The 144,179-nt window shown below is 44.9% G+C and overlaps 5 protein-coding genes across 6 annotated transcripts; 3 read left to right on the top strand and 2 right to left on the bottom strand.

The window, feature by feature from the left end:
• The first annotated feature begins 19,035 nt into the window (after positions 1-19,035).
• On the top strand, positions 19,036-28,831 carry LOC119170353 (uncharacterized). The gene is made up of 6 exons (XM_037421491.2): positions 19,036-19,371; positions 21,850-21,937; positions 22,404-22,699; positions 23,792-24,434; positions 25,789-25,928; positions 28,642-28,831. The coding sequence occupies exons 2-6, from the start codon at positions 21,922-21,924 to the stop codon at positions 28,750-28,752; spliced, it is 1,206 nt and encodes a 401-aa protein (XP_037277388.2). The 5' UTR covers positions 19,036-19,371; positions 21,850-21,921; the 3' UTR covers positions 28,753-28,831.
• A 4,199-nt stretch (positions 28,832-33,030) lies between these two features.
• On the bottom strand, positions 33,031-43,645 carry LOC119170354 (acireductone dioxygenase). Its single transcript, XM_037421492.2, has 4 exons — positions 43,394-43,645; positions 42,894-43,013; positions 41,677-41,856; positions 33,031-33,287 (listed from the first exon to the last, which is right to left on the bottom strand). The coding sequence occupies exons 1-4, from the start codon at positions 43,517-43,519 to the stop codon at positions 33,156-33,158; spliced, it is 558 nt and encodes a 185-aa protein (XP_037277389.2). The 5' UTR covers positions 43,520-43,645; the 3' UTR covers positions 33,031-33,155.
• A 6,301-nt stretch (positions 43,646-49,946) lies between these two features.
• Positions 49,947-62,549, top strand: LOC119170355 (TAF5-like RNA polymerase II p300/CBP-associated factor-associated factor 65 kDa subunit 5L). Its single transcript, XM_037421493.2, has 14 exons — positions 49,947-50,154; positions 50,309-50,466; positions 50,885-51,003; positions 51,443-51,572; positions 51,824-51,887; positions 51,972-52,026; positions 52,884-53,118; positions 54,742-54,927; positions 56,311-56,408; positions 56,988-57,069; positions 57,715-57,826; positions 59,010-59,178; positions 60,604-60,787; positions 62,199-62,549. Exons 1-14 carry the CDS (start codon positions 50,086-50,088, stop codon positions 62,356-62,358), a joined length of 1,821 nt encoding a protein of 606 aa, XP_037277390.2. The 5' UTR covers positions 49,947-50,085; the 3' UTR covers positions 62,359-62,549.
• Positions 62,550-67,548: 4,999 nt separating this feature from the next.
• LOC119170356 (uncharacterized) lies at positions 67,549-91,488 on the bottom strand. The gene is made up of 13 exons (XM_037421494.2): positions 91,343-91,488; positions 90,762-90,818; positions 90,366-90,458; positions 87,681-87,995; positions 86,806-87,177; positions 83,648-83,771; positions 83,453-83,539; positions 81,737-81,790; positions 81,059-81,156; positions 78,749-78,850; positions 73,544-73,622; positions 71,837-72,040; positions 67,549-68,303 (listed from the first exon to the last, which is right to left on the bottom strand). The coding sequence occupies exons 1-13, from the start codon at positions 91,409-91,411 to the stop codon at positions 68,239-68,241; spliced, it is 1,719 nt and encodes a 572-aa protein (XP_037277391.2). The 5' UTR covers positions 91,412-91,488; the 3' UTR covers positions 67,549-68,238.
• A 381-nt stretch (positions 91,489-91,869) lies between these two features.
• Positions 91,870-109,796, top strand: LOC142775310 (uncharacterized). 2 transcript variants are annotated; one of them, XM_075876661.1, is made up of 4 exons: positions 91,870-91,991; positions 92,738-92,850; positions 93,007-93,100; positions 109,435-109,796. In XM_075876661.1, the coding sequence occupies exons 2-4, from the start codon at positions 92,819-92,821 to the stop codon at positions 109,693-109,695; spliced, it is 387 nt and encodes a 128-aa protein (XP_075732776.1). In that variant the 5' UTR covers positions 91,870-91,991; positions 92,738-92,818; the 3' UTR covers positions 109,696-109,796. The 2 variants fall into 2 exon arrangements, with proteins under 2 accessions (XP_075732776.1, XP_075732771.1); XM_075876656.1 differs by having other exon boundaries at positions 91,952-92,076.
• The last annotated feature ends 34,383 nt before the right edge of the window (positions 109,797-144,179 follow it).

The following is a 144,179-nucleotide window of genomic DNA, read 5'->3' as shown; positions in this document are numbered from 1 at the left end:
ATCCCCGCTACTCACCCCCTGCCCTCCCCCCTCTTTTGTCTGTCGTGTCTGAAAAAACGAGTCTGAATAGATGCTAAGATGAAAATGAAGCGCTGACGCGGTTCTCAGAAAGCCCTTCCATTGAACATGTGTTAAGTAAACAGACCTTTGAATGCAATATCAGGGGTCCCTGGTCGCCATTATTGTCGTGAAACTTGCATCGCTGCATCCCTGTGCATTAAATATTTACGTGGAAAGGTACGACTAAGTAAAGGTATGTGGCCGAGTCGGCGCTCACCTCTTAGTCCACTATATAGTGGGAGACACCCCCCCCCCCCCCCACACACACACGTGGGCATGCTTAGGTTATTAGATGGGTATTTATCACAAGTTTCAAAAAAAAACAACTATAAAAATAGTTTTATATTTGTTTTTATAAAAAATATAGAAAACAAATATAAAATATAAAAAATGTTAAAGCAGGAATATAATCACATTTTGGTGAAGTATACAGCCACACTGCGCATCGCAGATATACCTTATATAAAGTGGACGTGGGTGTGACCGCCACCGTGGACCAGTGGAAAAGCTTCGGACACGTTATTCGAAATGTGCAGGTTAGGTACCTACCGGTGGCAAGTTATCTTTACGGCCACTTTTCTTTCTTCACATTTACATTACACTTACTTCTAATAATATCTCCTGTAATTTCTTAGACATCACTGTTAGTTCTTACTTATATAGTGTCTAATAAAAGAAACGAGCGCTTAATTGAAGCTTCTTCGCTTTGTGCATCACCTATGTATGATATATCGGGTTGGTGCAAAGTGCCATGACAATTTTGAGCAATGAGATCTATTTAAACCCTCTAAGCAAAAACTCGAATGATTCCAGTCTTGATGACGAATAACGATACGGAAGGGGTGATGCGTATAACCTCTGAACTAAGCACCTGATAAAAAGGAACAACAAACGGTATACTATAGATTAACATTCGTCCGAAATGAACGTCCAGTAAGCCCCTACACCATGTGCACGTTCAGCCATGAGATACGAATGGAGACAGTGGAGTCGGGAATATTGGAGGTAGAGCAGTGCCGACGAGTGCTTTTCCGCCAACGCAGCCGTTATCAAAGCAAATTTCCGCGGGGGCAATCTCTCGGCTAACAAAGCTGGGCAGCGACGAGTTATACCGGATGGGTGTCTCCCATCCAGGTGAAGGAACTACACAGGAGGACATTGAGAGTGTATAGATAAGACCGCGGGTTAGACCAATCGTCATATCCAAAGGCGTCGTGTACAAAGCACTTACTGGAGTGTGCTTACAAGCAATCTCACATTGGGCAAATATAGGCGGGTACGGCCTCTTTCTCTTTTTTTCTTCATTTTTTTATGACAAAGGCTTCTCGGCCGATGCCAGATGACATTCAACTTACGTGTCAGGTCAAGCGTCGCAGCTCGGTTGTTTGCATGTGTTATCCAACTTCAGATATCGTGTGTCGCTGCTTGATTGCCTTTATGACTAATGTGGGCCTTTGCAAGTTTGTTTGCGCGACGCGCCAGACGTGCACCTATATATCAACGGAGGCGAGTAAACCAGTCGCTGGTGCAGACTAAGTGATATCACAGAGCACATACACAAAATTTCATAGAAACCCATAGCCAAGAGTTTCTATAATGTATCCGAGTGAACCAAAACTTGAGTACGTGGGTAAAGTGCAACCGACAGGCCGACGTCTCACCAGTGGGCCTGCACGTTTTTTCAAAGAGATCATTGGCATGTAGGTTGCAAGGAGTTAATTTACGGCATATTTATGAACGATGCCAGGCGTTCGAATGGCGCCATACAACGACATCTGCAAGTAAAGGTCATCGGTATGCGCACATGAGATGACAACATAAGTCAGAAATCGGTTACCTTTATCGGCAAAAAATAAAAGCGGGAGGGGATGTCATATTTTGGGGGGATAAAAGTCAAACCAGGTTTGTTCCCGTCTAATTGAAGCACGATTTTTTTTTCTATCGATACCACAACCCAGGGACAAGCTCCGGACTGTGAAATCTTCGAACCACAGACCAAAATCCCGAAGCTTTTCTTTAGTAAGTGCTTACGAGTATTAACGGTCAGTAGAGGCGTGTATTGTCCAGCATATATCGGCTAGATTTCTTTCATATGAACAATTGTAGCACCTTACAGCGATTACTGGCCCTGAACTAATTTGCTCTGGTCAAATTCTCTCCTTTCATATTTGTTTGTTGTCTCTCTTCTGCATTACATTTGAGTAGACTGTGATAGCACTTGCCTAGAGAACAACACCCTTTACGTGAGATTCTGTGACCCTCATGCGTCAAGGCGGAACTGTGGAACCATGCACTTGTAAGCGACGTTCTTCCAGTGACGTCAGAAAAAGGAGGCCGCCACGCTCCTGTTGAATGCGTACTAGTTTAAATCTCCCCAATCCACCGCCCCACCACCATTGTGACGTCACCAGCTCAAAGTGGTCTCGTCTCTGGTCATATTGCAGGCGTTTAAGCGGCTGAGCCCAAGCCGACCTTCGTGTGACGGACGAGCACGAATCTACGCCACGAGCGTTCACCTTCCGCATTGGCCACCACCTATGGAGGGAGACAATGAGCCCCTCTCCGAGGGCGCCCCACTTTTGAAAATGGCAGCTTTCCGTGCTCGCGTAACAAAGTGCCGGAGCAATTAAGCGTACTACTACACGACGTCGTCCTCCTCCACGCGGTCGAGTCGCACGACTTCCCGAGATTACGCCCGGACGGCTCAACGATGGAGGCCAATTTTATCTCGTCGGCAGAAAGGAGCGCCGGTGGCTGCGAAGACGACGCCCCAAAACGATGCGTGAGAGTGCGTGCACGCCGGGACGCTGACGGCAACGTCGCGAGCTCGACGCCCCGGCACTAAACAGCAGCGGGAGGCGAAGAAGAAGAAGCTAGCGCAACGCTCAGCTCCATTGTCCCGCGCAAGTAGGCCTTGGCAGAGCGCGTTTATGCAGTCCCCGCGACGGGGCAAAATAAAATGAAACAGGCCCAGTGTGCCACCCAGTATCAGGACTGCCGCTTCTGTTGCTGGCCCGTGCGCGGTCTCTGAGTGTATGTGTATCTCTCTCTCCTGCTCCGGCGATCGCCAGCCGCATGCACAGCGGCTGTCGGCGCAGTAATTGAGCTAGTCCTGGTTGGTATCCCAAGTGGTGTACGTCCGCCTAAGGAACGCATAGTATACGTGATGCCGGTGGCAACCTGCTGCCTTGGAAGCGGCCTTGCCGCGGGCGGCGCCGTGTATGGGCGCGGCCTTCGAGGTGTGTTACGTATCCAAGAGGGCTAACGAGAGCGCTCGTCGATGCAGCGGTTGCTCCGAGACAATCCCGAGATGCTCGAATGCAATACGACGGCAGCCACGCAGCGTGGAATCTATAGTGAAGACTACTTAATCTTTCAAAATCGAGCGACCCTACTCTAAGAAAATAAATATACATAGGTGGTCTACAGAACGTTAAGAGTAATATATAATTGTACGACCGACCTCTGTCAGACCGTCAGAGAAAAAGGCTGTGCAAGCGCTACGGCGTTATTGGAGTTACACCGGTGTATAAACGCGACTCTCACAAATAAACGCCCTGCCTGTCTCACGCAGGTGAACATTTTTTTTTAATCTATCTTCCTGTTCTCTTTCCAACCCATATTTCTCCACCCGTTAGCAGTGTAGTACCACGGGCTAGCACCTGGTTGACATCCCTGTATTTTTGTTTCTTCTTTTTCTTTCTCTCTAATCTAAACACCCTATCTTTATCGTATGAAGCTTCCAGTCAATGGAAGGTATTATTCGCGTGAAACTGGGTTCTCTCATTAGACAATAAGCTCTTCTAACACTTTCGGGTGCGTTTTCGGTACATCAAAGCCACGGGAAACAGAAACTCTTTGAAAGAACTGCACAATGTAGGCAACCCAACGGCCCTCCTTATACCGCTTCCCAAAGTCACCATGCACCCCTGGAATGACAACTAAATCACATGTCTTCCTACAACTACACAATCTGAGAATAGCCACCAAAGTAACATTGCAGGTGCTGCGCCGATATATACTTGATGATTATGCTTCGATTTCCGGCTTCCTTTGCCACATTTTCCATTAGGGCAACATGCAAGAACACTTATGTATACTTCAATTTATGTCCACGTTAAATAAGCCCTGGAGGTCATCAAAATTAACATGGAGACCCCAACGTGGTGGAGGTTGTAGTCATATCGTAGATCTCGCACCCCAGATTTAGAAGTATGGCTTGGGCTATAGTTGGTGTTCTACATGAGGATGGGTGCCTTTTGCGCTGCACACCTGGACAGGCCAATGAATTAACCATTCTTATTTTATCTTCATTTTTATTTTTCTTCATGTGTGTCCTTTGGTACGTTGTTGTAAGTGTGTAGTGGACAACCAACTTGCCCAAAGGTTTGCATTCGTTTCTATTGGTTACACACATTATTAGTGGGAACATAGAGTTTCGGACGCGTTATTCGAAGGTCTCATGAGGCTGGGTATCTGCATGCTCAAAGCAAGTTATACTTTCATCCGTATTTATTAGTTAACGTTTACATTACGATTCCTACTAAGAACATATCCCTTGTACTTCCTTCGGCATCACAGTGTCTTTTAGTTTTTGATAATATGGTGTTTTGAGTATATCGGTGAGTCTGCGATAGTCAGAAATAAGTATGTTGTTGGTAAACGGCGTTACGTGTCGTATCGTGCACATGTTGTGCTTTCGTCGATATATATGCTTCGCTGGTCAACGTTGACACGTGAGTAATTGCAGTGTTCGTGCGCGATGCATCTTGCTACAGTACATACATCGGCGCAGCGAGCCACGTCAAGGGCTGCAGGTTGTAGGTTAAAATGCAAGTGCAATCATTGGAGGGGCTGTTTGATTGGGGAAAGGTTAATCATGATATGGCGCTGCCCGCTTCCGTTGGTAAGAAGGAACTTAATTGGCGCGACTGCGAAAGCGATTGGAGCAATCTGAAAAAGAAGGAATCATAGAAAGTGAGAAACGCGCCTATATACGCCATACGCATAAACATGCGACCTTCACGTGCCACCAAATTGGCCGGAAACCCTTAATGAAAGGAACTTGTAATGTCATTCTTATTACTGCGCCACATTGCCTAGAGCTGTCACTAGCAACGCCAGCAAAACGGCGCTCTGATTCGAGATAAATTTCGTTATTCGCTTTCTTACTTTAAGTGTATTTCTATTTTTATTACCGCGCAGCATTCGTGAGACATATCAACATCATTTCGAAGAAAGTATAACTGGCTCAAACAATTAAAAGTCAAGCACAATGCGGATGGCAAGTTAGCCCTTAGACACGCGTCATTTTTATGTGGTGACGGCCGCAACAGACCCAACAGCGTTCAAGCGAAGCGAAAGTATATATAGACACGTGAAGGCTAGACATAAAGGAGAGCTAATGAAGCAGCTAGCATCAGCAGAAGGAACGCCCAGAACAGGGCAACTTCATTACCTCTTTGCACCTACGCGCTGCATAGAGAGAGAGAGAGAAAGAGAGAGGGGGGGAGAGAGCTAGATGACAGAGATTCATTGAAGGAGACATCAAGAGGGCTCTGGCAGTGAAGCATCGCGTTTCAACAAGCGCCAGCGTGCCAGTGAACAAGAATGTCAGGGAATGCCATGTTCTGCCTTCGGCACTACATTCGCCTTACAGGGTGGTTTCGTGATGGACGCGAGTGACTGGGGTGGGCGTTACGTAAAACATCGAGTACACGAGGGGCTATATTTCTATTTGTATAAGGACTGTGCAAAGTCCAACAGGCCTCCCACGCCGCAGTTAGTTCAATGCCAACGAAAGCTTTTTCCCTCAAGGGGCTCGACCGATTCGGAAGCCGGACGCATGTCGTCCCGACGCAGCGGTTGCAGGGTGTGGGCGGAAGGAGGGGCTCGTCTGTACGCGCTGGCGGCGGCGGCATATAACGCAACCTTGGTGGCGTGCCCGGATTGCGTGCAAACAATCTGGCTTTTCCCCCGTACGTTCGACCAGCGCCGTTGCCCGGGCCAGCCGATCCATGACGCCGGCTCGGTGTGCCGTCTGCGCGCGTCCAAAATGGCGCGCCTGCTCTCTTGCTCGCCCTGCCGACGACACGCCACGGTACGTCGTGCACGCCTCACTTGCGGAACGAGAACCGCGAGAGAGTCCGAAGGGCGCACCAGGACAGATTGATTCAAGACGGCGGGGTCTTGCTTGGCCGGGCCCAATCTCGCACGACGGGAAGTGCGTTACGCGACGACGCCGTCATCGCCAGCCTGTACGCACGCGTCTGTGCGTGCGGCTGTGTACTTCCGGGGTCCCCCCAACACACACTCATACACGCATACGCTACGGACGCTCGCGTCCATTCGTCGACGTTTTTTTTTTTTTTTTTTCCTCGGCGAGCAAAGTATATTTGCCCGGTCGGGCCGCAGCGCCGGGAATGGCCGCTGGGCCTCTCTTGCATATAACGTGCACGCACGCGTGGCTGCTGCCGTTCGCGTATACTTGTACGTTGCGCGAAGGATGTTACGACAGCAGACCGCTGTGCGTGGCAAACGAGAAGAGTCAACGGTGCGTGTACAGTGCCGGCCTGTTGGCGGACATGCAGAAAAAGATGCAAATGGGGTAGCATATATTCTCGGTGGGCACGAAACATTTGTAACGCCAGTCAGTAACGCTGGACTTCACTATAGTTATATATACCAACGCCAACACTTACGTGACAATATATAATGCTCATTATCCATCAAGTTATATATATATATATATATATATATATATATATATATATATATATATATATATATATATATATATATATATATATATATATATTAAGGAAAGAAATGTATACCTAAGGGCTCGTTTTTCCGTGTTTTTACACAATATTAATGAAATCTAACAGACAATAATGCCAAGGAAATTATAGGGGAATATATTAAACCAAATTGTAATGTAAATATGAAGAAAAGTGGGTGAAAAGATAACTTGCCGTGGGCAGGATCCGAACCTGCGACCTTCGAATGACGCGTTCGATGCTCCACCGCTGAGCTACCACGACAGCTATCCCCCCCAGCCACTTTATAGGGTTTATATGTGAATTAAACGTGGGAGTGTCAGTCAGCGCCACCAGTAGCCATGGCGGCGAGTGTGGCACACTCTTTTGAGCCTGTTTGGCGTTACGTAGCACGTGAACTTGTTACGAGTGGGCAGCTGACCAATAGTCCCTCGTATACAACCTAAAGGCACTAAGTCTAGCTGCCAGTACGAGACACTCGTTAATGAATTAAGGAAAGAAATGTATACCTAAGGGCTCGTTTTTCCGTGTTTTTACACAATATTAATGAGATATGTCTGCCGAGGCAATACACTTATGATGTGACCAATAAATTAGCTATTGGTCATTGCTACAACAAGGGCTCATTTATTTCAACATTGAGCGAGAAAGTAAAATGAATGATTCGTTCAATTCGAGAAGTGTAATGGGTGTTGACCGTTCGAGCAAGCCTCAGTTCGTCTATACGTGCGTCTGCTGTCAACGATGGTCGCAGGGGGAAAAAACAATCAAGTTAAAGCGAGCACAACCGTGATAAAGGTTGAGAGGTTCGCAGTTAGTGATGATCCTCTCGCAAAACAGCCCCGCCGCGGTGGTTTAGTAGCTAAGGTACTCGGCTGCTGACCCGCAGGTCGCGGGATCGAATCCCGGTTGCGGCGGCTGCATTTCCGATGGAGGCGGAAATGTTGTAGGCCCGTGTGCTCAGATTTAGGTGCACGTTAAAGAACACCAGGTGGTCTAAATTTCCGGAGCCCTCCACTAAGGCGTCTCTTATAATGATATGTTGGTTTTGGGACGTTCAACCCCACATATCAATCAATCAATCAATCTCGCAAAACAGAAACAACAACAACAAAAGAAATGAAACTTTGGCTACACCTATTGTTATGCCAGCGAGTCCTCGTCAAACGTCCGTGCCTCTGAAAAAGGCAATCTGGGTCAAGGCCAGCCCGCAGTCCGCCTGGCGCGATCAACTCGACGGCGTGAACACGCGCGGCGCCCCTCTGGCCCACGTGCAGTGAGTCAGCTGCGCACGTGACAGCGAGCCGGCGTCCTCGTGTCTGGTGGTCTGACGCATGGCGCGGCAACCCCATTGGAGGAATCTGCCCTGACGACCAGCGGCGCTTCTGATTGGACATTTTGGTTGGACCCGGTGTAAATAAAAGAAGCCCTGCGGCGCGTCGCGATCGGCGTTCCTATGAGAGAGGAGACCCCATGTCGGAGAGCCGACATGTGTGTGAGTCGGCGGTCTTAGGCGAAAAGTTGACCTATGTATTAGAGAGGAGAGCTCGGCTCTTCGAGTCTCTGTCGGCCCCAGTGCCGAAATTGTAACGCCTCTGTATATATGCTGTACATAAACCTTGTTTAACTCACCGTCGTCTCGTCCGCTCGTCTTATCAGCTCTGCGCAGAAGCAGTCGCGAGCTGATAAACTTACGCTACCAAACGGCTGGTGACCTTCCCGGCGGAGTTGGAAGCAGTGGCGCCTACAGGACCGTGTTGGCGTCGCCGTCTTTCGCAACAGTGGTGGCTTCGGCGGGATCGGTCCGTCGTTCGCAACAGTGGTTGGCAGCTGCGGGATCGGCCGGCGTCAGCGACATCGATGCGGTGAGTGCCTGATGTTTTCCCCTCAGTTCACCAGACTACTCTAGCTCAGGTTGTAGTAGTTTAGAGAAGGGCTGTGTGAAGCATTGAAGGGAGCTTTGATCGTTTCAAGCCAAGTCGAAGCGCTTTGAAACCAAAGTTAATGCGGAGGGGGTAAACACGGGAGTGTGAAAAATTGCTTGCGCGTCTTGCTAGTAGGCTTATAGTGGGTACGGCAAGTAGATTCTTAACAGGGGCAAACAGCAAGAGGCTAGTGTGAACGATGGAGAACCTTAAAGTGAAGGAACTCATCGAAATTTGTGAGGAACTCGGCATTACTTTGGGCCGTGCGAAACGAAAGCAAGCGATCCTTGAGATCATGAAGGATGAGGGAGTGTCGGCTGAGGAAGTCGATGAGGCCTGGGTGGATATCAAAGCACGCCGCGAGGAGGCTGAAAAGCGAGAAGCTCGCGAACGTGAAGAAGCTGAAAGGCGAGAAGCTCGCGAACGTGAAGAAAGGCGAGAAGCTCGCGAACGTGAAGAAGCTGAAAGGCGAGAAGCTCGCGAACGTGAAGAAAGGCGAGAAGCTCGCGAACGTGAAGAGGCTGAAAGGCGCGAAGCTCGCGAAGAAGCTGAAAGGCGCGAAGCTCGCGAAGAAGCTGAAAGGCGCGAACGTCGCGAGGAGGCCGAGAGACAGGAGCGCCTCGAGATGAAACGAATAGAATTGGCAATCCTACAGTGTTCGCAGGCGCCTAGCGCAGCTTCTCCGACGATTCAGGTTAGCGGTATTAGAATTCGGGATCAACTGCCACCGTTCGTAGTAGGCGAGGACATGGCGAAGTATCTCGACAAGTTTGAACACGTCTGTGAGCGAAATGCTTTGGAGCAGTCTCTTTGGGCGCGGAACCTGCTAGCTCTTCTTCCCGGCGAAGTGTCCGACGCGATAACTTGCTTGTCGAGGGAAGCGTTTGAGAGCTATGTCGAGGTTAAGGAAGTGCTCTTGAGACGTTATAAGTTGTCACCCGAGGCTTTCAGGCAAAGGTTCCGGTATGCTAAAAAGGGGAATGAGTCACACGTTGACTTCGCGTTTCGCCTTAAAGCCGATTTGATTGAATGGCTCAAGGGCGAAGGTGTTTATGACGACCGCGATAAAGTGGTGGAATGCGTTGCATTGGAGCAATTCTACCGCTGCATCGAGGAGGATGTCAAACTTTGGCTGCAGGACAAACTTGGTGAAGTACAGCTAAACAAGGCAGCAGAGTTAGCTGAGGAGTATTATACTCGCCGAAAGTTGCATAGCAGGGCAGTGCGCGTTGAAAAGGATGAAAGAAAAGAGGGCTTTTCAAAGAAACCTGATCAACGGAAACCCGCTCCGCACCGTAATTTCAAAAAGGACCCGTCTCTTACGAAGGACACTGTAGAGGAAGGGAAAACAGAAGCGGAAAAATCGAGTGAGGTTTCTAAACAACGCACTGATACCACACGGGCGTTTGAATCACGGAAGCCACTAATCTGCTACAACTGCAAAAAGGAAGGGCACATCGCGATAAACTGTAAGCAAAAGTTTGCTTTTGCAACAATTAGAGAATCGGAAAAGAACATGCGGTTGTTGGAGCCGTATATCCAAGAAATTAGTGTGAATGGGAAAGCGTGTCGAGCACTTAGAGACTCCGCGGCAACCATGGATGTTGTCCATCCTTCATTGGTGTCTCCGGACGACTTTACAGGAGAATGCGCGTGGATCAGGCAAGTCGCCGAGGAGCAGAGTGCTTGCTTACCAATCGCCACGGTTGTCATTGAAGGCCCGTTCGGTAAGCTTCGCACCGAAGCGGCTGTGTCTGCCGCGCTTCCCGATCGTTTTCCTTATCTTTTCTCCAACAACTCAGAGCAGCTTCTCAAAGAGCAGGGCAAATCGTTCTTCCCCAACTTAGCGTGCATGGCTCTCACGCGATCGCAAGCGCGGAAGCTATCGCGGCAGCTTGATCTGGTTCAATGCGGTGAACTCTCAAGTGACCTTGTAGGCGGGTCGACGGAACCCCAGAAAGGAAAGTTTCCGCATGAGTCATGTGAGCAGTCACGCGAGCGGCCCGTCGCCGAACCGACCGGCGCGGTTTCCGTAGAAAGGGGAGACGACATGGCGCCATTGAGTCAGAGCGAGAGGGTTGCAACGCTCTCGCCTGTAGCGGAAAATTGGAGCGAGCTGCCGAGAGTTGATCGAGAGACGCTCATTCGAGAGCAGAGTGAGGATCTCTCGATTGAAGCGCTAGTGGAAAGCCAAATTGAAGCGCTAGTGGAAAGCCAGAAAAACGCGGCAAAAGTGCTGTCGAAGGAGCACTACGAGAAATCGGGGAAGAAGCGCGCTTTTGAAGTTGATAATCAGGTAAGGCTGCTGCAGCCGTACAAAAGGAACAAGCTTGAGGTTGATTGGGAAGGGCCCGCAAAAGTAGTATCGAAGCTTTCTGATACAAATTATGAAGTGAAATTAGGAAGGCAGCCGGACAAAATTTACAACTTGATGAAACCATACGTTCAACATCAAGCGGTCGTAAATCTGTTGTTGAATGCTTCAAAGGAAGAGGAAGCAGAAATTTTGAGTTCTAGTGAGGAAATTGAAGGGGGATCGAAAGTAATCCGGGAGCAGATAAACCTAGAGCCTAGCTTAAGTGAAGGAGGACCTGAGAAAGAGGACCTGAGAAAGATTGGTTCCGAGTTTGAAGACGTGTTTTCGGACCGCCCCGGAAACGCGAGGGTGATCGAACACGATATCGAGCTAAGCGGTGAGGAGTCAATCCGTAGCAAGCCGTATCGTTGTTCACCTGTGCAACGTCGCAAGTGTGAGCCGCTCTTGGTGCCGCATAGGTATCGTCGCCTAAAAGTGGCCGGTTACTGAAGTGGAGCATGTTGCTCCACAGCGCAACTTTGACGTTCGCTATAAAAAAAAATAAAATAAAGGAAAGGTAAACGCTAATGCAGGTGCATTGAGCAGTGCGTTCTAGCTAGTACCTTCTCAACCTTTCGGTTTCTGGCTGGCGATTCGGGGCAAAATTTTGACCTCATCACGACCTGGGCTGAGCGCTCTCGTTCAGAGTGATCTCAAGGGGCCAACTTTGTGGTACTCTAATTCGTTACGTTGTTGTACGTGGGAAAAAAAATTGAGTTGTCATTTTAAGAGTCTTGTGTCCCACATGTGCCTCTTGATGTAGAGGGAACAAAATTCCGATAGACACGTAGATAGGTATATGTTGTACTATACTTTGTCTGGTGTTCTGTCGGGTGACCGAAGGCACTTGCGTGTGTCGTGTGTTGTCTGTTGTCGATCCGTTCTTGGCAAGTTGCAGAACCATCGACAAGTGCTGAAACCGAAGATGGTCAGAAGAGACGAGTGAAGCTGGTCGACAAGTTGTGGCGACACGCCAGTGGAGCTGGGATCCGTCGTCAAAAATGGGATGTGTTCCCGGAACAGTCTGGAGCTGTATTCTCCCCATGGCCCTGGAGGCGAACCTGGAGGGACCTGGCGAACGAGCGCACCTGACATCCGAGCCCCGTGGAAGCAGCTCGTCTTTCCGGTGCATTGTCTGGCGGCGGGGGTGCTGTTATGCCAGCGAGTCCTCGTCAAACGTCCGTGCCTCTGAAAAAGGCAATCTGGGTCAAGGCCAGCCCGCAGACCGCCTGGCGCGATCAACTCGACGGCGTGAACACGCGCGGCGCCCCTCTGGCCCACGTGCAGTGAGTCAGCTGCGCACGTGACAGCGAGCCGGCGTCCTCGTGTCTGGTGGTCTGACGCATGGCGCGGCAACCCCATTGGAGGAATCTGCCCTGACGACCAGCGGCGCTTCTGATTGGACATTTTGGTTGGACCCGGTGTAAATAAAAGAAGCCCTGCGGCGCGTCGCGATCGGCGTTCCTATGAGAGAGGAGACCCCATGTCGGAGAGCCGACATGTGTGTGAGTCGGCGGTCTTAGGCGAAAAGTTGACCTATGTATTAGAGAGGAGAGCTCGGCTCTTCGAGTCTCTGTCGGCCCCAGTGCCGAAATTGTAACGCCTCTGTATATATGCTGTACATAAACCTTGTTTAACTCACCGTCGTCTCGTCCGCTCGTCTTATCAGCTCTGCGCAGAAGCAGTCGCGAGCTGATAAACTTACGCTACCAAACGGCTGGTGACCTTCCCGGCGGAGTTGGAAGCAGTGGCGCCTACAGGACCGTGTTGGCGTCGCCGTCTTTCGCAACAGTGGTGGCTTCGGCGGGATCGGTCCGTCGTTCGCAACACTATGCAGCCAGTGAACATTCTGCTGTAAGAGTTTGAATATTCTATGCAGTACAGCTCGCGCGAAACATTCGTCTCGGATGCACACACCAACTGCATGCATCTGTTGAAGCGCATATAATCCTGCCTGAGAAATGACTCTGTCAGTTTTCATTATTCTTGCGCGCCTAACAATGAAAAACGAGATCTTAAATTTATACTTCTTTCTTTCTTATAATCATCCCTATGTTTCTATACCGTGGCGCTAGTTTTGGGGCATAGATTGCGACTGACCTGTGCGTCATGACGCAACCGCTGCACACGCTTACGCGTACAAGAGTGTGGCGCATAAGCCAGATTATTTTAATTCTCATTATTTAGTTACACAGGCAACAAGAAAACAAAGAAGACCTATCCACGCAGGTGATAGGGAATTAAATATGTTCAACAGAAAGAATACATTAACAAATTATGTCACTATGAAGAAAACGAAGAAATTGGACGTTGGTTCTGTTTGAGTAGCCCGTTGTGTGGACGTAGTCCAAGGCTGTAAACGAAACGATGCGGTTCTGCGCAACGCCTCACCGGCAGCAAGCGATCGAGGCCACAGCTGGTGACGAACAAGCAGCCATTGTGTTTGCCGTGTATTCTACGTTGATTCGTAAAACACTGCGGTGCTCGTTACACGAAACTCGCGAAACGCACCGTCAATATACGGGGCGCTTCGTAAAAAGCTCCCAGCGATGCGATTAAGTGAACGACTTCTGTATATGAAATCGACGGTGGCGACATATGCCAGACGGCGTGAACTTGTCATCGCAGCCAATCCCGCGCAGTCACTCTCAACATGAGTTCGCAACACACTTTCTGCACTCAAATGGTGCCAACACTGTTGAGTGGCACCTACTGAGAGAACAAAAATTGTGAACTAGACTCGCTCAATTAGCAGTACTTGCTTATATAATCTAACGTTTGTAAGTGTAATTGTTCATGTTTGGAGTCACTTCAACCACAGCCAGCATGTCGCAATTCATATTGAACGCCACTGTTCATACCGTCAGTTGCCAGCTTGCTGTCGATAGATATTGTGCTCAGGCGGTTATATAAACCTTCGTTTCGCGAAGCGTTTCTATCAGCATATTAGTCCATCATTTGTGCTGATTATTTCGAGATCAGAGGACCCGATAGCCTTCTCTTTTTTTTTGTCCAATATGTCAATCTTTCTCTAAACGACTCCTGCTTCCACGTCTTCCAGGGGGTACGACCACATGGACGTCTCTATATGGTCTATATATAGGATCACAGGCATGAACACGGGGATAAGGGGTGAGAGTGATCCTAAGAATCTAAGGGAAACAGATTTGAGCGCGAATGGACGAGACACGAGAGAAGACAACTGTACGAGTGTCTTCTCTTCTTTATATCTTCCTTTCGCGACTAAATATATTCCAGAATGAACCAACGCATCCAGCAAAGCATTTTATTATGCTTAAAGGGGTGAATTAATTCTGCACCGTACCTTTACTGTGTCACGCCTTTGCGGCACTTTTCAATGCGCATAACTATGGCTATGCATCGTTTTTTTTTTTTTTTGACGCTATTGGCAACCGAGAACGCATGACGTTGCATTTGAAGGCATGTCTGCTTCCAGCCGTCACCCCAGACATCTGGGGATCAATGGTATATATAGACCTTTGTGAGAAGCCCATCAGCATTTCATTTTCATTCTTTCATCCACTGCGGAGTTCGTTTTCAGTCGTACTCGGTCACACTGGGGGTGAAGGGGGTCGGCACCGCAGTGAAACTTGGTTCCTTCTAACGGAGTACTCTGGGCACGCCTACGACTGCGATAAACGATGACGTTCAGGCCGCGAGTGAACTCAATCGCATACACAAAGGCAGAAGACGGAGGCATTGTGAATGCGGCGTGTCGAAGTAGCGCATCTTCTGACAGACTTCAAGACGGGTGGAAGACCAGAACAAACACCGAAGACCGAGGGGACAGCCACGGACTGTGAAGTCGGGGAGGAAGCGTTCCCGTGGACAAGGACGGCGCGAAGAGCCCTGCATGCAGTGTCGAACTCTTATCCCACCACGGGGCGGTTCCCGCACAAAGGGGCGCCTTGTCTGAGCGCGACCCAGATTGGCACAAAAGGGCTGGCTGGGCACCACGCGCTGGTCGACCAGCCGCACTCGGCGTGGTGGTCGCCTTGACCTAGAGCACTTTGCCCGCCCTGTCTGCCTCCGAGGGTGCGAGAGGACAGCGCGTCTGAGACAAAAGGCGCTCGTTTAGGCCACAAATACTCTGCCCCTATTCGACTTGACTCGTCACCCGTCTTGGTCCCTGTCGTCGCTCCTTCTATTTTGCTCACTCATTCCAAGTGACAGACGAGATATCTATGATGGAGATTGTTTACAGCATGAGCAAATGCTATAGAGTCACCATATTCCGTTCATGAAACGTGGCGACATTATCGATGTAGACTGTGTATAGGTGGTTTGCATGGACGTAAAAACGAGGTCACAATAATGTTGTAGAAAAATCACATGTAGGCACCTCGTTATTGACACAATGAGGCCTTCCTGCCCCGTTGTTATCACATTGAATCAGGTTAACCCCAACCTGTTCGTCATTGATGTCACCGTCGTAGCGCACCAGTACGTTCCGAAGCTGCATCCGTGACATCACGCGCAAGCTATCTGTATCTTGATTCATAATCAATATTCAAGATAATCGTTCATCTATCAGCGCTGTGTCTGTCGTCTATACAACGTCCCGTTGTTAGCATGTTTGTTCCGCTTCGTCATGCAGCAACCATGAATGTCCCACTTCAGCATTCTCCTATAGCCCATCTTACTGAGAGCGGGGTACGTTTGTTTCACCTGACGTATGCAGAAATACGTGTAATAAAATCGAGCTAATATGTTGGAAAATATCGTACAATTGCTTTCACATTGTACAACTCCGCATGTATCGCAGTTTGGTCGACGCCGCAGACTCGTTTCTTTTTTTTATTATAAGTTAAACTTGCCGTGTTCTCTCACCCACAGTGGGCCAGACAATGTGATCCGAGTACTTCAATGGCTAATGCGGTAACGATATTATAACTGGTTATCGCTTTTGCGTCGATCCATTACCTCCGTGCTTTAGATTAGGGAGGGATCGGTCAGAGAGAACCCGGACGTCTCCAAGATAAGCTGTCGTATTTGCCTCATGATCATCAGCAACAAATGCACGCAGCGCACATACATACACACATACATACATACATACATACATACATACATACATACATACATACATACATACATACATACATACATACATACATACATACATACATACATACATACATACATACATACATACATACATACATACATACATACATACATACATACATACATACATACATACATACATACATACATACATTGCTAGGTGTCTATCGACCGCCTCCGTTAGCAGGTTGTGCTCTTAACTTGCATCAGGACCGACGAGAAGGATAGTACAGGCGAGACGGCGCAGAGCAGCAAAGCAATAGAGTTTAATACTACATTGTTAGATCAAAGTGAACATTTATGGTTGGAACTGACAAAGGTAAGCATCCGAGGAGCAGAGTTCCGTCAGGGTCTCAGTCAAGTCTGCCCCACACAGTCTCTCCCTGCGCGTTTCAAAGGTTTACATACGCTTGTGCGACGTCAGGTGCCTCTATAGACATGGCCAAATATGGACGTCACATTGTGCTGGAACCACCGACCACGTCACAGATCACGCCACCGATCACGTAACACCGGCATTCCAACACTCAAGAGCCAGGCGCGGATGAGCTGCGAGCTCGTCGCGTTCTCGCGCACAGCACAAGGCACGCAAATGCACCTTCGCGGCAACAGCGTCTCAGGTTTCTCGGACGTCTGGGCATTCCCTTCTGCGCTTCCAGCCCCGGAATGTCTACGTGCACGATGTCTATGTTCTCGCATTTGGGCCCAACCGGGTTCACGTAATCGAAGCTTAACAACATACGTACAAGCAGCCCACGTAAAGGAGGAGCAAGAGCAACTATGACTTATTTCACATAATAGGACAGGGAATGGCCAGACCACTGAGTCCCCAAACAGGCCAGTATACGCCTTCCATCGTTGCTCCGTAAAAAGGTTTCCCCATTATTACCGGTTCTGGAGTGACAGCAGCAAACCGCATTCTTTTCATTTTGTTCCTCCACGCTTTTCATAAACCGAGCTGACCCCATTCATCCATAAATTGAAGATATTCGCTCCTTGCATTCGTCTATCTTTAGTCACACCACCACTTTTCTCATCAATACAGAGAACGATGACACTATATTCGACAACCTGTACATGTTCTCCAATTGCTTGTCATCGTGATGTCATCAATGCCATGTGGCGCCACATTCAGGGCCATACCCAAGAATTTTTTTAGGAGCATGTTTATGTGTAGAACGGCCAACTTTGGCAAATGGAGGTGGATATGAAGTCGTCACTGAATGCTTCATTTCCCGAAATGTTAAGCAATGAAAAAATTTCTGGAGAGTTTGAACCTTTCGACTCCCCCTTGTTACGGCCCTGCTCACACTTATGCGGCATTCGAAAATAGATATACAGCTCCTCGCAGTAACAACGGATTGAAAAATTTCTGTCGGAGAGTAGTCTGCAGGTAGCAGACATGATATGTAGCTTCATTATGTACGCACAATTTTCTCCCTATTGAGGGTCATTGTAGAAAGCGATCGAAGTGCTTCCTCACATGAGCGTGCTCAGGATTCCCCTTTAGGCGGTATGAAGGTTTGCCGCAGCGCCCACCACCTCCCTATTAAGTCAGTGTAGGCGGAAAGCTTTGTGCCCCCCCCCCCTCCTCCCCTCTTAGGTGACTAGATAAAGCCTCCCTTCCCCTAGTGTGCGCGCCTATGTTTCCGCACACGACTGGTTTTCGATACACATTACACAACCGCGGGTGAAACTATCTGTTAGCGCCAACTGTCGCAGCGATTGTCATTCTGCGTCACAAGTGATGATAAGTTGTGAGTTACCTCGCTGAAGGAACAGTACCTGCTAGCCAAAGCCCACCACTTACTAAATGCCACGTAAGATGTCCACTGAGAACAGTGCTTTTGTAGCACATCGAATTTGTCGTTCACGTCTCTCACTCTCTCTTTCTCCGCCTTTAGCGTTATCGATATGGAGCCAGTGAATTATTGTACTGTCACTGTTCCAAGCTTATGCCTCTCTCTTTGAGAGAAAGAAAAAAATTTTATTTTCCGACAGCAGTTTGTCGACTGATTTATAATAATATCGCTACGTTTCGACGTATCACAGGCTATGCAGTATGTTAAATTTTGACCTTCTGTGCTTATCTAACGTGTATCCATTTCTGATCCCAGTCCCCCTCATCAGAATTCGGCAGGAAGTCGAACCCAAGACTAGTGCGCAATGCCCTGCTGCTGACTATGGGAGGGCTACAGCTGCTCGTTTAGACATGTAAACAGGGGTTTTATAGTCTGGCTATGTCCACTTGAACAACAACGAAATGTTATTAGCTTGTTCTGTGTGCAGCGGAGTGCAACACGGATTCTACGCCATTTTCTCAATGCTGCGGGGCCAGAGAATACTAAAAAGTCGGTCGAGCGAGCGCCGAAAGCAAAAGAAAACGCCGGAAGACAAAAAATCGAATCTGAACCACTTAAGGCTGCCCTACACCGTTATACGCCTCTATTTTCGAGACCACCGCGACCGGTTCGATTTGCACAGAGTGAAAGGAGCACCTGTCCACGCTGCCGTTATCCATGCAACGCTCGTATTGTGACGTCACAAACCTGCGAGAAGGAAAAAAGAGCGCGCACTGGCACTGCCTCTATTCCCTTTCTCCAACAGCCATTACCTATCCCCGCCCTTGCCGCCTTCCCTGCCTCCGCTGCTTCGCTGCTTCTCTCGTTCCATGCGTTTGTTTTGGCTTGTGCGTCGAGCTGGCTGGCTGGCCGTGCGACGGCCGCAGTGGAGTGTGCGAAGCGTGACCGAACGGATTTGCGCGGCGCTCGTGACACTGTGCCCGTCGACAACTGTGTCTTTTACCATGTTAAGACCGCGCGCCTGACGACAACCGAGGAGCGTCGTTTGAGGCAACGGGGCCGAACAACATCGTGTTTCGAGCGCGTTTGGATCATTCGTCGGAGTTTCGAAAACTCGCTGCATTCGTCTCATCGGCCAGCACAACGTTAGCGAGCCAACGCGATGTCAACGCATCCCGTAGCGGGAGCGGTACAGTGTCGGGGTTCCGGTGACAACCGGTGACAGCGCGCTGATATCCCCGCTCCGGTGTGTGTGCTGTGTGTGTGTGTTTTGCGTGTCGTCGTCTATCAGCAGGACACACGACGACGAGACCTGGAGACGACGGGCCAGGAAAGGGATAGAAGTCTATACGTCGGTAAAGGTGGGTTGCATGATCGGCGCTCAACGTTTCTCCTGCTGTGCGCGGATTTGCGGCCTTGCCTTGCACCGCTTGCACGAACCGCGCGCGAGGCTCCGCCTATGCACCGTGCGTGCGTCCATCAGCAGTGTAGTACACGGCTCCTCGTTTCGTGGCACTCAAGTTGACGCGGCGATGTCTGGGCTGTTGTCGCGAGCTTTGTCTCTTCAGAAATAGAAAGAGATGGCGTAGCAGAAAGAGCGAAACAAAAGGACAACCACCACGCGCGAGAACACCTGCGAGATCCGCTCTTTCCGCGCTGATGCGTAAAAGTGAGGGACGCGCGCAGACCTTGAACGGATCTTATGGTCACAACTGTACCGAAACTCGAACGCACCTGCGACGTTTTCCTTTCTGTCGAACAAAGCTCGTGTCAGTCTGTCGACGAGAATAAAATTTCGCGTGGGCATGTGACGAAATCGCGAACATCTGTACGTACGTTATGTGCCAATGCTCAACGTCATTTGACGGTTTGATTACTTTCTGTACACGATTTTCGTTACCAACCAGTTACCATAGAGAACCAGTTACCATAGAGAACGGGGAACACTTGGAGAGTTAAAGCAAGCTGTTGCCAGAGACCTTTAATATTCTGCTGTTACTGAGGCTCCGAGGTACTCGAGGGGGAGAGGAGGAGCTTCGCGATAAGAGAAACCGAAAACTCGTTATTGCGACAGATGCAGCTGTCCTGCTTGCAAGTGTGGCAGAAACAGCACATTTCGCAGGCTTTTATTTGTAGCTCATCATTTAAGAAACGTAAAGATAATAGGGACTGACAATTCAATGCAAGCACGTGTAAGACATTTCAGCGAGAATTAATTTTTTGTGGAGACATTGCAATCACTAGCATATTTCCGTGATATGCAGCACCGTAGATAGCTCGTGCATATAACCAGCATATTATTGTCAAGTTAATGCAACTCAAATAATTGTAAGCTTTGTGCAAGCTTCTTAAATTTTCATTCTGTTCCCTGAGCTCTCAGATCACAAACTCAGAAATTAGGCCTGTTGACAGAAATGATCGAACCAGTTTATATTTGCTGCAGCCTCTAAAATGTATTTCAAGTCAACGTTCGAGAATGTGTTGGCATTATGCATTGTGCATAGCTTATAACACACTTGTCCCAACTGAATAGATATCCACGTTAAAGCTCACATAGCTGCCTGCTAAGCATATAAAAATAAGGCTATGAGGCTGGTTCTTCATTCATGGTGAGACTTTTCTGTGGACACTGATAATTCAGCTTAAAAAAAAAAAACTAAATCGCCATAACATTGAGAAGCTCCTGGCCAAATGCACATCCTACTCCTCTTGTCAAGGTCACACAATAGAGGCATGCTACTTATATTAAGAAATAATGATGCACTGAACGAAAGCAACTGTGTTCAGTGTATTAGCTTGGAAGAAAGCTAATTTATGATAACTTTTAACAATGCTGCAGTTGTAACTGATATTTTCTCAATTTATGCTAGACTTTCTATCACTTTTATTCCACAATAGACAACTGACTCAGATATTCACTACTCTTCAATTTAACACATATCTCATAAAAGTGTGAAGAGACCAACGATCGGTCATTCACTGCTTCTTCACTTGCGTCTTCTCGGCACTCTTTCACAAAAGCCCTGGACTACCAGCATCAAAGCATTGTAAGATGAAACGAAGTCAACTCAGCAATAAAGAGCATGTTAAGCTGTGTATGTTCAAAGCAGCTGGATGGTAAACTACAGAAGTGTGTAGCTGTTATTGTAGATCACACATGTATATAGGAACTGGTTGGTTCTAACTAGAGCATTTTCTCATGCTTGTTTAAATTCCTTCTGATCCCTTTTCCTCCTTCATTTCTATGCAGCATAACATTCATCATTTGATGCACATTTCAATTCAACTGAGTTCACTCAGTTTCTTCTGTTCGAGCCAAAATTGTTCACATACCATCTAATGTGCCCAGCTACACATTGCCATTGGCAGAAGTTGTCCACTTTGGCCCAAAACTATATTGATGCTGACTAGAGTGGGCTGATAGTGGGGACAGTGTAATAGTAAACCACAGTTACCTTGTGAGAGGCCCACTAAATAGAGTAGCCATACCCTGTACATAAGGATTTAAGATTATAGTGAAACAGCATGAACAATGAGACATGTGCTTGTATTCTCTAGCTGTAAAATATGTAAACCAAGTAGCCACAGCAATGAACCCTTAGGCATAGAAGAGATGGCTTTATTATATAAGACTGTTTATACTCTTGATGACACATATTTAATATTTTGATGATATTCTTTTGAGTCATTTATTAAATTGCTCTGCCACTCTGTAAAAAACCAAGTCCAGCAGCGACAGGCCATAGACATTCAAGCTATTCTGGCATTCTCTCTTCCTTTTATAACTGACCACTTTTAAATAAGCTTTCTTATAACCGGTGACCTTGTTTTTATTCCAGCTGGGAATGGCTTCTGTTCTTACTTTCTGACCAACATGTGGAAAATTCATTATGTTACTGACGTAACTAAACATGGACATCTCAACAGGTAGGACAATATATCGACAAGTCCTCTTATTCATGCTAACAGTATCCCATTTAATAAACTCTTTCCTAAATTTGTTTATACAACTAACAATTTATTATCTTCCAAAGCTGGCATTGCCTCGTTTCTAGCATTTCAGTAAGCAAAGGTATTGCATGCGGAATTATAGCCTACAAAGCAGATTTTTTATGCATTTATAAAGCTTCACAATAAAATAAATGTTGTGGATTAAAGAGATAGTCCATCATTTTAAGAACTGTAATATCTACGAAAACGTTGAATTTCTGAGCTGTTTGTGACCAATGCCAGTAAAACCAGACATTTTACTTGCACATATAATCTGCATCAAGAGGCTGGAGTAAATAAACTTTTTCAGCTGACTATACAAAGGTTCACTAGTCTAATTTGATGGCCTTTTTTCCCATTTGATGTAAGTTCTGACAAGAAGGCACTTTGGTTTTCGGCACAGTGCTTGCAGCGTTGTGGGGTGTCCTGATGCTCCTGCAAGAACCCTGTCAAGGTGTGCCCCAAGGGGGCAACGCCCCGCCTCCCGTGGTGTTCGTGCCAAGCTCCTTGCCTCCTTGGGGAGCAGGCACTGGCAGCCACCAACAGGCACCCACATACGAGTCCCCGCACACTTCCCCCATCTTTGTGAGGGCTGAGCCCATTCCCTTGAGTGAGCCCCAGGGCACGGGCTGGCGGCCCATGCACAACCCAGCCAGCTGGCTATCCCAGCCTCACCCAGACAACTCGCCCATCAGCACGGTGAGTACCGGCAGGGCGTTCACGCAGCGCCGCTGAGGCATCCTTGGCAGCTCGCTTCTCGAGCAACAATCACTTTCACGGTATCGTAAATGACTAGCATTTTACAGGTAAACACCTATAATTGATTATTTCTGGTATAGTGCTGCCAGGAATACTGTCGTTCATATAGTTTCGTGTCTGAAGAAGTCTATAACGTGTTTAAAAAGACAAGAAAGATGCATTCCCCTCCTCTCTTGTGTTAAGTGTATCTAGCTATCTAACATGAATTGCAGAATTTTAAAAAATTGTCCTTTATTAATACAAGAGCATTAAAGAGCTAATTTCGCAGAAGTTGTGTCTGTGTCCTTGGTTGTGAGCGAAAATTTCATGCAAGCAGGTAGCGCTAACAGTGCCCTTTTTAATTTTTTTATAGTGCACAGAGGAGACAAAGGTATTACTGCAATAATCAATCATAGCCTACTACTCTACTGAGCTGCTGATGTATTGACAGTGAAATGATTGCTAGCTTGCTCATTTTTGTCGTGCAGAAGACACCCACGTAACGCAAAGAATAGCTGTGGTTAAACATGGTTCAATCAAGTTCGCAAAGCGATAGCTTCTGAGCATCATTGCTCGACGGTTTCGCTCCTTCTTGTTTTTCCTTCATGCCTGGTTGGTGTAATGCGGATGTGCGAAAGATAGACGTCAGACTTCCATTCGGTTGTGCGAACTTGCCACACTGAGAGTGTTGAGAGAAATGTTGGCACGAACTCATCAGCAAGAAGTTTGCACCACGTAGTGGGCAGTTGCCGGCAATTATCTGAGGTGTGTTAGCACCTCTGAGATGCTGAAATGACCTCGATTGAGCTTCAAGGTCAGATTCACAACACTAGTCGTTTTCTGGGGTACTTGGAGGAATAGAGCTATCGCTCTAAATAAATGTTACTAACACGTGACATCACAAGGTGTCACTGCCAGCAATGTTAATGCCATTCCCTTTTTATGGTGACCCAGTATTCGTTGAAGTAAAATACATATGTCCTTTTTAAGTGTCTAGAAATGAAGCTATTGTTAAACTAGAGAGGCGACTGTAATATCTGTGTGTCGATGCAGGGTCCTTCATCGTACGTCTTTCCTGGAAACAGCCCACCTTCTCCTCCCATCACTGCCCCTCCCTCATTCCCGCAAGTGCCACAAAGCCCCACTACGCATCCAGACTGGAGAACCTTCGTACCATCCCTACCACAGCACACCGTTCCACAGCAGACAAATACGCCAGCTCAGCTATCCAACGAGATTCCACCTGTGAGACCGATTCTACCAGCGACGCGTGGTGAGAACACTGTGCAGCACCCTGTCTCCGCAACCGATCCGGCGACTGAGAGCCTTCCAGACACTACCCAGGCTACGGCTGCTACAGATGCAACGGAGTCCTTCTCCATTAACGCCGTGTCTGATGGACATGACAGCATGCATCCGCAGAGTAATGCAACGCCCAGTTCTACGTCGAGTGACTCCAGCCCGTTTCGTGTTTCTGGTGGTGTGATAGACCAAAACGGTGTGCACCGGGAAAGTGTTGTAACTGTGGGGGCTAAAGCGGGTGGTAGTGTGACTGCCACGCCCATTGAGACATCGACTGCGACCACCACAGTTGACAAGGACTCGCCGAACATTGAGTCTCCAGACTACCCTTTAGCCGGAGGTGCAGTGGCTGGAATAGTGATCGGTTCCATTGCGTCGGTAGCACTTCTTGCAGGCAAGTATCACATTATATTAAGTGTAGCTTGGGCAACTGACTACATGTATTCAGCTAAGGGAACTGTGACTCAACTGCTCTCCTCTATAACAAAATTTCTATTATAAAAAACAGCTGTCCTTGCATCTCTTTGTACAAGTAGTCTGTTCTTCAGGTTTTTTGCATCAGTCTTTTTTGCTCAATAATATTACACACAGTATGTCTTTCACTGTTCATTGCGTGCAACATGTCACAGTTTAAGATTGCACAGATGTTTGCCTTGTGTATTGCCTTACAGTAATTATTACTTTTTGTAATCACCAGTAAAAAATTCGGTCAGCTTTGCGTCGTGAGCTCGCCTGATGGCTGGTGCTTCATTGCCCTGCTAATTTCTTTTCAGCTTAAGTGGTATAAAATTTTTGCAAATTACTTTTGGAGATGTCTGTGAAGCATCCCAACACTGGTGATCTCTGTTGCCTGCCCTTTGCCTGATGATGTTACAGCCCATGGCTGTCGGTGCTAGTGTCTTGTAACACTGGCTGTAAACAATCAGTGAAGTACTGTTGTTGACATTAGAGAGGCAGAGAAAGAAAATACGAGCAATGTATCATCTGGCGTACAGATTCAACAGTAACATAAAATTTGAGTTTTTCAAAGGAAATAGAACTGTAAATTTTGTACCATGAAAAGTAATGTGTCACAGTGATGTTTAGAACTTAAGGAGGTTTCTAGACCGTTTTGTCTCTTCAGTTGTTCCTAGCTTTTTTTCTCATTAAAACTGCCATTGCCAATTGTTTATGATGAAACTGCCTTACACGCAAAAGTGCAGAGACTGTACTTTTTAACTACAATTTTCCCAACATGGTGAGTAAATTTTTCACCTAGTTCAGGATTGGAAATGTCATGCAGCTTGTTTTTACCAGCCAGCCCAGCATCATATAGTGACGTACCTGTAGAGCCCGAAGCATCCATGGGACCATTACTTTCTTCAATATTTGTCCAATGCAATGTTTTTAGAGACACCTACAGTCGGCCAATGAGACAAGATGGTTAAATTTCATCACATATATTATAAATGCACGATTGATAAAGGGTGGAGGATACACCTTCATTGTTTCAACCCTGTAGATGAGCATTTAGCGAACACGTGACTGAATTCCAAATTTGTGTGTTTCACACGAGTTCCACTCAGCCCTCAGAAGTCGGAAGAGACGGATGTTGACCGTAACACGACGCATTTACGCCTGACAGAGCGAAATGCACTCGCATCCACTCCGAGAGGGTGCCACTTTAAAAGTGATGATACAATCTTGGTTTTAAGAAAATTGTTATCCTTTGCAGTACGGTAATTATGTGCTGTTTCCTTCCTGGTCAGGTCTAATAACGTATATTGTCTTACGGAGGCCTTTCCTGAAGCTGCTGAATGGCCAGGGCAAGTCTTCGACGGATAACGTCGCCTACATCGATGACTCGGTGCGCAGTAGCTACATGAACACCCATATTGAGCTTCCCAAGGTACCTCCCCTTTTGTTTACACACACCAATTTCCTGTTCATTCCTATTGTACTAACTTGAAAGGACCTTGCAACACTTTGCCAACTAATCATGAAATCACCTCGCTATCAGAGTTAGTTGCTTTTCGAATAAACTTCTGCAATAGTTTGTAGAATCTGTCAGGTACAAGCGGAGGTACAGATACATTACAGGAATTTGTCGCACGGTCCAAGGACTTTTCTCTCCTTTCATACCAGCAAGCATGCTGAAAGCTACACAGGGGAGGAAAGAGGGGGATGAAAGAAAGCACTTTTTTTTTCTCTGAATGTGCGCTCAGCCAACTATGAAGGAACACTAAAGAGCAAACGATTTTACACTTTGATCTACACTTTATGTATTAGTAATGTACAATTCCGCAATCCTTGAAACACCACTCTTACCGCGACATGATGCTTGGTAAGCAAGAAAACATGCGAAAAGAAAATGCGGGTGGAGATGCCACTGTGAAATTCCCGCACGGTGATGTGGTAGATTTTGAAGGCGTCCACTGGGTCCTTCCTACATAGCTTCTCCTCGATAAAAACGAAGTACATTGTCATCTGTGGGTGCCATAAACATAGCATACAACGTTTCCGGAATCGAGCCAATGTCGCGTAAATACGAAAAACACATTTTGAAGTTTTTTTACGTCACGTGCAGAGATTTTGGCACGAAATTTAAAATTAAACTTTAACCTTGATTTCTTGTGCTAATAATGAACTCATGACAGTGAAACATATGGCATTACAGCCCTCAGAGTGCAGTTTATCAATCTAAACCGAATGATTGCTACTCTTTAGTGTCGCTTTAAATGCTGCATGCAGCTCACTAGACGACGCTGCGGGCATGTCGTGGCACACCGTGGCGGCTGCTGTAACCATGCAGCTCACAATGTTCAAATCAGCCAGTGGCTCTGTTTTTTGGGTACACCACAGAGTTGATTTGGCATATTAGCAGTTGATTTGGCATATCGCATCATTTGTCAAGACAGGAACGAGCAATTTATAGCTCACTTTGAGCTTTACTTAACAATTTGCCTGCCCTGTACTGCGCTATAATGTTTGGTCCGCGTGCTCTCGGGCACCTCGACTGCCGATTGGCCACATTTTCTGACCATGTTCAAAAAGTGTTGCAGGGCCTTTTTAAGCCTCCTTTACTGCCTTGGTTATTCCCAGACATGGTTCCTCTTACCCGTTATGTCACCAACAGGTGGAAGCCAACCTACATCCATGGTGCTCATGCAAGGTTCTATCATTCAGCTATCATGGTATCCGCCGTCCCATCAACTTTCTTTGGTGTTTGCATATGTGTATCATACGTAGCAAGGGCGGATTCAGCTACACATTTTAGAGGGGGGGGTCGCTTGAAGTAACACCTGAGGAAGGGGCCGGAGTCCTAACTTTTTTGCTTTAATTAGCATGGAAGCTCCTTGAAAGCGTAAATACTGTTAATTTTTACTCGTAGTGGTCCCACTCATTTGTTCTAATTGGTTATAGGAGGTGGATGACAAGCACTGAAGAAAGGAGGGGGGAGGGGGTGCTGACACAGGCTTTGGGAAGAGGGGGAAGGTGATCGCCCCCTACCGCCCGCCCTCTGGATCTGCCACTGATACAAAGCCATGAATGCAAGTGACACTGGCTGACACTTAAATCTATGACAATTAAACATAAATAGCCAACAATCTGTATTGGGAAACTGCTGCCAACGTAGCTTGGTGACCGTGTATTTCACACACAGAGCAGAAGTGCGGGTTTAGCTTTCTCCTTTAGTAAATTCTTTCTTTTTTTGTCCGCTTTTACGTGCTTCGTTTCTCTTACTTCTAACTTTCACCTAACATTCCCTATGCTTCCCTTCTCTCTATTACCTAGTTTGTGGAAATGCAACTACCCGATTTTATCTCGGAATGACATGCTACTATAATTGAACTTTCTCGTATTACAAGACAACTGTCAATGCAAAATAGGTGTCGAGAAATTTATTAAAATTTTCAGAAGCATAGTCTCACTCTTCCTAGATGTAACGCTTACTTCCTTGTCCAGTCGAACTATCAACAGAAGGTACAATGTTGAAAGTTATGCGGAAGTGTTTTTTAGGTGTGGCTCAACTTAAATGGGATGGAATTGACACTGTTTCACGACATCAGATTTATTTATTGAGTGAACTCGGTATCGTAGTTTATGGCTGAAGCATTTGTCTCAGCAGCTTGTTCTGAGGAGTACACGAATATCTAAAGGGGCTTTAAATACTCACTTTTCTGGTGTAGTCTGGGCTAATTAATAAAGTAAATAATTTTGAGCTGATAAAATGAAGGTCAGATTCATTTTTGAGTTTTAGACCAAAACCAGTGTCAATATAGTGTAACAGATTTCACTTTTGTTGTTGTTGTTATTGTGCTTAGCCACTCAATAAAATAAAATAATGAATGGCTCAATAAAATTTGCCGAGATTCACCATGTCATGAAAGGACAACTTACTAATTCAGAATAAACCCTTTCTTCTCTTTGGTGTCTTTTAAAACAAACAGCTTTGAAGTATTCCTCAGGTAGGTGTTGCTCTAGCTGCTCACCACACCCATTGTTCGGGAGCCAACGACCATAACTGTCTGTTCAAATGCGTTCATGTGACGCCTGTGGTCCGATTCATTGGTCCTGGGAAATTTTCATCCCTTTTCATTGTGCGCGATCTTCGTTTGCAGGAAAGCTCGGAAGAAATGACTTCTCTGGACAACGATTCGTTTCTCAACAGCCTGGAAGCAGTGACCATACAAAACTACTGGGCCGACACCAGCAAAAACACGAATGTGTGAAGGACCAAGCGAGCGGACAAAGGGCCTTGCCTCTATTGCTGTGCATTCCTTTAACATGTGAATACTAGGTAGAACACAGGCTGCGCTGCATTGTTTTTATCTGTTGTTGAAAAGATGTAGTTGTAGCACTATGTGATGGCAACCCTGCATCTTGTTTTATTTTTTTATGCTGCACATGGTTCGTTTGGCTTTTTAAACGCTCTCACTGAGCATTTGAGCAAAGCTGTTATGAGCAACGATGCGCAAAGCTGTTCTTGCCCAGTATCGTGTTTTTACTGCAGTGTCACATTCAAGATCTGCGGAATAATTTTCAGTGTTTCAAGTCAGGGACATGCTGCTCTATGAGACAACAGTGTCAGATGGACATGAATATGAAGTTATGACATATAACAAAGCAAGTCTCGTATATCGACAAAGTATAATGAAGGTATTTTTGTGTCTAGTGATAGTCAACTGTGCACAAAATTGGCAAGCAGGCTTCTTCGTTCAAAACGAATGCAGCTAATATGGTCATAGATTTTGCATGCATAAGGAAAGAAGCAAATTGGAATTTGAGCACTGAGCGAGCAAGAATGGAAGATTAGGACGGGTATCCCCTCCATTGTACATACACTTTGATCCTGTAGATTGTTATTTTAATGCTGGCGTTCTTACGCAAGGTTGTGTGCAAAGCGTCTCACATTTTGCTTTACTGAAAATAATTTTATAGCACTTACTTTTTTGGGCTGTAGACTCAACATCACTGGAAGCTGTTCAAGAAAGCAAGTAGTACAGACTGCTGTATTGGCTGTTACACATTCACATTGACTACTTCTATAGAATTAATAATTATTTCAGCCTACTGCTAAGATATCAAGTGACATTGAGTGGTTTCAATGCAAGTTTTATTGACAGTTCTTTTCTGGTTTGTCCATGGTGAGAGGCGTATGCTGTTGCCGACAGCAGGCCTTCTTACAAAAATGGAAAAATGATTCTTGCAAGCTGCAGTGATGGCTTACTTTTCACAAAACCTAGACAAAAAGCTCTAGTTCTGGTTCTTACTTTTCAAATACTTGTTCAAAACACAGAAAAAACCTCTTTGAGTTACCATCCAACTGAATTCATAAAGTAACTACAAATTGCGTGCAATGTAGCTTGGCAGACGTACTTATACTTAATCAGATCGCTGATGTAGGTTTTTTGAAGTATAACAGCATTGATAAAATTGGAAAATTTTGTCGATAGGATGGAATCATCATGTTCATTATCATAAATTTGCTACAAATTCTTAATGACATCATTGATAGCCTCTATAATTTGTGCTATGATGGTAGGGCAGCAAAGTTCACTTATAAAGTAAAATAGTTTGGCACAGCTTTAGACGACAATTTAGTTCTGAATGAGCCAAACAGGCAACATTAAGGAACAAAGAGTTAGACGAAGCTTGCCACAAAATTTCACTTTGTGATGAATTTCCAGTCCTAGTTTTTGAATATTTTGGCCTGAAGCTGTGTTACCAAGAGTACCAGGTTATGCATCGAGCACTCTAGTATAGACAGCTTGTGGTGTTATGTGCAACCTCAACGTACTAGAATGGTTTTCTTTTGCGCAAAGCTTTTCGGCAAGAGTGAAACACAACAGCATAGAAAGTTGGGCTATTTGGTACAAATGCATCCTTAAAGCAGCACTAACAGACAGATACTAAGAAGGTACAAACACGGGATGAGTGACGGACTCTAAGCGTGACTTGAGAATGCGCTTGTCGTGTGTGTTCGTACCTTCTTGGTCTCAAGTATTTTAGCCCTGCTTCACGGATGCTAGAGTGAAATGGTACATCTTTGCACGAACCCTTATTTTAGCCATGTAAGGGAAAAAAAGGAGCTAAACAGACCAATTCCACTTTCCAAGATACTAGGGGCAATTTTTACAGGGCAGTTTGCCTTCCTCACCTCTGAATGCAGCTATGCACACATGTTCTCACTTTCTAAAGAAGGCAAGCAAAAGCATGAAGCCCGACTTGGAAACATAAATCTTGTCTTGGGCTCTTTGTACTGAGCCCTGACTACACGATAAGTTGAGTGTAACAGCCTTTCCACCTCAAAGGTGGATGTGCACAAGCCAGCACCTATGAAGGCACATACTCTGGACCATGGGTTTTCAAATTGGGTTCCGCAGAACCTTGGGTTCTAAAGAAAATGTTGGGGTTCTGCAAGCAGCCAGAATGAGTGCAACCTACTTCCATTTAAGTCCTATTGGCTACTAATTTATTTATTTAGACAAGTGAATTCAGGTTTAGAGGTTCTGCGGCTCTCTGGAAATGGGGTTTCCCAAGGCCAGACACTGTGAGAACCCCTGCTCTAGACTGACGACGTGAGCTGGACAACCAGTGAAAGTGTTGATAAATGTTGCTCAGAACAGGAGCGGGACCACTTTTTTAGTCATGGTGATCAGCTATCATCCTTCAGTTATATCGGCAGGGTTCCTCCTGCCTTTAAAAGTTGTACTCAACTATAATTCGACCATAATTTTGTCAGCGGCTGTACATAAACCAGGCGGTGCTGATCTCCAAAAAGCAGTTGCGGGAGATACCACATAAACTCTATGCCAGCCATCGCAACATTACTTTGAGCTACTGAGAGCAACTTGAGTTCCTGTACTTTATGCCCCATAATGCAGTGAAGTGACATGCAAATTCAAACACTTTCAACGATTCATGTTAAGGCCCCTCCGTGATGGTGCATAAAATAAAACACAGCCACACATAGCATTAAGAGTGTCTAAACAGTTTGCTTGAGCACTGTGTCGCAAGATTGATGCTTTTGTTCGATGCTTCTAACTGTTGTTCGAAGCACCTGGTTGCTTTAACACTCCAACACTAGGAGCTACACCTGTCGCACCCTGGGCATCAACCACAGTGATTGCTGCTGAGATTATGTACGCAGATCTGCACACTAGTCTGCCAAACACTTCCAATCTCCCACTTAAATCCTTGATGAAATGTGGATTTGATGTACTGGAATGCCGTTTTTTTTTTTAACCTCCGACAACTACACGCATTGTACATATACAACTGAAGTCTGTCTTTCAGCCACGAAGCCAATTGCACACACTGAATGTTGTCAGAGATTTGCCAACACTTATCTCCGACACCTGTTAATTCACATTAAAGGTCAGAGCGTTGTAGATATCTGGTACGCACGCAGACTCACATATCAAAGTGGTTCTGGCGTGAAACTATGCATGAGCACTTGTTCTGTAGTGGATGATGTGTCTGTACATAAAAATCTCTGCAAGACCACATGCTCGTAGCTTAAGACACCCCTCCATGTATCAAGAGCCTAATTCATACTTACTCTCTTTGTGATCTCTGCGATTGTCACAAACATCAAAACAAGTTTTGTGGTTTAAAAGCCAGTGAAATGTGGTTTCTACTATAAAAACCAATGTGACACTAGATTCTCTGAACTGCTTGGTTACATGATCTGAAAACACTATTGTTCTGCTTTTATTCAATGTTATGCACAAAGCAAGATCATTCAGACTCTGTACTTTATGCTTGCCAATTTTAGATTTTCACTAAAAGGGACGGATATATACGTTTACAGCGCACCTGAAATGTATGTTTCTAATGTAAACAGCTGAGCACAGATATATAGAACATAAAAAAAAATCTGAAAGTAGTTCAATTTATAATGTAGTACAAGAAATTAGAGTAGAAATCCGTCATAGTTGGGAAATAATTCGTTTTGCAGTTAGTATGATTCACCGCATTACATTACAGCCACATTGCAGTGATAGTTACCTAAAAAAATTTGTTATGGACTATAAGACTTGCCGCACAACTCCTTCATTTGCGGAGACACAGTTTGCCTAGTTTTCATCCGTGGCATGTAGTCAAGAAGTGATTGCAGTGTTGTTAAGAGATATGCCCTTTCAGGGACGAGCCTCAGCATTCAGTATGTCAAAAGTGGCAGTGAAGGTTTTCAATATGTGCACGGCAGAGTACTTTTTATAGAAACATTTCAATGAAATTTCTAAGAGGGTCCTACAGCTGTTCAATATATCCTGGTTCACCTGTGTATGTTTGTGTGTAGTACATATGCACCATGTGACAAAATGATGGTGGAGAGGCTCATTGCGGCTGTGTGTACATTCTGTTCACATGCACTTTTATTAGTTCTAGTCGTGGCCTCGGATATTACAGATTATTTATTATTTTTCTGGGCAGTACTTCATTTTTGTCCTGCAGCAGTTTGTTTCACTGTGGTGATGAAATACTTAATAAAAAAACAACTGCACTTTTGTAAAAGAATAAATCTATATATTTATTTAACATGGGTCGCTACACTTCCATTAAATGTTTGTGTAGCGACATAAGGCACGTGATTTCCTTGTAGTGTGTTGCTTGTGTGCGTGTTTCCAGGTTATACAGCACAGTCGCAGGACCGCCTAAGAGTCTCGAGATACTGGTTGCGCGCTGGATGATCGTCAGCCGGGCGATTGATCGGCGTCCAGACGGGCTCTCCCACGAACAGCCGCATGGCCTTGATGTAATTCTGAAATAACCAAAGAATGACTGAACATACAAACACTAGTCACTCTATGGAGATTAGGCTCTATTAACACAGCTAAATTTTCCGATGTGGTGTTATGAAAAAGCTGCGTGCGATAATGTCGGTCAAAAGATACAAGATTTCTGCATAAATTACATTATGCTACACCCAAGTGTGGCAGCTGCCACAATCACAAGAATGGGGCAAGCAAGGATATTATAATGCATTCGCCATTTAGATGCTAAAACTCATTCACAGAAGTAGGCACTTTAGTGAGATGCAATCACTGAGAAGTTCGCCAGCCATTGCGACATTATCTTAAGCCACTGAGAGCAACTTGAGTTCCAGTGCTTTTGCTGTATGCCCCATTACACAGTTAGGTGACTTGCAAATTCAACTGCCTTTAACAACTCATGGTTTCATCAATCCCTTGCTTCTATAGGCTAACTATTTTATGCAACTACTCTCATATCCCTCAGCGGTCCTATATTTGCACCTACATTACCACCTGTACTGTTCGAAGCGTTTTAGCTAGCTTTACATTCCACACGAAAAAGAGCACGGGCGGAGAAGCATCAAATTATTCTTTTTTTTTTTTTAAATTCTCTTGTATTCCAGTCCTTCAGCGGCACTTCAAAACTTGAAGCATTCCCGAGAGTAAATGAAGCCAGCGGGTTTTTTCGACTTGCATATACACTAAGCTTGTGCGAATATTCGAATGCTTCAAATATTCGAACGAATAGTAGAGTATTCGAATTTGCTTCGAATTTGAATTATTGAAAATTTCGATGTAGTCGCAATGAATTAATAAATGTATATTAATCCACATGTAACCGCCTGTAAAGGTGGTTTCACTGCAATGTAGAAATTTTATGTTGTGAAAACATCTGTCTAAAAAATCCGCTATGCCGTGAAGCCCTACTTCAAGTTTAAGGGTGCTCCGCAACACTTTTTGAGCATGCGTCAGAAAACGCTGCCGATGTGTGGTCGAAGCCACCGATAACATGCAAGTAAAATATTATAGCGCAGCACGTGGCCTGCGATTCACAATAAATTCTAAGAGTCAGCTGTAAATGGCTCTCTTCTCTGGGAAAATCACGCCAAAAGCTCAAACAGCACTCGACACAGCCATTGTATCAGCCATTGGTTGATTTGAGCATGGCGCGCTCAGTCGTTACTGGGGCCGCCGCGAGAGGCAGCCACTTGTACAGGCGTACGTGCACAGTCCCAGTGAAGAGCAGCATACCCGAAAAAAAAAGAGAGAGAGAGAGAGAGCGATAAACAAAGTGCTCAAGGGTCACAAGGCACACGTGGCACATTTTCTTCCCCCGTGCCATCCCTCCCTGCTTAGCTTCCAGCGCTTTCGTTGGGACGAGGAGAGAGAATTCAATTGCAACATGCGACATATCTTTGGAACTCCGCTCATGCTGGACGGATTCTAAAAACTTTTGCGCCGGTGAATTCGGGAGGCAATAATCTTCTTTAGTGAATCCATTCCATGGCTACTTGAAAAAGTATTGCAGAACTTCTTTAAATGAACATATTACTCTCAAATCGATTCATAATTTTTAAGCTTATGATGTCTTATATGCTCCCAGTATAATAAATTTTAAAATGTTACGTATTTTACAGGTTATCAATCACATCACACTGAAAGTGAAATCCTGGTACTGCTCAAAGTTGTTTAGACTTCCTTTGAACGAAAAAAAAAAAGGAATTTGTATAGAGGCCTTATTTCAATATGAAAAAAATATTGTGCAGGTTATTTAGGTCATGATAAATATGCCCATTTTTTTTATATATATCATATATACTATTCGAATTCAACAAAAATTGTTTTTTAAACAAAAAGACACCTCTCAGCGACATACCGGGTGAGCCGCTCAGCGATAAAAAATGAGCGGAAATGCGAAACTTGAACTTGGGTAATGATTGGCATTCAATCTGTAGGCCTCAGAAAAAAAAATATATATTTTTAAGTATAAGCTATGCAGTGAAGCACAGGATTGGTGAAGCCAGTATGTCAATATTTTGCCAGATGCATTATGTGCCCCATTTGTAACTGGAGATGTGATGCGAAGCCACAGTAACTATCGAAAACAACAAAGTTTATCGTGTTGCACGTCCACACGGAGAGATGCACCTAAACCAGTTTTCCTACAAGAGAACATGCTGGAGCTGCCCTCTTCCCTTCACCACTATCTGAAGACTTAACTGGTTTGCAGTGCACTATCTGTAAAGGCTGCTCATTGAAAAGAGCTGGTAATAATCAGAAATTATACAAAAAGGCCTGTTTGGCTATGGCCTACTATACTCGATGAAAACTTTTCTTGACAGCACTATGGATGCTACGAAACCGAAACCCATGCCTGCTTCCACACCAAAAAATGGCACTAAGGTTTACCAATGATTTTCTCATTTGCTTTGCTGAAATAAGTGCCACTTTATTATATGACTCGGAACAGCTGCGAAATAGTCTTCGGTAAAACAGTTATTGTTCTATTCATTTCTTTCAATTTCTTAGACAGCACCACCTTTAACAGCATGCCAGTTTTCCAATGGAAACATAGCTTCCATGACGTAGTAGGTCAGTGCGAGGCCACAAACGTGCTCTTTAGTTCTACAAGAAAAATATACTCATAATACACTAACACTAAAATGTACACTGAACCAAGAAGGTTTAAATAAATCTTGCTGGAGTGCAGGCCGCCAATGCATACTGATGGGGTGCAGTGAAGCCGTGGCAGCCATTTTGCCATAGGCAAGATACGGTAGCCAAAGTGCGCCCACCGCTTCTTTCCGCTGTGCTTTTTAACGGTTATGGAGGGCATTAAGTGGTAAATTGTCAACAATAAGAAGTCAAATGGCAAACAAATATACAGTCGACCTTATTCTGCTTCTTTAAGCGTTTTCCTTGCATTCGTGCATGCACACCGACAAAACTTTGTCAACATTCATTTTCTTGTTTATTTTACTCTTCATGTGACGGAATCTTGTGCATAAGTTCATTTCGACCACTTTGTGTGAAATATAAATGTGGATGTCCCAAGCTTCACACGTTCAAAAGGATATGCTAATCGAAGAAAAAGATGTATGCATGAGAGAGAGCTGCAGTGAGCCACCCCCTCCCCCAAATATCAGAAATGGGCTTTTGATTTTTGATCCCTTTCATTTTAGCTCGAGAACAAGGCCTTGCTCTTTTGATTCACTATAATTTATCTGCGGTAGAATCTCGTTCTGGAGTTGCTTTAGCTCCCCTAAGGAAACATGAACCTTTTTTTTGTAAGAGCTGCTGTGTGTGTAGCCGATGTAACTCTCAAGTTTTCAAGTTTAATACATATAACGGCACAAGTGTCCCTTGGTTATGGTCGTTTTCTTCGGAGTTTGTTGCACCACAAACATTGCACAGTTCAGACACTGGTTTTTGCACGCTGCACTTCAAATAACAAAATAAAAGGCCCGAATATAAAAAAAAAGACAGGTCCCTGTGTGTTGCCCAAACAATGTTAACTACTGTCGTGGTAGCAAGTTAAGCTTCTATAACTAAGAAGCAGGGGTGTAGCCAGAAATTGGCACACCAGGCCCGTGCCCCCCCCTCCATCCCCCCGAATTGTTTTCGCCACAGCATAGAGAGTAAAAAATGGTCATTTCAAGGAAGTGTTCCTCCCGAAAACAACTAAATGCCCCCTCCCCCTCCATCCCCCCGGAAATTTGTGGCTATGCAAGGTTTATGACCGGGCTAGTTGGTGAAGATCAATAATAGCTCAGCACACTGACTTCGTCCGTGTCATGCACTGTGAGCTATTCTGACTACGCCCTTGGCTGCCAGTAATCAAAAATGAAATGTCAGGGATGCCTATTTAATTTCAACGAATACTTAACGGTGTGTTATTTTCTCGCTCGCTTACCACTCGAGTGGCATCGGCAAGCACAACAATGTATATCAGTGTACATCGCAGGTGTTTTAGAAATGCCTCTAGCCCAGCCGGGCAATTTACGGGCCACAGTCCAGTCCGGTTGTAACAATTCGACAAGTGTCTCTAACATATATGGTCGCTGTATTTTCGCTACCAGTCATCCCGTCACCTAATGACACAAGTGTTCCACAGGACGCCACGAAGTGCTTCGAACATTCGGATCCATCAGAAACCCATTGGGAAAAAAGAATGACCATGAGATATCTGAAGACAGGTTAACAGCTATCAACATGCATGTGTTCGGCATACAGTTTTCGTCAAGCTCGAAATATGATACCCACAACTGAAACATTATCCCAAGAACACCTTTTCACTTGACCTATATAGCCTTAAGAAAGGCATGATGTATCCATTATCACGTCCGGATGCTACAACAGCGGCGAACATCTGGAATATATGTGTGACCGCAGCCGCTTGAGTTGCGGAGGGTGCGCTTTCTACCTATGATAAGATGTCGGCGCGCGGCTTCACTTGAGGGCCGCCTCCTCCACTCCAGCAAATATCACTTTAACCTCTTTGCACTGAATCATAGATATGTTTCTCCCATTGACATTTTAGTGTATATAATTTTCTTAACACATTAACATTGCTAGTGAGCCTAACCCAAATAAGCCACAAACTACTGTACTACTTGAAGAGCAACACGAACATGCGGAAGCCAAGCCTACATAGCCTTCGCTCAATGTGAAGATAAGTAGTTGTCAAATATAAAAAGTGCATAAAACTTGCGGCACTCATTTATCTGTATTTTTTTGTACACCTTTTCTGTCTTTATAAAAAAAAAACAGCACAAGATCCCAATATGGTTCATTCAGCAAATATTGCCACTCAGCCAAAAAGTAAGAAATGCTGGCATTTTGAATAAAACATGGCTCCGTTACCAAAAGAATTCAAACAGGTGATTTTTTTTTCTATAAGACATGTGAAAAACATGAGAACTTCCGTCTGCTCAATAAGAAAGTCTAGACATCACGTTGAATTATCCTCTAGTTTATTTTCAATGTCTTTAAGACAAATTCTTGCACACAATCGAACAATGTAATCTACTGTTTGGCAGCTACTGTGCTGGATTCCTTGTATACGATACCAATGAGGGAAGGCACAGTTTGATAAGAGTAGAATGAATTTATATACACTATTCACAGGCACTAAAAAACGTACTTCCGAACATCACAAGAAAAACACCTGAGCTGCCGTCCACACGTCTTTACTTGACCGCTCTTTCTTTTGAACTGTCTGCTCCGCTACCGCTTGTCTCGCCGGAGCACACCTTTCACACCATAGGTGCCTCTCTTTCATCAAACAGGCGCACTGATGAGGCGTAACAGGAAATGGCTTTGTTGCCGAGCCCCCGTCAACAAGAGGAGAAACACGTGTCATTTACAATAGCTACTATTGGCTATTTTGCTGTCTGCCAGGACCAACCAACTCATTCAACTGCATTTGCGGCTGAAATAACCTGTCCAGTTCACACATGTCTCAACCAAAGTAAGACTACAGCCACTGATTGGCTTGCGGCTTTTATGACTACACCAAAATGAGCTCGAACACACTTGGCGACCAAGTTGACCATGCATACTGCATCCATATGAAGTAGAAATTACACAAGCAGTAGTGACGAAAGGAGAATATGCAAGAAAGAGAACATTTATAGTGAATTAACACAGAGTTATAATGATGTAGTGTTTGCAACTGCTCATGACTTTTGATGTCACTGAAGTCACACAGCTTATCGCTTCTGTGATCCAGGTTTGTCGTACACAATGAGATTCAAAGGTGCAGTCATTGCAATTGCGGTATAAGCAGATTTACTTCATGTCCCCAGATTTCATTCAAACTTTGTTTACCCTTGGCATGGAGATATAGCCATTAATGTTATTGTATTGGTCTCATGAAAGATGTAGCTTGAAACTTGAAGGCATCAAATTATGACATTGTCGCCAAAGCAAATGTCACAAAGATTACTGCCATGTGACAGTGCAGTTAGGGTCTGCTCCACACTGAACCAACCAACAATGCTGCTATGAGCATGCAAGCCAAGTATGCCTAGAACGGTAGCGGTTCAAGCTAGTTGCGATAGCACAATCTTTAATGTAATAATGTGGGAAAATGACAAACACGCTTGTTGTTGTGCCCTCTTATGTTTTGTCACTTTTCATGCTATTATGTGAAAGACCAAGCATTCTGGTGCATGTAATAAAGGAACAATGCACAAGGCACAGCTTGAATACCAGCCCAACTGTGACAAAAAGAATCAGGTAAGTGGCATCTGGTAAATTTAAACATTGAAATGTTAGTAACTTTTCACTTTAATTAGGGGTGTGGAAGTATTTCAAAATTTTAAATGATGAGCCCACTAACATTCCATTCAATTTGGTACTTGAATCAAACAGCACATATTCACAATACTGAATATTCTAATAATTTTCTAACAATTAGCAATGAAGGTGAAACCACAGAGGAACGAAATGTTGAAACAGAGAGGGTTCCTTCTTGTTTTGAGCATTGTGCATAGCATTCATCCGTTCCCGTCTTTAATTTGTGACAAGTGAAGAAATGAACTACAGGTGGACTTGGCTTCATTTTTGCACATATGTAGATGGCTAATAACAGAGCCAAGTGTTGAGCCTTTATAAATTTGTTTGCAGGCACAGTATTCACCACTGATGGTTAGCTCGTATTAGTGCGAATGCACATGCTATAATATATGGTTTATCGGTTTCATTACATATTCAACCCTGTGTCTGGTTCAAGATCACATAAATTTATTGGCTCACTTTTATTCGAAAACCTACTTTTCAACCTACAGTTATGGAATACCTCGCAGCCTTCAGTCACTCCACGATACAAGTTTGCCTAACTTTTCATAATTCTGTTATGTTTTGATGATTAAAAGTACTTGTATAGATACTTTACTGATGTTCTGAATTTTCGCTTCAAATAGAATATGAAATTGTAGGGCTCTATTGAAAATGGTTGCCTTGCTATTAGAAAACTATTCGAATAGTACTTGGAATTTGTATTCATATAGGATTCATATTCGTTTTGGTTCGAAAATTACGCATATGCACACCCCTGTGTCGTCAGCAAAGTTTATTTGAGGATACATTCACTCATAGGCACTAAATTGACTTCACTGTGTTCCTCAGGTGAAGAAAAAAAGAAAACGCCAGGCTCGCACCGCACGCACAGCAGTCGCAGCGAAAGCTGGAAGAGAGGCCTTTCAGAACATTTTTTAAACACTCTTCAGGTAACTGCTACAAACACACTTGCAGTGCACCCACTACGTCATCAATAATCATAATTTTTGGGTAGTAGGTCGGCATTCACTATGCTATCCCTCGCTATTCTTGGGAGAAGCGTGGTATCCGCTAAAGACTTGTAAGGGATTTTGTGCCAATTGTTCATGCAGTGGCTGACGATGATAAGGAATTATGCCTGAAGGGGGTATGCGCCACAGTTAATAGGTGATCAAGAACAAGCTTTTGTAATGGGTTGGAGCATTGGACGACCCACTCGTTACGCTATTCGCATGGTGTGACGCCTTGTTGTTCCTTTGCTGTTCTAAAATGCTTTATCACTCAAATTAACACGATTCCTTTCCCGACATGGAGCCTGCCTAAGGCAAGCTCACGAACAAGTCCCAAGCACCAGCGTGGCTCAGTTGTAGAATACTGGGCTAGAACGCAGCGGACCCGGTTTTGAACTTCACTGTGTCCTTCGTGTTTTTTTATTTACCAAGCTTTTTTTTTCCTTATTTCGTGCGATAGCGGTTATGGACACCGGCGGCGGCGGACAATAATGGCGCCGCGCGCAACCCGTGTTGTGATTCCACAACAGCTTTCGCGAAAAAAAAAATGTTGCAAGGGCTCTCTGTAAATGTCGGTTTAGTGAGACGTACAGATGTTTTTTAGTATCTTGCTATGCCATGACAAGATAGCAAAGATAATTCTCATTTGAAAGCCGCCATAATAAGAGAGAGATGCATTTTCCACTAGAGACTTTTTTCGCAGCTGATCTCTGCACACCAAAAAAACATGTAGGCATTAGCACAGAAGAGCATAACTACAGTAATAATAATATCTAGAGCCATTATGACAACTACGTAGTGTAAACAAAGGGTACAAAGGACACAAACAAGTGCAGACTGAAACTTGGGTTTAATCGTAGCATAAATATATATAGAAAAAAAAACTGAGGGAAAAGAGATTACAAAGGGAAGGAACAAAATCAAATTTTTTCCTCGTATATATTTCTGCTGCGATTAAACCCAAGTTTGAGTTTGTGCTCATTTGTGTCCTTTGTGCGGTATGTCTGCACTACGAAGTTGCCACAATGATTCTATACCACCTAGCACACCTATCAACACCTGTGCACATCTAGAGTATTGAGCAGCAATTGTTTGATTGACATACCTGCTCGTCAAGAGTGAACCTGTGGTAGATGCCAGCAGGCAAAACGAGGAGGTCTCCTTTGGCCACCTCAATCCTTATCCATTTGTCGTGGCAATCTCGAACATCAAAGTAGCCACTCCCAGCCAAAACGAAGCGAATCTCCTCATCAGAGTGCAGATGTTCTTGGAAGAATGTCTTTATCTGATAAAGCATTTGAAGCATTTAAAAAGTACAAGTTGGGTACGATGTTTATAGCATGACAATAGTCAACCATAGCTCATCAGCCAAAAAGTTGGCTTCCTGAAGCTGCTGTACAACAAAACCAGACAACAGATTATTCCCAATGCCTTAACTATCGGCATTGCAGTAGTCTATACTATGGGGTAAATGATTCGAGAGAATACAGATGATCCTTTTTCATAATGACAAAAGCAACTAGCTTCTACTTTTGCATTTGGTAGGCCATAAGGAATAAGCTAAGCAAGGTAGAACTTGCACATCATAGCCACTTAATTGTACTATAACTGCAAGAATTCAATAAAACTTCTTAAAAATAATCATTGCACCTATTAATAAAGTTATGTAAATTACATTTATTCGCATCTCATAATGATTGGAGACTGAAAAGGGTACTGAAGCTGAGTGCCTATCCCTTGTGCCACAAAGCTTTTCTTTTTCTTGCCCTATATTTTGCTCCACAAAACATTTGCATAGGCAGGTAATCCTTCACACTATGAATTTCACAAGATTTCACAGTTTACCTACTGCTACTGAAGGGCGTTTAAAAGGCACATCTTGATGAGCAACACGGCAAGGCCGACAATGGTTACCACACAACATTTAGCTAAAGAGAAACTGTTGTTGACAGATGTCATCTAACATTATTTTGAAAACTAGACACGAATGCACCGAATATAGAACTCTCTTATCGATAGTACTATCTTTAAGAGATAATAAGGCAATATTCACGAAGTGCAATGCAGAAAGCAATTCTGACTGTAGTTCATTTGACACAAATTTTATGCAAGATTCATAAACCTTTGTGTCAGAATGCAAATTTGTGTCCAAATCACAACACGCGGCACAAATGTATCAAATATAGATTATATACAAAAAATGAACATTCTGGAATGTCTCTTTTTTGGAGTTGTTACATGACGTCGTGGAAGTCCAGCGTAAAAATTATACGTTGCTAACGCCATCACACCTATTCTTCAGATAGGTACCAATGAACATACCTTTTCCTCGTAGTTCGGTAGTTTGTCCTTGGATATCTCGATGACATCTGTGTACGAGTATCCTCGCTCGTTCCTAATTTTCTCGAGCTCGCCATCCTCCTCGTATGTGTCAGCGTTCAACTGGAAATAAACCATACGCGCACAAATATAGTAAGCTTGCAACCTATCTGCGTTGATTCAACCACGTGAAGAACAGCAAGCTTGAAGAATTGCTATGGCCTTGCAATACTGCCGCTACGGCATCTCTTTATCTTATCTCTGTTGTAAACATCTGTGTCATGCGGTCGGTCACTTTCGATCGCGACAACCCTCAATACGCATCGAATTTCTTGCAAGATATCGCGACTGGATCACTTGCAAATAGAAATTCAATCTCGAAAACTTCGCGATCGAAGTTTTACGGTGTCACGCCATTATAACACAAATAATTTATGTGCTGATATCAGAGTCCTCGTTTGCTGTCGATAGCACGTAAAGCTGTTGTCAAGGGCTCGATATACCTTCCAGTGGAGGACTCCGCTCTTCTCGCGAAGTTCGTCCAAGGACACCGGCACTGGCGGGTCCAGTTGGTGCTCCTTTCGTTGGTCGACTGACAAGTCCTCGTCCATATACCACGCTCGCACCATTTCTTTCAGCCTAGCCACAGAACACCTGGCTTAGCCGTCTAATTCAGAAATCCACGAAAACTGCGCCAGCGCAGCGAACGCACACCTCAGACAGCAACAAACGTCGCCCCCTTTCTCTTCTCGAAACTCTCACTTGATGATGATGATGTCACACAAAAAAGTTGTTGTTTTAGTCTCGAAGGCCATGCTTTTTGTACCGTGGAACCCATTGTGGCCAGATGTTCTTTTTCTTGCGACGTTCCTGACGTTTGATGATCGTAGGGCTTAGAGTGTACTAGAATTTTGTAGGGCTGCTTGCGACAAGCAAACAGTAGTTTCGCAGCCACTGTAGTCGTGTTTTAGCATATTTTATGTTATTTGGGAGCAACATAAAGTTACTCTAGGGAGCATGTAGTGAGATGAGCCATCTGCTGGAATGCCTTCCATATGCATGCCCCAGGCCCTCTTCTAAGTATTAACTTTTACGTTTTCTGTAGCATTGACCTTTTTTTCTTTTTTTTTGTCTTTGTAGGTTGGTTGGAAGAGGCGTGCTGAGCCTTTGGCGCGATAGCGTTAAAGCACCCCTGACAGTGAAAGTTTTGTTTGCGACTTTTTTACGGTAAATTGCCCCTTTGCGTACGTTAATGCCAAAATTGAATTGTAAATGCTTTAATGAATCGTATTAATAATGTTATCATTGTTGATTCAGAACGATTTTGCGTCAGTTTGAAATGCTCGCCTAAATACCATCAGAAACTAGCGCCCCACACAGCATACCGATAGCGGGGCAGCGCTGCCAACGTTCCTAGTTCTAGAAACTATGGTGGCTACCATACTAGAAACGTTGGCGCTGCCAGTGCCTGAAATAGGGTGGCTAGACTACGTGCGCGCAGGCTTCAGTGACGCTAGTGACGCTGAACGCGCCGGCTGAAGAATAGAACGATGAGGATGCTTTCAAAAATTGAGCCTGTCCCTCTCAGAAAAATAAGAGCATTCCTGGCGTAGGGTATGAGCGCACAAGTTAAAGGACGGAAAGAACTCGACCTTCCTTCACATTATGGTGCACCAACTGGCCCTAAATTCCTCCATTTTGAACTTCATTCCTGCACGTAGGCAGCGAAAACCGCCTTAACAAAGCGAGATGGGTGACGAACAATAGTACTCGTTGGGCGCCAGTCAGTCACTGGTATTGTGTGTGTCACACAAGTGTTCTCTGGTGTCTCTGCAACGTCACGACGGGGCCCCATGTCTACGTCAAACCACAGAAAATGTCGATTGCACCTGAATACTCGGACGAGCACGCACCCTTACTTTGAAACTAAATTAAAATGTCTCACAGGCAACGCATCGAGCACGCACCCTTACTTTGAAACTAAATTAAAATGTCTCACAGGCAACGCATCGTCACTAATAATCGGTCAGAAGTGCCCCCGCATGCAGGGCTCTAAACGAAACGAGCATCTCGAGTTTCCAAGTTTGGTGTCGGAGGTTATTTAGCAGAGAGAGAGAGAGAGAGAGAGAGAGAAACTTTTTACTTAAATCATAGAAAAATGTCGGGTGGGGCTCTCAGAAATTCCGGTGTCAGCGTCACTGGTTGAGAGCAAAAAATCATCATCTTGTTCGTCCCCGAAAAATGGGGAAAGATGCAAATAAAATCAATAATCAAAAATTCCGTGTCCGAATGAGGATCGACACTTGGTCGTCTGCACACCAAGTAGGTGTTCTAATCCCGAAACACACGCGCCTGCTTGAAAAAAGAGTGAAAATGACTTTTTTCTGCTCGGAAATCCAGTGAAAGTAACTTTCATGGAATATCGCAGTAATAATGCGTGGTACAGGCGTACATTGCCATCTGGCAATGGCTTCTGGAGGGCATTGTGCCCCATCCAGGTGGCGGTTGCCAGCTTGCTCTCTCCCTCTTTCCTCTGTGTCCTTCCTTGTGTTACTTGTGTATCCGTGCAACGCCTCCTGAAAGAAAAAAAAAGAGAAACTATTCCTGGAACGTCGATCTTTTTTTTCAATTGGGAGCCTGCTGCCAACATGCAGTCTGGAAGGCCATGCCTTCTACCGAATGATTGATTGATATGTGGGGTTTAACGTCCCAAAACCACTACATGATTATGAGAGACGCCGTAGTGGAGGGCTCCGGAAATTTAGACCACCTGGGGTTCTTTAACGTGCACCCAAATCTGAGCACACGGGCCTACAACATTTCCGCCTCCATCGGAAATGCAGCCGCCGCAGCCGGGATGCGAACCCGCGCCCTGCGGGTCAGCAGCCGAGTGCCTTAGCCACTAGACCACCGCGGCGGGGCTTCTACCGAATGTTGCAACCCGCCACTGTGTGAGACAGTTCGCCTCCGTACCACTCAGTCACGTGATTTATTCTAGTTCACTATAGAGGTAACCACTCGAGGCAACTGTGAGAGCACTGGTGCGTTCTCATGGGGCGGCCGCTGGAGGCACTCACCTACGTACCGAATAAGGGTGCGTCGATGCGCGTGCAGCTAGACACTTTATACCGGAGGAAGAGGGTAAAATCTGAGGGTAGGGCAGCACGTTTGCGGCTGACGTTGCTGGTATAGTTTTACAAATCAAACAAATAAATCAATCTATCTGGCGCCAGAACATATGATTATAATGACTTCATGGTATAAAGTCGGCAACCCACTACAAAAGACAAACACGTTACTGCGCCTATTCTCTTAAGGCCACGTAGTGAGTGCATAGCAAGTTTGAAAACATTTCACGCGCCTAATTACACAGAACGCAGCCATATGCGAAAGCTTCACCGACACGAGCCACTTTCAACTTTATCAATTTATCGATGTATTAATCCACAATTTAAACTTCTTGAGTAACACCATACAATAAAAAATCACAACATATCCACGGAAAGAATGATGATGAGTGGGGCGAACGTCCATCCGTCCTGATGGACGGATGGTCAGACCGAGGCATGGACGAAGTGACGGATGCATGGACAGATGGAAAGACGGGCAGAAGCACATAGATAAACGCACAGATAAACGCTTATATTTTTTCCTGCCAGCTGGCAAACTGTTTTTTACCCTTTTGTGGAATGCACACACACACATTGAAAGGTCATGTGACTTAGGTGCTGATGTTTCACATCTTTAACCTATATAAATAGTTAGCTACTAGTCCAAAAAGACGCTAATTGACGGTGTAGACGCGGCTTGCGTCAACGGTATTTTTCTGCTGCAAGCAACTCCAGCTGCTAATGTCTTTAAAAATGAAGACTATAGAGAATAGATATCTAAGACCTTCACACTGCCGATAAAAACAAAAAAAAACATTGTATTTCTCTAATGTTGTTTGAGTACCACACGTTTTGACGCAACAAACTCTGTATGCAGCCGCGCAACACTCGTTGGCTGGTGTCGGGGCTGTAGGCGGCTTGCGGAGAGGGCATCGTAAAGGCGGACTCCGTAGCAGACGACGAGGTTGCCTCCACCATCCAAAGCAGCGTAGTGGGGCACGCGCTTCGAGGAACCCTAATGTGCTTGGGAATAATATACCTTACATGGCGTTCGTGGTTTTCCCAGCATATCCATGGAATTAATGATGATGAGTGGGGCGAAGTGGCCGACCGTCCGGACTGACGGACGCGTGTACGGACGGAAGTAAAGACGGACGGACAGAAGCACGGACGCTTCGCCCCACTCATACGCATTCACTCCGTGAATATGCTGTGATTTTATTGCGAGAGCAATTATATGGACAGTCTCAATTAGTTGTTTACCGTCACGGCCGCTGTCATTAACCGTATATGTATACGTTTGTATATATATGAAAACTCATGAAAAAAATGGTTCCAAATCTGCATGTTACACCGCAAATGTCGTCGAAAGACGATAGTCTTGCGTCTGGAGAGAGTGAACAAAACGTTTATTTGATGTTCTGCGCAAGAAAATCGGTGAATGGTATTCTCTATATGCTTGTGCACGCGCGCTTATCCTCGGATGGGGAGAATCATGTGCCTTCGGCTTTCACCGGAACGATTGCGTTAGTTTCCAGGCCCACGAAGATCACTTCACTCTCTACAGTACACAGGCCCCGTGTGCAAAAAGAGCGCGCTTTTCATTCACAGCGAAGTATAACAACTGGGACACTTGTTAGTTTGCACTCATCTTTACTCGTGATCATGTTTCGTGCGTCGTTTTTGTTTAAACAGCGCGCTAAGTGTCGAGTAGTAAACGTTGTTAGTTCGCTCTCTTCCTGTGTATGTTGTTTTCGTGTCATTTGTGCGTGAGCAGCGCGCTGCAAGTTTTGATCTGCTTGCCGTTCTCAGCGTTACGTTCCAAGTTGTTGCTATCACATTCATTGTTTCGCCCGTGCAGCAAAACTGTGACTTTTTTTTTGTAGAAGGTGTTGGTTAAACTTTGGTTCTCTGGCACACATATATCGGGAAAGGGTGGGGTGGTCAGTTTACCATCTGGATCTTTGAATAAAGGAAACATCGACCGCAGAACATAAAAGGAATTCGCAAAGATCACATATTGATCTACGGCATGTCTTGCGGCAGATGTGCGCGTGAACAGTGTCACAGAGGGGACGAGAAAAACGAGGACTACGGCACGGCCGCACCACGTGCGCGCGTGGAGGACGAGAAGCGGAGCACGTTCCGAGGCCTACAGGCGCCATGTCACCAACATCCCGAGAAGCCCCCGAGCTGAAAAAGGGCAGCGCAGTCTCCAGCCCATCGGAAGACCTCAACGCGATGATTCAAACGGTGCGGAAGAGAACTGGGGAGTCAAACACCGAATTCAAATCTGGAATGCCACCGGACTCCTGCGACGAAGACTCCACCCCGAGCAGAGTACAGCTGCGCTCCGCCAAGCCATCCAAGCAGCAACAAGCCTCGATGCTCGACATGAATGACAACAGCGATTGCGATCTCTGGCTCTACAAGGACCATCTGGGCTGTGTGCACGGACCCTTCTCCGGTGCCTGCATGTTCTCCTGGTTAGCCTCCGGCTACTTCCGCACGTCGTTGCCTGTGAAACGCACCTGCGACCAAGACTTCCAACTGCTTGGCCAGCTCATGACCACCTTGGGTAGACTGCCGTTCACCGCCGATCCGACCTTGCAAAACCAACCAAGCTACAGCACTGACAAACTGCAGGCGGCAGGCGCGACGCTGGCCGCACTGTCACCCGACCCTGAGAATGAAGAGCCACCCTTGAATTGTAACGGCAAGTTCTTCAAAGGCGGTCAGACTTCGTTCATTGACTCACAGGAAAAACCAGTGGAATCGATTAAGGTCGTAAACCCGACTGTAGAAACAGCCCCAGCGGTTCTACCGGACACGCGAGTTCACCGTGCCGAACACGTCAAAGCTGAACTTGGATTTCGCGATAATGCAGAACTTCTTGCTGAGGATAACCACACAAATGGAAGCCTCAAAGAAGAAGTGGAGCAGCGCGAAGGAGCCTGGGGCGGCTACGAGAAGTGCCAAACAGCACGCAGCTTCGTATCGGAGGTAGCGACACAACCAGCCGAAAGAAAGAACATGGTCTGCCGCCGTACATCTACCGCTGCAGTCGACACTCCTGCTGCTCCAACAACCTGGGCCGAAGTGTGCCTGAAAGCGCCGACAAAGCCGCAATGCGGGCACGTACGGGCGGACCAAGTTGGCACACCGGAGCCTGTCGCCATCGAAAACATGACGCGGTTCCCATCGCTCGGTGGCAAAGCCTTCGCGCGCGCCTTGCAGAGCAAAAGTAGGAACCAACGGCAAGACCCGGCGTGGACCCGACGCGCAGCCGCGGACCAGGATTTCACCCGCTGGTGCTACGATAGGCTCGGGAGACTTCCGTCGTACGTCCACGTGCCAACTTTCTTCGAGCTGCTGAGGGAAGTCGACTCGAACTCCGAAATTGAAGAGTACGTCCGCCAACACTTTGGCAGTGGAGAAGAGGCCTCGCGCTTCGCCCACGAGTTCGTGCAGCGACGGTTGCAGTGGAAGCAGCTGACAGGCTGAAAGGGCCCCGCCAAGCTTCTTGAGGCTACCACCGGCGTAGATATTGCGCCGAAAGACAAGAAACTGCGAAAGTTGAACGGCACCGCCTATCGAGTTTAGTGGCGGGGAAACTTTCAAGAAAGCATGAAGGATGCCATGAGCTGGCTCATTGGACATGCTTGTTTCTTTTTTTTTTACTTAGGTGAAGCACACTGAACAAATAAAGGATTTAAGAGAGTTTTGTAGCTATCAATAATGAGAAATAGCAAAACGCATTTTCACATTTCCCGCGCACCCACGCCGCCGCGCTAAAAGGCTAAAATAAAAAAAACAATAAAACGCAAAAAAAACAATTTAGATGTTTGGAAAAACTGCACTAAAGTTCACCTCAAACCTGACGTAACGAAACAATACTCACCTTGCTTCCACAGCTGACAATTCAGCTCATTTCTGGCTTTCGTATCTGGGCGTATCGTTGGCGACATCATCAGTCGCTGCATGGACGTTTGTGTTTTCTTTAAGACGGCGCAATGGGGTTCGTGCGCATGTTAAACGTTGAAAATAGTGTAAACATGTGACATTTACCCCAATGATTGCAGACTATGAAGAAAAACAGGAACGAAATGGTTGCTGCAGCAGTCGGTCGCTACTTGAAAGGAAGGCAGTACATGGTAATCACTATTTTTGGCAAAGCATTAGCATGTTTATTGGCGTCAAGTTGCTGGGAGAAGAAACCTCTTGACAGTGCATTTGCCACTCGCTATTAGCGTCATGTTTTATTTCATTCGAGATCTGTAGAATGCTAACGACAATATTGCTTCGTAGGACTGCGATTCCTTCAAGAAATCTGACGTGAAGCTGCAGCAAAGCGTAGCCGACTTTGCATTGAATGGAACGGTGGCTTCAGAGACGGGAGCTAAAAATGTTCTAAGCTACAGCCCTGTAAATAAGGACGCTCAAGCTGTTGAGCAGCAGTTTAGCAAGTAAGTTATTTCATTGCAGTAATCGTTACAACTTTAGGCAATTGCCGTGTCTCCTCACCCCCTTCTCTTTTTGGTTGCTCAAACACTCTAAGAGTGCGCTATTTGTGGCTGCATCGCTCAACGTTTACCGAGCCTACTGCACTGTGTTTTTTTTTTTGTGTAGCATTCTATCTCCTGATGAGGACGTGCCATTTTTAAGGGCAGTTAACAAACTTCTACAAAAAAAAAAAAAAAAACCGGTAGCACAGTTGTAAACGCTCCTCGTCATATGAACGACAAGCGGTTCTCTCAGAACAGCTATCGTTGCCTTTTCTCTCTTTACGAAAATAGTTGTTGATCACAACTCTTGCGTGCCGATTTTGGCGCTATCTGCGAGGCAGTTTCGTTAGTCGTGCCGCCTTTCTTTTCTCCCGTGCAGGCTCAAGAACTTCATTGCCGATGCTTGCGAACCTTTCAAGTCCGAACTCACATTCATGTTGTTCCCAATGTTTGTTCATTTGTACCTTGAACTCATCAGCAATGGTCAAAAGTCTTCAGGTAGTCCACTTTTCATTGTATTTGCCTTTGATTTATTCATCGGCCTGCCACGCTTGCTTAAATGCCTACTGAATAGCACCGTCGCAAGCAATAGTTTCTTTCATTTTGCATGACGCACTACGTCCGTTCTGCACTTAAGCTGCTGATAACTTTCCCTCTCATGTGACTAGTATTTTCTGAGACATGCAAGTTAATAGCTTTTGTTGGCATGTAGATGATTCCAACAAGATGAGGGATAAGTGATGGAAGAAAAACCCGTTGTGTGCTACGAAAGCTTATGAAAAGTACATCTTGAGTAGTCAGTGATGTTGTGAAACAAAGGGCTTGCATCTCCTGCACCTATAGCTTCACTTATTTTGTGTGCCGTGGCCTAATATTACTGCTGTTTTGTGATGTTCACTGAAAACACCTATTCTCCCTTTTCAAATGGTGCCCACAGCTCAGAAGTTTCACAGTCGTCATCGGAGCACATTTCAATCATCGGATCAATATCGTATGATCACGGACATGCTGCCTAGCATAACCTCTGCATCAGATGTACCTTCCCATCCTCATGTAAAGGAATTCAGGTGATATATATTTTCATGCGATGGTCCTGATGCTATTGTGAACTCTTAGTTTTCAAGAGTCTAGCAAGAGGTGGTGTGAGGTTTAAACAACCCCCGCCTTTACTATGGCAAATGTTAAGGCCTTGCTACTTCTGACATGCTTAAAATGGGAGTATAAAATGCATTATTTTAATTACTGCAAACAAGCTTTTATGCAGGTGAAAAAAAGTTTTTGAAAGTGAAACCATTCCCCCCCCCCCTTTTTTTTTCAGAGAGAACAAGTATTCAGTAAAACTCTCGGATGACAGCTTGGAGTATGTTTTAAATTTTTTGAGGGTAAGAAGCTTTGTCCTGTGTGATATAATGTTTTACTTGTGGATGGATGATCCTCCAGGCTAATTTTTCCTTCTTGCTTTCTAGGACAGTGACAACCTCATTTTGCTACAAGTCTTCAACCTGTACATTGACATTGATGGTAAGAACATGTACATTTAACAGGCATGTTTTTATGTGTTCAGTCCCTGACTGATTCATGTGTTGCAGATGTGGCTGTAATGAAAGCTATAGATGCTTATTGTAGGCACACAACGTAAACTACAAAAGAACGTGGGACGGAGCCCGTTGGTATGGCTTCATCACTGCAAAACAGTGCGAAAAAGAAAGACGCAGAAAGAACAGATTGCGCTTTGTCCTGCGTGTTCTTTCTGTGTCTTTGTTCTTATTGCTGTTTTTGCAGTGATAAATCCTCTAAATTATGCAATCTTGGTAGTTGCTTCAAGTATTTGTGTCAGGACTTTCAGAATTTTTTCCAGCACTGCAGGGTACTCGATGCTGTGATACAGCATTTAAGCACACACATACTTCATTTAACCTAGCATTTTCATCATTGCAAATCTAGGTTCTCGGTCCACTTTTGCAAGCATTATGTAGTATCATGAGTAAACATCCCAACGAAGCAGTAACAGTGGATAAACTTAATGGCATTGGATCAAAGGAGCGTTCCTACGTGTCTGAAGGCTACACACACATTACCGTAACAAGATGGTAACTGTGGCAAGCTACAACTGCCACAACTAAAAGTGAAATATAAATTGGTTCTCTCTTTGTGCATTGTTCCGAGTATTGTATGTTCTCTGATGTATATTGCTTTCTGTTGAACATCAGTCTTTCGTTTATCATATGTCTGACATTGCATGGCTCTCAATGAACACTTCGCAAATTACGTAACTTGCCCAGTCATTTTGCATAGCACTCAACCTAGGGAGCCCATGAATTTCAATCTATAAATAAACGCTATTTTGAGCTCTTCTGTATTCTTTCTTCGAATTGCAGTACAGCTTGCGCATGAAAAAATGAATGGGGATGCGCAAGCCTTGGGCTTACAGCAACAGTTGGTCTCGTCATCGACAGCTGCGAGAGGTAGCAGTGTTGATAACAAGCAGGAACCTCCTGTTGAACACTGCAAAGAATCATTAGCCTCCTTGCGCCAGGCCATCAAAAATGTCAAGGAAGGTGCCCCCTGCATTCCTTCCATCTGCCTCTACGCAGTAAATGACCGTCTGTCCGGGTGAGCACAAAGCAGAGCAGCATGTATCTTTTGTGAGGCATTTTCTTTTGCAGAACAGAGATCAGTGTTCGATAGATGCCATCAATCTCAATTTGTCCAGAGCAATACTGTACGAGGTAGCGTGTAACGTATGTTAGCTAGGACTAGATGAATAGCTCGACACCCTGTACCAAACATGATGCCATTGGGAGCCACATGATGCCATTAGTTTTTCACTGACAGCCCAGAAACCTGGGTGGGCTGTCAGTGAAAAACAAATAAAAGGTGCTGGTGGAAAAGTTCTGCCTCTTTACTGTACTTTTGGGAGCAGGCTTTATGCAAGCTGCTTTCAAGATTGTTCTCCCAGCCTCCTTCTTTCTTCATTATGACAAAAAAAGTAGAAGCTTTGGCAAATGGGTGGGTCAAATCTTCAAATTTTAGTGGTAAACTTTTTGAAACGAAAACTGTTTGAACCAGTTGTACTATATGGCAAGTTTGTGGGTGGTGAGCCATTCACGAAACCTTACGTTGACGTGTTGAAACAGTTGAACCTAGTTGCAACGATATCACAATCAACGTTACAATATATATTTTCATTATGTCCTATACTATGAGTGTGAATTCGTTGCAAGCCGATGCTGACATGAAACTATTTAAAATTACTTTGTTATATGTAGGGCTTCGTCTTTTCGAAGTTTATTTTTCATGGAATTCAGGTGCATTTTTCTAGTGGAAATTTGGCTTTTATTGAAGTTTTATTGAAATTTGGCTTTTATTGAACTCGCAGGTGCACGACTATCCGAAATCCAGTGTTTAGTTTTGCATTGCCAGTTGTTGAAATTGTTGTGTTCTTATTAACTTTATTTTCAGTGGAAATGCACTGAATTGTTGCTCATAGCTTTATTTCTCTATCCTTTCATTTTTTTCATTTGCCATTTATTTACCCAGTTAATAAGGCTGTTCATGGTGCACTGCTGTAAACTCGCCAAAGTGTACTTTTCTGCATTTTTGGGAGCAGGCTCTTAGCTAGCTGCTTCTCAGCTTTTTTGCCCAGCCTCCCTCATCTTCGTGATGGAAAAAAAATAATTGCTACTATATTATTGTTCTCAATATACTCCAAATTCTTTGGTGAAATAATACATGAACATGAAAACATGCAAACACCCAAAGTCTATTTTAGATGTCTGAAAGGTTGAAAGGCACAAACACATATACACACAAGCACAAATACTTGAATACAAGACACTTACACTTCATATTACAACCTTAAAACTTGCTGTAATAGACACAAGCATACTCGAGGAGGTTGTCGCCGCTAATAGAGGCGCGTTTCTTTCGAATGATTATTCTCTGCTTTGAAAATGCTCTTTGAATGTTGCGAATGCTCTTCTAAAATTATAAATTCAAATCGTAAAAAATTTAACCAACGAGTGTTTGTCGGATTTTTTTGGATTCATTCATCCCGAAAGATGTAGCACTTGTCATATATTATAGTTCCTTAGATCACGTGCAGCCACGTTGAGGCACGACATTGTTTTATCAGCGTGCGGTGGTATTGTATTGCGAAGTCGCAAATGCTGAAGAATGCCTCTGTTAACATATTCTCGTGTGAACTTTTTTCGGCCATGTTTTGCATGCAAACAGGCTCTGTTCAGCATCACAAGTGGAGGATGGCAGCCTCTTGGCATGCGGTTTTGAAGACTCATCTATTCGGCTCTGGAGCCTGTTGGCGCGTCCCCTATCAACTGATCCACCCGATGTAGACGTCAGCAGAGTCAGGCTGTACTGCGATGCTGACGAGATGGATCACTACAACACACCTCAAGAGAGGTTTGTCTTGTATGAGAATGTATAATCTTTGTGTGCATCATTTAACAGGGCTTATAAGGAAATGTGCTCAGTGTGCCTGGTGGTAATAAGTGTCACCTTCCAAAGTATATGTTTCCCAACTAACTGAACCTCATTTAAGTGTAGTTGAGGAGGAAGGCACCGTTGTCATTATCCCCCATCGTTTCCTTTATTGTGATTACTGCGTCAGAAGACGTTCCACTTTGCCAAAGCGAAGAAATACACTTTCCTTTTTTTGTGAACCACAGATTTGTGCTGTCCCATTGGCATGGCATCTTTAGTAGGCGAAAGTTGAGAACTTTGAATACATATCTTTTGCAACTGCTTAACTAGAGTGCGAGCGTATAGTTGCTGTGTGGCATTTTACAGCAGGCTCTTAATGTACAGTCAATATGTTCGAAGCACTGTGAATTGTCATTCAAAATTAAATGCTCAGGAGGGCACCCAGGAATGTATACAAAAGTGTGCATATTTAATGTTGGCATGTTTAATTATGCTGCTCTGATCAGGAAGGCCATGAAAGTTACATTGATTGAACTAACCAGAAGTTCTTGCCCTTAAAGGGATCCTGAAACAGTTTTGACGACTTTGTAGAAACGCATTAGGCCGGTAGACCGAGCCTTAGGGGTAATTTATAGACCCATTTGAGCTTTCTGTGTAAACTGTGTAATTTTTTACAATGCTTTAAAGCTGCGAATTGCTGGAGATCGCTGCAACTCTGCCAAACGACTTTTCAACTGCCAATCCACATAACGACATGCTCTGGTAACGTGATGTCACCGTAACTGCTGATCTCATTGGTTGTAGAATGCGCGGGAGTAAGATAGGCTGGTAGGGTGGCGGCACCTGTCGAAGCAGCTATCAACCACACCGCGATTTTTGTCTCTGTTGCCAGACGGTGTGTGTGCTGCCAAGGGCACTGTGTGATGGCCTCAGAGATTACACGCAACTTGTTGGCATGCTATCTCAGAGTTCTAGACTGGGCGAAGCTCAAATCATCGAGTTCGCTTGTAGAGCTCTGTGATCGCCAGCGATACTAGCGGGTATGATGAAATTGCTTGTAGCGGCCTTGGTACACAGCACGTCGCTACATTTGTGGTGTGAATGGTTTTATGACGCTGTAGCCTAAACACTGACAAAACTTAAAAGAACCATTTCAGGGTCCCTTTAATATCTTAAGCCACGTAATATTTTTAAACTAGCTTTAAGCTTGAGTGTTCAAATTTCGACTTGCTGTGAAGCAACTTGAAATATTGGCAATTAAGCGAAAGGAATAAAACTCAATATCACTTTCTGAGCGCATATGTGCATGTCATTGGGTGAGACGCCCTCGTTCTGAAGCAAGTGTTCTATTTACATTGCCAGTGACAGCAGAGTGCTGCGAGGTCATAGCGGCCCTGTGTATGACCTTGACTTCCTGCCTGGAAAGGAGTTGATGCTATCGTGCTCCGAAGACACTACAGGCAAGTTCACGAATGCCTTCAGCAGCAGCTTTCTTTGGTGCCGTAACAAAGATGTTATTGCCACAGTAAGGGCGGCCAGAGGTTTGCGACGCAGAAAGACAGGTGGTAAAATATTAATAATGTTTCCCCAAGCCATACCTACTGCAGCATTGTCAACAGCTGTCACCACTTTCTTGCTTTTTCGAATATTCGAAGCATTCGAATATTAGCACAAGTCAAAACATGACCAATGTTCTAACAATTGAGCTGCGGCCATGGCTACCTTCCTGTGCACTTTAGTGGGTGAATTCGTGTAGCGTCAGTGGCGTTATTCAAATTCTGCAGGTTTTCTCCCTGCCAGTTGTCTTTTCGTACACTTTAATTTCTTCTAGTTTGCATCATAATTGCTACAAATAACGTCCTCTATACTTTCCTTGGCTTGATGTTGGTTGTCGTTAATATAGTCAGCACTTCAGGAGTTTAGGTATTCAGCCCGCCTTGTGTATATGGCAATATGTTTAGAAATATGTAAAACTATGTAGCACTGCCAGTAAAAATTTTTCTTTTTTTTTTGTCCACCCCTCCCTTCTTATTTTGCAGTGCGAGCATGGAGCTTAAAAACGCACTGCAATGTTGCTATCTACAGAGGTCACTCATATCCTGTCTGGGACCTTGATATTGGGTATGCCAGGCCTTCCCTTCTGAATTGGAAATTTCGGTCTATACTTTTTATCCATCGCCATAGCAGCTATTTTTCCTTAATGAATTATAAACCGGGTGAAAGTGTTAAATATTGGGTTTTACAACTCTTTTGGCGTCCCTTTGTGGATATGTACTTGCTTTAAGCTATGTTTCATTTTACTGCAAAGTATAATTGGTTGTCTCTTGCCAACTTTGTTGACAAACTTTTTCTGGTGGCACTGTGAAAAGATGTAAACGTGGTCCTTGTGCTGGCTTGGCTATGACCGACTACTAGTGCACTGAGAACATTAAATGGGCTAAACACTTTTGGTTGTGTTGAAACATCAGTGGAAGAGCATTCTGTTCCACTGTGGCCATGCAATTGCCTGCATATCCTGTCTTGTGGTTAGGTTTTTTTTAATCTTTTTTATGACAGGCATTTCAGGTATTTTTATTATTTATTAGGTTAATTGGGGTTGTTTAGATGGAGGTCTTTCTTTGTTGTAGCCTTCCTGCATGGTCATTTATGGCGAGCCTGCGTGTAGAGCACTCGTGTCGTTTTCTTTCGTGGACTCAGTGGCTTATGTATGAGCTCTTAAGCATTTGTAACATTTCAGGTTTTGCTACGGTTGTGTGGTGTATGCAGGCCATTGGGGTTGTACTTTGCCACAGCATCAAAAGACAGCACAGCGAAGATCTGGACACTCGAGAGGACGTACCCACTGAGGATACTAGCTGGCCATAACATGGACGTGGACGTAAGGCTTTCACTGTTCGCTTGTGTTCTTTCTCAGTTCGCACAGTTCTATGCATAGAGGTGCAGATGTCGCGGTCCTATGACCAGCCGGTCAGAGCCTTGGAGTTGCTCTGATAACAGTTTAAATTTTTAGATGTATCTGGTGTAAGTGGTAATGTGCTGATGTAGTTACGCAGTGACTGCGTGTGTCGTATTAGAAAGCAGTTCTATGTTTGCTTTTGGGTATCCTATTCACTGCGTCTTATTTAGCATGGACTAGCGAAAACTAGTGGCATGGTTACTCGGTAATAGCACTGCCCATGTGAGGTCATGGATCCCATTCTCGGCTGTGGTGGCCGCATTTCGCAGGGAGAGATTTTAGTGCATGTTACTGAAAATTTCAGATAGTCAAAAAATAATCTATAGTTGTTCAGTGCAATATGCCTGATGACTAGACCGTAGCTTTGATGCACAAGATGTCAATAAACATTTCGTTAAAATAAATGTTATTGAAAGTGTGGTGCCCATACGTGTTGCCTCTTGATCTAACTTGTCTTTCATATTCAATGTTCTGTTCACTTCAATATGAAGGCACTTGCAATATAGTAATTTGGCTGAGTGTTAGAGGGGCCATGACATGGTCACCCAATAGATTGCAGTTTTCAGTTAAAAATACTAGTAGAGGGTCTATTGTGCCTGTAACTACATGAAAAATGGTCTGTGAACTGATATTTTTTTATCACAGAATGAGCACAAGGATTCGCCATTTATTAAACCTGCCCACCATCTATTAAACCTGCCCACCACTGCCAATTTGCCATGGCGTGTGTGACATGCGCTAGAATGGAGCGGAGTCATTGTCTTTTATTCAAGTTTGGGCCACAGCAAATCGTTCAAATTCAATGCCAAGCTGAAGATAGCTGAAATAGCTTCATTGAACTCGCAGCTGACCTCGAAACAAAATCATCAGTCTGAATGCAGACGCCAGCAAAAGTAGAGGCGTGTTACTTCACTACTCGTGATTGCATGAGTGTTGCCCGACTCTCAGGTCGCTCGCGCATTTTTAAAAAATATAGATGCGCGCAAAATTCATCAGCTCGCTCGTGAATCCACAAGGATTGACCCACATCACACAGATTGTGATAGAAAGTTGTGTGTCATGGCCCTTTTAAGTTCTTGTTTCTTCTTTTCAATCTCCCATACAGAGCGTGAAGTTCCATCCCAACAGCAATTACGTGGCGACTGGTTCGAGTGACCGGTGCCTGCGGCTCTGGTCAGTGCAGGATGGCCGGGTGGTGCGCAGCCTGCCTGCTCACCGGGGAACCATCTTTGCTCTCGCCTTCTCACCTGACGGGCAGCTGCTTGCTTCAGCCGGTGAGGACAAGCTGCTGTTGTGACTTCGACTTTGCCCTCTTCAGTGAATCATGTTGAACTCTTTTGCCTCTAACAGAAACCATGGATCATGGGGAATCACATTAATTTTAGATCTTGGGGAGTTAAAATACTTAATTACGAAGCGAAATCTACACTGTTTCAGAAGCAGTCGCACGCGCCAAATAACGTCATTGATACCATGCCGCTTCTTAAGACAGAATCTTTTTTCTTTGGACAGCTGCATCATTATGCTGCCACCTGCCATTCGTAGGTCGCCATGCGTAAGCGGTTTCACTTGTGCCCATAAAGTTTCTTTCCCCATTCCAAGAATGGGTCCAGAACCTGTCTTAGCAACGTTCTGCAGCAGTCACTCAGCAACGTGGGCAATCGGCAATAACGGATGCTTACCATGGCTATGGCAGCACGTGTTAGACGCTTTCGAAATGACGGTGTTCCTTGGAACTCACAATAACCATGGTGCATAAGATAAATTGCTGTATTGCGAAGGATGATCCGTGCGTTTACCACGTGCAAATAGTCAACAAGTCAACTTAATTCTCGCGACAGCAAAATTTGTCGCTCTCCCCGTGCATTTCGTTATTTTAGAGTTCAACTTTATACAGTGCAGTTTTCATATAACGACATCAAGTGCCAACGAAATCCCATTGTTAGAACCAATAATCGCTATAAGCAAATTAAAAAAAGAAAAGACAAAAGAGAGATCAGAACATTTAATATTCATGTATGTAAGGTAGTTTAATTATGTACTACAGTGCACTTTTAGTAAATTTAAATCTGTTAAACGGAACTGCTTAAACAGAACAGCTGCCTCTAGCACAGTTGATTTCGTACCAGAATTCTGCACCCCTGCTCATCCCTCAGTAAACGGATCTCCTGTTAAACGAAGCAAATTTTCCTGGTCCCTTCAGGTTCTGTTTAACGCAAGTCTACTGTACTTGATTGCCGAAAAGCCATACTCTGCAAGCTTCGCTTGCTTCACGGGAAGCTGGCGCACATATATTGCAGGAAGATTAGGTGCTCCTTGTAGCTGAGCAAGAGGTCCTTCATAAAAACAAAGTGCCGGAGGGACTGTATCATCTGTTGGGCCTCCTGCTATAACTGCCAGGGTAGACTGCTCAACCGTGTGGCTGTGTGCAGCACGGCGCAGTTGGCGCAGAGAGCCATTTTCGGTGCATGCTGTAGCCTGATTCAACCTGATATCGCGATGCTGGAGCATTGTAATAAGCAGTTTATTTTTCTACCATAGAAAGCGTGGAAAAGTTGATGGTGCCAATGTTGTTCATCGTTATATGCGATATATTGTTATAAATGGTATTGTAATAAGTGGACTCGTTTAGCCTTGATTCATTTGGCCTCTGAAGGACACAAGGTGTGACAAACATTAATAAACTCCACCCCTCACAGGTGAGGACCGCAGGATCAAAGTATGGGACCTGGGGAGCTCCACCTTGCTCAAGGAGCTGCGAGGCCACACAGACGCAGTCTACAGCATCTCGTTCAGTCGCGATGGCTCTGTGCTTGCCTCTGGTGGCGCAGAGCCCCTTGTTCATCTCTGGGACCTTCGACGCAGTGTGGGATCTTCACCGAGGTGTGTGGCTGTGGGCATCCAGAGGTTTTGTCTCAAAATCTACTTCTACCAACTGCTTCTCCAGCATTGCATGCGAACGGGTTATCTGGATTAGTACTCTGTGTTGTGTGTAATTTACACCGTTTCAGTCACAATGATTTGTAGTTTTTTTCTTGCATCGCTCAATGCATGGATTGTTATGTCGCGTTACACAAAGTACCAGTGCACAGGTATTTTTCATATCATTGACGATATTATGTACACAAAATGGCTTGCAACTGTCATAACGTACAGGTTAAAGGGTTCCTGCAAAAATTTTTGAGCATGGTCAGAAAATGCTGCCGATCGGTAGTAGAGGCTCCCGGCAACACGCGAGCCAAATATTATAGTGCAGCACGCAGCCTGGTATTCACAATGAATGATCAAAGTCAGCTAAAAATTGCTTTCTCTTCTCTCAGCAAATAACAGAAGACGCTCAAAAATCACACCTAGCAAGCCCATCTATCAGCCATTGACTGATTTGAACAAGACGCGCTTGGTCATTACACAAATCACAGCGGGAGGCCGCCACTTGTCCACGTATGCGTGTGCGATCACACTGAAAAGGCCGCGCATTCGAAGAAGAAAAAAAAAGTGCTCAAGGTCACAAGGCATGGGTGACGTAGTTTCTTTGCCCATGCCATCCCTTTCTGCTTAGCTTCCAGTGCTTTCATCGGGACGAGAAGAGAGAATGCAATTGCAGCATGCGACAAATCTTTGCAACTCCACTCGCACTGGACAGATTCTTAAAATTTTTGCGGCATTGAATTCGTATGGCAATAAGCTCTCGCAGTGAATTCATTCCATGGTTACTTGAAAATGTTTTCAGGGCCTCTTTAAAATTATGTACAGGTCAAGATTATGCATGTGCCTTGTTTCAATAAAAAAAAAATTATATTGTGCAGGTTACTTGGATCATGACAACTGTGCTTATTTTTCTTTATAATATTCGATATATACTATATTTGAACTCCCTTAGAAATTATTTGACCAAATCACCATTTGCCTCAAATGCACTCCGAATTTAAAATTTGCTATTCGCACAGACCTACAAAGTAATGTTCATATAGGCCCCAAATTTCTGAAAACGGGCGTTTATAGGCATTTGTAGGCGCTATAGAAACACCATGAAAAGCCGTGCTCATATATCAAACTGGGGTGATAGGAGTGCCAGGAACAATAATAGGCATTTGCCTTAAATTTGGTCTGTAGTTTTAAGATACATCGTTGTGGAGCTTTTTTTTTTGCTGGTAGACTTTACTTCATCTCTTCTTCCTTATGTCCTGTAAGCAATGATTGGCTGTGTGCATTTTTTTTTGTATCCACGCACGTGTCCACAAGCAAGAAAGCTTATTGTGAATTCTGATCTTTTGTGCTTTTGTCACCTTTGCAGCGATGCAGATCCCAATGGCCACATGTCACCGGAGCATCTGGCAAGTTTCCCCACATCCACATCTGCACTTCATCTGGTGCGGTACGCACCTCGAAACCTCCTCACCCTCGTTGGTTCTGCAGCGGCTGGTACCGGTGCAGACATTTCTTCCATTTCTTGACGCATTCGGGGCACCAAATGCAAGGCCAAGTCCGCAAGTTCTCGAGCCACCAGAAAGCCACCGTGCCGTGTTCCGCCATCTTGCTCATTCAGTGGTGAAAGACACTCTGGCCAAGAGACAGCCACGGAGACACACAGTGCCACAAATTTTGTGCTTGTTTGAAAGAAAATATATAATGGATTTCGATGGAATCTCTATACTGTGTGGTGTGCTTCCATGTGAATAGAGTTCAGCCAGCTGAATTCATTGTTGTAGTAGTGTATTCTGGGCTTGCATGTTATTGTTTAGAGGGACAATCTGGCCTTGTGTTAGTGGCTAAAAATTCCCAACATTTACTGCGGGGCGTTGTGCCCGCACATGTGCTCAATCGTCAATATACTCCAGGTGGTGAATATTAATGCAGAATCCCCCGCTTCCACCATACAATTCGATTTTGGTTTTGTTAGACGAGATGCCATAATATATATTACCTTTTAGGTTAAAGCCACGCCGCATGAGTCGCAGAGGTGAGCAAAACGACGACAAGTACGTCTTTTTTTTTTTTCAAATGTTTCGTCATTGCTGTCACTTCAGGGTCTGTCATTTTCCACGGATTGTGTTGACGCTCGAGGGCAAAGTTCTGGGGTGAGGGGGGAAGCTTGTACTAATAAGCTGTTTTAGATCAATTTTCTGTTTGTATTCATTTTTACATAGTATTGTGAGGAATTCATGCATACGCTGTTGGCATGCAGCAAGGCACCAACTGCCCAAGCACTGCACCAATACCTTATAGTGTAGCGTGTAATTTCACAAATCTTGTACAACACTAGAAAGGTGCTGCAAAAAATTCACATGATGCAATGTTTCAGCCATTAATATAAAAAATATGATGTAGAAGTAGTATGAGGTATCTCCAGGCAAAGTGTTGAGCTTAGTTTCCAAACCCCTTCACGACGGCCTTCCTCACAATCATATCATGGTTTTGGGGACTTAAAACCTGAGATATTAACCTTTCAACAGAGTCACAGGAATTCGCAGCCTTTTTATACTGCAGCACTCTTGTCAACAGGCACTCTGTACTGTGCCCACAGAAAAAATCTGTGCCACAGGTAAACAGAAATGTTTGCAAATAGTAAAATGCAAATGTTTAAAACATACTTTTAATTGTCTGGTATTTAATCAGACTTAAATGACAACTCGACTATCCGAAACATTCAAACCCTCCGATTATGCGATGTACTCGGAACATCTTTCAATTGTGAGGGGACAGAAAAGTTATGCTGCTTGTCGGGTGACGCTGTCTACTACTAACTCGCTCTAGCAGATGATGCACAGCATACTTCTGGAGCTGCCAGTGCATGGCAATGTGTATGGGGCTTAGTACACCTTCGCAACCAAATGCTGGATTTATCTGAAAGCAAACCACCTAAACGGATGCAAGAGACTGCATAAAGATAACATCATGAAATAAAAAAATAATCCTTTGAAAAAAATCACTGCATTTCAAGCTGCTTGAAGATAATTATGGGGCGAAGCTTTCGGAGGTGATTATTGTGATTAAAGTTGAGATAGTACTGAGACTGATTGTGGTTGTGATACTTATATATATTTTTTTATTCAAAGAGATAGTGCTGAGACCGATTGTAATATAGCAGTGATTCTTCTTTATAGCTGATATGAGGTTCCGAGTTCCTGGTTACGTTTTGACTTCATAATCACAGCTTCATTAGCTATCGTCTCTGGTGTAGAATTTGCTTGTCGGTATTGCCGCCTTGCATCCGCTTAAAGTTGTCTCAACTGCGCGTCAGCTTGGCGTTTTTCCCGCTTAGCCTTTGCTTTCTTAGCCCTAGTCTGTGGTGTAGAACTTTGTTGTCACCATCGCCGCTTTGCATCCGCTTCCTTCTCTTTTGTCTCCACGGTAGCTTCCCGTTGACGGTGACGCTGATACTCAGGACGTCGCGCTTTCCTGCGTTCGTCTTCGTCCATATGAGAGGAGAGAATGTGTGGTATGGAACGTGGTTATATATATATATATATATATATATATATATATATATATATATATATATATATATATATATATATATATATATATAACGTTGACAGCAGCGCCCTCTGTTCCTTATAAGTTGAAGGTTACATGCAAAACGGTTACCACCAACACCCTCTGTTGCTTAAAGTTGAAGGTTACATGGTGTTACGAACAGACGGGAGACGGCGGACATCGTGAGGTCTTAAGGAGCTTCGCCCCTAATAACTAAACAGCGTTACAGTGAACTCCCTTGAAGACTATCTCTGTTAAGACCAATTCTTGCTTAAAGGGACACTAAAGAGGTTGAAAGATGACTTCATTTAGATTGACCAACTGCACTTTGAGAAACTCTAATGCCATGTGTTTTGCTATCATAAATTCATTATTATGTGAGAAAAAACAGGTTGAAGTTTCATTTTTAAACTATGCGCCGAAATCTCTGTGTGTGACGTCAGAAGCTCCTAAATGTATTTTTGGTATTTTCGTGACATTAGCCTGACGGAATTTTCTAAAACTTTGTATGCTAAGTTTCTAGTACCCACAGATGCCCATGTACTTCATTTTTATCGATTGGAGGCTACTTAGGACAAAGGATACGCCTTTGAAATTTTGTACGTCACAGGTTGGAATCTCAAGGTGGCGTCTCCACCCAAATTTCATTTTCATGCATTTGTGAACTTAGTAAGTGTTGTGTGGTGGTAAGAGTGGTTTTTTCATGAATGTGAAATTGTACTTAATTAATACATGAAAAATCATTTTGCTCTTTAGTGTTCCTTGAAGATAAACAACAAGGGAGTGTTTGGTTTGCGATAGACTCAATGCAGAAAAAAAATCTGCTTAAGACGAACCGCATAACAGGTCTCTTCTGTTAAGACGAACTCTCACAGCGACCAACAGCGACGGGGATTCTGCACAACGAACATTATAGTCTAGATGGGGGCATTCAGGCGAACAAGAGAAAGCAAAATGAAAATAAATAAATGAGCAAATAAATAAAAAAAACTTCCTGGGGCAATCACTGGAAGCATATCGAAAGCTAATTGTGACGTGGACTGAAAAACGAGATAAGTGGAAAGGAAAGGTCAGTGTATAAAGCTGGTATCTCCCTCACCCCTAACCTGTAGGTGGAGAAAGAGCTGGCTTTATCAGCAAAAAAAGCAACAAAGAGTGTTTGTCTTTTCGTATACTCCTTGCGTTCTTCAGTTCCCCAACAAAAGTGCAGTGGAGTACAGAACAACACAAGATCTTGGCTAGAGAAGAAAATGCAAGAGAAGGGGGTTGTAAAAAAGCCAGACAAAATGAGAACGATTATCTGTCCATTATAATCACATTAAACAGAAACCACATACGCGGCACCATCGTTCCATCAGAGGGGTCAGATGCATTGTTATCGCCGGCACACAATGGTGCCTGAGCACATGTTGTGGTCAGTTCAGGTTGTTTTGAATAGGGCCTGCTCCTAGTGAAGTGCGAATTGTGATGCTCCATTTTCATTATGAAAGTGCATAACAAAGGTAGGTCATTTTGCACACTAAATATAGCTAGGTTGTGTTTTTTGTGCGTCCGAGGCTTCTGATCGTGAGTAGTGTAAACGGAGATCTTCAGCTGCATGTCGTTCAGAAAAAGTTACTGCGGGATGAAAATAGGATAATATTCCATCCTCAAAGAAAATCTTGCAGACTTTCATAATCAACTTGGCGTGTATTGGCTTTGGCAAAGTAGCGGTGTGCAATGGAGGAGTATCCAAAAGAGATAGCAAAGCCAGTAAAACAGCCTCTCAAAAGGTGAACAGCCTGAAGAATAAATTTTCCATTCTTTAAAGAAAAATTGTGCTTGTCTCTCTCCTTTAACTTTTTTTCTAATTGTCAAAATAGTCGTGCTACAGTTTTATTGTTAATATGTGGTAGCAATTTATTCATGAGCATATTAATCATGAACTTGCGAAACCAAGTACTACTCGCTAGATAAGTCTAAATACTCTCGTTGAAAGCATAGTTTCTACCAAGCTGAGCCAAATGAATGATTTTTCTTGTTAATTTCCTCCCCATTTTAAGTATACTTCATTCAGTTCTTTCAAGCAATATATTTAGACGTACTTGGCATGTTAGCATTTTGTTTTCAGAAGCACTTCTGATAAGAGCAACTCCTGATAAGACGAACAAATGATCGTGGTTCGTCCTGTATTGTGAGCTTATAGATGATAAATTATCCAACATTATACGATAAGTCAATGCTTCACCTCATCATGATAATGTGCTTCGAGGATTCAACTGTCGTAACAAGGCACCAAGTTCCTCAGGTGTGCAGTTGTTTTCAGTGTCAACGAAATGTCACATACAGGAGGGTGTCGCTGTGCCCCAAACATATAGAGTAGCTATCTCTCCTTCACAGCTACTTCATATAGCGATGATAGCGATACTGCCAAGAAATGGCGTTGTACAATGCATAAGCTTCCTGTAGATTTATGTGTTGTGCAATAAACTTGCTTGTTCTAATTTCTGGTTGGTAAAAAACTTTTTCCCAGAGGATATATTTCCTCTGAAGCTTGCCATTTTGATTAAAGTTGTTTCTCTTACCAGAGGTTAATAATACTTGGTATCTGAAGAATTTTGCAAGATGTGCACTTGGTTTCAATCAAATTTACTTCAAAGCAAGAGATGGCCCTTTTGGCAATTTTTTTCAAGAATGCTTTGCCTACCAACAATCGAGACTTTTTTTCATTAAAACCTGTGGTTTTAAAAAACCAGTTTAACTACACATTGGACAGACCTGGCGAATCGTAGTATCTCTGATGTTGATATTACAGCTGCAAACAAGCTCTCAAAATCTGGCATATTACATATGGGCATGATAAAATGGTAAGTTTTATTATGCGCATGACCACAGACATCATCCTATGACTACAGAAATCATCATTGACACTTTCATAATCGCTCTGCAGAGATAAAAAACATCTTAATGCACTAATAGTTGCTGTTCAATGTTCATAAAAAGAAAATTTGACTCAGTTTCCAGAGAGCCAGTCAACATTTTTTTTTTTGCGGTCTTCCTCCACAAACATCAGTGGAAAAAAAAGCACAACATTCACGGAGCCACATTTTATTATTTCATGCATTCAACACACCATACACCACACGTCAACACACCATACACACATATGCTGACATATGCACAAACAGTGTGCGGAAGAAAATACTCTATTAAATCTATGAACGCTTGACTTTTTGAATTGTTTTCTGGACGCCTCGCGAACTTTTTGTAAAGGTAGAGAGCCACAGGAAAGGTGATGACGATAAAAAACCGAAAGTGAATGCTTAATCAAAAAAAAAAAAAAAAAAAAAAAAAAAAAAAAGAAGAAAGAAAATAGGTTCACCAGCATTGTACAAGACAGCAACACAACAATTTGTCATTTACTACACACAACGCAGATGTTGGGCTTATTTACATAGCATTAAAGTCGGCGATTTCAAAATGATGCGCAAACTGTTGTCGTTTTCAACAACAGCGGGCACGATCTCGCAATGCATCATGGCCTTCACAATAATAAAAGCTGCTATTCGCGCCGAAAAAACGGTAATAACAAAAGTGTGAAGTGCCCTGGAGCTACAGAATTCACGAAACTTCCAGCAGCAAATGCATGCACAACAAAGAATTGTGTTCCAGATGTGTGCATTGCACACTTCCGTTAGAGCTTAGTGGGTGGATGCTACGTCCTGTTAAATAACCTGCATCTCTTATTTTACAAACATCCTCTACAAGGTTGGTGATGAGATGAGACCCAATGTCATCCTGCTTTGCATGTCTCATCGTCATCAGGTGCAGGTATCTCTATCTCGTTCTGTACAAAGCAAATGCCACAGGAGTTGTCATTATCTCTTGAAACGCTGCTTCATAAACTTGAGGGTCTTCTGCATTAATGGTGCAACCTTTGGTTCTGAAAGACAGAGAAAGAAAGATTACAGCACAAGATGACTGGTGTGAATTACCATTGTCAATTCAATTAACTTAACGACTCAATGACATTCCAAGAGTGACAGTTATGACATGAATCTTCACATTGCCTGCTTAAGGTTGCACGTTGTTCCTAATGCAGATAAATAACGTTCTCATATGCTGAAGTAAAGAAATGCCCAAACAACACTTGTGGGACCTTTCACTGCAAGGAAAAGTGGCCAAACGAGCAGTATATGGCCAAACATTACTACAGCCGACTCCTCTTAAAGGGAACTCGAAGGGGATCTATAAAACTGTTCCATTTATCAGGAGTTTCATTTAAGCAAAGTACACTTATTTAGTGAATCAAAAGCTTTATTCAAATTACACAAACCTCATCTTACTCATGAGGATAAGTAGGAGAAAAAAGGAGTGAAGGGTGGTTTGTTTGGCAAGCTGGAGTTCTTTTTTCACAAGGTACGCACCCATTCCTGACAAACTAGCCAGAAATTCTGGACAAGCCTCATGCTCAAAGTAGCGCTGCAAAACCACTGCAAAGTTCAGCAGCCTCTTTAGCTGATCTGTCTGGTGGCACCACTGCACTGGCAATATTGTCATCACATTCATCGCTGGAAGGTTGATCCTCATCTTGCACTTCGACAATCGTTTCCTCGACAGTCTCCTCACGACAGGTATGAACATTTGCATCAATTGATTCGCAGTTCAGCAGCATGAAAGGGGCAGAGGGCACGGCCTCACTGAATACTGCCTCAATGTCGGCATCAGCAGGGCTTTCTTCATGAGGTGCTGCTTCTTGCACTTGAAAGCCAGCATGATGAAAGCATCTGTGTATTATTGCCTTCACTTGTTCCCAGGCACGAGCCAAAATGTAGATGGCTGCCAATGAATCTATGCTGTAGCATTTCCCGCTGTCTGCACAAAGAAGCATGCGATGGAGCAATTGTCTGCGGTGATGAATTTTAATGTTCTGAATAACTCCTTGATCCATCAGCTGGATCACTGCCGTTGCATTGACTGGCAAGAACTCCAGAGTGATGGCTTGGAGTCTTTCAACCTGATGAAGACAACCTTGCTGCCTTGACTTGTAAATCTTGCATCTTCCTGCCATAGCCAGTTTTCTAAAATGGCCATGGTCATCCACGCCCTGCCCTTCGCATGGTACGCAACGGGAAGGTGTCGAACGCCTTTGAAACAACGTGGGTGCCTTGATTTTCCTATTACCAATAGCTTCGATTTCTCATCTCCTGCCATCATCGCACCCACCAGCACAGAGTCTTTGATGGAAGCGCTTTATAAGAAAGACCCATCTCGCCGACGTTGAAGATGTCTCGTGGCTCAAAGCTCATCGAAATTTCCTTAAGCCGCGCCTGTTGCCAGTCGGTGCAAATGTTTCTGTTGACTGCAGCGCTCTCACCTGAGATTGCTTAGAAGACAAGGCCATGGCGTGTTTTGAAGCGGCTGAGCCATCTGTCGTTTAGGACGAAGTTCTCAACACCCATTTGCATGGCGATCTCTCGAGCTTGCTGCTCGAGAATCGGTCCGCTTATGGGCAAATTGGAACTCCGTGCACGCTTGAACCACAAAAAAAGAACTTTTTCGAGTTGTTCATAAGGCATCATCCGCATCCGTTATATGTAAAGGTTCCGTTCTTTAAAGCGCCTTCAATCTTTTCTCTGTCTTTGCAGATCCGCGACAGCGTCTATTTAGGGATGTTGTATTTTTTTTCGCCACCTCCATCTAGGTCAGGCCGCTTCGATCGAGCTCCTGAGGAATTCGCAGCTTTTTTTTTCAAGTGAGAGTGCATTGTGCAGCCGCTTCCTTTCTATCAGGCTGAAATAACACCGTGATCTACCTCACTTAGCCGCACAAATAGGCTTAACACACAACTGACTCGCCGACTCAATTCCCACAGCCACCACAAGGGAGAATGGCTACTAGATTGGCTTGTCTCGAGGTGTTGCCATGGTTGCGAGACTACTTTTGGCCTGAGCGAGTCTATGCTGTGATTAGAGTTTGTGCCGTTTAACCGTAGGTGACCAGTAAGCACTGTTTCAATTAACCGATGAATTTTACTACGCAACCCATAGAAATCCAGCCATATGAGCCCATTTAGTTCCCTTTATGAGGCATTTTCGTTTAGGCAAATTTCGTTTATTGGGAGCCCACTGTATATTGAACTCTGTTAAATATTGAAGGCACTACGTTGAAGGCAGCAGTCGGTTGGTTCAAGACGAATCTTTTTATACAGACGAACTTGTGCCTGGAAAACGAAAAGCCACACTAAGGCAATACACGCTGTCCACTGATCGTGGACAGAGCATCAGCTGTTGAAATTCGATCATCAATGGAACGTGTAGTCTTTCATCCAGTGGCCACTGAACCTTTCAGTGTTATCGCTGGTGCTTGTATAAGCTCTCGAACAACCGTGACTATCCACGTCCCGCGCATAACCTTAAGCCTTTGATGGTACATATAGTACAGGTACATCATGCATCAACAGCCCAAGACTGTCAAAGACAAACATGTACATAATTTCCAGAATGCTTAAAAAGCACGCCTTCAGAAACTATCGAGTAAAACGGGTGTATTTTTATGCCACAACAATAATCATCCGGCTTGCCTGCACTTCCTTTCTTGAAAACTCGGCGGTGGCCACTTTCTTATCACGAATGCTATGTCCCGCTGATAACGAGCATGCTGTTCAGGACAGGAGTGTGCCGGTTGCGCGACGATAAATCAAGAAAAGAAGGGCAAGATAGATGATGATTATTGTTGTGGGACAATAGATGCTCCTCTTTACTCTATCTTTTCTTAGAGCGTAGTTTCCATTTCCCTCTTCAGCTGGTTCCTGCTTGTTGCGCTTGCTAAACTAATGGCTGTCTGGTTTAGAGTCCTAAAGAATGTGACCAATTTGTTATTTTCAGGTTTATTGCTCGTTGATACGTAATTTTGCCTGTTTCCACGCAGGCCCTGACTGACACAGATGATGCCGCAGCAGTTGCATTTCCTGTTTCGTGGACTTATACCAGAGCTAGACACATTGGATGATTGAAATGCAGCCCACTCGCTCTTTTGCTCACTACATTCTATTCAATGGCTCGTCTCTTCTGCCAACTTAGCGTTTCTCCTCGCCATGTGAGGAGCACAGTGGAGCAGGCATAGCAGCAGGCAGGCTAAGAGATTCTATTTGCTGCTGATATTACCGGATTCTATGAGCGATGTATTCTATGAGCGATTTTATGAGCTCTGGGGATAATGAAAGGCACAGACAGAAGCATGGGTTCGTTCTCTCTCTCTTTTTTTTTTGTGGCACAGCCCAAAGGATGTAGCGCTGTTGCATTTGGCAGTGTTCATCGTGACAGCTCTCCGAACTGAATGGGTATGCTCACTTGAGATATACTGGAAGTCATTTAGGAATCTTGAGCCTTCTGACACACTGAGCACTGTGCTTAGACCTGCTCCGTTTATATGACGCACTTAAAGGGAGAAAACTGCACTGTCTGCAGCACTCACTCTTAGGTATTGCCGGTGTAGCCGCGGATGGCCGACTGATGCTGGCACTAGCGCTTGGGGAGGATGCGGGCCGCGACGACAGGCGGTCGGAAGGCCTGACTGGAACAGCCGACTGCAAACCCGTGCCGTGCTTGGCCTGTTGCCTGGCAACATTACGGGGAGGCTTGGCCACTGTGTCGACGTAAGCCAGCTTGGTCTGACGCACTGCAATGACATAACAGGCGAGACAGGAGAGAGGTCAGCTAAACGCCACTGTAGATACTATACACTGCCAGCAAGGTTGGCTAATGTACAAAAAAAAATTGAAGCGAGAAGAACACTGTTCCAGAACTTTGAACAAAGGCACCAATGCTGATGATGAAATATTTCCAACATTCTTTGATGCACTGGTGCAAGTGAATAGTTCAAAAGAGATTTCTTTTTATGTAACCATAATGAAACCACATTAGTAACAACAATGCTGCTTTTATCTGTTATAATGTTATAATCTCATAGGAATCTAGTACTACCATGATATTATGCCTCCCCCATGTACTGCCATAAGAAAGTCAGCAAAATTGGCGATTTCAGCTCGTTACACTTCAAACAGTTATAGTAAAATACGACCTTCTGTGGAGAATATATCCCTCAAAGAGTTCCTTTTTTTTTCTTAACGAAAGGTGCCAAAAGAAATGTTCATGCAGTAAGACAGTCTGAATATAATGATAGATGTTTTTCTTAAACAGCTGCAAGATTTATCTTCTGCGTCATTGTGAATGCAATCAATACGACTTATTCAAGAATGTCTACTACATCACATCACCAACTTCACTTAAATTACGGATTGGTTCGGCAGAAGTTTCCTAAGTCAGTTTCCAACACAAGTTTATAAAGCAGGTAGCGTTATAAGTATTATCAGCTCTCAGAATATCGCTGATTAAAATTTCTGGAATTTGTGGTGTTTGTCACTTCTAGAATAGTTTTCACCAAGACTTTTTTTCTTTTCTTTTTAATTAGATCGAGATTATCGCTCTCAGCTTTATGATGACGGACACCAAATACTGTGGTATTCCGAAACAGGTAAAGAGCACATGTCTTTTTTTTCAGTCATCAAAATTTCTAGTAAGGTAAGTTGGGCGGCATACCATGTTTTACTGCTGCCTCTACGACTATTGATGCTTTTTGCTCGCCCCCTCTCACGCCAAAAACAAAAGCCTAAAGCTGGTGCCAACACGAGACATGCGCAGAATGTCTACCGAACTAAGCTTTGTTGAGGACACGAAAGAATGCAACATACGAGTGTCCGCTGTGCCTAAAACTGGTACTATAATCGCAAGCTCATGTCCTATTCGCAGACAAGTAGCCGAGCCACTATTAGACTATGCACCAGACAATGCACCATGCAATGCACCACACATTGCACTATGAGAAAGGTGTGTTAGAAAAACATAGCACACAGTTAAACCATCCAATTACACGTGTCTTCAGTAGCCATAATTCACTGCTTTGGTCTACCTTTGCAGCAGCAATGAAACTTTGTTACCTATGTTAAAAGTGCACTTAAGGAACGGTCTAGCATCTAACACCTAAAAACAGTGCCTCGAAAAATCTTTCAACTACTTGGAAATGTGTGAGGCAAAAATGGCAAGTGGCGAAAATGGCACTGATTTACATGGAGAAAGGCATCTGCGGTTATTTCCAATGAAAGTTGTTGGATGCATTTGTTACCTGGCGTAGCCTTGGCCATGGAAGCAGTGATCGTGGCTGTCAATGACTTGAACTTCTCTTCACGTTCATCAAACTTTTTCTGCAAAAGCACGAGAATATGCGATAAGTGTTGAATTGCATTATAATATAAATGGTGATCACAGGAATTTGCACCCATCTGTTGAGTTGAATGCTCTAACATCAAAATTAAAAAAAAAAAAATAGAGGTTATCAAACACAACTTTTAGAGCAAGTCAAGTACATACGATCCAAAGAGTGCCATCCGGAATTCAATTGCATCGTCGACACTCGTCATGTGTCATCAATGTGTCGACATCGTCGACACATCGTCAAAATTGTGAGAAGTTGCTTCTAGACATTAATACAAAAGAATTATCCTAAGCTAGAACTGGTAAAGTTAGCAAATTTTTTTTCTCATTGCATTGCACACTATGAAGACTTGCTTATTGAAAACACAAATGAAGCGGTGAAAAATATGTGGTTCACATACCATCGACACTCGGACAGCATGAATGATAACGGTTTAGCTAGCTACGTCTGAATCCCAGAGTTACGCCGCCTGCTACAGTGGAACCCCAATTATATAACTTTCAGGGAACCACATAAGACCGTTGTATAATTCGGGCATTGTATAATCGAAAAACTGAGGTTATAGGCAGAGACACTCAGTTTTGCTTTAAAAAACGGGTACAGACAACTTGAATAGAACCACGCACGGCATGACCTCGTGCCTCTGCAAGGAAGGTAGATTATGTTATTCTAGCCAGTGGCAGCTAATAGCAGCATTACAGTGAAACACCTTTAATACGTACCTGCCGGGGACGGCGGCATAACTACGTACTAAACGTACTACGCATTAGCCCCAAACTACAAATTTGCATCTCCTGACATGTGCCATCGCCGCCAACAAAGGAAAAAACTCGGTGCCACAAGAAATATTGCCTGAAGTGCCCACCGCAAAGCCATTCCTTCCTTTTTGCCAAAGTGCAGAAAAGTTTCTGACTCTCGCACGACTGTGCAATAGCACGCAGTGGTGATGCCTATGAGCATTTCGAAACTACAGCAGGATCCGGGATATGCAGCATGGTACTGCGACAGAACAGATTCAGTCGGCTGTCCGTGAAAGTTTTTCTGCGGTCTGCGTCTCTTAGCGAAAACTGACCCAGTGTTGTTTTTTAAAATGCGGTACAGTCGCAGAGAGCCAAATCCTTTACTGCATGACTAGTTGCGTGCAGCGCTTCGCTCACTCTGCGCAAACCGTGACTGCTGATCCCGCTTGCTTTAAAGTACACCTTCCTTGCTTCAGGCCATGCACAGATTCGTCAAGTAGTCTGCTCGGTTAACGCAACGACAAAGAGCCTTCCGCAAGCAATGCTCTCTCCGCAATGTTCTGGCTCTTTCTTGGCAGCGTATGGAGACGCGTTTGGGCTGTCGCTAAATAAAAGCGTCCAGCAGGGTAACAACAGTGCTACGCTCGCTGTATGGTGCGCGTGTTGTTATAATACAGCAAGGTTTCCCGATGCCCGTGACCCGCAACTCTAAACTGCGAGACAGCGAGCTGCATGCGTTTCTGTAAAGCGGTGCGCGCTTGGACACGGTCCCGCAAAACAAAGCCGTAGCGATCGGCGGCTTAGCGCGTTCAGGTAGTCAGTCGCCTACTAAAAGCGTGCAGTAGGCATAAAGTGGCGCTTTGCCACACGGGTGCCCGAGCAGAAAACCGGGGATGCTTACTGTGGTGAGGTTTTCTGCCGGCAATAAGTCATACCGGCACGTTAGTCGCTGCTCGCCACCTAGCCTTTATTTTTTACCTGATGGTTACTCGTAATGTCGTCACCGCAATCTGGCGGAAGTTGAAATAACTTATCGGCTGATCTCCGCGCTTATCAACAGGACGGGAAATCGTCCACGGCACATTGTGGGGTCTGCAAGTTCGTTCAGCACGCAGTAAAATTTCGTGGCACAAAATGTTATCGTGGTACGCAGTTAGTACGTACTAACCGGTAGGCATTTGCCGAACACTACAACATAAGCGGTCCGCGAATGCATTAGTCTCTATAAGACTCGGTCGAGGATTCGCCACAACTACGTTTTAACCGTTAGTACGCTTAAAGTGGATACACACTAATGACGTTTGACGGTACATAGTTCGAGGAGGTGCGAGCGAATCTTTATCCTCAACTTTAAAAAAACTGAATCCTATGCACATCTTTCTACCAATAAACAAGAGTTCAAAAACTGTCGGTGCATGCAAAGAAAACAAAAACCGCATTGCGAACGGCCTCCCGTCAGAAAAGTCAGACACAGTATAATCGCTATCACATACCGTATTTACTCGATTCTACCGCGCCCTCGATTGTAACGTGCACCCGATTTCCACGACGAAAAACAAAAAACAAAAGTAAGACATCGATTGCAACGCGCACCCATTTTTCTCGCTGGCCCGCACGATCACACCACTAGAAAAAACGACTCCTTTCGGGAGCGTCTTCCGTTTAAATATGAGGTACGGCGAAGCTTGTGCCCATCTGACGTGTAACAGAGCATTGCCGTCACTGTAGTTTTATCGTGGACCGATGTCAGCACGCGAACTTGCTTCGCCCCCTTCTTCTCGACAGTTGCGGTGCCAGGCATGTCGAAGTAAAGAGGCGTCTGATCGGCATTCCCGATTCGCCCAAGCAGGTAGCCGTTGTGCCGCAACTTTAGGACGAACCTCTGAAAACTGTGAAGCTTTTCATCGTACTCCTCCGCAAAACTTTTCGCATATGCCCATTCCCCTTCGGAGGGAAAAGCCTTTCCTCTTCATAAAGTTAGTTAGCCAGCACCTGCTCGCTTTAAACTGGTTCCGCATTAGACCTTTTTCTTAGGCTAATTGCATAGCCCGCACTTGGAGCAGTTCTGTCGTCACGGGCCGCCGTGCCGCTCGCTGCTCAAGCACATACTCGCTGAGCAGCTCTTTAATTTGCGGAAACCGACCTTGCTGTGGTCCCCTGAAGCCTTTGCGTGAAGCTTTGCTGTCGACAGTCTTCTGCTTTTGTTTCTACCAGTCCCGCACGCACGTTTGGGGAACTCCGAATGACCTCGATGCAGCCCGATTTACGTCCGTTTCGGCACACGCGATGACTTTTCTTTTAAAAGCGGCACTGTGGTGCACTCCTAGAGTTTTTGGAGTCGGCTCTTCCATGCCGTCGATGCTAATGCACACCAAGATGACGAACTCCTCAGCACACGCACGAAGTGCTGCACATGGGAAACACATAGGCAGAAATGGCCGACGCGCTATGCCGACGCACGTAGGGGGCGGCCATTTCGGAATGCCGATGGCAATAGAACGACCGTATTCATTTTTTTTTTTTTCGTACGTTCAATTCTAACGCGCATGCGATTTATGAACTCGCTTAACCGGAAAAAAGGTGCGCGTTAGATTTGAGTAATTACGGTAATGGGGATGGACTATGAGTTTGTGTAGAATGCCTCGGTGCGTGAGTGAGCTGTGTGCGTTGCAATTTGTTGCCTTGTGAAGTGCAACTAGTGATGTCCTGCTGTTAATATGACCGTTGACATCAAGTGAAAGTAATTTTGCATGATGAAGGCAGCCACATCATGCCCTTATGCGCGCAAGCCTGTGACTGCGAATGCAACAAAAGCAGAAGATCAGCTGTATGTCGACCAAAAAAAGTTTCCACGGACTGTAAATGTGAATATATCAGATTTTCAGCCTCCTAATGCTACTTTGAGTGGAAAGAGCTTGAATAAATAACGACCTCGGATACGTACGCGTGCAATTGAGGCGAAGCGCATGAACTTCCAAGAGAATAAATTTTCCATTCTATGAGGACATCCTGTCTCCCTCTCTACTTTTTTAATCGTCAATCTAGGGGAACACAAGTTCATATTTTGCACTGGTGAATAATTTGGTTGACGTTTGATTCGAGTAAATGTGGTTTTTCCTTTCGAATCCAATCTGAAAGTCGTTGTAAGATGCGGGGTAGGCGTAAAATTGTGTCGTATAACCAAGGTTTTTAATACTATTTCTATGGGAATTTTGCCGGGACTGAATCGAATCATTGTCAAATCCGGGTCGTCGTGAAACAGGGGAATGTGTAATCGAAGTTCCCCTGTGCATAAAAAAACATACACTTTACGCTGACCATGGCTGGGTACAGCATTCGAAAAAAGGCCTTTCATTGTATAGAAATAATGTATGAAAGAACTGATGTCTTGAATCTAGTCCCATATTCAAGGTCTTGGATCTAGTCCTATATTCAAGAACTCAATGATTATAACCTTATGCTCTTAATTTCATTATTTCTTGTTGTATAAGCAATTGTTTTGAGACTGTATATGCAAAAAAAAAAGTAGGAGGGAGCGTCATGAGAAAACTTCATGAAATCAAGCCATAAGAAATGAAATAGGCGCATGCTCGTAAGTGAGCACCGGCAACGTCCGAGGAGTTTGGCGTGTTGACGCTGGGTGCACGCACTCGTCAATTTTCGTTTTTGTTCCCGTGTGCACCAAATATGAAAGTGAAACAGAAGCACCATATAAAATGTGCACTAACACGAGCGGTGTGTTGCAATACTCACCATAGATAGCTATATAGGCGGCCGTTTTTGGGTCCCGTTCTGATTCTCACGCAGTCGGAAAAATAGCTTCAAGAAGACAGCATCGTAGAAAAAAAAACGATGCAGGCTACTTTGCTGTCCAAACAAGATGGCGGCTCAGCGAATAGCTCACATAGCTTGAATCTCGCTGGAGTGGTCGTCTGCACACTAGCAGACACTACTGCAGGTGCTCAATGAAAGTACCAATCAGTTTTTCTTAGATTTGAACACGAAATAAGTTAAAAAGAATAAGAGTTACGTTTGTTTACTTTAGCTGTCTCTTCTAGATGCCAGGTGGTGTCTCGTCGCGTGGACGCCATCCTGAGGCGTTCCATTTCTCAAAAAACATGGGCTTGATGCTGTCTTCTAAGCTGTCAGTGTACTGAATACGATGGCGTCTGGATGTGAAACACAGCCGAGGAGCAAGCAGCTTCGAAGGACGTTGGTGTGTAAAGGCTAGGCGTACTTCGTCAGGATTTTTTTTCCTTTCTCCATGTTTGGAACATTGAAATCAGTCACGACTCCCAATTTTTGCAGTGAAGGCATGTTGCACATATAGAAATATAGAGGTACCATGCAAAACATTAATGTCCGGGCCTCTTACCAGGTACAACTCTCTCCATGTTTCTCCCGCGTCTGGACAACTGCTCTTGAATTCCCTAGTACAGTGTACTTGCCACAATTCGTCAGTGTCGTCGAGGAGGTACTGGAAAATAGGAAAACATGTAAAGGACAAGGTTAAGACTTTCTGTTGGAATCAAACAAAATGGAACACTTCAACAAGGATTTCGTGCCTCCATTACACTGCATCAAGAAGCCTGTGCAACGATTTTCAAATAGTAAACTGCAGAGAAACTAGGTTCTCATTAATTTCAGAACGAAGCTGCAACATTTTTAAAAGATTGTTTCTCATGGTAAATTACTAAGAGCGGCGATTCGCACCCATTTATGCACCGCACACAATGAATACACAAAGTTTTGCTCCCACTAAAAAGGCATGGATAGATGCGACAAACCGCAAGACATTGCAATATTGCTGTTGAAACTGCAAAATTAAACACCACTTAAAATTGCACAAAACTGACCACATTAAACTGGTGCCGACATATGCATAAAACTGAAGCACATGAAAAATTTTGTGTAGTACATAGCCGTGGCACCATTTTACACACAAGTAGATTAAATGGACGTTAAAGGGAACCAATGGCTTGGTTTAGCTTGACAAACTGCACTCTGAGAACTCTAATGCTACATGTTTCACTATCACAAGTTCATTAGAGGAAAAAATCACGATTGAATTTTCATTTTTAAATTTCGCGTCAAAATTTTCTTGAGTGACGTCAACCATTTCAAAATGTATTTTTCGTTTTTTCTCGCCATTGGCTCAATAAAATTTTCAGAAACTTCGTATGCTAAACCTATGGCACTCACAGACGACAATGTGCTTCATTTTTATCGATTAGGAGCTACGTAGGACCCAGTAGACGCCTTAAAAATCTACTACTTAACGGTGTTTAGTGCGAAAATCTCAGGGTGGCATCTCAACCTGCATTTTCTTTTCACGTGCTTTCTCGCTTACCAAGTGTGGTGTCGCGGTGAGAGCGGTGTTTTCGAGATCGCGAAATCATGCTCTACATATTACACAAAAAATCGTTTTGCTCTTTAGTGTCCCTATAACAGTAAAGCATATGACACATGCTTGTTCACAAAATACACATTCTTTGAATGCATAACTTGCCACTAAAAAAAACACGCATAAAATAAAGACGAGGACAACGACATGGGCAGCACTTCCAACTAAATTTATTTGTGTTAGGACACAAAGAATATATGCCGAAAAATACAATGCATGCGCCCAAAGCAATAAACTTAGCTAACAAGGCAACCAAGGCTTAAGAAATCCAATCTCCAAAGAGTACAGTTGTAATGACGGTCCACAAATGCACAATTTAGCCAGCTTCTGGATGTAAAATGCTTCCAAAGATTCCCAGGCTGTTTGTTTATTGCCCTTACTAAAGATCTTTACGTTACCGAATCGTGGTTCCCATTTGCAAACTTTGTGATGCACAGGCAAACACGCGCATTTGTTTTCCTTACTTAAATTTAACTCACGTTCCCTGGTTTGCATGCTAACACAGTGCCCGGTCTGCCTAACGTAAGACGTGCCACAAGTCGGGAGGGGGGGGGGGGGGGAAATCCCGTACATTATTTCTGTCTCACATCCGGTATACACAGAACTATGCCTCCTGCCTTGTTGTCTTGTCCAGTCACCAGAGATACAAGGGCACAGCTGACCCAGCTAACTGGGGCTGAGAAGGCAAGTGGTACACTATACCTGCCTACCACCATACCTACCTGCACCTCACTAACTAGGTCAAGAATAAGTTCTTCTCAAGCCTTTGTTTTTTGTTTTGTCCTAATCATCCCTTGGTTATGTATTTATTCTGAAAATAATTAACAATAAATATGTGTGGTACTGTAAGCATACTGAAACATAGCTAGCGAGATGAGCATGGCTGGTTTAGTAAAGATGCTTCCGACATACAGGCAATGTATCTGAAGTACTTATATGCATAGGCCTCCCTTGTCAGATTTTATATCCTTCCCAAATAGCTTTCACCATTTCAATATGTAGGAATATCAGGGAAAAAATAAAGCTTAATTAGCACTGATCGACCTAAAAATTAAGAAACATAGCCAAAAAAAGGAAAAAAAAAAAGCCGAGACTACTGCTCTTTCTATGTCATTTCACAGGATGCTCCAAGAGGAGTCAGTCAAGCTTACATATATATATATATATATATATATATATATATATATATATATATATATATATATATATATATATAAACATACGCAGAAAACTGAGGAAGAACCTCCATCCAGAAGCAGAAATATTGCAGTTGAAACTCACAGGGTTGTAGTCTTCGAGAGTGTACAGTTGCTTGGGGGTACACTTCTCTAAAATCGGCCTGAGGATGTCGTATGGAACGCCTCCTGTGTACGCCATACCTGAAAGATGATGGCAGCGGGATGACACAACAGTACGAACGGCCTACATTTTTTTTTAATCCATGCAAGCTATAAAAGAATTAGGCTGTGTGAAACATTCGGGACTTCCAGTACGAATCGGACAGTACTGTCTTACACATTACAGTTGCACTCTACGCATTCAAGAATTTGCGCACACATTCAAGTTGTCTATATCTTTCTACCCTAGTACAATGACAAACAACCATGTTAAAAGGTATGCAGAGGCATAACTACTGTCAAGCAGAGCTCACAAACAGAGAACAGCTCATGCTGAATTATATGTAGCCATTCAAAAGGAATGCCTTGTGTTCTGGTAGCTTTAAGTTAATTTTCTTGATTTTGGCATATAAATTTATCACCGTATGTATCAAATGCCGTATACAAAGCTTCTTATCTTTTGGAAAATGTAAGTGATTGTCCAAGTTTATTCATTTCAGAGGCAACCAATAGCTGGCATTCGCTTTGATGTTTGAAGAACGTTCATATTCAACTCTCAAAGGAAATTTCACAACTTGTGTGCTCCCGTGAAAAGGCGATAAATAAACCCCTCTTAGCTTACCTTCTACGTTGTCTATGAGCACCTTGAGACACATGTCGTACAGAGTAGGAATCTCTACAAGATGAAAAAAAAAAATACATGTGAATGACCTTCCGGTATTGGTAGCGCAACGTAAAGTATGCCATGCCATGTTATTGATTGGCAAGCTTTACACATGTAAAGTTTTCATACTTGCACGTATCTGCGCACTGCACACATATACATTGGGTGTAAAGCCACATCTTTGAAAAATGTAACCTCCTACTTTCGTTTTCTCTCGTAAACAACCTATCAATACAACATTAGCAAAAATAGTTTTAAGAACAGCTTGGCAGTCTGAATTGATTTAGTGTTTTCCTAGCGTCCCTCCGGATGCTCGAAAGCAATGCAAGAGCTACGTCGGGATGGCTGCGACCGTGGCTCAAGACTAAAGATTTATCCCGACTTTCTTTGTGTGGCTTTTTATGTGTGCATTTGAAATACAGCACATCAATTTCGTCTTGTATTGCTCCCACTAAAATGCAGCCACTAGAACCAGGAGTCAAATCGGCAATATGTTATGTGGCAACAAAACACAGCGACCTTAACCAAGCCATCATAGCAGATTTACATTTTAACAAACTTAATGAGGCACAATTTGTAAAATTTAATTACAATAAACATGCAAAGTTATCAGCACTTCAACTAGACACGAGAAACCAAACTATAGGAAAAAGAAAAACGATCTTATACCCATGCCACACGAGCACAGAAAATTGCATGATTTCTAATGCCTCAAGATTTATTGCCATTTGGACGGAGCTAGACAGGCAAATAAAATGGTAATCACCTTAACGTGATTTGCCAACAAATTACTCCGCTAGAACTCAGTCAGCAGAGAAGTGTGGACTTTCAAGACCAAAGCTTGCTCAATAATATAATTGCTGGTGTTTACAATCACGAGACCACGTTATGATTATGAAGGCGCCATAGTGGAGGGCACCAAGCGTTTCGACCCCTTGTGGTTCTTTAACATGCACCTAGGTCTAAGTGCACGGCCTTCAAGCATATAACCTCCATCGAAAATGCAGCCACCATGGCCGGCACTCGATCTTGCGACCTTCAGGTGAGCAGTCGAACCCGCAAACACAAGGCCATCGCAAAGGGTCAAAGCTTGCTCAGTGCAGCACAAGTGAAACACTAGAAATAGTGTCTATCACATAAAAATTACTTTGTACGTGACTTTGAACAAATACTAGCATGCTACTCTCTAGTTGCAATAAAGTGAAATGTCATTTAGAATTGCAACAGCTTTGATGATAGTTGCCATGTTGCTCTTGGGCTTCAACATGCAATGGCCAAAGTTTGGTTTTAATGTTGTAAAATACAGCTGGGCTTAAGTTAACAGCCTTGTGATATGCTTATTTTTACATTTCACTAGCCTTAAGTGCAAACTAGACTTCTTAAAATGCTTGTTTAGTTTCTGTCATTTCCTGAATTTCTATGTCACGGGTACACCTAATGTTTTGTCATGAATACTTTTTTTTTAATGTTTATTACATTTATTACTGAACTATAAGGTGGAAAGTGGTAGCCATCAATATTATAAAAAGTGTAACATATTTGAATCGAAGAATACATCAACAAATTATAGCATTAATGCTACCACTGTTCTAGAGACGCTCTCTCTTTTGCACGTGTGACAAACAATCGCCCACAGAACTGTGAATGTCATTGACAGCGCAAATTTTTACCTACCGGACAGAGCACATTTCCGGCCGGAGTAGACTAGCGTCCTGTCTTTCCGTGAAGACGTGAAGACGATGGCTTCCTCATTCGTTAAGTCTGCATAAGAAAACAATTAAGTACGAATTATAGATTGCCAACCATGAATGATTGTGCTTTCCAATGGCATTTGTACGAAAACATAAAATTAAAGGAAGGTTTTCTCACTTTTCTTGAGTGGTTTTGACGGTGGATCATCAATAAATGACCGGTGTGGCAGTGGCTTGTACACAGGTTGTATCTCGGGCAGCATTGACGAAACTTCGTCCCTGTCCAAGGGAGGCAAGTCGGGCTGTAGGGGCAGAAAAAAACGACCTGTAAGTAAGTGCCCCATGATTTGTGCTATATAAAGGGAGCCCTAAAATAAGTACAATTGCCGAAGTCAGCAATCACCACTAATTATGGGGAACCAGTGTAACAAAGGAAAAATTCCATAACTTCTTGAAGCGGCCTATGAAATTATTCGGTTCCCGCAGAATGCTGCACATCTCAAAGCCCATAGTTTGATAATTGCACTGCAGCTTTTAAGGCCGTTTCACGTGATGCAACCTGCAGCGATTTTCAGGCTGTCAATTTGCTCGTGACGAAGTGACGGCTGATCACTGTCGCCACAATGGTAAGCAGCGATCAACCAATATGTTGGTCATTTTTTGGTCTGTTCGCAGCAGTGGAGTGGTTGGGATCGGTCGAAATTTTTCCGAGCAGGATTAGCCATGGGAATTGCACCAATGACATTGTTTTGGTTCAGGCTGCCTTTACACGCCTTAAAATGAACTTCATGAAATCTTAACGGCGTCATAACCGCAGATTATTACATTGCATTTTAAAATTTATACAATGTCTACCACAAGGAACGGTAGCAAAGCAACCTCGCTCTTCGTGCCAGTCACAGAGTGAAAATCGCGAACCATTCGCAGCCCAGGTGAAATCTAACAGTCATTAATGTCCGTTGCCATGAGAGGGAACGAAGCGACTGTTTTCACTACGAACGCAGCTTGTAAAACAGCCTTGACTACCTAGTGCAGACACATAAAAAGAGAGCACAGGCATCAATGAAATAGTGGCAGCAAAAAGTGAATCAGGAACTCATAACTTATGATGGGTGCTTTTTAATGTGACATAACCTGGTGCTTCCCCACCAGGAGACAAAAAACTGCTGCTTCTAGAGTACTGACAACCTTTACTCCCCACTGCCTATGGCGAGTGATGAAGCAGTGTTAGAACTTGTTACAGGATTGTAACTAGGATTTTTTTTTTTTGGAGTGGCGTGGCAAGTTCTACATCTTTGTGTTTGAGCATCCAAAGCACACATAATACGTAAATGTAAAACAATTTTACGAAGGGTTTGAAACTGTCCAACTATTAGGCTACATCTTATGCTTACTAAAATGGACAAGAAATCACAGCTCTTGCCACGGGCACTCACATGGACCGGGACAGTTTTCGGGGGAATATGGCAGGCACATGGTTTACCTATGTAGGGAAGCTATGGCATGACTAACATCCAGAATGTTGTATTATTGAACGTGCCATGCAAGCACCAAGCAAAAGAGGCAAGACGTGATTCTGTGAGTAGTGTGATGTGCAAATAGTGTCATACTAACGAACACACACACGACAAGCTTTTGCAGAGCTCCAGAAAATTTCAGAAGTCAGAACAGCCGTTCTTCTGACATGCTGTGAATCGCATTAGTGAGGGCATGTAGCTGTGCAAAGAGTAATCGAAGGGACACCATGAGAAAGACTGCTCTGCACTGGTAAACTCAATTTTTGCACATTTAAAGGCAGTAGGACAATTACTAGAGGACAGAGGTCAAAGTCTCATTTTTTCAGCCCACTGTCAACACATTGCTGTTATGGCAGCATAACATTTCAGATTTCAAACGAGTACTATAGATTTTTTTGTATTTCGGCCACTGTGGCTAAATAGAAGTTTCCCAAATGCATAAGTAGTACTTCTATCCTAATGCAACGAGAAAACTGTATCCATCCGTTCTTCCCCCTGTCACGCAAGGCGAAACACTATGAAGAAATAAATGTACTGCACAAGACAAAATAAGTTTTGTAGTCTAACTAAGGGCTCCAAGCTCCAAAACAGAGTGTCTTACCCACTGAACTGGAAAGGACGCTAGAAAAAATGGAAATATACCTAAACCATGTGAATGCATTGTACCGGCAGTACAAAATAAATACAAAATGAAAACAGCTTAGGTATATGAAAGCTTTTGAGATATTTCGAGGCTGTGGAATAAAAGTCCTCTCTTGGGACAAGATGTAAAGCCGACATTCAAGACTGCAAGGATCAGGAAAATTGAGACTTGGCGAAAATTTAGGGAGACACGCGCTCAGGTGGTGAGAATATGAGACTGCCGTAGGACCGTTCGAGATGCTGACAAACATTAGAAAGAAGCTGAAAAATACCACCCTAATGACCCTGACAACAAAATTCTAGGAAAAGCCACAACCAATGAGTTTCCTACAGTAAAAGTCTATTCTTACATACTAGTTACACAAACTCCCGAAGGATATTTTGTGAAAGATATAAAAAAATTAAGTCCAGTTTTTAATCTTTGTTTACAAAGCTGCAGCTGTAATCAGCATACCAGTGAAAACTTAATTAGGTTGCCAAAATTTATAGGATTTCTCTATGTAAGCTGGCACAGGAGCTCTAAACCAGATACCACAGAAGCACTGAACTATCAAAGATCATGAAGCAAAAGTTACCTTGTGAATTATTTATTTGATGAGATAAAAACATAAGAGTGGTCCTTTTGCCAGTAATGCAAATACCCTTCTGCTTATGATTCAACATACCAGCTCACCAATCGAGGTCAGCAACGAGTTCGCCCAGCCGCGAAAGCACACACAGCCCCTCCCGAAACACAGCTTTTAGATGGATACTGTCGCAAAGAACAGCCAGCTGCCAACTCACTCTTACATGGCAGCACATTACTGCTACATTTTTGCAGTGCTGTGAGCCATCAAATGGACTCGCAGTACACTCAAACCTCGCTATAACGAACCCTGATATAATGAAATATTGGTTATAACGAAGTAAACTAAAAGTATTCTTGCGGTATATGTAGCGTTAAAAACAAACCTTCATAATGAACTTTTGGATACAACGAAATTATTTTCGTGTAAGACGCAGCTTTGCTACAATGAGGTTTGAATATATGTCTAAAAGGTGTGACAACTCACCCATACAGCTTCACGGTCATTTACATATCAGATCATCATACATCTGCAGAGAATCCTTTTCTTACCCATTCCCCCCAAAGTGCAAGCAATTGCGACAAAGCTACCAACTAGAAAGGGCAGCCCACCTTTCGCAGAGCCTCAGGCATGAGCTGCTCCTTTTTGTTTGAATGTTTGCTGCTCCTGCTGCCTCCGCTGCTATGACCACTGCTCTCACCATTTTTTGAACGAGAAGATTCGGCGCCCTTGGAAGAGTGCTGCTTGGTGGCCTCCTTCGTGGGCTCAACCCTAGATGGGTGCTGCTTCTTGGAAGGACTGACGGCCTGGGGCTTTTTCTTGGGCTTGGGCAGGGGCACCGTGTCGTTGAGGCCGAGACAAGCCTCGAAAGACGCTATGGAGCCGTCTAGGCCCCCTTCACTGTGACCTGCCTTCTTGAGAAGCTTCTTCATCTGTTTCTTATCCACCTTCTTTTCGGCACTTTTCTTTGGAGGTGGGTCGACCTGTGCGCCGTATTACGAGTTTATACAACTGTGCCAGAGCATGCACCATACATAGAGTTTACTGAAACCCAAGAGTACTGCAAAAACATATTGTAACAGAAGTTATCAACCAAAAGCAGTCCGCCAGTTGCAGGACACTCTAGTACTAAACGCCTAGCAATTAAAATGCTCCAATTAGCAATCATTGACCACATATCATCTTCGTAAAGTAGAGATGTGCGTGCATTTAACATTTTTCATGTGATGTAGAGGTGTAAGCAAACAACTGTTTTTTTTTTTTGGTCCATTTAATGCTTCTCAGAATAAGCTTCCAGTGTTAGTGGGTGCTTGTCCGGTGTCCTCTTTACGCAAACGTTTCTGCAGTTCTCCCCGCATATTCAAAATATACAGTCATAAGAGCTGTTGGGGTTGCAGCTCCTCTTGAAATTACCTAAGCTTCTGATAAACACTGCAGAGTCGAACAGCATTAAACCCTGTGCATGAACAGAAAGATCCCATCTTACCTTTGGTGGTGGTGGTGCTGGTGGTGGTGTAGCTGCCCGTTCTTCCTTGTGGTGATGTCTAGATGAGTTCTGGTGGTGATGGTGGTGGCCATGGTGATGCCTGTCGTTTTGGTGGGTGTCGCCATTCTGTCTGTGGCGGGAGTGTGTAGAAGCATTCTCGATGGGGCTAGACGTTTCGACTTCAATGGAGTATGGCTTCGATGTCCGACTAGCTTTAACTGGCGGCCCATCTTGCTTGCCCTCGTGGTGTCTCTTCGATGACACTGGCGGAAGCTGCTGCGGCTCGGGATATTCAGCCGTGGAGTCTGAGACCACCTGGAAGGGAGAAGCGTGAATGTAGGAAAATTAAGAACTGATAGCATCCTCAAAATGCATTGACATAGACAACAAAGCACTGTACTACATAAGTTTTAGACTAAGAACTACAGCTTTCCTTACATTTACAAATTATCAGTGGAAACTTTAATTAATTATAAGGTTCCAGCGCAAGTGGGTGGAGTCCTCAGTCCAGGGTTCCATTGGCCCTTGCGGTACATTGGACTCGGGCAGCTAGCAGCCAGCTGCAGAGCTAGCTGGCTTTTCCAATACTTGCTTGCAAGCCAGGTTTTATGCTGCCTTGTTCGAAGTGTTGTCCTCAAAAGAACAGATTTGGTGTCCTGGGGCTGTGATTTGCCTTTTCCCATAAAATGGGTGACAATTAGCTGCTCCCCACACTATGGACAGCCGTGCACATATATTGCGGGGGTTTTGTGATGCTTTCTTTGTAACTGAGTGGACCTGACAGTTTGCACTCCATGCAAATGCTGTAGAAAATGTTCTTCCTAGAATGTTTGCAGCTTTCTTCTCTTCTTTCTCTTTTTTTACAGTAATTTTGCATTCCTGAATTCTTTATCTGCTTATAGTTTAATAAATTCATAAGTTGTGAAATGGTTTGTAGTCAGTTTACTTTTGTGTATGTGGCATGGGTCAATCAGTCTCATCAATTTAGTTTCGAATGTTATAAGAACTCGTGCTTTGTTTTTTTTTTGAATTCATAAAATATCATAGTTTGTATTCTAGCGCATTCAAGTTGCTGCATTCCATTCACTTTGTACTGTTATCATTTTATGATCACTTCACCTACGTGGTTGTGCTTCTAGTGTACCTATGACACTAAAACCCTGTTCATACATGTACTTTCGCTTTTTGTTTCATGGCAATCATGGAATGTACCGCTAAAATAAATAAATCAACCTTCTACTAAACCTTCTATTTTTTTATTTCAGCACAATTCGCCTCGCATACCTTCAACACCATTTTAAATGAATTTTGTCATCGTAGGTCTGTTATTAAAAAAGAAAATAAAGGCCAGGGTTGCCATTTTGAACTTTATGCCAAAACAATGGAATCCAAATGTTAAAGTGATCCAATGAAACTCAGCACCTTTGTGTATTCTGGCCACAGTGGTTCAAAAATTTTAAGACAGTTGTCATGTTCAATTTCTGGATCCCAGAGTAAACAATTCAATTCAGCTTTGCTGATAAAAAAATGGAGAAGAGTTTAACAGGTGCCACGAAAATCTTTATATCCTCCTATGTGTTGGTGTGGAAAATTCAAGGCAAAGTTGACCCTTGTATTTTCATTCTGCAAGCATTTCGGTTAAGCAAGCCCCTTCTTGGGAACACAGAGATGTTTTTAGTTTTGTGGAAGGGAGTCTTGCCAAAAACAATATAAATTTCATTGTCAATGCCACTGACTTATTCTGAATACAGCTGGATCATTGCAGTGGGAAAAAGGGCTACAACATTACAAAAAAAAAAAAAAATGAAATTATTTGCGCTTCAACCAATGCGAAAAGATGAACAGTTTCACTGCGCTGTCATCCCATGAAATCAGGCTTGTGCTGAAAATTGTCAGGTGGACAGGAAAACAGAGAAGAATTTAAAATGCCCTTGAACAACATATTATTCTCTCTGACAAGTTGTGAAGACCATCAAAAAATAACTGTGACAAGACATGAACAAATCAGAGCTTTGTAATTACAGAATACCTGCAGCTGCACTTTTCACGGGCTCTTTCAATGAGACAACACGTGCCTGTTGGGAGCACTATATAATCTGTTGAGGGAAATATTATTAAGAACTTTTAGTTCATTAATATTGTGTCTTACAACGAAAAATGAGCCCCTAAATTTGCACTTCTTTTCTGTCGGGGGATAGAGATTGTGACCACGCGCACGTAAAGCAGCCATGCAGACGTGGGCGTTTATTTAATTAAAATAAGCATAATATAGCTTACGTACTGCATTCAGCCCCAAACATCAACAATGTGCCCTCAAACACAACCATTTTTTAAACACATGATTCTATCTTAAAAATTAAATTTTATGCAACTGTTGGATCTACTCTCAAATGAGTAGAGGCAATAGAAGTTCTGTCATGTGATCGCAACAATGTTTAGTCGCGATTCCAAGCCCAGGGTCCCCAATAATGTTCCCCAGAAAGAAAGCGTCCTCCTGCTTTCTCACACTAAAGGCTTTTGCAGTTTTACTGGCTGTTCTGGCTTTTAATTAAATCAGCGTAATAGCATAACAGAAGCATACGAGCATTTCCCTGCACGTGAAACACGCAACTCTCAACGTGTTAATCCCTTCCGATCTTGTGCAAGCCAATCGATAGGAGTGATTTAACGTGTAGGACACAATACCTGTTTCCATGAGCTGATGATAGCCCGGGCCAACTCTCCGACGACACCGCTGTTCTTCTTCAAATGGTTCACAGTTCGTCCAATGCCAGTGTCCTGTACGCAAGGAATGGTCAGAGCCTGATTACTGGTAAAGTTATCGAGCAAGCACCGCTGAAGAAGATACGACACCTCAGGCCAACATTCACGGAAGTACAAACGGGTACGCAGCGAAACTGTCACGACACGATAGCTGGAAGCACATCGACGTCAAACTTACGAGGAACGAATGAAAAAGAGTTTGCGCAGCGATTGTGCTAAACACCACCGTTCGACACTCGCTTGTTGATCCAGCTTCTATCGTTTCCGATATCGACTGCAGCACAGTATAGAAGAAGAAAAATGACCCACTTTACTCACCTGCAGTAGGTGTAATGTCATTGGCACTTTTTGAAGCTTCCGAAGAGTTTCCAAAACCTGCGCAATAAAACAAAACCTATTTTTCCCCAGGATCCCCAGCACCATAGACGGCCACCTATCCAACGAACCGCGCACAAGTTATTTGCAGCGACAGACCTCTCTTATACAAAAGAGGTCAGGTTGGAGAAAGACAGCTGTGAACATAAGTGCAACAAAAATGAACATAAGCCAGCCGCAATGCGCAGATTACGCGTCGTTGACGCATGACGCGATGTTTTAACAGTACGGTCTCGTTTGATGCCACTAACGGCCGGTAACACTCTGGCGTGTTCGAGAGGTCATGCCCTTTGCTTGCACTATGCTCATCCCACTGCCCTTCCACGACATTTAGTGAAGCGCGAGCGTGCCGATAACTGACGATTCTTGTTTATTAGCGTTGGCACTGCGACGGAAGCTGCCTAGAGTCGCACATCAAACGTTTTCCATCACAAGATGCTGCCGACCAAGCACACCCTACGCAACGCCTAGAGGCTTGTGAAAGACAAAGTAGGAGAATCGGTACAAAATAAGACGAAACTCGCCTTTTCATCGCTCTGATTTTTCTCTAGTCGTTTGCCGTAGTGCAAGATTTTTTCCTTGCAGTCGGCCATCTTGCCAGCTGACGGAAAATTGCCAGTGTTGCTGGCACTAGCTACATATAGGGACAAACTTGACCCGAGAGCGTCATCGTTTTGCCACGCACACACACTTTGGCTGACATATTTTGTTTTCATAAAGGGCGACGCCGCAGTTTCGCTTCCAAGTTACGTTTTTGCGGAAATTTTGAATTGATGGGCAGCTTCGAAGTCGATTACGTATTTTACAGGGGTGAAGGTAGGATTTTGATGTCGTCGTGAGAGACCGTCAAGAAGCTTGCGTTTAAATATCGTCACCCAAAAGAAAGTTGATGCTTGCGTGCAGCACAGTGCTGTCTAAGTTCATATTTTGGGATTTTCATTGATTCGGAGACGACTGCTCTCGTATTTTCGCCTATAGCAACGGTAGCTAAGGTCGATGAATTCTCTTGGGAAACAATCAATGTGTGTCATGTGGTCGCACACACTTCACACGTTGTGCAAGTAGCGTGCGGTGCACTGACCGTCATTACAGAGTAACTGTTGGTTAGCGCAGCTGTTACAATATTCGTGGCCGTTTTCTTTACGGTCTCAAAACAAGCCCTTGGGAAAGAGCGTGAGCGTTTCTTTTCTGCTTTTCGCCTCATTTGCTACTGTTTCTAAATGGCTCCGGGATGGTTTCTTGGGAATTTATTGACCAGGTATGTGTTTGCTTCAAGGTTGTAGTGTACTTATTTAATTTTATTTATTTCATAATACTGTCAACCCTCTCCTGAGGGCTCTTACAGGGAGGTTACAATCAAATACAAGCCAACTAATCTTCAGCTATGTCAGGTGGTAGCGCAATCAATTCATACATGTGCAACATGCATTAATTGTATATATCGTATGTATCAACTTGTATATGTAGCAATATATGTGATGTGGAAATTAAAACCTTGGCTCAAGAAGTATAGATGCGTATAGCAGCCACTAAAAATAAAGGGGGAAAATTGACGAGGATGATAGTAGTCTCCACGATGTTACCTATAGAAATGTGTTTTTAATATTCTCCAATACTTGAAAGGAATAAATCTCTTAATGCGATAATTGAGAAAAATATAACGTAGCCACGATTTAGGCAAGGAGGTTTCACGAAATACATGAAAAACAAATTAATTGATTAATATGTGAGTTTTAACGTCCCGAAACCATTATATGATTATGAGAGATGCCGTAGTGGAGGGATCCGGAAATTTCAACCAACCTGGGGTTCTCTATGAAAAACAAATTAAAACTGAATGCGTGTCTGCATATATTTGTGTTACAAACGCAGCGTTTCCATGGTGCAAACTTTTCATTATTGTTTACCTCCATCTCTAGGTTGTAACTACCCGTCAACATTGATGCGAAGCGCTACCAAGGCCATTTGATCAAGAATATAAAGCTTCCACACAAAGCCACATGAAGCCGTATGCGATGGTTTTACCGTCAACGTAAGTAGTAGCAGGTCATTCACGAAAGCGTAGAAATTCCACATTGTTCGCATACTTTCTGTGAGTCTGTGACAGCCTTTCGTTGTGCTTCTACAGCGCGCATTGTTTGAGCAGATTACAAGCGCCACTGACGAGTTTGTTTATACGTCTCTACAGTGCCTTGTTTGGATCTTCGTTTGGCAGCCTGTTCCTCAAGACGATTGGGAGCAGCAATGCTAGCCTCCTGCTGATATTGGTATTTGCCTTCGTGGTGAGTTCCACTATGCATTGCGGATGTGACCCTTTCTTTGGGGATAACAGCGCGGCCTCATTTGTGAAACCAGGCTGCCACATTTCCTCGAACAAAAAACCGGCCCTACGACGGAAGGGGGCGGGCGGGGGGCTTCCAGTAGATTCAATTGGCGTTGAACAATAGATGCCATGTCAGGGTCTCTGACATGTGTGCCATTTAATGTAACACTGCTTTCCGCGAGCCAAGTAAACCTGGTGTACAAACAAAAACAGCACACGCAGCTAACCTACTAGTCTAACTGCAAGATAATTAGAGAATAAGAACACCCAACTAGCTAAACAACAGGTTTTATTGAGCTATTTCACTAGACTAATAGCTCGCATAAAAACATTCACGTTTAGAATGACGCTTCGTTCTCTGCTCTAATAAAAACCGGCCAATGAGGGCGGGTGCAGACCGGCAACCAGCCCGCTGTCTCACAAACCAATCGAGCCAGTCTAAAACGACGGGTAGCAAACCTACCTTGAAATGAAATAACTTCTGTATCTGACAGCGCGCAGCGGTAAAGTTGTTTGCAGTGACCGTGCAAGGCGACCAAAATTCAATAGAAGACTGCATGAGTATGGCGAGTTGTATTTGTGAGAACAAAAATAATAAAGGGCCATCATAAACTAATGAAGAGGGGGAACTTTAATTGGAGAGCGTAGAACATACGCTATTGCGTATATAATCTTCATTTATAAAGCACGCACAGAAACATTACTTAATTGCTTAGAATGACTATTGAAAATGTAATCTATGATGCACCAAGAAAAGAGCGAAGGGAAAAGAACTAATAAAGCTTAAACAACGCAGTGTGCACAAGTTCTTGCGCTTTCGTTTCATCATCATCATGATCATGATCATCATCATCATCCTGGCTACACCCACTGCAGGGCAAAGGCCTCTCCGATAATCTGCCTATCAACCCAGTCATGTACTTTATGTGGCCACGTTATACCTGCCAACTCTTTAATCCCATCGGTCCACCTAACTTTCTGTCTGCCCTTCGCGCGTTAGCCTTCTCTGGAAATTCAGTCAGTTAACCCTCAATGACCAGTGGTTATCCTGCCTACGTGTTCCATGTCCATTTCTTGTGCTTCTTGATTTCAACTATGATATCATTAACCCCGGTTTGTTCCCTTGACCAACTCTGCTCTCTTCTTGTCTCTTAAGGTTACACCGATCATTTTTCCTTTATTTTGCTCACTGCGTCATCCTCAACCTAAGCCGAACCCTCTTTGTGAGCCTCCAGGTCTCCGCTCCGTAGGTAAGTACTGGCAAGATGCAGCGGTTATATACCTTGCTCTTGAGGGCTATAGTGGCAGATTACCATTCATGATTTGGGAATGCTTGCCGAATGTGATCCACCCCATTCTTATTCTTCTAGTTATTTTAACTTTCATGTTTCGGCTACGTGGTTACTGCCTGTACTAAGTAGACATATACTTTTACAACTTCCAGCGTCTCTCCACCTATCGCAAAGTGCTGTTTCCTGCCGAGGCTGTTGCACATTACTTTACTTTCGTACACATTAATTTTCAGACCTACTTTTCTAAGTTTCCGTGTCCAGTTCTGTAACCAAGGCAATATCATCAGCGAATCACAGGTTACTAAGATAATTTCTATTAACTCTTATCCATAACTTTCCCAACCTAGGGTGTTGAAAACCCCCTGTAAACACGCGGTAAATAGCATTGGAGAGATTATGTCTCCCTGCCTTACGCCCTTCTTTATTGGAATTCTGGCGCTTTCTTTACGGACAACTATGGTGGCTGTGGATCCACTGTAGATTTCTTCCAGTATGTTTATGTGAAGCTCGTCGATGCCCTGAATCCGTAGTGCCTGCATCACTGCAGCTGATTTCTCGATTGAGCCAAACACCTTCTCATAATCTATAAAGGCAATGTGTAGGGGTTGGTAGTATTCTGCGCATATCTGTAACACCTGATTGATAGTATGAATATGGTCTATCGTGGACTGTACGAAACCCTGCTCCGTCCTTTGGTTGATTGAACTCTAAAGTCACCTTAATTATATTAGCTATTATTTTTCTAAATAGTTTGTACAGAACAGACAGTAAGCTGATCTACCTGCAATTTCTCAAGTCTTTGGCGTCTCCTTTCTTAGGTATTCAGATGATGTTGGCGTTCTGCCAAGATTCTGGTACCCTTCCCGTTATGAGCCACTTCGTATATAAGGTGGCGAGTTTTTCTAACACCATTTCTTCCCCATCTTTCAGCGGGTCCATTGTTACCTTATCCGCACGAACGGCTTTGCTTCTTTGCGTTCCTTCTAGGGCATTCCTTACTTCCCCTGTCGTCACTGGTAAGATGTCAAATTCCTCTGAAATAATATTGTTTCTCACGATATTATCCTGCATGGTTGTTTTGGCTTCTGTACAGCTGAATTCCTCCACCACCTCGATTATCCTATCCATACTGGTTATGACATTGCCTTCCTTGTTTTTTAATGCGTATACATTCGATTTTTGCTTATGCACAAGTTTGCCTTCGCAGCTTTTAGGCTTCTGTCGCTTTTTACAGCCTGCTCAATTCTCTCCATGTTATACCGTCTGACGTCGTGGCTACCTTACGTCTATCGAATAACTTCGAAAGCTCCACTAGCTTCATTTTGTCGGTTGCATTTGAGGCTTTTGTGGTTTGTCGTCTCTTAATAAGAATTTTCGTCTCCTGAGATAGTTTGCCAGTGTCCTGTCTAGTGAACGTACCTCCGATTTCCAGTGCACACTCTTAGATGATACTAGTAAGATTATCGTTCATTGTGTCAACGATAACGTCAGTTACCTCATTTGATGCCTCGAATCTACTCTGAAGCTGAACTCTGAATTCCTGTACTTTTACCCTCACCGCTAGCTCATTAGTTGGCTTCATGCGTATTAGCTTTTGTCTTTGCATTTTTAAATGTAGGTGAATACGAGCTCTTATCATTCTAAGGTCACTGCATAGGATCTTGCCAACTACTTCTACATCCTGTAGAATGCCTGGGTGTGCACACAGAATGAAGTCTATTTCATTTCTAGTTTCGCCATTAGGACTTCGCCACGTCCACTTACGGTTAGCCCGTTTTTTGAAGAAGGTGCGCAAGATCCGTAACTTATTACGTTCTGCGAACTAACTGCCCTCTGGTATTTCTAGAGCCGATGCCATATTCCCCCACTGTATGGTCTCCGGCTTGTTTTTTGCCTACTTTGGCATTAAGGTCGCCAATCAGAATAGTGTACTGTGACTTTGGTTTATTAAAGGCTGACTCTACGTCTGCATAGAAGCGTTCAACCAAATGATCATCATAGTTCGATTTAGGCGCGTATATAGCCTATACCACCTTCATCTTGTTCCTTTTGTTAAACTTAATTATGATACTTGCCACCCTCTCACTGATACTACAGTATTCCGCTATGTTGCCAGCGATACTCTTGTGCATAGAAAACCCCATCTCTAGTTCTTTTTTGTCCATTAATCCACGGTAGCATATGAAGGGTCCGTTCTTCGGCCCTGTATAAGCCTCACGTGTCCTTCTAACTTCGCTTATATAGCCCTACTGCATCCCATTGAACACCCTCTACTTTCTGGAATAAGACAGCTAGGCTAGCCTCACTAGATAGCGTTCTAGCGTTGAAGGTAGCCAAGTTCAGATCCCAATGGCGGCCTGTCCGGACTCAGACATTCTTAGCACCCTTCGCTGCGTCACAGGTCTGACCGCCGCCTTGGACAGTTGCTTCGCAGCCGCTGGGAACCAAGGGCCAAGGGTTAATTGCTGTAGTCATGGGGGGTAGCGGCCAAGTACTGCACCAGGGTGGCCAATCCTGCTCCGGTGAGGAAGTGCATTACTGGCTGGTAACCGCGAGTGAGGCCACACCCAAGACCTCTTGTTTTCTTTAAACAATTCCTTTTTTCACGCGTCTTGAATAAATATACGATGGAGAATGGTCAGGCATCCACATTCGAACAGAATTTTGTCATTCTATGCTAGGCTGCTGCGCTATCTTAAATATGGGGATCGTTGCACTTTCTTAGCACTGTAGAATACACTGTCTGAAAGTCCACTGAAACACACACACACACACACACACACACACACACACACACACACACACACACACACACACACACACACACACACACACACACACACACACACACACACACACACACACACACACACACACCCACACACGCACGCACACACACACACACACACACACACACGCACGCACGCACGCACGCACACTCGGCGCGGTTTCGAACCTCTGACCTAGCGAGCTTAGGCCGGCTTAGTGCCTTGGATGACCCTCCTTCTCCCGCGTTTATTCTCTCCTAACTGCTTCCTGTCTCGCTCAAATTTGACATTGTTTCAAAGTGTCCGCAATGTTGGAGTTTCGCTGATTTCGAGTGGTCGCACTCCTACTTCGACGTTTCCTGTCTAGTGACGAGTTGCGCACACCTGTTTTGCGAACTAATCGGCCTTCTATGTGATTGTTAGTTGAAGGGTATACGTCGCGGGTGGTTAGTGCGCATAAAAATTAAACGTGAAAAGTTTCTAACTCCTAGAGAATAGACAGGTGCTGCCTTATGTATAGCCTATTTGTTGGCGTTTGGAGTAGTAATTGAAACTCCGGTAATCAGATATAGAAGAAGACATGCAGTAGCCCCAAGTCGGGAGTCGGATATACGTACTAGTAATTACATCTATGGTTGGCCTAGTATCGTATAATAGTGGATCAAAAGCTAACGAGCAAATCGTTTCTACTTCTAGAAAGCGTCTAAAGGCAAGAAACTTCGCACGAATGTCACCAGTCTCATCACTCACCACGAACTTGAATTGCGAGACCCCGACGACTCTCGGCACTACGTGTTTAGAAAAAGTGGGTAACGATTTAGAGTACTAGTTACTCTACTATGGGAGAGCTTTAAAAGCCGTCCTGTTTAGAAAAAAATTCATTTACAGCATATACAGAACACAAAGGCTTCATACCATTCCAGTAACAGGGCACATATTCGGCACATGTATGTTTCACGACTAGCATCCCTACGTTACAGTGAAGACATTTGCTCTAACATACATGACAATGTTGGCATATATGTACACAAGAACTCAATGCGATATCATGATACAATGGTATAGCGATACAATAGATGCAATGAAACACGATATGTAACAAATGAAATAATATAAAACAACTCAACGGGCGCTGCTTAGCACCAAGTCGGTCGAAAAATGAGTTGTATCCTTTCGTGTTCCAACTTGACGAAAGGGCACGACCAATGCCGCAGAAACTCGTGCTCCCCGAGGAAGAAAAGCTCCTCGGAGAGGAACGCGAAGATCTCTCGTCTCATTCTCCCCAGTATCGGTCACAAAGCACGCCGGCGCCATTCGGCAGCTACGGCCTCACATCGGTTTCTCCAAAGGCTGAACAGCCCCGCAACTATTAACAGAGCAGAGAAGCGGCCACGCGAAAATCGGCCGTTGGACACGAAAGTTCGCACACCCTGTTCCCGAAAACCAGCATTAACCGCACACCAAAAAAGGCGGAAAACCACACATTCAAGCGTCGCATGTCGATTGGTCTCTACCATGACGCAGTTGGGGCAAGTGGAAGTGCGAACCACCTGCCATCGCTGCAACCGATCTCGCGTGGGGAGCAAGCCCCAGCCCGACCTCCAGACAAAGTCTATGAGATGCCCTGGCAACACTGTGGCAGTTATTGGTTTCCAAGCGCGGTTCATTACAGATTGACGATGCTGGGGCACCAAGGCCCGTAGAAGGGCGGCCATTGTGTCCACCAATTTAGAATCGGCCACCTCTATCTCTGGGCACGTAGCTTCCAAACGTCGGTGAAATGCCAGAAGGGCTCGATACAAAGATGGTAATTCAGTTGATTGGGGACCTTGGTTTATTTGGCTATCCGGCAAGAAGACACGTAGTGATGGCCCCAGATGGTATCGAGCCAGTGTCTGAGCGGGCATGGCATTATTGCTTATAGTATTCGCAATAGAGTGCGGAGGCACAATGTAGAAGCCGTGACGGAAAAGTCGGGGAATGCAAAACCGCCTTGATCTCGCGGTAGAGCTAACGCTGGACGCGATAACAATTCTGTGCCACCAGACCAAAAAAATGAACTGATGCAGCTTTGCACTTTCCTGCCGACGTGGAGCGGTGGCTTAACAGAATAGCTAAGGTACCAAAATTTTCTTAGGTACACCGTTTGAGTTAAGTATCGGCGTTCCAAGAGGGGAAATTCGAAATACCGGGCTGCTTCGATATCACTCAGAAGAGTTTGTAACCCAGATGACCAGATGCTATCCTGTATACCAAATGCAGTGAAAGTAACTCCGAGTATTGAAATCTCAAGAGACCACTGTAAAGGCGACGTGATGTTGCTACGACCGCCGGGGTTTCCAAAGAAAAAATACTGGCTTTTAGAAAAGTTTAACCTTGCACCGGAGATAATATCGAAATCATGGAATGTATCAAGAGCACGCGGCAGCGACTGTTCATTATGTACATATAGAGTAATATCATCTGCATACGCAGTGACCTTTACTTGAGTGTTACCGGGTAGAGGTAAGCCACGAATCTGCGGGTGATGTTCAACGGCCCTTAAGAAGGGTTGTAATGCAAGGATAAATAACACTGGAGAGAGGGGACACCCTTGACGGACCCCACGCGTGACCATAAATGCGTGACTCTCACGGGAATCTAAGTAAAGGGTACTTTCTGAACTAGTGTACATCGCGTGGATGAGGTCAATAAACTTATCCGGGAATCCGTATGCATGTAAAACATTTAGTATGTAGCCATGTTTTATGAAATCAAAAGCTTTCTCTTGATCTAATGAAACCAACAGTCCTTGCGAACATCGGCTAGTGGTGTATTGAATGATGTCACGCGTTAACCAAGTATGGGTGTGTATTTCTCGGCGCGGAAAAGAACAGACCTGGTGGGGAGCGATTAATGTTACAAGAGATGGACTGATTCGGCGCACCAAAATGTTGGCCAAGAGCTTGTAATCTACTTTGAGCAGGGTAATAGGGCGCCAATCTTCTGGTCGTGTGGACATTCGGTCTTTCTTGGGAACTAGTCGGCCTTTGTGGAAAGAGGTTGGAAGTGTAATATCTTGGAAACACTTGCGAATGACGCGTGACATAGTTGGACCAATGATAGTCCAGAGAGAGAGTGAGAAAGGAAAGACCGGGAGGTTAACCAGATATTGGCATCTGTTTTGCTACCCAGCGCTGGAGTCGGGGAAGTACGGGCAAGAAAGAGGGGGTAGATAGAGAAAAAAAAAACGCACGCGCACTCATAAGAAAACGAAAACACACACAGGAAGGGCGTCCTAGCTACAACCGTTCAGTAAGGCTGGTCGATCGCAAAAAGTGCAGTAGCGCTTTCAGGGCCCTCTTCTATGAAGTCGCATCCTCTCGACTCTGCAGATTTCCCTGCCCCGACAGAGGTTGATCATCTAATTTGTTGAGTTCCTTGCGAAGGCATAGTCGTTGTTTACTATACGCTAGGCAGTCACAAAGAATATGTTGGATTGTTTCCTCTTTGCCACAGTGGCCACAGGCTGCGGTGTCGGCCAGAACTGTACATAAAACTCTGCAGGGAGTCCGTCAGGCCCTGGGTCCGATCCCTTTTTCATTGCGTCTAATTCGCCCTTGATTTCGTCATCGCATGGCGGTGATAGCAGGACGTCATGTGACATGTTGGAAGCATGAGGTAAATCTTTTAGCAGAGGATGCGAAGAAAAGGATCCTGGGTAACAGACATTAGCATCAGATTGAGCCACTGACTGAAAGTTTTGAGTGAATTCCTGAAAGTCGCACGTACCCGCAGCAGGTGGGGCGGGAGAGTTCAGCGAGTGGGCAGGCGATCCTGGTGGACGAAGCAGAGCTCTGCGTGCATACCTTAGCACCTCAGGGTGCGCACACGGTGCACGTCTACAGCGCCAAGCAGCAGCCGAGAGTGAAAAAGCGCGCATAATACGTTGGTACCGTTCAACGAGCTCCTCTTGCCATGCCTGCATCACAGTGGAAGGACTGGGATCTCGATTGGCAATGCGTATCTTCTGGATTAACAATGACGCATCTTTGGACATACGGGTGAAAAGTCCTCTGCCCGACGCACTGCAATGATGGCGCCACTGTTCTTTGAGGCGATCCCAATCAGCTACACCCGCCCCAATGAGCGATGCGCGTAACGCTCGGGACAATTTCTCCGTAGCCTGAGGGTCCTGGAGGACTCGGCAATCGAGACGCCATGGTCTGTGAATCGTTGGCGTCCCCGCTAGCAGGCGGAGAGAGAACATAACCGGCCGATGGTCGCTAATGTACACTGGTGTCGGTGGCAATGACATTACCCCGGTGTCGTGAACGTAGGTAATGAGACTGGGGGATGCATACACGCGATCAATTCGTCTGCTCGACGCTGCTCGACGCCAAGTATAGGCATAATTACTGCCATGCACACTTTGATGAATGTCACTCAATGCCAATTGCTGCACTAGATGTTCGAGTTCTCTGGCATTCGAGTTTGACCGGCCGCGACCCGGACCTCGAACGTCTGCGTGTGAGTCTAAGACACAATTGAAATCCCCTAGAAGTACCACATGTTGGGAATTCAAAAGGAACGCATCAAGAGATTGGAAGAACGCGTTTGAGTTCACGGGTGCCACTGGGGCATACACGGCAACAAATCTTATTCTTAACGAAAAAAAGGTGCAGTCGAACGCCAGCACGCGTCCGAAGGCATCGACACCCTACAAACAGCTGTAGATACAATAGCAGCACTAACATCTCAGATGAATCTCTATTGTACCCCAACTAAATCAGAGTTACTCCATCTACCAACTCATCGTCGGAAAAAACACGTTCCAATGATCGAAGTTCACATAAATGGGTGCCTCATTCCTACAGTATCACGCATTCGTGTGGTAGGTTTATTTATCCAAAACAACCGACTTAATACGTACACACTCGAAGCTTTACGAAATACCATTGAAAACACCCTAAGAATGATAGGAAGAATCTCAGGGAAAAATGGAGGGCTCCGAGAGTCAGAGTTACTTCGTGTAATACAAGCTTTTGTGATTAGTAAAATCACATATACCCTTCCTTACCTTCACCTTAAATTAGCAGAGGAGGAATCGGTCAACACTCTCCTCCGCAGAGTTTACAAATACGCGCTAGGCATTGGAATCAATACCTCTAACGCACTACTCCACCAGACAGGAGTCATAAATACCCTATGTGAAATCCGTGAAGCCCATTTAACAGCTCAACACGCAAGGCTCGTGACCACTAGCGCAGGTCGCCACATTTTATCGTCTACCCGAATTAACTTCACCTCACTCACCAATGCTAAATACAACATTCCCCAAAACATACACAAACAATTACTCATACCGCCCCTTCGTAAAAAACATGCATCCAACATATCATACTAAGCGCCGAATCCAAAGAGCAAAAGCTCTTCAGAAAAAATTGCATGGAGCCAATGACGTGCTCTATGTCGATGCGGCAGAATACCCATCATCCTCATCCTATGCCCTCTCTGCTGTCGACTATAACGGCAAGGCGCTCAAACGGCATCCATCACTGTCAACTCTTCGGAGGAGGCAGAGGAGGCTGCCATCGCTTTAGGTCTATCCATCGCGAATATCACTATGGTTATAAGTGGCTCCAAAACTGCCATACGCAATTTCAGCGCAGGTCACATCTCATCAACTGCCCTTTCAATTCTTAAGAAACATCCTCCCATGCAAGACGTTGCTCTCATATGGACGCCGGCGCATGCGGGGTTGAGTGGCAATGAGGCGGCTCATACCCTGTGCTCGAGGAATGACCGGCCGAGCGCAGGCCTCTGATGGCGCCGCCTTAGACCACGCGGCCTTTTTCAGCGCGAGAGATCGTCTTTTGACCTTCTACGATATAACAAATCACTTCCGCCTACAGCGCACTATATACCCCCCCTTACATCATAGAGCTTCGCGCTACCATGAAATACTATGGTGCCAGTTACAGACCCGTACGTTTCCTACCCCATCTTTTCGCCATCTTATACACCCTGCGATATACCCATCTCCTTTGCGAATTTCTGTCAACAAAGAGCTAACCTAGACCATATCATGTGGGGGTGTACTCGAAACCCACCACCCAATTCTCTACACATTAATAGTAAGAAGCAGTGGGAGGCTGCTATGTGCAGCTCGGCGCCCGAGGTCCTGGACCAGATCTTGGATTGGGCCAAGAGGGTAGTGGAGACCTACGCTGGGTAGGCTCCTCTGACACTCCACCACCGCACCTTTCCCTCTTGGGGTGAATAAAGTTTTTCTCCTCCTCCGAAGGCATCGAAGGAAACATGATGGTCTCGTAAAAGACCTCGGTTAAAAATAATGACTCCGACGCCAGTCGAACGCGTGCTGGCGTACGAAAAGAAACAATCAATATTGAACGCGCGCTTAAAAGCGAGTACATCAGAAAGCTTGAAAAAAATTTGTTTCTTGCACGAACAGCAAATCACAGTGCACTGAACGCGCAAAAGCCAGTACCTCAGCCTGTTTTCGTGGATTGCGGAAACCTTGAACGTTAAAAGTAATAACTTTTAGAGTAAGAGACATGGGGAAAATTAAAACATAGTATAGTATCACGCAAATGCAGGGGTACCTTTATCATGCGCGGGAACCGGTGCCCCGCAAGTGGCTGAGTCATTTTTTCCGGCCAGGCGATCCATCGGAGGCTTGGGGCTTCCGGGATCACGTCGAAGTCCGCAGGGGACTTCTGTCTCTGGTGGGGGCTTCTAAGTCGCGAGTAGTTATCCGGTGGCGTTTGGAGTCCGGGTTCTTTAGCGAGGATGGTACAAAGGTATCTGCACTGTCCTGGATAATGTCACTGGGGCTGGTGTCTTCGTCAATTTGTAGGGGCGCCTCACTCGCGGTGCTGTTGGAGTCCTCGTAGATGCAGGCGTCGTCGTCTTGAGATGTAGACTCCTCGATGACACCTGAACTTGTTGTCGACAGAGCAGCAACGCGAGGAGCCTCAGATGCAATATTCCCATCCGAGACGCCGTCCTCACGAGGCGCTTCGTCTGACGAGGGCTTGGCCTGCGATTCCTCAGAAATGGCCACGGGACGCGGGGAACTTAAGTTTTCAGTACCTGGAGGGATTACCAGGTCCGGAATCGTTGGGTACGCAGTGGGCGTCCAGTGCAGCGTCGCGATTGGCGCACCTTGGTCGTGGTCGGTTACCGCGGCTCGCGTAGACGAATCGTCGCACCTGTTCTTAGATGACGTTCCTGGTTGGGGTGGAGGGAAATCCTTGGACGCCGCCTCGGAATACGATGGCCTGATGGTGCAGGCGATGGTGGCATGCGGGTCCCCACAACGGCGACACGGCAGCGAGCAGCCTTTCCCGTCGTGGCCATAAATGACGCACCTTCCACAAAACGGGGCTGTGCAGTTTATGCGGAAGTGCCCACTGCCTCCACATAAACGGCCCACTCGCTGGATGCCTTTATAGTCACAGGTTACTCGATGGCCCGCGACCTTGAGGTAGTTGTGCACCGGTGACGAAGCCTTCATTTCTATGCGGCCGTATCGCGTCCCAGTGGTCACGGTTGGGCGCAATCCCATGAGTCCTCTGGTGATGTGTAGCAACTTCCCGTAGGGAGAGAGTGCTTGTGCGAGGACTTCGCTGGGTACGCGGCACGGCAGGAACAGGACGGTCACTTGGGTCACTTGGGGTCCCAGGGGTATGATGGCGATGCGCTCTCCTCGGATGATAAGGTGCAATGCGTCAACGATTTGGGCCAGTGCGGCCTCACTGTTGACGGTAACTTGGTAGTTCCGGCCTCCAAAGTGCTGAACGCAGTACACTTCTTCGATTCCTACTATTGAAGACGTCGCGTCAGTGACGTCTTCGGGACTAGCCCCATCGGTGACGACTACGTCGAAGGCTAGCGCCTTCTTCGGGGGGCCGGCTTGCCATTACGGGTGTCCGCCAGCCCAGGGACGCCCTGAGACGCTAACGACGACAACCAGGGAACACGAGCACGAGCAGAGCTTCTTCTTGCTATGCGTTTATACGTACCAATCACGAGAAAAAGCCGCCCTGTGTTTAGAAAAAGCTGTTAACGATTTAGAGTACTTGGTACTCTACTATGGGAGAGCTGAAAGCCGTCCCGAGTCCGGTGTTCATACACAACGATAAATATACGCAACACATTAACGTCATGAGTGTTTCTAGGTAATGTCTTGCGTTTGGGCAACGCAACTGGTGCTGGTGGACGCTAGGGCTTTAGAATAAATATTTTAAATTTGCCTTTTGATTAGACAATATACAGTCACAATGGATGCTCGATGTGACGTAGCATGAGGCTTTTAACCAAATATCAACACAAAGAATATGTTATGTTTGCTTAGCGTAATACCGCCCAGTTAAAGCGGTGCATAGCAAAATGTTACTAACTGGGCTCCAAAAAAATTGGCAGCATATCCATGCAGTGAATGATGGAGAGTGGGGTGAAGCATTCGTCCGTCCATTCGTTCTTGCTTCCATCCGTCCATGCGTCCGTCTGTGTGACCATCCATGCGTCCATCCGCCCGTCCATGCGTGCGTCTGTTCGTGCGTCCATCCCTGCGCTCGTCCATGCATCCGTCCCCGGTGCGTCCGTTCATGCGTCCATCCATGCATCTGTCAGTGTGTCCATTCGTCCATCTATTCAACACTCCAAGTACCACCATCTCACATCTTTTTATCATATATTCCCCATATAGAAGCACCGCCATCAAGCGGACATTCCAAGGACTAAATGAGAGGTAGCACACGCACAGTTTCTTACGGCTTGCGCTTCGGGTCGACTTCCCACCTTTAACCACCTCGAGTTCATGGTATATACTAGTTCACTGTATTCATGGCACTGCGGCCAAACGCTCGCTAAACCTTCCTAAAACCAAGGAGGTTACGCCCGGCGAGTATAACGTAGCAACCTTTTCCTGTCAGATAGTGCTCAACGTACATGCCAATGGCTGCTAATGGAAAATGAGAGACAGGAGAATTTGGCTTTTACTTTCTTACAGCTTGCGCTTCGTATCTACTTCCCACCTTTAACCACCTCGAGTTCATGGTATGTACTAGTTCATCGTATTCATGGCACTGCGGCTCAACGCTCGCTGATCTTTTCTAAAACTAAGGAGGTTACACCCAGCGAGTATAAGGGCCAAACCACATAAGCGCGAAAATGCACGCGACAGCGACGAGCGACGCTATGAGCGACGAAACAGGGCGTTCGCGCGACGTGTCGCGTGCTCGTTTTCGCGCGATCGCTCGGTTCTCCCGATTTGGAAACCGTCGCTCATCGCCCGGAAGTGCTGGGCTCAAGCAGCCAATAGCCAAAAACCGGAAAAGACGAAGACTACGTAGGTGCACGTGACCCTGCCCGAGTCACGTATGCGCAACAAGAAATAACGCAATGTTTATTACGCATGTGCATATAAAAAGTGCTGCAAGGCAATAATAAACACTTTCCGTTTCATTACACAACAATATATCTTATTTTTAAATTGCATATCACTCGCTACGCGGTTTTCTTGGTGCGAGTAGACGGCCTCATGCCAGCAACAGTGAAGTTCGCTCGCCGAAGCCGTCGCGTGAATGAGGTTTGCCTGCGCTAGCGACTGATCGCGCGAAGACGATCTACGTCGCGTCGCTCGTCGCTGTCGCGTGCATTTTCGCGCTTATGTGGTTTGGCCTTAACGTAGCAACCCTTTCTTGTCAGATAGTGCTCAATGTACATGCCAATGGCTGCTAATGGGGATCGCAGCGTGCGCGTTAACTAAAAGCCGAATGCTCCTGTCTCTCATTCTCCATTAGCAGCCATTGGCGTGTACATTGAGCATTCTTTTTTATTGTTCAACAACGCACAGAAGAAATCTCTCACCGGCACCACCTTGGAGGTCAAAATGTTATACTTGTTGCAAACTACAACGGCTACGAAGGACGAACAGGTGCCGCTAAGGAGCTTCACCCCTAAAAAACCGTTGAAACCTTTAGGTGTCTGAGAACTTACGTAGTAAAAAGGTCACAAAAGATAGTGCTCATGAAAGTTAGTAACAACTCCGGTTACTAAATCTATGCTTGCGGTCACAAGCTTTCTATTTCTTTTTAGAGTGCACACTTAAGGTGCCGTGATTGGACCGTGAACAGGCATATATTTGTTAGAATGCAGTTCAAGTTTAACTAACGCCTCAAAGTGCAACAGTGCGGACTGCACCAGACAACCTACGTTGCGGGTGAATAAAAAAAAATGCCAGCTTGAAATTCACGCAGTGGGCTGCATGAACACCAAGAAGTTAGGAGAGAATAAACGCGTGAAAAGGAGGGTCATCCGAGCACTAAGCTGGTCTATGAGTGCTAGACTATGTGGGTTGTGTGTATCGTTTCATTAAGATATAGGCAATATTGTGCACAGTTAAGCGCGGGAGAGCTTGTCCTTTTGTCCGGAGTGTGAAGTGAAGCATGGTGCGTACATGGAGCTTGAATTCGTCGGAGGAGTTGAACTGAGTCGTATTGGCATTCGCCTCTGACGTCGGTGGTGTTGGACGAAAACCCAGCCTGCAATAGATCTTGGTTTAATAATTGTTGGGCGAAGACAGTGTTTGTTAGCTGTCAGCGTTGATCGCGCCTAAGGCGCGTAAGATGCGACTACTTGTTAACTTGTGTCCATTCTTTTAGCACGCGTGTTGATTGTGCGCTAAGAAGTAAACGTGTCTAAGACAGTTTCCTTTGCGGTGCGTTCTAATATCAACAGCTACGGGATCATTATATGTCATGACTATATACTATCAGACATGTTTTTCCTTGGCGGGTCACTTAACCTGTGCCGCTGTATGTATCCACGACGGCATGCTTCTTTGAACTACCGTGATACTCGAGTTGCTGTGTGCTAAAGTATACATGTTGTTTTGTCTTACGTAACGCTAGCAAAGCTTTCGTCTACTGTTCCTAAAACACGTAATGCCCTCTCACTCCTCTCTCTCGTCGCTTCAAAAAATGGCGTGCAATCAGTTGGCGTTAAGTCATGCTTTCTCTAGAGTTGCGGGGATTAGGTGGACTTTCTTCTTCAATAATCACTTCTCGACAGTCAGCCTCATCAGGTAAGATGAATGACAGTTTGCCACGGCTCATCTCACTCGAAAAAAGAAAACGTTTATTATTTCTTTTTTTGTGCCGGGAACTGGTTTTGTGTATCGCGACTTTAAAACGGCAAACAAAACGCTCTTTCCTTGAACATACTGTAGAGAGAATGCGATTCGTGTCATAGTGAAACTGCGGGGAATAGAAAATTGCACAGTGTATTTATTAGCTGTTCCTCGTCGGGAAGACACCTCAACTGAGTAGTGCGGAAACGTGCTCTCACTTTTATGGAGTCATGTTGAGGATTTACAAAATGCTTGTTTTTGTCTCTTCAGTCTCGTAACTGAGGAGCACAAACACAAAAACAAGAAGAAGAAAAAATAACTGATTAGCGACAGCTATTTTTATTCCTCAAGCTTATCCAGTGATAAATTTAGCAACAAAAACATGTCAGGTATCTTTGTGTGTTTGTTGCAAAATTTAGCGTTGGACATTCACCAAGAAAAATAGTCATATAAGTGTAGTCAAACTATATATAAGATATATAAGTGTAGTCAAACAGTATATAATTAAGTGTAGTCAAGGCGTTGCCGGCGACACTGTATAGAACTCCGAAGGAATCTCCTTTTGAGCTTTTGTAAAGCACCTTTGACTACGTGAACTGTCCCAGAATGACGTCTTTCCGTGGAATGTGTGACACCCTCACAAACCACCATCACCATATGCAGTCTTTCTGATAGAAAAAGTTGATCTTATAATCGTGGTCTTTCCTATCACCGAGTTTCACACAAAAGCTGGTGCCAATCCCCCAACTTTTCCTCCATCATGACTTGCACGAGAACGAGTTTGCCGACAAAGCCTGTCTTTAACTCTTGACATAGTCACCGGTTGCTGAGCGACTGTGGGTGCATCAGCCAACTTCGCGCCCTCTCCCGATCCCAACGGGGCTTGGCCAACAACCTCTAGACTATTGTTCTGGCGCGCTGCGGCATAACAACGCTTCGCAATAAAATCACTGACGCGACTTTCTCAATTAGCAAATTCCACGGTAATTTTTGTCGATTCCCACACACGTTTACGGCGTGTTCTTAATTGTGTCGTTTCGCCCCATTCCGGTACTGTTGGCAGTGTAGTGATGTACTTGGTGTTGCCTCGCCGCAGATCACGTACTCTATTGGCTACTTGTTCATGCGGAGACCGGACATGACGTGCGGTTCGGAGCGAGCGTCGTGTTCAGCCGGCAGCGAGCAGCGTACCAAGGAAAGCAGTGGAAGCAGTGCGAATGGACCAACGAGCAGTTCCGGCGGCCGGAAGGACGAGACCACTCCGCTGCTCGAAGGTTCCGGAGACGAGGACGATGAAGAAGAGGAGGAAGAACACTCGTCTTCTGAGTCGGCAGCCAACGAGAAAGGAGCCAACTGAATGCCCAGTTTCAGCTCCATCTTCGTGCCGCACCTTGCGAGGTCCCTCGGAGATATACCAGAACATACAGCTGAAAGGGACATTAAACATAAAAAAAATCGCGTGTGTTATAAATTTACTCGTAGGCGTGCGCAGAAAGTTCCCCTTCGGGGGAAGGGGTGCGAAGTTTTGTTGCAGCAGCCCACTCCTTATTATGTCAATGCAAGCGATTCCCACGCCTTGGGGGAATCGGCTTCATGCTAAGAAGCTGGCCTGTGATTTGTCTATGCTGCATTTTTCGGCTTTGAGCTAAGCGTTAGCAGGCAAGTCGATGTCTTTTTGTAAGCACAGTAATTGTGCGCACATCGCAGACTTGCCAGGAATGTAGACTATACACTGGCTTTAAACGGGTCGCTTATGGCATCACTTAACGTCAGAACTCATTAAAAGCGCATGTGTCGGTGATTTCCAAACGAAGTCCACGCACATTACTGTGCCATGACGGGAATACCATACTTAAAGTTTGTTGGCGTATTCCTATGAGGTTGGGCAACGCTTCATTATAGCTTGATGATCCATAAAAACACCAATTTAACGTTAATAAGGCCACTATAAATACGAAGTCAACACTGAAAACACTTCTCGTGTTAACCTGACATAATGCCTATATGATAGTAGTGAATACGTAATGTTTATTGTTTTTTTTATAGAATTAAATAGCCATCATTGCAACCACCACGCCTTAAAAGTCTGTTTTCAAGGCATCCCCAAGACATGACGTGGCTTTGTGCTAGATTATTTGACTGCCAAGCAGAATTCTTGGGTTAAATTTGGGCGCAGATCCATAGCCTCCTTTATTTTCTGTGCCCGCGCAGTCAGTCCGCCGGGCCCGTTCGGCCGCCTCCCGCATCCTCCTCTCTTTTTGCGTCTGCTATCCGCCAGGGGCGCTCGCATCCCAGAATCGAGTTGGCGCATTCAGCCGCGGCGACGCATCTCCAGGAAACCTTTGTTCGTGTCGCATACGTTTGCAACACCAATTATTTACGACCAAAACGGTACGTAGTACTTTCAGCAAGTATAATTGTAACTGTTGCTTCATTGTGTTGCGTGAGCAGATGACACGCGGCATTAACTGAGTGCGTATAAACAAACAACGTCGTTTGTACCCCGCGTTTGCACGGCCGTTGTCAAGCGCGGCTATCATTTTTCGCGCTTCTTTCTGGCAATACTTTTCCGCGCACCTATCTTCGCAGCGTAGTACTTTCAGCAAGTATGATATTTAACTGTTGCTTCATTGCGTTGCGTGAACAGATGACACGCGGCAATAAGTGAGTGCGTGTAAACAAACAACGTCGTTTGCACCTTGTGTTTGCAGGGCCGGTTTCATGCTTTGCTATCATTTTTCGCGCTTCTTTCTCGTGAGGCTTTTCCGCGCACCTATCAGCGAATTTCGCTAAGTAATCAGGAATGTTAGTTTACGGTTTCTCTCGTTTCTGTCTCGTGCAGCGGCCTACGCACACAAGTCTCCGTGGTTCATTCGGCTGTGATGACCCGCGTCAGGTGCGATGGCGTACTGTTGCGTGCCCGGTCGCAAGTCTTCAAGCAAAAAGAAGGAAGTAGGAATTTCATTCCACGAAATTCCAAGCGACGAGGAGTTGCGGCAAAAGTGGATAAAAGTCATTTGACGAGACAATTGGACGCCGAACACCACTTCCTGCTACTCAACCGTGTGCAGTCGTCATTTCGCTGCTTCTGATTTTAAGCAAGGATGTAAAACACGAAGGCTTATGAAAGGTGTGGTGCCTAGCGTATTCGAAGAATATCCGCGCTTCTTGCAGCCTTCGACAAAAGCCCCGAGAAGTGACGCGGCGATCAGAAAAAAAAAAATTGTGATTGCTAAAATTGTGATTGCTGCTTGTGAACAGTGTCAACGAGGGTACTAAAGCTCGTCAGACTGTGTGCGTGTGAGGAACGTTTCGATCGACGCCCTCTTGTTCGTTTGCGCAGGTTGCGAATGAATTAATACGCAATAAACAAGTTTCTCTACCGTTTCCTTGAAGGTATGGTGTTCTGTTCAATGTGCTATCTTGCGTACTTATTCTTTCTCTCTTGCATATGTTCTCTCCTAAATATTTAAGTGGCACACGAAAGTGGTATCACACTTTTGTTTTTTAAGCTTGCGGCGCTTACAAACGCGCAACGAAGGACCCACCCGTCAGTGCCGGCGGTAGCACCGGAGTCAGTGAACAGGCTCTGCCGGTTCTGGGAAGGCAGCGCCGCCTGGTGGTGATTGCGGGAACTCAGCCTGACGGTCGGCTCCCTTTGATCCCGGCGGCAAAGCGCAGGCACAGAAAATAAAGGAGGCTATGGCAGATCCCGATTTTCATTATTTGCATTCGCGGGGTCAACGCTGCCGATGTCGATTTTTCTTAAAGTTCTCTTATTAAAAAATTACGAATGTCCGTACAGGCCGTCCGTGGGTAATAAGTTGTCAATCGCTTGTGGTGCACACCCGCATACTACAGTCCGTGTTATACGCGTGTGTACAACACGTGTCTGGAGGAAAAGGTTTCACGATGCACGCGACGAGGTTTCCACGTTATTCGTATCATGAACAGATGGTCTCGTTCGTCAAACGTATTACACCCCTACTCCAATATCGCTCAACACCAAGTTGAAGAAATGATCACGAGAGCATCCAGACGTGCGCACACGGATAGGTAAATAAATAGAAGTGCTCATAGCGCTCGGGTTCACTAAGAAATACTTGTCATTGAAATAAAAAAAAAACAAAAAACAACAAAATAAAGAACGCTTATATTATCGCATGTAAGCGAAATAGCCATTTTCAGTTATAATAAGTGGTTTTGGGCTTCTTTTTTCGATGAGTCGCTTGTGGAATTCTGTCGTCATTTGTCGTGTTTGTTTTGTTTCTTTGTTTGGGAGGGGGGGGGGTATTCGTATTTTTCCCGCGAATGTGATCATCCGTTATTAAGTGATCATCCGTTCAGCACCAGTACGCTTGCCGTTTACTATAATGGGGCGTTTGTCGATTACTTTAAGTAGATGAGAGTTGAAGTCAAACATACTTTGGGTGAGTCAGCAATTAAGTAAGGCTAATCATGCTCTGGCAAACAATGTTATAAATTAAATATAGGCTTTCGTTCAAAGTTGTGCATATTGTCGCTGTACAATATAATTAAAGTTATTTTTCAACTCCCCTTTGTATATGAGTGACATTTTTTGTTGTAGTTGAAATATTTTCAAGGATAATATTTAATATATTTCGACTTTCTATTTTTGCTTCGCGAAGGTGGGGCCGCATTGTTTGGGCTCACTTTGTGACCATCATTCGCTTGTTAGCTCGGTAAAATCTGGTAACACTGCATGTAAGTCTCCTGAATAGGTTTTTCGCTCATTAGGCACCGTTCTGCCGTCAAACAAGCTAAAAAAAAACAAAGAAATACAAGCTGCACTGAATGCATGTTTGAAGGCTGTACTACTACACGATCTGCAGCAATTTGTTTTTCTTCTTTTTTTTAGCTTTAAAAGCGTGTTCTGAGAGCTCATATGGGCTAAGGTGAGGGAATCCTAAACATAATTTACCGCTTATAACTCACACCCTATTATTCGAATTCTCCTGCTATTCTAACTTAAGCTTTGAATAAAAAATGGGACATTCACACAAGTCTCGTTCTCATTTGCAAAAAAAATTCGACAGATCCCACTTACCTTGGGAATCTATGCTATGCAAAGCATGCGGAGAAAAGGTGACTGTGTTGTAATTTTTTATTGAGTAAAACGTTACCAAGTGGCGCTAAAGATATGCACAAATTCACACACAGACATACGTTAAACAGCCGCATAAGCAGTTATTCAGAGTTGCGTAACGAGGCATCTGCTACATGGACATTAGCAACACCAGAAACGGAGAGCCGATATGGAGTGGTGGTGCTTGCGAGGATAGCAGTCCTGGACACTCCTACATAAATCAACTTCAACGAACGGCACCTAACTACAATTGACGTTAACTCGAACTGACGGCTGTATCATAGCAGTACATATGTAATGTTTATAAAAGTAGATAGCCAGCACTGCAACCATGGTACTATGGACGTTTCACGAACATTAGGGTATTTTTAAGAGCAGTTCCGAAGCATGGTGTGGTTCTGTGGTAGAATACTTCATTGCCACCCAGAATGTTCATCTTCAATTTCTGCAGGGACCCCGGCATTTCTTTCTTTGCATTCACCGGGTCGATGCTGCTGATGTTAGGTTTTTAAGAACGTTAATGCGTTAAAATTGCCCTTGCGTAATCTTTCCGTTCCTCTGTCCATTTGAAGTGTCAATCAGCTGCAGCCCCTACCCGCATATATACAAGTGGCTCATACCCGCCCATGGATATGTGTCACTGTCTGGCGGAAAGTGTTCGATCGTGTACGCGATAAAATTGGGAGGATGATCACGAGAACACCCAGAAGTAGATAGATAGATAGATAGATAGATAGATAGATAGACAGACAGATAGATAGATAGATAGATAGACAGATAGATAGAGAGATAGATAGATAGATAGATAGATGGATAGATAGATAGATAGATAGACAGATAGATAGAGAGATAGATAGATAGATAGATAGATGGATAGATAGATAGATAGATAGATAGATAGATAGATAGATAGATAGATAGATAGATAGATAGATGTTCAAAGTGCTTGGAGTACGCAAAAGAACGCTTCCAATTTAAAATTGATAACGTTTCTTAAGTCACGACAAAAATTTTCCCAATTCGCGATAATATGGGATATGTACTATTCGAACTATTTGATTCAAAATTATAAATTACTACTTACTTCAGATTTGCTTCCAACTTCGAATTGCATCAAATTTCGACCCTCGCTTGTCTTCGCCGACAGTTTGCAATGTACAGCCCTCCTCATGACCAACTCATGCCGTCACTTTTAAAATTTATTATTCACTTTTTAATATAAATTACTCTTACTAAATTCCGAAAACGTCAATGTTGCTGCAGCATGCTTTACATGCCCTAGAACGCGAAAAAAATAAGAAAGTAGAATCGGCCACGCCGGGTTGAGGTTCCCGCATGAACTGTCTATGGCGCCAAAGATTTCGTCCACGACAGCTGGTCATGCTAAATATGAGTAAGATTTATCGCACCAATCACAAATATGACTAAAATACGTATAAACCTCTCTTTTTCAACACGAAAGTGTTTTATGCCGGGGTCCAGAAAGATCTCAGTGACGTATTTCCATCACGGAAATGACGTCAAAAATACGCAAGACTAGAAGACAAAAAAAGTTCCATCAACAGGAGTCGAACCCATGATGCGCGTGGGCTTTCTGTCCGCACGCATCTCCAGTCCGCTTGTGTCTGATCCACGGAGCGTGCTATACGATATTTCAAAATTCTCAGGCCGGGGGATTGTGTGCGTTTTATGCTGTTTATTCGGGGTTAAGCTGTTCTGTGCGGGCCATGCACCAAGCCCAACTATCCAGCATGTAGCTCCGTCGCGTCGTGGGATATTTTGTTTTAAATTATATCCTCAATTTCTTCCGAGTCTGATCCTGATCGAACTATTATTATTGACGTAATAATAATAGTGAATAAGAGAGAAGGTTGTTTTACGGCAGACCTGTTATGGTACTGGTTAGCCGTGTCATATATATATATATATATATATATATATATATATATAAATATATATATATATTGTGACGAAGGAACGCGTTTATTTACAGGAAAATGGTTGAGATCGGTACAGCTCAGAGCCAGAAACCGGCGACCGAGCTGCTCGTGAGCCAGACAGCTTCTACCTCCTCCTCTTCATGCGCCCATCGAGGTGTGTCATTTCCCCCGTTCGCAGACGATGCCCACTGGGCGAGTCAATAGGAAGGTTGGTGGTGATATGGCTTGAGGCGCGCGACGTGTGTCAGCTGTGTCTTGCTAGAGCGCCGACCATTGCTTGTGACGCCGGAGATGACGTATGTGACGTCACTGAGACGGTCAATGACTACAAATGGTCCGGAGTAGTGGGCCAGAAACTTTTGGCATAAACCACGTTTGCGGACAGGTGTCCACAACCACACCAGGTCACCCTTTGTGTAGGCAACGGAGTGATGGTGGGCGTCGTACCGGGTCTTGGAGCGCTGTTGAGATGCAATGGTTCGAAGGCGTGCGACGCGACGGGCTTCTTCAGCGCGGCATAGTGACTCGGCAACCGATGTTTCCACATCTAACGTAAAAGGCAGAATGGTGTCGAGGCAACTGCGAGGGGAGCGGGCGTAGAGCAGGAAAAAGGGCGCGTACCCTGTTGTCTCGTGTTTCGCGGTGTTGTAGGCGTATGTGATATAGGGCAGTACTTCGTCCCAGTTTTTGTGCTTGGCATCAACATAAATTGACAACATGTTCGTTAGCGTCCTGTTGGTCCGCTCTACGAGGCCATTCGTCTGGGGGTGATACGGGGTTGCGTGGCGGAATTGGCTGGCAGACAGGCGTAGGATCTCTTCAACGACGTCAGCGACGAACTGACGTCCCCGGTCGCTAATGACGACGCGTGGAGGGCCATGACGGAGAATGATATGCCGAAGCATAAACTGCGACACGTGAAAGGCTGTTGCAGTAGGTATAGCCGCAGTTTCTGCGTAGCGCGTCAGGTGGTCGACGCACACGATGACCCATCGATTGGCACTGGCTGACCGCGGAAACGGACCTAGAAGGTCGACACCAACAATCTCGAAGGGAGAGCTAGGAGGTGGTACGGGATGGAGAGGTCCGGGTGATGTAGTCGTGGGACGCTTGTGACGTTGACATTGTTCGCAACCCGCTACGTATTTTTCTGTGTCGCGTCGCATCTTGGGCCAGTAAAACCTTTGCTGGATGCGATGAAACGTTCTGGCGAAGCCCATGTGCCCACTGGTTGCGTTGTCATGGCAGAACCGAAAAATTTGGGGACGTAGAGCGCGTGGAACTACCAGAAGCAGACGGGCGCCTTGGCCAGAATAATTCTTCTTGTAAAGGACGGCGTCATGGACTACAAAAGAGCTTGAACTGGCCGGGTCATTCGCGGAGGCAAACAGGTGATCTAAGCAATGATCCTCGTGCTGTGCTGTCCGGAAAGCCGCGATGTCAGGAAAATGAGAGTCAATAGCTGTGATAAAATCGTCAAAATTATCAGCTTCACACTCGGTCGTTGGTAGAGGAAGCCGTGACAGGCAGTCAGCGTCTGCGTGGCGATTACCGCTCTTGTAGCGGACCGTGAAGTCAAATTCTTGTAACCGTATGGCCCATCGCGCAAGTCGACCAGATGGATCACGTAGGCTCACCAACCAGCAAAGAGAGTGATGATCGGTGATGACTGAGAAACGACGACCGTAGATGTAGGGGCGAAACTTGTGTACGGCGAAAACGACGGCGAGGCACTCCAATTCGGTAACCGTATAATTACGCTCTGCCTTGCTCAGGGACCGGCTTGCATAGGCGACGACGTGTTCAGCATTGTTGTGTCGTTGAATAAGCACCGCGCCGAGACCAACTCCACTGGCATCGGTGTGGATTTCCGTGGAAGCAGAGGGATCGAAGTGGCATAGTATTGGCCCGGAAGTGAGAGCGAACTTTAGTTGCTTAAACGCTGACTCACAATTTGGTGTCCAGTGGAAAGGGACGTCCTTGCGCAGCAAGTCAGTCAGTGGCTGGGCCTTTTCAGCAAAATTAGGTACAAAGCGGCGAAAATAAGAGCATAGGCCCAGAAAGCTTCGTAGCTCGCGGATAGACTGTGGCTGCTTAAACTTGCTGACGGCGTCCACTTTCTGCGGGTCCGGCCTAACACCAGCTTTGTCCACAAGGTGTCCTAAAACCAGTGTTTGCCGTTCACCGAAACGACATTTTTTTGAGTTCAGTGTCAAGGCGGCTTTCTCCAAACATGTTAGAACAACGTCAAGGCGATGATTATGTTCTTCAAAAGTTCGTCCAAAAATAACCACATCGTCCAGGTAACATAAACAAATTTCCCATTTAAGGCCTCTCAAGACGGTATCCATATAGCGTTCAAATGTTGCCGGAGCATTACACAAGCCGAACGGCATAACATTAAATTCAAATAGACCGTCTGGCGTTACAAAAGCCGTCTTCTCTTTATCAACTGGATCCATGGGAATCTGCCAATACCCGGATCGCAAGTCTACCGAAGAAAAGTAGGAAGCTGAATGAAGGCAGTCAATTACGTCATCAATGCGGGGGAGGGGGTACACGTCCTTCTTGGTTATAGAATTGAGACGCCGATAATCAACACAGAACCTCCAGGACCCGTCTTTTTTCTTTACCAAAATAACAGGTGCAGCCCACGGACTTGACGATTCTTGAATTACACCAGTGGCTAGCATCTCGCCAACTTGTTCAGCAATAACTTTGCGTTCGGACACGGACACGCGATAGGGCTTTTGTCGGAGAGGATGAGCAGAGCCAGTATCGATCTTGTGACGAGCGCGCGTGGTCGGTATCTGAGCCCTAGGCACCGTCCGTGCAAAATCAAATACTTTAGCATGTCTCGCCAGCAGTGCAACCAGGTCTTTGCGCTTCTGTGAGGAAATGGACTTGCTAACCATTTTTGAAAATTCAGCTTCCATACCAGAAGTTTCCGGACCCGCCCTTTCAAGATCGCTTAAAGCTCCAATGCAGGTGCTGCTCTGCTTTTCGAACAGGGCAAGGCGCATACCAGCCGGTAGTACAACCGACTCGGGTGAGCTGTTTATCACCCATAATTGAGCCGTCTCGTCTGCGAGAGATACAATGCACCGTGGTACAAAGATGTTTTTCTTGAGACAAGCTACAGGCAATGGCTCAATCACTATGTCACGTGAATTCAAACTCGAGTTGGTTTCCGAAGTGGTCACTTGTACGCTGGCCGTGGACCACGCTGGCAGAAGTACATCTTTAGCTACAGTGAGGTTACCTTTCTCACAATCAGGCTGCTGGGCGAGAGTAGACAACAGAACCTCACCTGCTCCACAATCCACGGTCGCACGACACTCTCGCAAAAAGTCTATGCCAAGTATAACGTCATGCGTTGATTGAGCCAGTACTGTGAATTCCGCCTTGAACGTTTTACCGGCAACACTAACAGACGCAGTGCAGACGCCGACAGGACGCAAGAATGCGCCGCTCACTGCCCGAAATGTGGCAGGTTTGTCCCAGTGAAACATAACCTTACGGCCCAGTCGTTGCTTAAAAACTAAACTCATCACGGAAACACTTGCGCCAGTGTCTATCAATGCCATCGTGGGAACGTCGTCAACAAGTACCTGAACCTTATTCTGAAGCATAGAAACTGGTGGAGGCATTCTTTGATGAAAATCGGTACGTCCAGCGACCTCACCTCCGTCGGCCGCGCTGGCTAGTTTCCCGGTGGCGGAGACGACATTCGTGACCGGCGCCGTGGAGATGGTGACCGAGGTGGACGGGTGGTGGGCGGCGTTAAGCTGCGCACAGATCCGGGCGAATCACTCCGGTTGATCGGCTGGTAGGCGTGCCGCTCGTCAGTTGGGTTGGGGGGCCAGTAGGTGTAGTCAGGCCGTTGGCTTCGTTGTGCAAACGTCGCGGATCTCTGAGGGAATGTCGAACGTGGATTACGTCGCATTGGGCAAAATCGGGCGATATGTCCACGAACACCGCACTGGTAGCAGACGGGCCGTTCACGGGGCATAGGGAACGTCGCTGGATGTTGAGGGTACGCGGCGCTCTGTTCCCACTGAGACGCAAAAGGAGGTGGATGGCTGTTGTAGCCGTAACGACTGTGGGGAGCATGAGGCGGCTCTACATAAGAAGACGCCGGTGGTGGAGCCCTTAGCTGAGGGCCGCGGTTGGAATAGCTGCGCTCCTCGAAACTCGTAGCATTGATACTTGTGGACGGTGTATCGCACGGTGGTTCTCGGGCGTTCAAGGGCGCGTAAAGGTGACGACGAAGTTCCTCACGTACAATGAGGCGAATCGTTGACGAAAGGTCGGTAGGCACGGAGTCTTGGCACACATCGACAGTGGCGACGGTCGTAACATTGGCAAGGCGTCCGAACTTCGTAGTGATGCGGCGAGTCTTCAGGGCCTCAAACGTTCGGCAGTGCCCAATCACATCGGCCACAGACTCAAGACTCTCCTTGCCGATAAGGAAGTGGTAGACGTCTTCCGCAATTCCTTTGAGAATGTGGCCCACCTTGTCCTCTTCCGTCATGTTGGTGTCCACACATTTGCACAGTTTCAGTACCTCCTCAATGTAGGTTCTGCATGTCTCACCACAAGCTTGAGCTCTCTGCGACAACATTTGCTCTGCACGTTTCTTCTTCGTCGCAGGGTCGCCAAAGCACTTCTTGATCTCCTCCATAAACTGGTCCCATGTTGTCAAGGTGTCTTCGTGATTCTCGAACCACACTAAAGCACTGCCATCGAGAAATAGACCCACGTGGGACAACTGGCTGGCCGCATTCCAGCCATTGGCTCGGCTCACCCGTTGATAGTGGCTGAGCCATTCTTCAACGTCATCGCCAGGTTTTCCTGTAAATGTGCGTGGCTCTCGGTAGTGGAAAGACGGCGCCCTCGCGACCGGCTGCTGGATGTCTCCGTCCAAGTTCATATCTTGAGGTAGTGGTGGCAAGCCCGCTAGTCGACGGCTGCGGCGAAGCTCGTGCTCTTGCGGTTCCGTCGTTAGTAGACGGCTGCTCTCCGGTCTCGCTTGACAGTAGCTGGCTTACCCAGCACCTTCCACCACAACTGTGACGAAGGAACGCGTTTATTTACAGGAAAATGGTTGAGATCGGTACAGCTCAGAGCCAGAAACCGGCGACCGAGCTGCTCGTGAGCCAGACAGCTTCTACCTCCTCCTCTTCATGCGCCCATCGAGGTGTGTCAATATATATATATATATATATATATATATATATATATATATATATATATATATATATATATATATATATATATATATATGGTATATTCGCTTTTAGCGTCTTAATGATGTGCCCACTATTCCAGTTTGCGGCATTCTCACACTTCAGCGCATATCTTCCTTCGCCAGTATCTACCGCTTGCCGACATACCACTGGGGCATCCTTCTGGATCTACATCAGTGTGTGTGAAGTCTAGAGGGTATATTCAGGCTTACAGTAAAACTTACTTCTCGACGCTATCATATTCGTGCAGAGTTCCACGCTACAGCAACTTAGTCGATGATGCTTTCTAGAAGTTACACGAGCGCCGGTGGCTGAAGACTATCGGATATATTTCAGTCGACCACGAAATGAGAATGATATACGTGTAGAGGTCCATGCTACAGCACACTGCCATTCCTCGTATACGAGCTACATCAGTGTGGGCGAAGTCTATAAGGGGTATATTTCAGTCTACAGTGAAATTATATCGTCACCGGAATCATATCCGTGTACAGTTACACGCTACAGTATCAAGTCGCTGCCAGTATACATTCCGTCTACAAGCTACATCAGTGCGGTTGAAGTCTAACTGATATATTTAAGTCGACAGCGAAATTATTTTTTCACTGGAAATATATCCGTGTACAGTTCCACACTACAGTGTCCAAGTCACTGCCAGCCAACATCCAGTCTACAAGCTGCATGAACTGCACCGGAATTAATGTCTTCTGCAGCGGGTCCGCTCGGTACGGCCACTGCGGGTCGTGTCCCGTGGATCCCATCTGCAGAGTCAAACACCGGCGATGCCGTCTTCGCATTACCTTGTGTTTGTTATGCTGCTTGAGTGTATTGAGATATTTTTTGAGGCTACTTTTAACACGTCACTTGTGACGTATTTGATTCGGCTGACGATATTGTCATTTGTAAAAGCATATTAGATGCGGAGCATCTTATACTCGCGCCTTGTAGTGCGCCGTCCGCGCCGTCCGCGCCGTCCGCACCGCTTCTCGAACATTCGACAGCTGACGCGCGCGCATGCGCCGTCGCGCCGTCGCCCACTCTTCCACCATCTGTGCATCCCTTCCTCCTCTACACACCGCGCGTGCTTCACTCCTCCACCATCTGTGCACCCTTCCTCCTCTACACACCGCGTTCGACATCTACAATTCTCCTGATTCTCCTGATTCTCCAGCGCATGTGGCGTCGCGCTTCGAGAACATTCAACAGCTGACAGTGCATGCGCCGTCGAGCTGTATATATACTCAAGGTCGGCGCTCGCTCGCTCAGTTGCCGCTCGTCGGTTGGTTTATACGGCGCGTCGACGTCCAAGGTCGCGGTGAAATGAATTTCAACGAATCCACAAACACAATGATCGACGTCCCTTCGACCAGCGCCGCCCTTTCGCATACGTGTGTACATGTTCACTCATTTAACACCCCCTCCTACAACCACGTTAACCAATTTAGCCATCGACCCAAGTAAGTCGCAATTTAACACCCCATTTCACAACCACGTTAACCAATTTAGCCATCGACCCAAGTAAGTCGCACTTTAACACCCCGTTAACCAATTATATGCTCCGCATCCTCCTCAGTGTTCCCCCGAGGGAAGCTGCGGGCAATTTTTTGAATAAGTGTTGTTGATTATTTTTCACGTTCTGGGCTGGGACAAGGAAACGAAGAAGAAGAGCGCGAGCGAGGTACGCGGGGACGCTCAAGTGTCGCTCAAGAGTCGCGGGGACGCTCAAGAGTCGAGCACGAGAAAGGCAGAAGAAGCGACGACTGGTGTTCTGCTTGTAACCATCCTTTGGACGTGCAACGTGTGCTTTCGGACGCCATCGGACGCCATCACCGCTGATCTTCCGCTGAACCGGGCTTCGTTCTGAACCGGGCTCGTCCCTTCGGACTCTTTCGGACGGTGGTTTGGCTGAGTTTTTGGGTGAATTTGACCTGTTGAAACTAGCTGACGTGGCATATTACTTCTTTAAGCAATCGAATTAGTGCTAATGTCTAATTCATCTCCTGGCCAAGGGCATAGCCCTTGGTCAGCCTCCTTGCCTAATGATGAATTGCCATTGGAATATTTTTTCCGCAGTGGTGTTGGAAGCATCCCTGTTGCGCTGGTGCCCTCGAGTGGTGGATTTATTAAGCTCAACAACCCGAAGGCGATCCAGGTGGGGTTGCAGGCCATGACGCCGCACTTTCAGCTGATAAGTGATGTTCGTCAGTTCGGAAGAGGTGGTTTGGTATGCAGATCGTCAGATCCTTCGTGCGTTTCTGACATCCTAAAATGCAAGACATTTGCTTCGGTCCCGGTAAGTGCATTTATCCCGCCTCATTTAGCGTGCACTAAGGGAATTGTACGAGGAGTCGACTCTACATTAACGCCCGCTGAGACTCTGGAAAAGCTGTCTGATGCTGGGGTCATAGCTGTGTACCGATGCAACCGATTAGTTAACGGTGAGAAAGTCCCCACTGAGTCGGTTATTGCTACCTTTGCCGGCACTTCCTGTCCATCCGAGTTGAAAATATGGCCGCTCATTTTCAGAGTCGAACGTCTCGCTTCTCGTCCTCTCCAATGTCAAAACTGTTGGCGTTTTGGTCACAGTGCAGGGGGCTGTAAATCAAATTCACGTTGCCGCATCTGTGGCGATACCCACCCATCGAAGGAGTGCATCGCCGAAATCGAAAAGTGCTGCCTCTGTGCAGGAAATCACGCGGCCGATTATCTGAACTGCACCGCAAGGTCTAATGAAACGCAACTTCTAGAAATCATGGACAGACGTCGTTGCTCGCGGCGAGAAGCAATAACAGTTGTGAAGGATAGAGCCTTTGGATATGCCGGAGTCGCGTCGAGGCACGAACAACTAAGTGAGACGAAGATTCTTAATCTTATTGAGGCTGCAGTAGAAAAGGCGATGTCGAAAGCGCTGGAACACATAGTTACGAGCGTGAGTGAGTGCATCTCTCAAGTGTTTTGCTCAGAGATGACACAGCTGGCTTCTGCGATAGCAGTACCGATGGCCAAGTCGGCACCTTGTGCAGTGGAAGTTATACCGAATTTAGCCCCACAGCGACAATCCCGCGAGGAGAAAACCCCAATTTCGTCCGTACCTTCTACGTCGACCCACGTGGAGGATCAGAATGAAATGGACGTATGCCAAGATTTCAGGCGTCAGAAGCGCACTGGATCTCCATTAAAATCTCCTGGCCCAAACACAAAACCCAAAAAGGGCAGCGAAAATGCCAGTGCACTTTTTAAGGAGAGTATTTTAGAAGCTGCCGTTGCTGAAGTGTTTCGCTCGTCAACATAGATACCTTGAAAGTACTACAGTGGAATTGTAGGTCTTTGATTTCTGCTTCTACTGACTTACTTTGCTTAATTAATCAGTTATATCCGGATATAATCTTATTACAAGAAACCTGGCTTAACCCTGTTAAGAATTATCATTTAAACAATTTTAGAGCATTTCGGTTAGACCGTCCATCACTAGGAGGTGGTCTAATTATACTAGTCTCGGATAAATTTTGCCGCACAGCGAGCATAGCTTTTCAGCTTATGTCCACAGACTGTGAAATTTTGGCAATAGACCTCTGTCTGCCCGGTCACCACCCTTTTTCACTTATAAACGCATATTTTCCAACGGGTTTGCATAATACTCAACAATTAGATACTGCCTTAGCTAATTGCAAGAATGATTTCCTTCTGACTGGTGATTTCAACTCACATCATGTTTCATGGGGATTTCGAACAGACCATTCTGGTACTCTTCTGTGGGATTGGATGATTAATAAAAATCTTACCTGCCTAAATGATAGACAGCCTACTTTTATTCGCGGACGGACACGATCGGTATTAGATCTCACGTTTTGCAGCCCAAATGTTTCAATAAAGTCTTGGAAAACAATTGATTTCTCTTCAAACAGTGACCATCTTCCTGTATACTTTGAAATCTCATGTGCTGTGAAATCTATTGAAAGGACAAAGAAAACATTGATCAATTACAAAAAATTTAAAGACTGCTTGCGTTCCAACATCAGGGCAGTGTCCAGTGGTCAAAATGAAGACCTCGGCAGAAATCTCTGTTCTGCTTTAAAAATCTCCAAGAACACTTCAGAATTTGTAATTGCTTCGTCGTCATCCAAAAGTGCCCAACCTAGTAGATGGTGGAATGATGAGTGCACACGAGATTATAGAAGAAGAAAAGCCGCATGGAAAAGACTTATATGTAATCAGAGTCCAAAAAATTGGAAGGATTATCAGTTCATTGCGGCAACATTTAAACGCACTGTATCGCGAGCGAAAGAGCAATATGACCAAGAACATTTCGAGTACCTGTCTAAATCAAATAACAAACGTGCTTTATTCAACTTCCTTCGTGGTAGGAAGAAGACCCCTATACCAGAAAACGTTGACTCAGTAGTTTACACCTCACAGGAACTACAGGAATCTTTGAATCAGTTGGCTAAAGAATTAGAAAACAGGTTCTCAACGCATCTTCCTAATTCGGCTTACACAACAACCATCTATGACTACACAGAAATATCGACTTCCGAATTAAATCAGGCTATGGAAAGATTGCCAAATGCAGCACCAGGCCCCGATGGAATAACAAATACAATGCTAAAAATACTTCACAGGGAATATCCGAATGATCTGTTAGGTCTCGTCAATTATTCCCTTAGAAGAGCATGGATCCCTTCCGAATGGAAGATTGCGAAAATTATACCATTTCTTAAGAAACAGGGGGCAGGCTATAATTTAGACAACATACGACCGATAGCCTTAACATCTAATGTAGTAAAACTTATTGAAAGGGTACTTCATGGTCGTATAATTAGGTTTATTAACGAGAAACAACTGTTGAGTTCTTCCCAAATTGGCTTTAGATCTGGATATTCCATATGGCATGCACATGTAGATCTGGAAAGTCGTATTCATATTGCCCGTCACAAAAAGCACTTTGCGGCTTTAGTAACGTTAGACATATGTAAAGCATATGATAGTGTAGAGTATTCTATCTTGACTAATCAGTTATGGAGTCATGCACTTCCACCTTATATAGTAGCATGGGTGACGGAATTTTTAAGTAGAAGAGAATTCTATTGTTATCAAGGCGGTTTCTCTTCCTGTAAGCACAAGCAAACCCGAGGTGTACCTCAGGGGTCAGTACTTTCCCCGGTTTTATTCAACATATTGCTTAGTACCATCCCCGTTCATCCAGAAGTGAAAACCTATGTTTATGCCGATGACATTGCTTTCTTTGCTATGTCACATGACTTCCACTGTCTCTACACTATCTTGCAAACATATCTTAATAAAATAGAACATTGGTTGGATGGATTGAAGTTGAACCTCAATACCAGTAAATGTGCTATTCTCGTTTTTCCAATCAAAGATCCCGTGCACATATCTATAATTACAAGCTTCAAGATATCCCACAAGTACAATCATTGAAATATCTTGGAGTTATGTATAATGAGCATCTAAATTGGCGCCCTCACATTGAATACATCGCGACAAAAGCAGTACGTGCGATGGGGGTATTGCGGAGGTTGAGCAATTGCAGATCAGGTATGAGAAGAAAGGCACTTTTGATTGTATATAAAATGTATGTCCGACCTGTGTTGGAGTTTGGCTGCATTCTTTTTTCTGGTTCGCCAGCCTACAAACTTCGGCCGCTCGTTCTGTTGGAAAGAGAGGCTTTACGGCTCTGCTTAGGACTTCCAAAGTATACTTCAAGTGCAGTGTTATACCTTGAAGCACGAATACCAACCTTATTATGTCGCTTTAACATTCTTACTGTGCAGACCTTTTTACGACTATATGAAGCACCGTTTAACCTTGAACAAATTATTTTTATTTCCAATCCTGACCTATTCTTCTCCGTGCATTGGCCCAGATTTACCAAACCACAAATAGTATTTGTTCAATCGTTACTTGAGCCCCTAAATGTACACGTTCGTGATCTGATTCCTTTAACTGAGCAACAAAATTCTCCAGAAATTGTTTACCATGATATCTTCCCAACTCACGCAAAGCTATTACCTACAGGCATTTTAAATGGTTTATTGCAGGACCATTTAAGTACTATGCCAACAAATGTCATTATAGCAACGGACGCATCTCAATCACATGAAAAATCAGGCGTTGGAATATATTGCCCCGTACTTGATTGGTCATTTTCACTTCGCTTACCGGACTTTCTTCCTGTCTTTCTGGCTGAATTCATGGCAATAATGTTAGCTTTGCGAAAGGTAAATATTTCCATTCCAGTTGTAGCAGTCATAACTGATTCATTATCAGTGTGCTCTTCTTTGTCCGCATCTGGTCACTCACCTATAGTGAAACTTTTTAAATCGTTGATCCCCTGTCATCTCCGAAGTATTCATTTAATCTGGACACCAGGGCACAAAGGTTTGTTGTTAAACGAAATAGCTGATTCTCTTGCAAAGGCATCCCTTTCGACACCAATTATTCCTATTTTCCCCCATACAGTATACATTACGGTGGCGCGATTTCGCACACTTAATATCAGGCAAAATTTATCTGACCCTGCACTGACGGCTTCTCCAGAGTACAAACACTTGTTATTTCCCTGGCGCAGTGAACTGACTAAATCAAGGATGATGGAAGTTGTCATCACGAAATTTCGTTGCCGTGTTACCTCCCTCAATTTTTACTTGCATAGATCAGGCATATTGAATTCCCCTATGTGCATTTACTGTAATCAAGAGGAAACGATCAGTCATTTTTTATTACATTGTCGCCGTTTCGATTTATTCAGGCAAAGCATACTAGCACCACCTCTTCAAAGACTGGGCTTGCAACTATCACAGCCTGATCTTCTTTCATTTGGAGCCTCTACACTGGGTTTCAGCCACAGGGATGTTTTATTCGCCGTTCAAGAATACATCACTGCGACTAAACGATTTTCTTGCTAAATTGCTGTCTCAAAATTTTTCTTATTTTTTTTCTGCAAACATGATATCGGTATTTCAAATCAAAATTAAGTTACAAAAAAAATTGTAGGAATGACACAATGCTGAAAGTTTAGGGCAAATTCACCTTAAAATCGGCCAATCCCCTTCTTTGGGTACGAGCCATTTCTACAGGGAAACAACAACAACAACAACAACAACAACGCTCAAGTGACAGCAGAGCGCTTCCGAACGCAGTTAAATAAACAAGTATTTTTTGCCTTATACCTTAAAGACGGAGTTGAGTCTGATCGCAGTGTCTGGAACGCCATCGTCTAAACATTGGTGCCGAAGAACCGGGATTGAAAACCAGGACCCTACGGACGGCTACCAGTCAACTGCAGCGGCATGGAGCGACTGAAGTCGAAGCGGACGTCGCGGCGAGCACAGAACACGAGGATTATAAACGAGGCAAGTGAGCTCCTCGTCAACGACTCTGCCTCCTATGACCAGCTCAACTCCATATATGAGAGGCTGAAGGCTAATAACGAAGAGCTTAAAAACCTGAACAACGAGATTGAGCCGCATATACCTGACGAGGAGTTCGAGGTCGAGTATAACGCTGTCTTACAATACGAAGACGTTGCTACGCGCATTCTCGCTGAGATTCTCAGCAAGAAAGATCGCATGCTAAGGACATCGACCAGAACTCAAGAAACAGTTGCCCAGACAGTCGCAGCACCATCAGATGGAACTGGAGTTAAATTGCCTAAACTGACAATAGCTCCTTTTTTTGGAGATATATGCAAGTGGACCGAATTTCGGGAACAATTTCACCAAATTGTTCATCGTAACAATCGCATCACTGCCACAGAGAAGTTCCATTACCTGCGACTGTATTTTAAAGGAGACGCTGCATCAGTAATTGCGGGCCTTCCGACGACAGAAAGTTGCTACAGTGACGCCATCAAAATGCTACAGAAGCGATTTGGGGACAAGACGCGCCTGGAGCAAGAATATTTTGCAAAGCTACGGATGTTAAGCCCTGTCCGTTCATCGACTGACACCAAAGCGCTACGCAGCTTGTACGACCAAGTTCTCGTGAATATCCGAGGCTTAGAGACTTTGGGTGTGCACAAGTCGTCATTTTCGTCAATGCTCTGCGACATCCTACTGCGTGCTCTTCCACGGGATATAGTCGTGCAGTATCATCGATCATGTGCCGTCCAGTTGGCATATGACTCTAGAGCTGAAGCTACACCCGTGGGACTGGACCGTGTGCTCAACTTCCTGTGTATCGAGCTGGAAAGCCTGGAGAAGAGTGATTTTAAGGATGCCACAGGGCGAGAACATGGAACACTCCCCGTGGCCCGTCAGTCGACGTACTCTCGGCGTGGGAAACCGACGTCATCTGTGCTTCACAGCAACTCGGTACGAGAAAAAAAGGACAACTGCGTATTCTGCTCGTCCAGCCATCACGGATCGGAAGCCTGCACAGCTGACTTGTCACTGACGCAGAAGAAGGAACTGCTTTTCAACGACAAAAGGTGTTTCTGCTGCACCACCAAAGGACATCGGGCACGGGACTGCAAAAAGAGGATTTCGAGCTCCAGATGCCAAGCTCGACACGCTACAAGCATGTGCGATCCCGATAGGTGTTCGCGAAAGTCAGACTATGCTAACAAGAACTACGAAAAAACTACGAGTCTGTGCATCACTTGGAAGAAGACCCGTCAAGGAAAATTCTACCACTTCCGTTTTTCTTCAGACTTTCAGAGCATGGGCCATGAATGATGACACCTGCCGCTACATACGAGGCGTTTTCGATGGTGGCAGTCAGAGGACTTTCGTAACTGAAGATCTGTCCAAGCACCTCAAGCTGAAAAGCGTGGGAGCAACTCGAATAGCCTTCAATACTTTCGCAAATACATCGGAACAAGAGGCTAAGAGGCGTCGCATAGTAGAACTACGACTGCGAAGCCAGTTTTCCGACGCGGAAATAGTCTTAACTGCAATAGAGATCCCAAGCATCTGCCAAGACATCGCAGAGACTGCAATGGACGTAGCCTTCGTTGCGTCTTTCAAGAAGCTGGGAAGCAATGTTGCCGATGAGCTCCAACATCCATCTATCATAACTAAGAGTGGCATCAGCGTACTTATTGGGTCCGATCAGATGTGGAAAGTGTTGACCGGCGAAGTTTCACGGTGCGAAGGCAACGAATCATTGATCGCACTGAACTCCAAGCTTGGATGGACCTTCCAGGGAAGCACATTGCACTTGGTGTCCCACCCAACTACTTCACAAATGATGGTGTGCGTGCTAAAAGCCCAAGCTACCGATTCCGACGAGATATTGCGCTCCTTTTTGGAACTTGAAAACATAGGAATTACGGACGCGATAAACAAGCCACCTGAAATGAGCGACACCATGAGTCATTTTGAGCAAACGATTAGCTTCAAAAACGGAAGATATGAAGTGACCCTCCATTGGAAGGATAATTTCGAGCTTGCAAGCAACAGGCAAGTAGCCGTTACTCGACTGGACAAGCTTGTCAACCGTCTCAACTCCAGAAAAGGACTGCTCGAAACGTATGACCGTACCATAAGGGTGTACTTGAGGGTAGGACACGCCGAAGTAGTCAGTGACGTACCTGCAGAGGTGACGAAATTATATTACATGCCGCACAAGGAAGTCATGCGTGAACAAGCACTGACGACGAAAATGAGAGTGGTGTTTGACGCTTCGTCACATGCCAAAGGATGCAAGTCCCTTAATGACTGCCTTCAAAAGGGAGACAACTTATACCAAGACCTCGTGCAAATTCTGCTACGCTTCAGAACGCACCCGGTGGCAGTTATCGCGGACATAGAAAAGGCATTCCTTCAAATTGCGATTCGGGAGGACGACAGAGACGCTTTCCGCTTTCTCTGGTTTGCAGAAGGAGATTTATCCAAGGGCAAGCTGCAAGAGTCGAGGATGACACGAGTGTCTTTTGGAGCTACATTTAGCCCATTTTTTCTCACAGCTACTATTCTCTACCACGTGAAAAGACCACCGGCTGTCATGGCACAAACAGCGCAAACTCTTGCCGAGTCGTTTTACGTGGATGACTTAGTCACTGGTGCCGACACAGAAGAGGAAGCCGCTAAACTATGCCGAGAAGCGCGCACAATAATGAAATCGGCCGGCATGACATTGCGAAAATGGACAACAAATTCAGCAAATTTGATGCGCACGCTTGAAAATCAAGTGGAATCTACTAGTAATGAGATGGTCGTTCTTCACGGTTTTCTCTCCGGTTTTTGACAGCACAGACGGGTCCAAAACGATTTGTCTTGCAGTCACCATCAAGAATATTTGACCCGTTGGGATTTGTAGGACCATATACTATTGCCATACGAATATTGTTTCAGAGACTGTGGATACGAGGAATTGGCTGGGATGAAGTCCTACCCAATGACCTGCAAAAAGAATGGAATGATTGGGTCATCCAGCTGCCGCAACTGCAAGACGTCGTCGTTCTTCGCTATCTGGGCGGCGGAGCAAGGAAGACCAATGTGCTTCAAGTACATGTTTTCTGCGATGCCAGTCCAGCGGCATACGGAACAGTGATATACGTCGTATCAAGTCCTGAGAAGCCGATACTGTTGATTGCGAAGTCCCGTGTAGCACCCATTAAGGAGACAACGCTGCCGCGATTGGAGCTGCTGGCTGCCTCAATCGGCTCAAGAATGTTGGCATACGTGAAAAGGGCTTTGAGGAATGTTCAAGTTGACTACACGATGTGGACAGATTGTGCCATTGTGTTGTCATGGATAAAAGGTGACGTCAAAAAGTGGAAACAGTTCATAGCCAACAGAGTTAATGAAATTAGGTGCACTACAGATCCATCAAAGTGGAGATACTGTCCTAAAACGGACAACCCGGCTGACCTACTCACACGTGGCGCGACGCTTGAAAGACTGATGTGCAGCTCGAAATGGTGGCATGGTCCCGAGTGGCTAACTAAACCGATGTCTGAATGGCCCCTACAGTTCTGTGAACTAGACATAGCGGAAGCCACCCAAGGTGAAGTTACAACAGTCCACGTCGCACTAATGACACGCTGCTCAGTTCCGATAATTGATATTCAACGGTACAGCAGGCTTCAACAGCTACTCAGAGTCACTGCGTGGATTTTCAGATTTACTGACCGTTGCAGAAAAAGAAGTAATCATACAGGACAGCTCGTGGCAACAGAAATCCTGAACGCTGAACAGTATTGGATAAAATGTACACAAGAGCAAGGCTTTCTTGAAGAACTCACCACTTTGACCAACGGCCAACCAGTCGAGTCTACATCTCGAATCGCTGAACTACGCCCTTACATAGACAAAGACGGAATTCTTCGGGTTGGAGGCCGTTTATCCCTCATGCATTCCACACAAGATGTCAAGCACCCAATCTTAATGCCGTCAAGCCACCACTTTTTGACACTTTTAGCAAACAGAGCCCATCTTCAAGTCTTACATGGCGGAGTTAGAGATACACTTACGCAGCTTCGGGAACGCTACTGGATTTGTCGAGCTCGCTCTTTGGTAAAAAGAGTGCTGCATGGCTGCAATATATGCAAGCGTTTCAGTGCGGGCCCAGGAACTGCTGAGACTGCTCCGTTAACAAGTCATCGAGTGACACCAACGAATCCGTTCGAAGTTGTAGGAGTCGACTTCGCGGGCCCTCTGTATGCACGCACGGAGAAAGGGGACACGAAGTGCTACGTTGCACTTTTTACGTGCGCCATATCTAGAGCCGTGCATCTCGAGCTTGCCTCGGAAATGACATCCGAGGCTTTCCTGCTGTGCCTACGACGATTTGCAGCTCGGAGAGGATTACCTAGGGTGATCTATTCTGACAACGCACGAAGCTTTCACAAGACATCGGCAGACATAAAGCGGCTAAACCGAATGTTCTCTGAAGAGGACGTCGCTGGTCACCTCAGCACCAACGGCATTCCGTGGAAGTTTATAGCACCAAATGCTCCTTGGTGGGGTGGATGGTGGGAGCGCCTTGTACGATCAGTGAAGCTTCCGCTGCGAAAAATTATCGGCAAAGCTCGTCTGAACTACGAAGAAATATCGACAGTGCTGGCGGAGGTAGAAGCAGTCGTAAACTCTAGGCCTCTGGCTTTCACCGAGACAGATGCAGGAGAACCTTGCACTTTGACGCCAGCCGAACTTCTCCTTGGACGAAGATTGACTTCCATACCGTATGCAACCGCTGACGAAGTCAACAGTAATTCCAAACGATCAGACGCCATACGCAGACACAACTACAGGAAGCTGCGGGTTGAAAGTTTTTGGAAGCGTTGGCAAAAAGAATACCTGTCGCAATTACGATCTGCACACTTTGCCGACACGAAATCAAATACAGCATTGGAGCAAGGGGACATCGTTCTCGTGCATGCGGACGACACTCCACGCCAGCTATGGAAGCTTGCAAGGGTCACGGAAGTGTACCGCAGTGTAGACGGTGTCATTCGTTCTTGCAAGATCAAGTTGCAAGGCGGTCACCTTGCGATCAGGCCGATACAAAGACTGTACCCTCTTGAACTATGTGTTTAACTTTGCGCGGCCGGGAATGTTGATTATTTTTCACGTTCTGGGCTGGGACAAGGAAACGAAGAAGAAGAAGAGTGCGAGCGAGGGACGCGGGGACGCTCAAGTGACAGCAGAGCGCTTCCGAACGCAGTTAAATAAACAAGTATTTTTTGCCTTATACCTTAAAGACGGAGTTGAGTCTGATCGCAGTGTCTGGAACGCCATCGTCTAAACAGTGTACTCGATCTCTTTGATTTAATTGAACCACTTCTGCCGGGTCCATGTGTTCAAAAGTGTGCGGTTCTTTTCCTGGTTCCACAATTTTTCCTGATGTGCGTATACACCCGTGGGCAAAAGTATACAGACCACACCGTATACGGCCTACATACGTGTATGCCTACTAAGTATACGGCCTACACATCGAGGCGCCCAATGCCAAAACGTATCGACACGTACATGTCTGTCGGCGCGCGCCTGTTGTCGAGAGCGCTCAAAAAACAGCTGCGCGCCTATGCGTCCCATGATGTCTGGTTGCTGACATGTAGCTTTTCCGGCTGAAGTGGTTAAAGAGCTCGTTACCTTGTCTCGCGAAACCCCGTTTCTCTGCTCCAGCGCAACAGCCTTGTTTTTTTTTTTTTACGTAGAGGCTGCGGCTGGGCGGGCTCACGTGTTCGACGCGCCTTTGTTAACCTGGTGCCTTCATTGATAACTTGTACTTTCTCTCTCTCTCTCATCTTTATACTCCCCCTTCCCATTCTCTCAGCGTAGGGCAGCGAACCGGGCATGTGCACGGTTAACCTCTCTGCCTTCTCTCGTGTTGTTCTTGTCCTCCTCCTCCTCCTCCTCCTGTACTTCATTGCCGAAGCTTAGCCACACTACCGAGTACAGCAGCTGCGAGCATTGAACGAAACCTCTGTTGAGCATGTGAGACACGTGAAAGGGAGGGAGAATAAACAGATATAAAGAGAAACAAAATAAAAGAAAAAAAAGTGAGATAAAGGAAATGAAAGCACAAAAAAATTGCAGGGGGGTGTTTGAGCTCTGCTTTCAAGAGCAGATCCCGATAGCGTGATTGGGCCTCGTGCGGGATGCCTTCTGAATTGCTAGCCTTATTCGTTTCTCGGAGCACGCCTCAACCGTGCCGCAAAACGAACAAATGTGCGCTCAACATTGGTTGTTTCAAAGTGCCATTGAATGTCTACTACGGCCAACGTTGTTAAGTGCTCACTACGCCATAATTATTCCTTCTCTGAATCGGTGAGGGGCCCACCACGCGTCAAACACGCGAATCTATACGCAGCTGTTCACTTCGTTGATGGTTCTGCTGTTGCTGACTAAGTGCATTGCAACGGGCGGGATTTTGATACATCCGCTCTTTCTGTAATTTACATGTTTTGGTGTATGGCGCGATTCTACGCTCCTGCCACGCGTTGTATCATGTGTTAAGGAAGTTCCCTTCCACTACGAGACATTCAGTGTTTTTTTTTTTTCATTTCTAAGGCAGTTTCGACAAATCTGGTTACTGTGTGTTAGAACAATTGCATGCCACGCAGACGGGGGGGGGGGGGGGGGGGGTTGATGCTCGTTCGAATCTGAAAATTTTTATTTATAATTTGCTCTCATGTTTTTAAATTTTTGGGTGATGATTTTCTTCTCACAACCAAGGACGCCTAGGCGGACCCTGATGCCGGAATTTCCGCGAAACGAGCTCTTTAGCACTGTCGCGTTAAAATGAAGAAAGGCATAGAAAGAGAGATAGCGACATAAAAAAAGCAGACACTAAAAAAGACAGAGAAAAACGGAGAGCAAGGCAGAAAAAAATAAATAAATGAGAAGAGCGAGGAAAGAAAAAAAATTGGGAAGGAAAGACAGAAAGAGAAAAAAAATAGATGCTGGGAATAGTGGGAAAGAAATAAAATCAAAATTAGAGAAAAGTAAATTTAGAAGAGCCGCCCCGCTGCGCTTCTTCACCCCCGTATCCACAAACGCTTTTCGACCAGAATGGCACCCTTCGCTTGAGAGAGTGGAGCACTGCGCTGCTGCTCGACTGAAAATGACACGGCGCTTCTCAAGACTCGCCGCAGATAATCGCTGCTATTCAGTGGCTTGCTCTGCCTGGAGAGGGCGCTCCGGTTGACTTTGTGAAGGTGAAGGAAGCTGAGACCGATATGTGGAGAATTGGCATGATTAAGAAGTCCGCGTTAGAGGTATATCGAACTTTTAAGCAGGAAATTGCCAAGGAAAGGATCTATGATAATACTCGGAGTAGTTCTCTACTGTTTGAGGCCAGGACGGGAGTATTGCGAACCAAGACATATCGGGCCAAATACGAAGGGGTAGACACAGTATGCAGTGCGTGCAGAGAGGAAGAGAAAACTGCCGAACACTTGATAATGTTCTGTAAAAGGCTTCACCGTATGGTTGCGGATGATGGCGCAGAGTTTTTCAAAGCAGTTGGGTTTAGGGACAGGGAGGGCAAAATAGACTCTAAGCGGGTAGAATTAACTAGAAGGAGGTTATATGATTGGTGGCTAAAGTCAAGGCGCGAATGAAAATAATCACTTCACTGCAAAGTACGAATCCTCAGCCTCACTTCTTAAAAGGAAAAAAAAAAAAACTGAATCTAGTTTTTGGTTCATTAGGTATTACGGCTTGGTGGCGCTAGCCACCGCCCGATCTAAAGGGTACAGCCATATCCATCCATCCATCCATCCATCCATGAAGTCAAGGCAGCGACGTGCTGCGCTAAGGTACGTTGTACAATACGAGGGCAGGCTTGACACCTTTAATGCGAATATGCCTTAGTATAAATTTTTTCTTCTGTGATCGCGTTCGTATGTCGTGCTTCGTTATGAGAACCTTTTATGATAATACAACGTTGCAGAAAGAAACAAGCCATCTGCGCGAGACTTGGCAGCAAGAACAGCCACAAGCTTCACGTGTGGTCCCAGACTCTGCACATCTTTTACGCCGGCATTGCTGATATCGCTCGTGTTCTGCTACACGGCGCTCTAGTGGCTTTGCTGCCGTTTCGGACTTCAACGCCGCGAATGAGAAAGCTGTATTGACGACGCTAGCATGACCTTTCAAGCTACGGCCAGTTCACAGCGACAAACGCCCCTCCGGCTTGCCCCATTCGTTCGTCGTCGTCTTGCGAACACAACAGAAACACCGAGCACACCGTCTGCTACTTTCATTTGACAGCAAGGATAGTCCCTGTGCTCAGACTCCACGCATCTTTTACGCAGGTTGGGAATCAGCCTATCTCCCGATTTTCTCTGTTCTTGTCGCTACTGTCATTGCTGCCATTTGTATCATTTTGTATTTTTGTCCTAGCTGTTTGTTCAAAGTATGTCGAAGATCAGAGCACACATTTATGAGATAAAGAGTGAAATTAAAGTGAACTTTAATGATTTCAAAGAAATATTTGAGTGAAACTAAGGGGTTTTTGGCTATACAGCAAACAAGGAACATGGCAAAATAAGGAATGAAAGCCGAGCCCCGATAGCCCCAAATGCTAAATTAATGGCTCAGCGCTCTGACCTCACTCGGCATGGGAATACTGCTCAGAGTGAACAGTGTTCCGGGAAGGCAAATGTCGAAATCAAATTGTGGCATTCCGCTTGAATCCTCTTAAGACCCAGTTGAAATGGTAATAAAAATCAGGCAAAAAAAAAAAAAAGGTGGGCATGCCACTTGTTGCGGCTGATATCGGACGAGTACAGAGTTCCAACAGCCAACAACTCAAGCAGAAAAAAAAAATGAAAGTGGCGATTGGGCAGCTCGAGCAGAGGCAAAGCCGAGATAACTTTTTGGATGAATGTGCGCGCAGCAAGCCTGAAGTGTTCTGATCTGGGTATCAGCTCTCAGTCGGCGGTGTCCGGTAATGAATAGCTGTGCCCAGAGTTTAAACCTCTTGGTCAAGCTGTGGTGTGGAAGCGTGAGACTGGTTGGAAAAATATGCCTGAGTTCGCCACGGCAAAATCTTGCGACGACGAAATATCGTGAAGGCGGATCGATAGCTCACCGTAGATCCAAACTAAAAGTAGTAATGATGTAAATAAATTGAACAGTTCTTTGTGACGGCAGAGCTACCAAAGAGGTAGTACAACATAAATATTATGGTGCCCCTGAAAAAGGAAGTTTTGGTAGTTTGCTTCAAGATTATTTTTTGTTGCCAAGGAAGTCTAATATGCATCCTGATAAAATTCTGTTTCTGTTTCTCAGCTATGTTTGGTTTGTCATCTGGTTTTGCCAACAATATCGCATTAATGTAGCCTATCCTGTTCGTGACTGCGATAAGTGTTTGAAAAGGACAGTTCGCTGTCGTTCCGTAGGAATGTGCCACGCGCCGCAGGTGTTGGCGCAGTGCCTAACAGGTCACGCCACTTCGACGCGTTGGCGTCACGCTCCTTTCACAGTGCGCGCTGACGTCACTCTCTCTCTCGCCTGCCACGCGCTCGCGGTGGCACCCGCAGTTGCCGCCTCATCTGTTCACCTGCAACACCTCCCGCAACCGCCGCTCACTAGACCACCGACTCGTCGGTTCATGCGCAATAAACCGTAGGCGCGCCTAACGTACGCGTCGAAACATGCCCATAGTGTCACCTACAAGACATACGCCACACATCGCTTCAAACGAATCTTCCAGCGCTCACCGCAGCAGTCGCTTAGCGCCCTAAAACCAGTGACACCATCCGCGCGCAATGCTGCTTCTTCGCACCCCTCCAGGTTTCCTTTTGGGAACATGGTGTTAATATTTCTGGTTGTTCGTATTCACCTTATTTCAACGCATGATATATTTTACACTGGGTGCTTCAAGCTCTGACCTTTCTATAGCATCGCATTCACGGAAAGTCATGCACAGCGAAAACAACGGCTGCATAGTGGCCGCTGAGCATTATGTAGGGAAGCGTATCATGCCTTCTTTTGGCTTGGGTTTTATTTTTGACGGGAAAGTGCCACCAGTTACTAATGCGCAAACATTGATCATGCGTGAACCAGGGGCGCAGACAGAAATGAATTTTTTTTTCGGGTGAGGGGTGGAGCATTTCCTTTATTTCAGGAAAGGGGGGACACATGAATTCGGTGTGCCCCCTTGGATACGACGCATGCACATCAACCATTCACACCCCCGAGCTTGATGCGACTTGAAATTTGAATGTAGTGGTTTGCCTGCTCTGGTTGGCACGCCACTGCAATTGCAAAGAAAAGAACAATTCAACGCGTCAAATCATTACGCCTCAATAGTGCGCGTATTCTTCACTCAAAAGTATTAAATGCGAAGCATTTCTTAGCGAACTTCGGCGACATTGAGCGTATCTATCTATCTATCTATCTATCTATCTATCTATCTATCTATCTATCTATCTATCTATCTATCTATCTATCTATCTATCTATCTATCTATCTATCTATCTATCTATCTATCTATCTATCTATCTATCTATCTATCTATCTATCTATCTATCTATCTATCTATCTATCTATCTATCTATCTATCTATCTATCTATCTATCTATCTATCTATCTATCTATCTATCTATCTATCTATCTATCTATCTATCTGTCTGTCTGTCTGTCTGTCTGTCTGTCTGTCTGTCTGTCTGTCTGTCTGTCTGTCTGTCTGTCTGTCTGTCTGTCTGTCTGTCTGTCTGTCTATCTATCTATCTATCTATCTATCTATTTATCTATCTATCTATCTATCTATCTATCTATCTATCTATCTATCTATCTATCTATCTATCTATCTATATATCTATCTATCTCTGTCTGTCTGTCTGTCTGTCTGTCTGTCTGTCTGTCTGTCTGTCTGTCTGTCTGTCTATCTATCTATCTATCTATCTATCTATCTATCTATCTATCTATCTATCTATCTATCTATCTATCTATCTATCTATCTATCTATCTATCTATCTATCTATCTATCTATCTATCTATCTATCTATCTATCTATCTATCTATCTATCTATCTATCTATCTATCTATCTATCTATCTATCTATCTATCTATCTATCTATCTATCTATCTATCTGAGGCATTCTATCACAACTGAGACATTCTATCGAACTGATCAGGAAGTGGTCCCACTCTGTTCATATGTGACACAAGATCCTCTGGACAACACTTCCTCCCCTTGTGGAGGAAGGTGTTTGTGCAGCCTGTTTTGAAGGTCAACTGCGCGCCTTGCTTCGAATAAACGCCGTCGCAACCGAGGCTTCGTACGCACTGAAGCGTCGCAACCGAGACTTCGTACGTACTGAAGCAAGTGCGAACTATGGTTATTAGGGCACTTCGCGAAAGCTATAGAGCACGCGCAATGTACACCAACACCACTAGATGATCCGTATGTGGCCTGTGATTTCACCGCGTACTACACGTTCAGACACCAGGCAGCTTCGCACTCTGGAGTGGTCGAATTTGCTCAAACCAATGTTTTGTGGAGCTACGCGAGATCAAATCTAAAAGTTAGCTGCTAACCTTACTTCGTATGACATTCTAATTTGTTGCTACCACATTCAGTAGCCTTTCAAAAAAATGTGATTTTTTTTTACTCGCTACGTGGAGGAGTGAGACATCAGCCCACAGGTTGTCTTCACAGCAAGATGTCTTGGCACTTACACGCTAGTTCAAGCTGCAGCTGTCTGCTCCAAAACAGCGCATGCACATGCAAACTTCCGGCTTTTAATGCTAGTTTTACATAGATAAACATAACAGAATCACGACTGAAATAAGTAATCTTAAAACGTTAGAAGGTAGCGATATATGGTCCTCAGTATATATTTTGTCGATTTTGGTATGGGAACCAAACAAGCTATGGTGTGAAACGAGACTCAAACTTTTGTGTAGTCGATCGTTGTTCAAGTTTCCCGTCGGTTGCAGTGCCGCAAGACACAATAGTGCACAATTATCTCTATTTTAAACTCTTGCTTCAGGAAGGCCTAGAAAAATTAGATGTAGGACCATTTTGAGCAGTCAGTTTACTTACAGTCCAGTTAGTGAAGCTAGTGACTGGATATTCACTGAAACAATAAAGTTGACAGCATGATCATTCATCAGAGGTATTCTGAGTGATATGGCCAACTGCAGGGATGAATTGAGGCACAGTCCATTTCCCTCGTATATAAACGCAGTTGTTGCAAGAAATTGGCATTGTCTTTAACGCTGAAAATAGTTTAGATGAAACCCTATGCCATCTCGTTTGAATCACACTTGAAGCGCGAATCTTTCCCTCTTTATTTTTTTTAATTCTGTCCAAATTCCTGTAACGTTTGATCAATCGTAACAAACGAAACACCTTCATTACATTAATTTTCGTGTGTGTCACGCCTAAATATTTTAAATCATCTTCAATATTTTTTTATCATTTTTCTGGACCTTCATCCACATGTGATTCACCCTGTCCACTTAATGATCACTGTTAACATTTAGCATACTTGGTTTGTTGTAGATTACATCCAATTCACTATTATTTGACCTTAATTTTCCCTCGAAAAAGACTGTTGCGCACCACAGGGGACTTTTGGCATCAGTCACGTTGACAACGCCGGGCACTGGATTTTATGTTACTAAGGAACCATATACGACCTTCGTCTCAGTCATAATAGCATAGTAAAAAGTTAGCAGAACAAAACAGGTAATAGCTCACAGACTTGCCCCATACACGACATAATCATGGTTGATTTACATAATGATAGTGTACATGCAATCTAAGAAACTGTAACAATCTCGATGAGAAACCATTTGTAAGCTAACTGTTTTCCTAAAGTGAAACAAACACTTGGCTTAGATCACGCATAACTTAAATGGTACTGCCCCCCCCCCCCCCCCCCAAAAAAAAATCTTGCGATATATGGGCGAAACTTTGAGTTTCATGGTTCGTGTGAACATGTTGAAAGGAGTCGGAGATTTGAGTGTAGTCGGATCAGTACGAGCGCAACTGTACGAACAGGTGCCAGAGTGCGTATGTTATAAAGCCTCGTGTCCGCTTGGGCAACAAACAATATGCCTGAATCGATAAATATTGAAAATTTTCACAACTCTGCACTTCACGAGTGACTTGGGAGTGCTTGTTAAATGTATAGCTTGTTGTATTTGTTTTTTATTCTCGTGTTAGTGGAGGCTGTCTTACCGCGAACACAAGCTGTCAAGTGTGCAGGTGTGATGAAACGCCAAATCGTACAATAATGTCTTGACATTTATAGGAGCGACCAGTCCCTGCCTGCCTTAACTTTTGAAAGGGGCTTGCATCGTTCCAAATTCTGTAAGTGGTCGTGTGTAGAGGCACCGGGGAGCGTTGTAGGCAGGTTATATAAAAAGGAACAGATAGAATAATTAGTGTCTGACACGAATGTACTTATTTTTTGCGCTTCCTTGTTCGTTTCTGTGATACTAACGGTACGAAACATTTTGTAACGTTCCTAACGCAGTGCATAGCATGCCAAATGTTAATGCTTGACAGTTACGGTGGGGCCCGGGGTAAAAACCTACATTTTCTTCTTTTATGTATACATTTATACAAACAAACAAACAAACAAACAAACAAACAAACAAACAAACAAACAAACAAACAAACAAACAAACAAACAAACAAACAAACAAACAAACAAACAAACAAACAAACGTTGCGCACTTTGAACTAGTGGCGCAAGGTTAGCATAATCATCGAAGCTAGTGTTTGATCTTTCTAAGTTTTGCTACTACTGCCCCGCTTTTGCCAGAAATAGGGTGGCTAGAATGGCCACCCTACCAGAGATCCCAAGTTTTCTACTAAGTATGGCTAGGCTTGGCTAGCCTTGGGTAGACATGCCACGCGACCACCCTGTTGGGTGAGTAGCGCGTGATTCGAAGACACGAGTGAGGAAAAAAAGAGACGAGACGAGCGCTACCTGTTACATGTTCTCCTTTTAGCCACGTGACTGGCTGTGGCGTGGTTTTGTGGCGGGAACATTTCACGTCACTAGCTATTACACGCTGTTGCATGATTTTAGCCGTGTGGCTGGCTAAACGTTACGTGATTTTCATTCACGTGGCTTAAAACGCGTTGTCACGTGATTTTAGTCACGTGACTGAATATTACATGATGTTAAATCGATTTAGTGACGTGACTAGTTAGTATACGTGGCGTGACGTGATATTTAGTAGCATGGCTATTTTTACGGGATGTTACGTCATTTTAAGTAGTGTAAAACTCACCCATCATTGCTTTTTTTTGTAATCCATGTCGGATCAATCTGTGCACGTGTTATGGGTACGAATGCCAGCTGCATGGAAGAGACGAAGTGATCGCGTACTGATTTATGATAATGATTATTCCTTTTCGCACGAACAGGCGTAACGAAAAGCTTGTAAAAATGAGCTCATCTTGCACCAAGTCGCACCAGTCTGGCTCTCAGTAAAGCTGGTGGGCTCTTCCTGGTCCTGGCGTGGCTAGGCTTTTACCCTCTCACCTCTCTGTTTCACACTTTTAGCTATACTATTTTACGCATGGCTGTGCTTGCTCTTGCTTCCACGTACTAATTCCACACTCACAAAGTAACGTAAACGCTTTCTTGATAGCAGTTATGCGAGGGGCAGAATGACTTGCTGGTCTAACCCAGACCATCGGAATAGGAGTCTGCGGGAAAAATATCCTCACCTGACTTTACGCCTCCGGCCCCGCCGCGGTGGTCTAGTGGCTAAGGTACTCGGCTGCTGACCCGCAGGTCGCGGGTTCGATTCCCGGCTGCGGCGGCTGCATTTCCGATGGAAGCGGAAATGTTGTAGGCCCGTGTGTTCAGATTTGGGCGCACGTTAAAGAACCCCAGGTGGTCGAAATTTCCGGAGCCCTCCACTACGGCGACTCTCATAATCATATGGTGGTTTTGAGACGTTAAACCCCACAAATCAATCAATCAACTTTACGTCTCCGAAATAAAATGAAACGAAACCGCACCAGTTTGCTACACAAGATTCGACTGAGGGTCACCTTCACAAGACGCTACGCGTCGCGCACTTTATCTGCCGTGCGACAGCTCGGACTGTGAGCGCTACCGTCTAGATGAGACTTTTACACATCTATCGTGTGACTGCCCCATGTATGCACATGTCTCAACTAAATGGTATAGTAACACTAAGCGAGACTGCCATTTTGTCAGCAATGCGCGGCCAAACGATGTCAATAAGTGCTATCAGGATTATGACAGATTATCTGAAATGTACCGGAATGTACAGCCGGGCGACACCTTTATGTTTCGTGGTTCTGTATATATGCATAACTTTTTCTTTTCTCTCGCCACCGTCCTCCCTCATCACTTTTTTTATCCCTTCTCCCTTATCATCTGTGAAGAGTGGCAGGCAAGAGCGCACTAGCTCAGGCTGACCTCTCAGCCTTTTAATAAATTATCTCTCTGTCTTGCCTATTGAGCGTATGTGCCACATAAATTGGGCGAATCTCACTAGTCACCCCCCTGGTGCACTAAAAGCTAAGGCAAAGCTAAGGCAACCCCGACGCGGTGGTCTAGTGGCTAAGGTACTCGGCTGCTGACTCACAGGTGGCGGGATCGAATCCCGGCTGCAGCGGCTGCATTTTCGCTGGAGGGGAAAATGCCGTAGGCCTGTGTGCCCAGATTTGGGTGCAGGTTAAAGAACCCCAGGTGGTCTAAATCTGCAGAGCCCTACAGTAGAGCGTCTCTCATAATCATACGGTAGTTTTCGTACGTTAAACCCCACATATCAATCAATGCTTACGCAATACACCAATTGGGGACCCCACGTTTCTGGTTCTCTTGTTAACCATCTACAACGAGTGCTTGGGCGATAAATGATCGAGCATGTGCTGGTTCAAAACGACACTTTCTTTATCTACGACACGCGGCGAACTTTGACCATAACAGGTCTGCTGTAAAAGACACTTCACGGGCTAAGCACGTGCACATTCAGTGAAAGCTATAGCCGCAATCCGAGCGCTTATCATGGCAGCAGCTTTACTTTTAGCCAAGCTACAGTTTCCTGTTTATGGGTGCGTGGCGCAAGCTTACCATCTTCTATGAGGAGCCTCTAACCATATAGTTATTGCAGGCATGTTCAAC

Source organism: Rhipicephalus microplus, chromosome 2 (assembly GCF_043290135.1).
Source record: "Rhipicephalus microplus isolate Deutch F79 chromosome 2, USDA_Rmic, whole genome shotgun sequence".
NCBI classification, from domain to species: Eukaryota; Metazoa; Arthropoda; class Arachnida; order Ixodida; family Ixodidae; genus Rhipicephalus; species Rhipicephalus microplus.
The sequence above is the reverse complement of the archived record's forward strand: the minus strand, read 5'-3'. Positions and strand labels throughout refer to the sequence as shown.

Excerpts from the sequence above, each read along its gene's own strand:
- LOC119170355 (XM_037421493.2), top strand. The coding sequence starts at position 50,086 with ATGAAGAAAAACAGGAACGAAATGGTTGCTGCAGCAGTCGGTCGCTAC. Across the intron at positions 51,888-51,971 it reads ATGTTTTAAATTTTTTGAGG|GACAGTGACAACCTCATTTT; the intron begins GTAAGAAGCTTT and ends CTTGCTTTCTAG. Across the intron at positions 54,928-56,310 it reads TACAACACACCTCAAGAGAG|TGACAGCAGAGTGCTGCGAG; the intron begins GTTTGTCTTGTA and ends TTACATTGCCAG.
- LOC119170356 (XM_037421494.2), bottom strand. The coding sequence starts at position 91,411 with ATGGCCGACTGCAAGGAAAAAATCTTGCACTACGGCAAACGACTAGAG. Across the intron at positions 90,819-91,342 it reads AAAATCAGAGCGATGAAAAG|GTTTTGGAAACTCTTCGGAA; the intron begins GCGAGTTTCGTC and ends TTTATTGCGCAG. Across the intron at positions 73,623-78,748 it reads CATGGAGAGAGTTGTACCTG|AAAAAGTTTGATGAACGTGA; the intron begins GTAAGAGGCCCG and ends GTGCTTTTGCAG.
- LOC119170353 (XM_037421491.2), top strand. Across the intron at positions 24,435-25,788 it reads GTCGGTAGCACTTCTTGCAG|GTCTAATAACGTATATTGTC; the intron begins GCAAGTATCACA and ends CTTCCTGGTCAG. Across the intron at positions 25,929-28,641 it reads CCCATATTGAGCTTCCCAAG|GAAAGCTCGGAAGAAATGAC; the intron begins GTACCTCCCCTT and ends CTTCGTTTGCAG.
- LOC142775310 (XM_075876661.1), top strand. The coding sequence starts at position 92,819 with ATGAAGCCGTATGCGATGGTTTTACCGTCAAC. Across the intron at positions 92,851-93,006 it reads GCGATGGTTTTACCGTCAAC|TGCCTTGTTTGGATCTTCGT; the intron begins GTAAGTAGTAGC and ends ACGTCTCTACAG. Across the intron at positions 93,101-109,434 it reads TATTGGTATTTGCCTTCGTG|ATCACGTACTCTATTGGCTA; the intron begins GTGAGTTCCACT and ends GCCTCGCCGCAG.
- LOC119170354 (XM_037421492.2), bottom strand. The coding sequence starts at position 43,519 with ATGGTGCGAGCGTGGTATATGGACGAGGACTTGTCAGTCGACCAACGA. Across the intron at positions 41,857-42,893 it reads TACCGAACTACGAGGAAAAG|ATAAAGACATTCTTCCAAGA; the intron begins GTATGTTCATTG and ends ATGCTTTATCAG. Across the intron at positions 33,288-41,676 it reads GGTTCACTCTTGACGAGCAG|AATTACATCAAGGCCATGCG; the intron begins GTATGTCAATCA and ends TGGTTATTTCAG.